We start from the raw sequence: 116357 nt of genomic DNA on the forward strand, positions 1-116357 counted from the left end.
AGGTAGGACTGGTCGAGTTGATGCTGATCAGGGGAAGAAAACCTAGTCCGAGTAGGTTTTTAACTCGACCTTGGGGGGAGCCATTGCTATAAATAGAAGAGGTTACACATCATTCAAGCTCCCTACAAATCAATACAAAATTGCCCTGCGCAAACTCTCACAACTTGTGATTTTTCTTTTTCCTTTTTCGCTGACACATCTTCCGTTGGCATCAACAGCACTGTGGAAGCCACCGGTGATATCTTAAGTCGGCATAGATAGCTCTGTCACCGTAGAATTGATCGGTCTTGCAGTATCTTCCGTTGGCATCAACAACACTGCGGCGAGAACGGTTGATTACCTATCCAAGTCTCGGTCGAGAAGGGTTTCTGAACCCTTATTGGTCGATGTCATCTCATCAGCCTTCTCGGCGAAGTGAGGTGTTACAGTTATTACATTCGGCACATTGAAAGCCGAATTTGATACTGAACTTCGTAAGAATAGTAACCTTGTCTTCAGGTTCGAGAGCCCAAGAGGCCGAGACGTGTTCCTTTCTCAGCCGCAATTGCAAGACGTAGAAGTCAGTAGCGCGACCCAACGCAACATCAACAAATTTACTCCTCGGCCGAGCTCGGCCGACGAGTTGGCACGCCCCGCATTCACCGAAGGACGTAGTTAGCTCATTAATTACTCGGCCTGCGCGCCACGTAGGCTTTGTAGTTTCTAGGGTCAATAGAAACAAGGGGAAATAAGTTCAGCACCGTCGCGGCCTTCATTGGGTCCACGCGTTAGTTCATCGAGAGGAGTGACTGTATAAAGCTTGCGAGCGATTTCATTCAAGTCCAATGAAGCAGCGTGGAGAACAGGAGTCCTGTTGTTTAAAACAGGATTCCTGGCGTTGGGAGCAGAAGTTCGCATGGTCGCTATATTCTTGTTCTTTTCAATCATCTTTTCAACTATTCCGATACTGTTTTGGTATATAGCATAAACCAGAGGTGTGCAACCATTTACATCTGTTATCGCCAAATCTTCTTCTCTCATCAATTGCAGCAGCTTTTTCACTATATAAAACTGCCGACCCAAAATTGCTGCGTGAATAATCGTCCCTCCGTCCGCAGGATATACTTTTCTTATTGCCTCAGGATTTTGGTCAAGAAACGCCTTTGCAGCATTCCAATCACCGCCCCTCACATGCTTGAACAAAGGTTTAAGGTAGGAGTCGTCATCGTCACTCTCATGTCTTGTTTTATCTTAACAGAGGATGGAAAATAATATTAAGAAGAAATTAGATTCTCATTTTATCAATTTCCATGTAAACATCAAATCCAAAAAAATGAATTTTGTAAAAAAGAGTATACTTTTTCATGGCATTTTGTAAGCTCATTTCATACTTTTTCACGATGTTTTACTTGATGTCTTCATATGTTTCAACAGTTTCATATGTAATTAATCCTTTTTTTTTTTTTTGAAAAGATCCATGAGTTATAATATGAATGGACTAAAGAATTAGATATTTTCCTCTTTTTTCATTTTAAAATTATAATATCTTTAAATATATATTCACTCATATTATAACATCGACATGTTATACCACACAATCATATTCCAATATTACACAATAATTTCTAATTTAGAACTTTTAAATTCATAAAGAAAGTTATAAAAAAAAAACAAACCAGTTTCATGATATAAACCCAAAATACTGGGAAAAAAAAACAAATTACTGCTATTTGAGTGGGAGTAACTAGCTAGTATCCTGCGGGCGACCTGTATTTTGATTTGTATAAGAAAAATTGAAAAAAAAAAGAAAACACCCACACACAAAAAAAAAGTATTTTGAGTTTAATTAGTTTTTATTTTTGGTTTCTTTCTTTAATTTAATATTTAGAACAAACTACCTTTGAAAAGTTTCCGGGTTATTTCGAACTTGTCTTGCAAAATATCCCATGCGGATTTGGCCGAGGTGGTGTCACTGATAAAACTTAAGATGTCATCCCCGCAAGAAAGCTGGATCGCATGCAAAGCCTCGGCATTCTTCTGCTCCTTATCACTTGGACATGCAACTTCTGGAGGTTCAGGTTTGAGAGGTTCCGTTTGGACAACGTCCCAAAGATCTTTAGCTACCAAGTAGGTTTTAAGCCGCAAACTCCAAGGTGTATAATTATTTTGGTTAAGAACTTCAGGTACAATTCCACAAGCCATGCTTAATCTGTTGATTTACCCAAATGTGATTTATCGATCAAACAAGAAATTAGTAGAAACTACTCACGTATGTGCTAAAAAAAATAAAAAAATCAACTCACAGCTGATTGTATTTGACAAATCTCCAGAAAGAGCAGCTTGTGAATTCCAGTATGTGTCAGCCTACCAGTGTGCTGTGAACAAGCTTTGATTTATAGGCAAACAATAATACATTTACAATTATAAAAGACTTGAAGATTGACTTAAAAATAAGATTAAAAAAGACCAATAATTGAAGGTTAAACTTAACAGTTGTCCTTGTTCCAAAAAAAAAAAAAAAAAACAATTATTCAATTGATAATGGGATCTGTGACAACATAATTTGAACACAAATTTCGAACAATTAAATTAATTCACTTTTGATGATTGATCCGACACAGCAATTTACTTGACATAATTTTTATTAAAACAACAAATATTGAAATAAAAATATGAAGGCTTTATATTTATGACCTTAATTCTCTTTCCTCAATAGTTAATTGTGTTTTGATTGCCTATTCGAATCCCCTTATTTTCCGTAATTTTCTTCTTCATCCGTCCCCCACAAACTCTTTTGTTCTGTAAATTCTCTCAGCCTTGAGTTAATATATTCCAGTCAATTGCCCAATCATGTAACCGGGCTACATACATTGCTTAGGTAATAGATAATTTATGCTTTTATTCTTATATTTATACCTAAGACTAGGGACGAGGTTAGAAATTTCTTTTAGTGGAGGCAACTCGAAAATCAACTAAGCAAAACCTTATTATAGTATAGTTTGTACCCAATATGATAATAGAGATGATTTCAAATAATGATGTATCACAATTCTAATGTTACAAAAATTTCAGTGTAGTAGTGGAAAGTGGCAGAGTGATAGGAAAAATATTAATACATGATTACGCGGGAGAGAGGTTTTTCAGTTTGAATGACAGAACATAAGCACTATATAATAATTGATATGAAGTATATGCAGTATGAAAGTATGTTGGACATTAAATACCTATATTTTCTTCAAAGATAACGCGTTTGTATTATATAATTGTAGTTTGCAACTTAACAAACAAATCACTTAAGTGGGGGCATATGCCCCCAGTGAGCCTTCATTAGCTCCATCCATGCATAAGACAATAAGAAGAAAAACATATATTATGTTGTAAACTTTCTTAGTTTATGTGTGATTCTGTAAATCTTAAATTATATTTGATTCTAGTTATTATTTCCTATATGGACTTGTATTCCTTGGGGATGAAGGATTTTATTCTCTTCCTTATTACTATAAATAAAGGCACTGCGTAGGGGGGAGAATATAGATTTCTCTCTACAATTTTACATACACATCTCTCTCTCTCAATCTTTCTCCTTGCCACCGGCACCTTTCCCCTTGTCAGATAAAATAGGCTACAACACGTTATCAGCACGCGCCTACCGCTGCGCTTAGGAATCTGACGTTGAAGCATTTTCTGCATTAAACCAGTTCATCCATATCATCACACAATCATATTCTTCCAAACAACAGTTTTTATCTCGATATTTTTGCAGCCCTGATAGCATGAACATTCACCATAATGCATGACCCAACTTTACGTTTTTCGAATTTTAGATTCTACATAAATTGTGTATGCATTATAATCATAATAGTTGAATTATGTGAATTTGATATTGCCATAATTGCATCAAATATTTGTCCATGCATTAAAATATTTGAATTAAATATGCATTGAATTGAATTAAAAAGAAAAAAATTTAAATTGAACTTGGGAAACAATTCGAACCCCTAACCTTTAGCCATGCCAGCCGCCAACACCAGGCCAACAGCTTGGCGAGCCCAACCCAACATCGAAACCCAGTTTTGTAAGCCTAAACCAAAAACGGTGCGTTTGATGCACCCTGTCTCGACCCATGGCCTGAAGCCCAGGTCCTCCCAATCAATTTTTCTGACAAAACACGACCGGCCGTCATGTAATTTGGACGAAAACTCATCGTTTTCACCAACGATTTCTCGAAATTCAAGAAGAATTTCATGATTTTTTTTTTGAATTTGATTGAATTCCTTCAGTTCTCCATCCCCTGACGTCAAGTTTTCACCTCCGTCGATAAGTACTTGGTTCTCCAACGAACCATAGCTTGTACAGACCATGGAAACGTCACTTGAAGCGATGCCGTCGATTGATATCATCGAACTCGAATGGGAAACCACTAAACCGTAGTGCAACAGTTTCATTTTTTTTTTTAAGCAATATAGTCCCACGGCGATCCTTTAAATCTTATGTCCATAGGGAGTGTTAAGATTTTTGCTCAGGAAATATGCTAACCATTTAGACAGAAAATTTAAAATTATTCAAAACAGAAACGAACGCTCTGTGCAAGACGAAGAGCTGTTATCCAAAGGCGTAAAAAGGTATCATGCCAGCTTGCGCCATTTGTTGCTCGAAGGGTTTTAATCAAACCTACAAAATGAAACCTTGCTTTTTCATCCTCACAGAACTGGCTCCATAAGAACAAATAGTAATTTAAAAAGTACTTATTTAAGCACAAGTAATTACTTCAACAGCACTTGTTGCCTCAACTTGATACCCATCATTTGATAATAGAATTGAATTTGTGAATTTTCTTGTTTCATAAACCTAAAAGAACAATATAATTGACTATGAAATTTGTTATTTTTAAATTCTCAATCATAGAAATTGAGAAATTACACATATTTACATGAAATTTAAACTTGGAAATTGGAGGTCCCAAATTCCAAGTTTTTTTTTTTAAGCAAAAATTTTAAATTTCTATATTTATAAATTCACATAAGAAAATTGATACATGTCAATTTTTTCATTGGGTTTTTGTTACCTAATGAGGTTTTAATGAGACACCCATCCTGGGATGATCATACTCCGTTGAGTTCACTACTTTCGTCTTATTTGACTTTTGTTTTAGACATTATGTATACTTCTCACATTTCTCCTTTATTTATGAGTTTTCACATGCCTCAGGTTTTATCATAGCGAGATTTTGTAAGTTTTATTACAAATGCATACTTTATTTAAATTTGTGACTCGCATTCACACGTTGTGTCGACAACTTCATCAACTGTTCTACCTTATCTGTTGAAGATCTGATGTGATGTTTTGTTTGAGTATTTACACACTCAAAGGAAGTGTTGCAGTCCTATTAGATTAGGAATGTGATTGTGTAAATCTTAGTGTATCTATGGATATTTTTGAATATTTCCTTAAGGGTAAGGATTTAACCTTCCTTACTACTATAAATAAATGCAAAATAAGGTGATACAATATACACCTCAGAATTACATCTATCTCTTCTCTCTCTTGCCATCGGCCCTCTCCCTCTGTAGTCTTAAATACAATTAATTAAATTATGCCTACAACATTTTTTTTTAATTTTTTTTTTCTTTTTGTTTCTTTTTCTTTTTTCTTTTTCCTTTTCTTTTCTAGAACTTCTTCTAGATTCTCTCGAGTGCTCCCCCTTTTTCCTCCTCTTCTGTTCTTTTCTTTTCTTGAAAGGTTGCTCCGCAGATGATGCAAGCTTCAAAAAATTGGACTTCTGCAATGCGAATCCGGGGTTATGCAGCATACCTTCCTAATGACGATCCTCCAATAACCTTCCAACTGACAATCCTCCCTTCTTCTTTATGGATCTCGCCGGCCGATTTTCAATTGGGCTTTTCACTACTGAAAAAAAAAGGGTCTAAGAAGACAATTAATTTGTGCTCTTTTTAATTTTATTGAGCACATGTATGATATATTTATTTGTGCTTTTAAATGTCATTGAGATTGAGCACAAAACTATCTCCAATGCTTCTTTTGCGCAAAAATGTACATTAGTTTGTGTCTTAAAAAAAGTGTATTTGTGCCCATTAAAATTTGAGCACAAAAAATTATGTCACTATTTATGGGTATTAGTAATTATAATTTTTTATTAATTTACTAATATAACAACAACAAAATTTTATATCATTAAATAGAACCGGCTTATTAATTTACTAATATACTAAAAAAATATTTTCGTGCCCTTTGATTTAATATATTTAAATCACTTGGTCTTAAATCTTTTTGTTATTTCATTTGTACAACATGCTCTAAATATTCTGTCACATCTCATCTCAATTTTTTTTAGTACACCGATATTTTTATACAAAAGGGAAGGGGTTTCAACTAAGCCACATAATGGGCAGCCTAATTTAGTATCGAATTCACCATTCACAAGATTCAAACTTAAGACCTCTCATTTTCAAATGAAGAAAAATATCATTAGACCGTAACACTGAGTGGTGTCATATCTCATCTCAATTTAATTCTATTTTATTCATGACACTGGAAAATTAAGAAAAATATCCTTGAAGGGTTAAGTGAAAATCCTATTTAGACACACACATATTCTCGCAGTGTTCATCCCTACGATGGCGTGGACAAGTCGAGACGAAGTTCATGGTTACAATGAAGATTCTGCAGAACCATAAAGACCAAGGACAATTTGGTAAGTTCACTAGTTGTGAAATGTCTTATCTGCCTTATAGAATTATTTTAACACTATTTTCTTGTTGGACCTTGGTCCATGGGACCCACCCACGTGACCCACTCTCTTGGTTTGTCTTCCCCGTGAGCCACCGCTTTCTCATTTCTCTCTCAAACCCTCCCTCCCAAGTCTCTCGTCCCTCTCCTTGCTGCAAACGCAGAAAACAATAGATCGCGTCTGCCGTCGTTCCCCGTCAATCTCAAACCTACCACCACTCTTGTCCACCTTTTCTTCCTCACCACCATTCAATTTTACTCTATGCTCTCTGTGAAACAGAGAAGCTGATAGCTCCTGTACAAAACACGGATAGCGGTTCCGTCGCTGTCCAACAAACCATGTCGCCAATCACCAACCCCGTGCCCCTTTCCCAACCACATACCCTTTTCCTTACCTCTGCTTCATCGAAACTCGAATGGGAAACCACTAAACCGTAGTACTACGGTTTCATTTTTTTTTTAAAGCAATATAGTCCCACGGCGATCCTCTAAATCTTATGTCCATAGGGAGTTTAAGATTTTTGCTCAGGAAATATGCTAACCATTTAGACAGAAATTTTAAAATTATTCAAAACAGAAACGAACGCTCTGTGCAAGACGAAGAGCTGTTATCCAAAGGCGTAAAAAGGTATCATGCCAGCTTGCGCCATTTGTTGCTCGAAGGGTTTTAATCAAACCTACAAAATGAAACCTTGCTTTTTCATCCTCACAGAGCTGGCTTCATAAGAACAAACAGTAATTTAAAAAGTACTAATTTAAGCACAAGTAATTACTTCAACAGCACTTGTTGCCTCAACTTGATATCCATAATTCGATAATAGAATTGAATTTGTGAATTTTTTGGTTTGATAAACATGAAAGAATAATAGAATTGTATGTGAAATTTGTTATTTTTCAATTATAAAAATTGAGAAATCATACATATTTACATTAAATTTAAACTTGAAAATTAGAGGTTCAAAATTTCAAGTTTTCTTTTCCAAGTAGAAATTTTAAATTTCTATATTTATAAATCTACACACAAAAATTAATGCATGTTAATTTATAAGTTCTTACTTTTATTCAAATTTCAAATTTATTTTATTCATCCAATCATAATCGAATTATTGAAAAACAAATCCTCCTATTCATGTTGGCAGTTGGACTAATTGATGTACCAAGCTTTCTGATAAGCAAGGATTGAAATATCGGCCGATACATCGATATATCGGCTGATATATCAATATTTTCAACTGTCGATACCGATATTGGGGGGTAAGGCCATATATTCCCCTATATCGACGATATATCCCCGATAAGTGCGATATCTTCGATATTTTGCCGATATTCTTGATATTTCCCGATACCTATAACAAAACCCAAAAAAATTCAAAAGTTTTCAAGCAAATTGAAACCCAAATGAATCTTATGATGGCTATGGGTATGTCATGTTTGATTATAGTGGAACTAGTTATGGAGATCAAGATGATGAAACAGACTATGGACCTACTAGTTGGGTTAATCCTAACTATCCCATGTATGGGAGGACAGTAGGGAGCTCAAGAGAGACATATGTGCACCATGTTCAAACATGGCTTACAAACTGCTCGGGTTACATGACTTGGTATGACTATTGTATGAATCTAGATGGTTGTTCCTCATTGTTTGAACCTCATAGGAGCTCTTTATTTATGTAGTTGGACACTTATCTAAATTGTAATCTAATGTTTAAACAAACTATGGATTTATGCATGGTTTATTCATTCTAATAAACATTTTATTAGAAAACTTTTCATTAACGCGCATTATATACCACTTATATTTCATCATATGATATCTTATTATTAGTAAATTTTGAGTTTTATTTGTTCAATACATTCATTGATAATGTACATAACATCTATGAAAGTTTTAGACCAAAATTATATGTTTCAATGCCTATATTTGTCATTTTTGTTGATTTTTTCTCGATACCTAAAACGATTACGATATATCCCTCAAAATATCAGTAAATTGAAGGCTCAATATTATCTGCACGGCTGATATTTTAATCCTTGCTGATAAGTTCATCCAAACCGAATTATTGATCCACAGGACCCAACTACACACCAGCAATAACGTTCAGTGTGAGAATTACATATGGATCCAGTCAAAGTGCTATAATAACTATATCTACTATTCAAATCTATAATGATGATGATTGTCGAAATGCATTAGGTAGAATTTTTTTTTAACAAACGATATTATCTAGAGATGTGATATCCACACACCCTATTTTACTTCTCACACACCTTTCTAATTTTCGACTGTCGGATCGGATGAATGGAAGAAGATCAACGAATAGAAATTAACAAAGGGTGAGTGAGAAGTAAAATTGGGTGTGTGGATAGTGTGGATGCAAATTTTCTCCTCCTCGATCTCGGACGATTTTGCACCTACAAAACAACTAGCACCTTAGGTTAAGGCCAAAAGCCTCACGCGCCCACGATGAATGGGGGGGGCTTTGGCCGAAGAACCTCCGATGCCAAAGTTAGAATTTTAGAGAGAAATAGTGTTTAGAATATTTGAGATTTTTTGCAAGAGGTTTGGAATCTCCTTTTTGGTGAGAATGAGAGTATATTTATAGGGATAGGAGGTGGCTAGGGTTTTTTGGGTTTAATTTAGGTTTAAGATGATTTTGGGAGTTATGTGATTAATTGACTAATTAATTTGGCAAAATAAAATTATTACCAAATGAATTAGCTAATTAATGGGATGAAATGGGCAAATATCAAGAGATAAACAAAACATGGCCAATTCCTTTTCTAACAATAGGTGGCCGGCCCTTCACTTGTTTTTGGGGTTGAATGGATGTTTTAATTGACAATTAAGGAATTGATTAGGAATTAATCCCTTAATTAGTCAATTATTATGATTTTAAAGGAAGATTTTAGGAAATATGGTAGGTATATATTATTTAGCTAATTGATTAGCTAAATAATGAAATAGAAAATACTAGGTTTTGGGAAATACCTTATAGAAAGGATTTGATGAAAGAGGTTTTTAATTGTTACCTTTTTTGGGCACTTTTGACTTGATTGAAAGATGATTGCCCGCTGCTTGCGCGTAGGAATCCTGGTATGCCTCAAGGGTATTTTTGTTCTCTTTTGTCCAAAAGTCCACGTGTCGCCTAGTGAATATTTTTGGCTCCACAGATAGCACACCCCTATTATCTATACTAAAAATGAGGGCTGAACTTAGCCTCACAATGGGCTCACAGTAATGTGGTTCAAACTCACATTTGGTGAAAATCAAACCTAAAACCTCTCACTTACAAGTGAAGAGGAATACCATTAGACCGCAGTACTAAGTAGCTGCATTATTTCAATTTATAATATGATAATAATATAAATATTTGTCTGACAATAAGGGCCTTACTTATAGGATTTGGATCCTCGCTGGATCCCCTTCTTGGGGATTCCAGGGATCAATGAATACAGATCGTTGATAAAAAATCGTACGGCTATAATAATTTTTTCTTTTTTTATATATTTTCAAACAAACGATGCTGCTTTACTTTTAAAAATATAAAAAATATTTAATTGGGACCACACGATTTTTTATCAACGATCCCTAGGATCCTCAGGGAGGGGATTCGGCGAGGATCCAAATCCTCACTTATATGCAAATTTCTTTTGGGGAAAAATAATATACACATATTTGTATGGTTAGTTAATGGTTTGGGCCAAGATTTCGCCCATTGGGTTCGGGCCAGCCCTCTTGACCTGCAGGCCCACAACCAAATGGTGACCCCTACGTTTGTGTTGAAATTTTTTTATGAATCCCAATAGTAGTGGAGAAGTCAAATATAAATTTTATCATAACGAGTTTTTTAATAAAGCAGTATTGTCAGTGGGTTAGCTTGTTGTTAGAGATAAAGGGAATTGATGAGAATCAAAACCGCACAATAGAGATTTCAATCAACTCATTAATTTTAGGCACATTCGCATTTTGACACACAGATTTATTTTGTTCACAGTCCGATTGCTCCAATCCACAATGTTTTCATGATCAATTTCTTCTCAAAATTGAAGGGAAAAAGTATGCGCAAAAATATTTCATGATCAGTTTATTCTTAATTAATTAATTATATGTTTCTGACCCCATGAACCTTCCGACAGAAAGCAAATTAATATTTGGTTTTGTTTTCTTTATAGTATATAGGATATTATATATATATATATATATATATATATATGTATGTATGTATATGTATGTATGTATATTTATATATGTGTACAAGTTGGTTCTTCGGTCAGAACCACTAAGATGTCCGGGAAATTTGAGAGAACATCAGTAAGTTCAACAGTGTCAAGGTGGAGGCTACTGATCCAGTCCTTTATCCGAGCCAATTGATGTTCATCTTGCATTGAATCCTGAGTGTACACGAGATTCTTTGCACTGTTGTTTAAGATCTTGGATTTCTGAATGCTATTTTCTGCGATTTTGATCCCTACTCTGTTCCCTGGTATGGAAGAACATTTAGACCTATGTGCAGCCCAAGTGTTTGACGAATTGCCCAGCTCAGAATTGCAAATCTGGGTTGCTCGAAGATTAGGTATATGGGTTGCTTATCGATTGGACGTCTGGAGTTCAGTGCTATTTGACGATCTGGTGATGCTTGTGTGGTGATTCAGGTGAATTTGTTTCTATTTCTCGAATCTCGATTCTATATGCTGCTTATTCTCTGAAGTCGTGGTATGTGTTTATTCTTGATTTCCTGGTTTGTTTGAAGCAAAGATTTGGGGGTTCTTGATTTCTGGATAGAATTGTGATATGGTGATGTCTCAAAAGGCCGATGTCATATATGGTGTTTGTGAAAATGTCTTAGACATATATTGTGGGATTTTATGCATGATTAAGTGTGAAGGCCGATGTCATATGTTGAAAGATGATGAAATATGAGTTCTTGTTAATTGAATGATAACGCCGATGCCAATGGATTGATGTTCTGAAGATTCCAGTGTTGAATATTGTTAATCTTGAAGTTGAAATTGTTCATCAAGATGTCTGATAAGTCTGTAAGAATTGAAAGTTGGATTTTAATTGCTTGAAGAACTGTGTGATTGGATTCTTTGATTGTACTCTGTTCTCTGCTATGAAAGAAAGATTAGACCTATGCGCAATTCCTGTGTTTGTCGAAATGCCCAGCTCAACAGTTTGATGTGAATGTGCTTATTGAGGAGTTTGTGCAGTATGTTTCCCTTATCTTAGCTTATAATTTCAGAGTCTAACCAACTCAGTTGTTAGCATGAATCTACAGTAAGTCCGGTTACACGAAGGGTAGAAGAAGTTGTTAACGGTAAATCCCACGAAGGGTAATCCCGTGTTTTGAGTAGGTAAATCCCACGAAGGGTAATCCTACATAAATGTTGATTTTTCAGTTGTTGAAATTGTGAAGGCCAATGCCATTGTTCAAAGAAGTTGTTTTTGGTAAAATCCACAAAGGGCGATCCCGTGGTGCTATAGTTAAGGCCGATGCCACACTATAGTTTGTTAATTTTCTGTTTTTGTAAATATTAAAGGCCGAAGCCAAGTTGAATGAGATTGTTGATGGTGAATCCCATGAAGGGTAATCCCGTAAGAAGTTGTTATACCGGCATGAGGGTGTGCTACAACTACTTTATAGAAGGTTGTTCTTGTGTAAAACTCCTGATAGAGGCAGAGGCATACAGGGTGTCTTTATTTGTAAGGCAGTGGAAGAAATTTGGACTGACAGACAGAGGTTTTTTGGTCAACAGCTACAAAGAGGTTATGGGGTACACTTGTGTGTGTTATGTTATGATCAGGCCGTTTGCTGCTACTCCACTGTGGTTGTCTGATTAAAACAAAAGGATAATGAGCAAACATTAGTGCCAAACACTTTGATACATGATTGGTTTGACATTCCCTAGCTGAAGGCTTATTACAACTTCGGATTTGATCACTTTAACCTCACATGGAAGAAAGTGGGTGTGAGGGGTCTTGTTGATTGCCTCTTGGGAAACTCAGGCCCGGTCGCTTCTGGTGATTGGATTCTCCCAGACCTAACACTTCAAGGCTCCATAAGCCGTAACAGTCATTTCCATTCCTTCCCCTACACATATTACTTCAGCTATGCCACTAAGCGTACCAAGAAGGTGTTGGGTGTCACAGTTCCTTCAAGTATATTCGGAATTCATCCATTGCTTTTTATTCGAGTGTTGCAGATGAGCCGATGGCGTTACCCTTCAGATGTCTCTCCCCCATACAAAGGCTACAGGGATGATGATTGGCAGGCATAGCAGAGGAGCCATATGCTGGACCTGGTGCAAGGCAGGCCAGTTTGGAGATTGCAAAGATCAATAAGAAGCAGATGTCTCAACTTGCAGGACTCAACAGTTTATCTCATGCTCACATTGCTGCAATCTCAGGCTTGGTAACCTAGCTGAGATTGAGGGGGATGAAGACAGATGTCTCTTGATTATTGGTTACTGTGTAATCAATGCCACATCAGCCTAAGTTGTTATAATGTTTGTTAGGTGGTTAAATGATTTGTTAGTTGGTTAATTAGTTACTTGTGGTTAAGTAAGCTTGTATTGTTTAGTATATAATGCACTTCCAGTTACAAATGTAGTAAGTTGTCATTTTCTTCAAATATATAAAACTTTATCTCTCTCTCTAAACTCTCTGTGTTCTTCCTTTTACTCATCCTTTGTTCTTGATTTTCCCTTCAATTCTCAAACACTACAATGTAGAAGCCTGAAACCACTAAGATGTTAGTTAGTTAGTTACGTGAATAGCTTACTAGCTAAGTTTGGATTCCATGTATAAATAACTGAATAACAGATATTGTAATTCAGTAAGGAATACACACAAATCAATACAGTTTCTTTCTCTATTCTTTCTCTTCTTCTTTCTCTTTGATCTCTGTATCTTTCTGTGAGTTCTTCGAAGGTATTATTAGTGGTGTACCATGATAATACACCACTAATAATACCTTCGAAGAACTCACAGAAAGATACAGAGATCAAAAAGAAAGAAGAAGAGAAAGAATAGAGAAAGAAACTGTATTGATTTGTGTGTATTCCTTACTGAATTACAATATCTGTTATTCAGTTATTTATACATGGAATCCAAACTTAGCTAGTAAGCTATTCACGTAACTAACTAACTAACATAAGCTGAGTTGGCTGTCTATCTGACCCTTGAATGTTGTAATGAGTTGGCAGTTCATCTAGCCATTGATTTATGATACTCAACATTCCCCCTCAATCGTGGCTGGGGTACTCAGCCTAAGATTGTAACAATGTCGAAGAAAGGCAGGGTTGTGAAGACCTTTTGTAAGAACATCCGCAGTTTGATCTTCAGTTGGAATGTAAACCACCTTCAGATCTCCTTGTTGAACACGTTCTCTCACAAAATGAAAGTCAGTATCAAGATGTTTGATACGAGAATGAAAAACAGGATTTGCAGTAAGGGCAATGGCTGACATATTATCACAATGAATTATGGGAGGTGAAGGCAGACACACTTCTTAATCCTTTAGGATTCCCCTTATCCAAGCAACATCAGCTGCGGTATGGGCAAGAGCCTTATATTCAGCCTCAGTTGAGCTTCTTGATACTGAACATTGTTTCTTTGATTGCCAAGACACGGGATTGTTGCCTAGATACACTACATATCCTGTGATTGACCTTCGAGTATTGAGATCAGCTGCCCAATCAGCATCTGAAAAAGCAGTGATTGTCCTTGTCGTCATTTGATCAGCTGAATATAATATCCCATGGTGCAGTGTACCATGAAGATATCTGAGTATTCGTTTCACTGCTGCATAATGCCTTTCTGTCGGAGAACTCATGAACTGACATACTGTATTAACCGCATATGCAATATCGGGCCTAGTAAAGGTCAGATACTGCAACGATCCGACGATACTCCTATAAAGTGATGGATCAGACATTAAAGAACCATCAGAAAATAGCATTTGATCATGAGTTTTGCATGGAGTAGCAGCAGGTTTACATGTGTCCATACCTGCCTTATGGATCACATCCTTTATATATTTTGATTGATGCACAAAGATATCCCCATTATTCTTATACGAGATCTGCAATCCCAGAAAAAATGTCAATTGTCCCATATCCTTAAGATCAAAGACTTCAGATAACTCATCAATCATCTTTTGAATCTTGATAGAATTGGAACCGGTCAATATAATATCGTCAACATAAAGGAGAAGAATAACAATATCCCCATCATCCTGCTTGATAAACAAACTTGTATCAGAAACTGAAGCCTGAAAATTCATGGCAGTCAAGTAAGATGTGAACTTTGAATTCCACGCCCTTGGAGCTTGTTTCAAACCATATAGGGATTTGATTAATTTGCACACATGAGTGGGATGGGATGCATCGACAAACCCTTGTGGTTGTTTCATGTAAATCTCTTCTTGCAAGTCACCGTGCAAGAACGCATTTTTAATGTCAAGCTGTCGAAGTTTCCAATGGTTACTTGCTGCTAAGGCCAATACAATCCTCACCGTAGTATGCCTCACTACCGGACTAAAGGTATCCAAGTAATCAATACCTTGTTCCTGAGAAAATCCTTGAGCCACAAGCCGTGCTTTATACCTGGAAACACTGCCATCAGGATTTTTCTTCACTTTATATTAAGGGTAAAAATGTAATACGTTAGTAATATAGTTAGGTAGTTAGTATTTGATTAAAGTGGTTAGGATTTCTATATAAACTGTTGTCTCATAGTTGTAAATATTCATTCAATCAATACAATTCCTATTCTCTCTAAACACTCTCTCTCTCTCTAGAATCTCTCTTGTTTCTCTCTGCCTTCTTCCTCTTTCTCTGTACAAATCCTTCATCTTTGCAATGTAGTTAACATGGTATCAGAGCCACCAGGCTCACGCCATGATTCTGGTGGCTCACGCCATGATTCTGGTGGTTTCTCTTCGTAGTATACATTTTTTTTGTTTGTTTTGGTTCAGTTTCTCTTCAATTTCCATTAGATTTTTCGTGCTTCTGCGATTGTTTGTGGGTTGATTTTTCGGCGTCTAAGCATGCGGCATACAGAACGGTAGAGAATTGGAGGACATCGAGCGGAAGAAGAAGATCAAGATCATGCCTCTTTCATATTGTGATTTGGTAACGGGGGAATCCTCTGGTTTCTTAGAGAGATGGGTTGTTTGGATGTTTGGGAAATAGGTCGATGCATGACTAATTCTTTGCATTGTTGATTGAGATCTTGGATTTCTAGATGCTATTTTCTGCGATTTTGATCCCTGCTATGTTCCCTGGTATGGAAGAACGTTTAGACCTATGTGCAGCCCAAGTGCTTGACGAATTGCCCAACTCAAAATTGCAAATCTGGGTTGCTCGAAGATTGGGTATCTGGGTGGCTTGTCGATTGGATGTCTGGAGTTCAGTGCTATTTGACGATCTGGTGATGCTTGTGTGGTGATTCAGGTGAATTTGTTTCTATTTCTTGAATCTCGATTCTATATGCTGCTTTTCTCTGAAGTCGTGGTATGTGTTTGTTCTTGATTTCCTGGTTTGTTTGAAGCAAAGATTTGGGGGTTCTTGATTTATGGATAGAATTGTGATATGGTGATGTCTGAAAGGATCATTCTTTCTGTATCTTTTCTTGGAGTATAATTCTCTAAAATTTGTGAATATGTTGGGATTTATAGTTTATGGGTTTGAAGAAGAAAGTAGCAGTCTTTCTGTGGATTTTTGGAGTGTCATTCTCCTGAGTCAAAGTGTTTTCTGTGAATCTTGGAGTGTCATTCTCCTGATTCGAAGTGTTCAGGTGCTAACTGAGGAGTTGTGCAATATGTCCCTTATCACAGCCTATAATGTCGAGTCTAACCAACTCAGTTGTTAGCATGAATCTACAGTAAGTCCGGTTATACGATGAAGTTTGAAGAAGTTGTAAACGGTAAATCCCACGAAGGGTAATTCCGTGTTTTGAGTAGGTAAATCCCACGAAGGGTAATCCTACATAGATGTTGATTTTCAGTTGTTGAAATTGTGAAGGCCGATGCCATTGTTCGAAGTACTTGTTTTTTTTTTTTTGGTAAAATCCACAAAGGGCGATCCCGTGGTACTATAGTTAAGGCCGATGCCACACTATAGTTTGTTAATTTTCTGTTTTAAAGGCCGATGCCAATGTTAAATGAAGTTGATGCCGGTAAATCCCACGAAGGGTAATCCCGTACGAAATTGTTATAACCGGCCTGAGGGTGTGTTACAACTTTATAAGAGGCTGTTTTTCGATTGAAGCTCCTGCGAGAGGCAGAGGAATATTGGATGTTTTGGATGGGAAGATTGTATCTACAAAAGGTGTAAATTTCTATCTGGTTTGCAGTGAAGATCCTATTAAAAGGCAGAGGAATATTAGACTTTTGGATGTGCTTCCTACTGAGCTTGCAGATTGAGTTTGTTGCAGTGAGTCAGTGAATATATTTGGGGCAGATTGATGTTCACTGCTGCTCTGCAGCTATAACAAACTCGTTATTCAGAACAGGTTCGAGATCATTTCCATATTTGCAGAATCAAGGTTGCAGTTGGTTCAAGTTGTTCTGTTTTTCTGGGTTTCCTAACAGTGATTGCAGTTGTTCTTCCAATCTCAAACTGGGTTACCCCAGTTGAGATTGAGGGGGAGTATTAAGGGTAAAAATGTAATACGTTAGTAATATAGTTAGGTAGTTAGTATTTGATTAAAGTGGTTAGGATTTCTATATAAACTGTTGTCTCATAGTTGTAAATATTCATTCAATCAATACAATTCCTATTCTCTCTAAACACTCTCTCTAGAATCTCTCTTGTTTCTCTCTGCCTTCTTCCTCTTTCTCTGTACAAATCCTTCATCTTTGCAATGTAGTTAACATATGTATGTATATGTATGTATGTATATTTATATATGTGTACAAGTTGGTTCTTGAACGAAAGCATCCATATGCCATGCACGTACAAAAAAAAAAAATCATTTTCACAAACGCTAACATGAAATTTTCTTAATTGATATGCAATCTATCTACAAGATTGTTCTTGTACGAAAGTACCGTTGCTACTAAAGTGAAAGATGCAATAATTTTTGTGTATTACATTTGAAAGAAAAGAAGGGAAATTATGTTGTGTGCAAGAACCACACATTAACTAACCATGCAATCGATCTTCCCTCTGTAGAAATTAAGCAGCTAGCTAGCTAGTAAATAGCTTGCCATGCAAATGCTTAACTTCCCACCTTGTACGTATTTTGAATTCGAAGTTATGACATTCATGAATTTATCATTTCTTGAACTTATAACCAAAATTAAAGTGATATTTAGGGTCTGAAATCTGTACTTTCTTATCTGGCTGGGACAAATTGTTGACCACCATGGAGGCGTCAACATAAATCCCGATTGGATCCGGCAATACATTGTACGCTCCGAGTCCTACATTGACCGGTACCCTAACCGAAACAGCCACAGGGATCCTGCCACTCTTGATTTTCTGCATAAGTGACTCCCCGATAGGGCCCTTAAAGTCACTCCCTTTCAAGTCTCCTCTCAAGTCCACGTCCATCAAGGTGGTATTTCTCGTCGGTTGACGAAAATGTGGGACCACCCCGGTACAAAGTTTCATCCCGGAATACTTGAGCTGCACGGTGCTGCCCTTCCCATATACAATGGATATTCTTTTGTTGGGATTCTCGGCCTTTACCGTGACCACAAATTGCGCATGGAGGCTGTAATCAGGGGTGAGGTTGAATGCCTTGACAGAGAAGTCACTAATACTGTATTTGGGCTTACGGGGATTGATAATTACTAGGCTGATGGCCACGGCAGCGATGATTACCACTAGGGTTACGAAGATGCAACAACAACACCAACAGTAGCATCTCAGACAACTGTTTTTGCGGCGCCCATTAGGGCGGTACTGGCCATTAAAGCGAGGAGGATTGCGGCCATTGGGACCTGGATAACCTGGATCTTGATGCATCATGTGTGGCGGTGGATGTTGGTTAGGACCAGAGTGCATAATATATGATAATTTTCGATTGTATGACTGGGTAGCAATAGCAATTGAATCAAGTACGTATGTACGTACTTAATCCTTCAATTACTTAATGTGCATTCATAGATTGTACGTATGTTTTAGGTAAGTATTTAGAGATCGAAGAAGAAAGAGAGGTACTTGATCTATCTTCTTCTTCGATCTAATGATGATCAGGTGGATGATGGAGCCCGAAGGTGGCCGTCAAGGTGAGGAAGGGGAGGTGGGATTTTTTTGCAGGGATATATATGGGGATTTCCATTGGTTAAGGACATTGTTACATATGTGTGGATATCGTCAAACATTTGACTCCTGCTGGCCTTGTATTGTAATTGTGCGTCAAAACGGGTTTTGTGGGTTTCAAAACTCACAACACCAATTTTCTATTTTAGGCTCAAAATAATCCGCTAAATTTACTGCCTTTTGGTGTAATTGTAAACTTTCTAAAGAGTTTAGGCTTCGTAATAAAATTAATTGGCAATATAGGAGTCATCCAACCTCTTATAAGTCCTTACAAGGTTTCTCCTAGTATGGGGAATAGTCCAACCTCTCATAAGTGATTTCTCATTGTATGGGTAGTAGTCCAACCTCTTTTATAAGTCCTTACAAAGTTTTTTCTTTTACCGATGTGACTTTTTTAGCTTTACATCTTCACACGCCCGCTCATGTATATGGCAAATTTTCAAACCGAACATGTGAACAACATAAATTAGATGACATGGAACATGTGTGACTGTTAAGCTTCACACATAGACCAATTTGTTTTTATATCATGTAAAATTCACATGTAGGCCAACTTGCTTTTATACCAAGTAAACTGTGTAATTCTCATTGATTTCTGTAATGCTACTGTACATCGTTTTATACAAAACAGATACAAGAGTCCTATCTCATCGAGAAAATTACATCTGAAGTTTAAAATACAATTCAAATATACAAAGAGAATTAAGAGAATTATTTCTCACTAACTGCTCTTACTAACCGTAAATGAATGCAAATGTTAATTGAACTGATTTGGATAACTTCATAATTAGTTACAATTTAGTCGAAATTACATATATACATAAACCAAATTGATCTCCTTGTTGGAATTTATTAGGTTTATTTAGGAAATTAATTAGAGATTTGATTTTGTAGTAGGGAATTTTTGGCATTTACACATTAGGGTTTCTTAGGTTTATTGCTCTATAAATAGAGCTTATAATTTAGTTTGAGATCAAGTCATTCACAATGTAATCTCTTAGGGTTTTGTAGTCGTTTCGGCATTCTCTTTTGTTTAATAATATTCTTATTTTGTAGCCTTATTCATTGCGCACTCTGATATTCAACTTGGTATCATAGCATGTTCGATTCTTCGGAATTTAATCTGTTCTAGATGGGTATCAATTTGTTCATTCATTTGTCCACTGCGTATCAGTTTGTCATGAAGTTAGATTGAAAATTGGCATTGGCATTGACATTGGCACTGGCACTAGCACTGGGATCTGAAGTCTTGCATCCACATCTACTTTGGCAAACCCATGTCGTGTTCCGCCATGAGTTTGACGGCGGGTGTTGGAATTTAATAGGTTTATTTAGGAAATTAATTAGAGATTTGATTTGATTTTGTAGTAGGGTATTTTTGGCAGCGGGTGTTGGAATTTATTAGGTTTATTTAGGAAATTAATTAGAGATTTGATTTGATTTTGTAGTAGGGTATTTTTGGCATTTATGCATTAGGGTTTCTTAGGTTTATTTCTCTATAAATAGAGCTTGTAATTTAGTTTGAGATCAAGTCATTCACAATGTAGCCTCTTAGGGTTTTGTAGCCGTTTTGGCATTCTCTTTGGTTTAATAATATTCTTATTTTGTAGTATTGTTGTTGGAAAATATTTGTATTTTGGTTTATTTGAATGTTTGGTTTTCTAGGCTTAACCCATTAGCATTAGGTTTCGGTTTCTTACCTTTTAGGGTTAGGGTTAGTTTATTATAAATAGTATGCTTGTTATTCAGTTGAGTACAAGTCAGTCATAATGTAGTCTCTTCGGGCTTTGTAGCCGTTCCGGCATTCTCGTTAGTTTAATAATATTCCTATTATTCTTGTTAGTTTTGTTCGTTGTGCACTCTGATATTCAACTTGGTATCAAAGCAGGTTTGATCCTTAGGGATTTAATCTGCCCTTGATTCGTATCAGTTTGTTTGTTCATCTTGTTCCTTGTTAGATTGTCGTTGGTTTAGTTTTTTTTTTTAAAAAGGTTGAATTTGTTTGCTTGGGAGGGCCGAGGCACACCGTGCTAAACCCAGATCCCCAGTTCGAGACCACCACGAATCTGCATCTGTCTGCAACGTACCTGCACCACTTGAATTTGCACCTGCTCGAACCGCTGCAATCATTGCAGCCAAGTTCAATGAACAGGACCACTGTCGCACCATTACACCTGCAGCTTGACGTGCTTTTGCGACCCCGTTCGAACCCGCCTGCATCCGCATCGGCACCCAGATTTGTAGTCGTTGTTGCCCCACGTTGCTGCAGTCCGGCCTGTTTACATCTAGATCTTGTTCCTGCACTTGCATCATTGCACTCTTGTTTTTGCAGGTTCTATGGAGAAGACTGTAGAAAAGAGGAAAAGAAAAGAAAAAAAAAAAGAGAAAAAGAGAAGAAAAAAGGAATAAGAAAAAAGAGGGGGATTAAAAAAAAAAGGAGAAAAAAAAAGGTAGAAAAGAATAAAGACAAAAAACGTTGGTTTTTTGTTTGAAGGCCCACACGGGCATAAAGAAATATATGGTCTGTTTGGTTGGAATTTTTTTTTTATTGTTTGTTTGGAAGTTGGTATTGATATCGGCATCGGCATTGGAATTTGAAGGCTTGCATCCACACCTGCTTGTTGGCAAACTCATGTCGTGTACCGCCATGAGTTTGACGATGGGTGTTGGAAAATATTTGTATTTTGATTTATTTGAATGTTTAGTTTTCTGGGCTTAACCCATTAGCATTAGGTTTCGGTTTCTTACCTTTTAGGATTAAGGTTAGTTTATTATAAATAGTATGCTTGTTATTCAGTTGAGTACAAGTCAGTCACAATGTAGCCTCTTAGGGTTTTGTAGCCGTTCCGGCATTCTCGTTAGTTTAATAATATTCCTATTATTCTTGTTAGTTTTGTTCGTTGCGCACTCTGATATTCAACTCTTGTTCGTTGCGCACTTTAATATTCAACTCTCCCTACTATCCGAAATTACCAATTAGCAATGAATTTTCAACTTATCTCTAATTAACATGTAATTATATACAAGCAACATTCACTTAAGAATCACTTCCTACAATGAAGCCGGCAATACTCGAGATTTATAACTTCCAGATGTAAGAATATTTACTCATGTACAAGATTCTTAATTAGCTTGTGCACTGGGTACGACAAGATTCTTAATTAGCCTATTTTCATACCACTGAGAAATAAAGAAAAGATTTAATTCCTCCGCGGCGTTGGAGAGGAGGCGCGGATGGCCTCCCGGCAGTTACAAGATGGGTAAGCTCCAATTCGATAGAATGACGACACGAGCTTCACGGCAGCAGTCTTAACTTTACAAGCCACCTTGTTTAACTTCATACATCTTGAGCGTTGTGACTTATCGGGTGATTCAAACCTGTAGGAGTTTAGGAATATCTGGCGCTTCCGCTTGGCTCGGTCCTCATTATTCCTCAACGGAATTTGTGCCACTTTCTTACGCTTAAACTACATTGATCTCCTCCCTCCAACACCATGCCTGTTTGCACTTGTCTTCACTCGATCCAATGGCTCGTAACTATAAATATCAAACCGCCGGCTCATGCTGGTGGTGCCGCTGCGGACTAGACCGTCCATGGCTGTATATATGTGCTCAACTATGGATGCTAATAGTGAGATCAATTATTGAGCCGGAGAAGATTTTAGGTTGCTATAGCCTATTGCAGTTCACTTTGATCTTATATACAAGCATAAGTAAAGAATTTTTACTTTTTAGTGTTTGAAACAGCAAGTCAAATACACACAGCAACCACCAGGAACGTCTTTCAGTATTATTTGTACTACCATAAAATTACACTTGGCTATGTTGGGACGAGATATTTTCAAATTTTAAGCAATTGAAGTAAAGCTATTTAGTAAGGAATGGATTACCAAATGTTGATGGGGGATGGGAAAATCCTCATATGAGCATTATTGTAAATGTTGGAATTTTTGGATCGCTGGGCCCGCCCCACTCTAACGACACCGATACTGTCCCCACTTAATCACCTGCACAATCCTCAGGTGTGGGGTTTTACCACAAAAGGCCTCGGTATTAGTTAGAGTGGGGTAATACTATTTAAACCCCTTTGGTTTTCTTCACCCCACCGATGTGGGACAGTTTAACACTCCCCCTCACGTGTAACCTCATTTAGTGGTTTACACGTGGAGATCCACATCGGTGATTGAAACTCAGAGGTCGGCTGACGTTGGGCCCACTTGTTTTCAATTGGAACTCAGCGGTCGTCTCTATATTAAGAGCTCAGACTTGTTTCCTTCCGGGTGGTGACAAGCTCGTTGGCTTGCACGGGCCCGCAACCGTGGGCTCTGATACCATGTTGGAATTTTTGGATCGCTGGGCCCGCCCCACTCTAACGACACCGATATTGTCCACACTTAACCACCTGCACAATCCTCAGGTGTGGGGTTTTACCACAAAAGGCCTCGGTATTAGTTAGAGTGGGGTAATACTATTTAAACCCCTTTGGTTTTCTTCACCCCACCTCATATGAGCATTATTGTAAAGACATGTGAGAGAGATTTGCAAATCACTACTTAAAATGAGTCATTTACAAGTCTCTCTCACATGTTTTTGTAATGCTTATATGAGAATTCTTTTTAATCCCTCCTATCAACATTTTGTGTTCTATTTTATAAACTAGACTTTAATCTCTTAAGACTTGGAAATTCCTCACACAAACATAGCATCAGGAAATGTACCAGATTGTTTTTTATTACATATAAGATCATTTATACCTAATTTTTAGTCCTACCTATGAAAATTCATGTGTGTGGTTGTCACAAATATCTAGTGTTACTAATTCACATACTTAATTTAATAAAAAAGTACGACATATATTTTAGGGCATAGACTAACGTGGTAGACCAATTGAGCATAACAATGTCCTCGATTTTTTCATTCATATTCGAATCCTTCTAGTAGAATATCATTTTGTTAACAAAAAGTGTAGTATAAGATGTCCAATAGCCAAATTAAGCACAACTACAAGCATGGATCTGACCATCAATATTTTGGAATCCCAATTACATGGGAGTTCCCTTTCCTGACATTTGACCAACAAGTGCATAGGATTTAATTAGATAGGTGTAAAATATTCGATGATTTCAAGCAAAGTATTTCTAACTAGAAGTGCAACATATGTATTTTTATATTGACTTTGGATTTTGCTTACGAATTTGAAAGCCTTTCTTATAACAAATAACAATACGATAAACGATGTCCATTACAAAAACGATAAGATCGATCGATAATCCATTTGCTTTTTCAAATGGGCTAATTGGACTGTTAGACTAAAAAACAAATTAAAAAGCACACACCAGAATAAAATTAAACATTTCCCTAACCTGCATCCTTTGGAGAAAAAGCTTAATAAAAAAGAAAAGCACATTGTTCTTATCTAAAGATTCAAGATATATCGATCTTCTACATTTTCTCATCCGAACTTTAAGTTTACCAGATTTGAGAAGAGGACCACCAATTTTGAGAGCTATATATGGGATGGACCTACTGGTGCTCATCTATTACATGTACTGCAGGCTTAATCTGCAGCAGCCAGCAGTACCCAGGCTTTTAGGCCTTTAACTAGCTTAATTAATATAGGCATCATGCATTTGCGTCTGGAGAAAAATATTTTTTTTATCACAAGTTATATACAATCAGGCATATGGTTTTATTATTATGCAATTAGTTATGTGATTAGTGATAGACACATGCATAATTGTGTATAACGAATGACAACTAATAATTTTATTGAAAATCTCTTATCGGTGAATCAACAAAAATTACAATATGTAATAAAAGCAACCTCACACCTCGCACAGCTAGGCATGTGGGAGATAATTGTGAAAGAGAGAGTGGAGAACTATTGGCCCGTCTCTTTGAAATTTAATAACTTTTTCTCCTATGTTAAGAATATGCAATACTAGCCAGTGACCACCTAACAAAGGGGCTTCACATTTGAGACGGTCCATGAAGAACAATAGAGTAGCTTATAAAGTTCACCAAATATAGCAGCTACCTATCCAGCAAGCGGAGATGTTATTAATGGAAGTCACAGGCTCCCAGCAGATCCGCAGTGCCAAATTTATTATCAATCTTAACCTTCAATTTTCATTTGTACCAAAATACATAAATTAATGAAGCTTGCATTTATGGCTGTGTATGCGTTTCCAAAGTCTGAGTCAGAGCAGTTCACGTAAAAGAAAGCACCATTTTAATTCAGTAAATTCTTGAGCAATTAGCCGTATCACCATTCTTCCATGGAACCACAGAGGCAAAGCTTGATGAGTCCTGTGACTATCTGTTACTTAAACATGCAAATCTCGTAGCTTTCATGTGACCTCTTCTTTTCATACCACTTTCTCCTGTGATTTGGTTCAATACTTTCTTCTTAATTTTTCTCATTTCTCCAGCCTCATTCCTCTATATATTCATCTCCTTCAACCCTTTTCTTCTTACCAATATCTCAATCCCACAACATCCTCTCTAGCTTGCAAAACCCTATTGTTTTCCGAAACAAAAGAAGAAAAAAGAAGCAAAATTAAAAAAAATCATGAAGGGTTCAATTTGTGTAGCTACATTTGTTGTTGTCCTTCTTTTCCTTCCACAAGCCATGTCCGCAAGGCGCATAGCTCGGCCTCATTCACGTATGATTACTCTGGATTAAACTTATTTATTATAAACTGTAATTAATTAACATTAAACAAGTCTTCGTTTTTCTTTTTTTACATTTTTTCTGATGATAAAATATGTCATGCAGATCATCATGGGCGCCATCTGAAGAGTACAATTAGAGAAGCATTGGTGGAGAAAAAGGCAAGTAATTATAAGAGAGTTAGGGGGCCAGATACAGTCCAAGTGGCAGGGTCGAGCTTGCCAGATTGCTCCCATGCTTGTGGATCTTGCAGACCATGCAGACTAGTGATGGTGAGCTTTGTTTGTGCATCAATCACTGAGGCTGAAGCATGTCCAATGGCTTACAAGTGCATGTGCAAAAACAAGTCTTATCCTGTTCCTTAGTTTCACTTGTTCATCACTGTGATTATTCAACATCAACTAATTTAGTCAAATTTTCCTTCTTTTTGAACCCTCCAATTTCTTTGCTAGGTAGAGATTTTGTGTAACCAGAGTGTTTGTTACTGATGTTTAATATTATAAAATCACCAAAGACTCGAATTTTCTTCGTTCAGTGGGTTCAAAATTATCTAAAGTTTAATCTTCACGAAGAGCCTTTTATGTTCTCTATTTCATATGTAACAAGCCACGAAAGTAAATTAGCTTAAGCATATAAGGAGCTCCATCCTCTGGCAACCAGCATCTTGGATGTTAAAATTTTATGAGTAAAAGATGGAACTAAAAAAATACAACACAAGTTTAGGTATTAATATGGTGCTGGATCGCCTTTGCTGATATACGTAGCAACGTTGAGTTGAAGCTTATTATTTTCGGCGACCGTCACAACTCTAGCCCTTTTTTGGATGACTTAAGGTATTTCTGGGCTTTGTTACATTTGTATGGCCATTGCCCCAAAGTTACAGAAAAAAGAGGGGTGGGGCATGTTAAAATTAGTTAAGCATGACATTAAATAACACTCTTAAACACTTCAACTGTGATATTCATCATATAAAATAGCACTCTTTGTGTCATAATGATCATGAAGAACGACCTCCAACAACGCATTTAACACTCAAAATGAACAGTTTGTATAGGTTGTAACTTGTAGTGGATTGACTATTTATGTAATCTCATGTTAATTTTATGAACGTAAGATCATTGTGGATTTTGATAATGAATAATCGAATAAATCATACGGAAGTCTAGCCAATTATAATTATTAGAAAAATTATAAAAAAAAGAAGAAATAAAGGGCCAAAATTACACCATAACTAGATTTCAAACTCAAATACGTATAGGTGAGCATATAATTTATATCGTCATGTTTATGTTTGTGAGTCAAATGATTTTAGTTTGTACATTTAAACCCGTGTTAGAGTAACATAATTTTGCACGTGCGAGGCCACAGGGAAAAGAACAAACCCGCCAAGGCCAAAAGAGAAGCACCGGAGGGAGAGCAAATGTCTAGGCTGGTTTGCAGGAAATTGACTGGTTTGATATGACAGATTGACACAAAACTTCCCAAAACAAAACAATTCCTTTTTTGAATGCAAGAATGCAAAATTGTTAACTCTAAAAAAAACAAAAAAAGGGATAATGTCATTCTTCCTCCTCCTCCTCCTCCTCCTCTTCGTTCTGTATCATTCCTGCTCCCACCACCACCACTTTCTTCCAGCGGGCCCTGCCGTGACACCATCATCGCCAACAGAACCACCACCGCCAACATGTCTCCTCAGATGCCATAGCAGGTATTCTCTCTCTCTCTCTCTCTCCCTCCTCTATGGATTGTATGTTGCAACGTACATAATATTTGTCTTGTATGTCAATGCTATGAGTGCCGAGGTACCCACCCACCTCACCTTTTCAGAAAAGTTTCAATCCTTGATCGTAAATTATGCAAAAGGAAGGCCATTAATTGTGCTATTAATCTTTTCCCTCTAAAAAGTTCCCATCTTCAAAGCTTTTGGGGCACCAAGCAATTATGCCATGATTCCATTCCTTGATTTTCTGTGTTTTTCCTTAAAGTGATTTGGGATAGAAAAAAGGAGAAAAAGCTGAATAATTGTGAGGTTAAATTATAGGAGAATACTGAAGAGCATGAGTTGTTGAGCGCAATCATTTTGCCTTTGCCACCATTTTTTTTTCATATACTTTTTGTTTTTGGCCTTTTCGCTTTCGGTTAAGGAGGGTGAAAGATTATCTCTTTCTCTTCCTCTTTCTGGATTTTAGCCTCCTCATGAGATCAAGGAAGCGTAGACAATGCTTTCCTTCTTGCTCTTCCTTTCGCAAAGTGAGCTTTTAATTAGTCCCATCTCTCTTTCTGTTTGTGAATCGAAGATTCGTGTTACTAACTGTTGATTTTTTCTCCCATTGATATTTACTCTTAGAGCCTTTTCTAATGGTTCATGACAGGTTTTGTTTTTACTTTTTCCTCAGAACGTGTTTATATCAGTTGAACGATTTTATTTTTCGTTGTGTTTGCCACATTTTTAAGGAGTTAGAACTTTGCCTTTCGTTTGTGTGCTCTACGTGCTCTGTTGGCTTCTAAATGTTTGATGTTATCACATTAGACTAGAGGTTATTGGATCGGTCCATAATTTGAAACCTTTTCTATGCTATCGTGTGTTATGTGCAACGATTTATAAGTATTGAAATGCTACCGAATGTAGGTTGATGAGGATGAAAATTATAGGAGACGGAAAAAGTGCAATGAAGAGTTGGAATGGCCACACAATTCAACTCATGTCAAATCGCAGTTAACTCAATGTTTTAGTGAGTGGAGTGTTTCTCTTCCATTCAATTCTTCTTTTGGTTCCCAACAGAGGAAAACTGTGTCTCATGTATTTCTATCAATAATTATGGTGACGACATTTACTTCGAAATGACGAACAGAACGCCTTTAGTTCATGCACACATTTCATCTGTTATATCGTATGCAATTGACGGCTTGAAGCAAATCTCTTGAATTGTAATATCCATTGTATACACTGAGACCAATGCTACTGATCAAGTTCTTCTTAAACTACCAAAACTTTATAATAAAATGTGTACATATGATCCTATTACACTCTGTTCACAAAATTTCAGTTTTCACTAACGAGTTTTTAGCCGTTGTAGTTAATGCTATGGTTGGACCACGATCATGGACAGGACTATTTACGCGGTCAAATAACAGACGAAATGACTCCTTAAGTCCTTTTCAGGTATATAGTTGTGGTGTTCCCTTGCCAACTTTTGCTTCTGATGTTGAATTTGTTTATGAACAGTTAATTTCTAAGGACTTGTATAGATATATGTGAAACTGCCGTAGAGTGTGAAATAGTATGACATTGTCACTTTGTATTTAAAAGCTTTCTTGGAATTTCTGAAGACTTAAGCATGCAATTCTAGCTTTGGTCACTTTTAGGTTCTTAAGTTAAGTACTTTGGTGTTACCCACCTTACTGGACTTCCAATGAAATTTTCAACTTCTATATACAGGAACAGAGACTTCTGAGGCTTCAAGCACGATTACAAGTACCTTTTGACGAGAATCGCCCTGATCATCAAGTATACTCTTCATGCTGGTTCTGAACATGTTTTTTTATTATTACTCTTGTCCATTGTTGTCTTGGTTTAATGTGGCTAAAATGAGCTACGATAGATTCTGATGACCGTACATTGTTTATTTCATTATCTATGATTCGAGTCTGCTAGAGAAACGATTTGCTATCATGACTAAACCATTTGATTGCAATTTAGTTTTCATGCCGAATCTTCAATAGCAGTACAAGATTTAAATCTTATCTTGTGACCATTATGCTTCAGGAAGCCTAAACCCCTTTTCGATAGCTATTTGGTTCTTCATCGTTGAATAAGTCTACGTTATTCCATTTAACTTCAGGAAGCCTTGAAAGCATTGTGGCATGCTGCCTTTCCAGATGTTGCTCTGCAAGGTCTGATCTCCGACCAATGGAAAGAGATGGGTTGGCAAGGTTCTAACCCCTCTACCGACTTTAGGTACAATTCTATCCAATTGAAACAAAGTTAGTCTGACAGTTTGAAATTGAAATACTTCGTCTTATTACTAGACTGTACTATTGCAATTCCATAGTTTATCCTCTTATAGTGAAATGCTCTCTTCAGGGGTTGCGGTTTTATCTCCCTCGAGAACTTGCTTTTTTACGCCAGGACTTATCCAGTATGCCCTCTTGACCTGCAAATATTCACATCTTCTCTTTCTGTGTTTTAGCTTACTAATCATATAAAATTCAAAATGAAGGCATCTTTCCGTAGGTTATTGTTCAAGCGAGATGGAAATCGAGCAACTTGGGAATACCCGTTTGCTGTTGCTGGCATAAATATATCATTTATGTTGACTGAAATGCTGGATCTTTGCTCAGGTTTGTAAAGAAGTTCTAACATCTATACCATGAATAGATTTTCTTATCATGTTTAATTGTAACGTTAAATTGAAATCATCTTCTTTCTTGAAGCAATTCAAACCATCTGTTTCACAAAATTTTATATAAGGAAAGTTCTTGAATCTTCCTCGTCTCCTCATATACTTTGCAGAAAAACCAAGGTGTCTTCCAGGAATAAATTTCGTGAAACTATTAGGAGGTAAATGTACATCTCAGATAAGGTTATGCTCAAATGTCTTCTGTTTGGTTACAGATCAAATGTCTTAAGAGTTAGAGAACTGTTAAAAAACAACACAGGTTACTGATATCGACCCTCATGAATTATGAGTTGCTTGCAGAAGATGAAGCCGCCTTTGATGTACTGTATTGTATAGCTTTCGAAATGGTTGATGCTCAGTGGCTCGCAGTGAATGCGTCCTACATGCAGTTTAACGTAACTCTCTCGCTCTAAGCATGCACATTATCACAAGCATGCGCGCACAACTTTCTAATGTTCGAATTCCTCAGAAATCATGCCTAGCATTTTCAACACTTATCAAATATTAGAAAAATGTATTTGAAACCTAGAATTCTACATATTATCCTCGGCTGTAATAACTACTTAACAAGATATACTTTAACTATCCCATACCAACGAGAACGTGCGAACCTCATCTATTTGTTTTTCAATATGCCCTTTAGTTAATGCTGGTTTATATTTGTTCACTCGTTTCTTAGTTTATCCTTGATAACACATCTTCCTGGTAATTTCAAACTCTTTAACCATTAGAGTTGAGCATTCATTGCAACACAGCTTCTTGTTTAACTTAGGTCATATTGGCTTGTTTGTTTGATGAGCTTTCCAATCACTAACCCTTAATTTTCTGCTTCAATCGTTCAGGAGGTTCTACAAGCAACAAGGACGCAGTTGGAAAGGGAGCTGTCTTTGGAAGATACTCAAAGAATACATGATTTACCAGCTTACAATCTATTGTACCAGTAGCTAGCTTTAGAGGTAGTACAAAATCCCCTTGAAAATTTGCTTGAATGGTTACTAGATGGAATGAATAATGATGATCAAACCAAGAATTGAAATGATTTGAGTATCTACAATTATTATTGGAGAAATTTTGTAATGCTTCAAGCTGCGTAATAACTACGTTATCTTTCAAACTCTATTCACCCCACATCTAATGTTAAAGCGAATATACAAATAAGTTATGTGGGTACAATGAAGCCCAACCTAATGGTATGTGTTATCGTTTTGTGTTTGTCAAACTTTTACTCTTAAGATAAACCAAACACAGTGAGAGACAGACAAGAATATTCAAGACTTAACTAAAAACGTAATATTGCATAGTTTAATTTCTAGAGTCTTAAATGTAATAACAATATTTAGATGGAACATGCATTTTGCTAGAAGTCTAGACATATTAAAAGAAATAATGGATTTGATTGTCTTCAAATCTTTTGCAGACAAGAATATTCAAGACTTAACTAAAAACCTAATATTGCATAGTTTAATTTCTAGAGTCTTAAATGTAATAACAATATTTAGATGGAACATGCATTTTGCTAGAAGTCTAGACATATTAAAAGATATAATGGATTTGATTGTCTTCAAATCTTTTGCAGTCTACCCCTATGTATGCATCTCTTAGAATGGTGTTGCATGTACCACTTGGTTTTGGACACAATTCTTGATCAAGATCTTGTTCTAGAAAACACTACGGCCATTTCCTTGATATGTCAATTTTATCGGAACAAAAGTAATCTACGCATCTGTCAGTGTATGCGAGATAGTTCTATCGGCTTGATCTTGTCAATGAAAGGTGAGCTGCTCATACAGGTTATGTCTTTTTTGAGTGCTACGTCAGTGGTCTTGATGCGCTGAAATTCGTGCAATTGTTCTACTACGAGTCTTTGTACTTCTTCATGGATTTTCCTATACTAAGGCAACAAAGCCTCTGACTACCTCCGGTGTTGACTTGCTGGTCTGTACTGTTCTTCTACTTATCCTCCTGGTTTGTGTCGTGGCTACGGTGTACGTGGTTCATCTCTGGCTGGTGAGCAAGCTGCTCGTAGTAGCTCTTGGCGTGGGTTGCCAATTGAACTCGAGATGGACTGCTCTCGTGTTTTCCTTTGTTCGTCGTGTTACCTACTCTGGTGCTTGATAAGAGAAACTTCTTGCAGGCCTAGCCATGAGTGGACACTTCATTTGGAATGTCTGGAATGCTTGTCATAGTATGGACCCAACCGTGAATGTATGTTGAACTTAAGGGCTAAGTAGGGAATGTACACTTCCAGAATGCTTGGTTCATGGCTGGTCAAATGGCTATTTGCTAAGACATTGCTGGTAAGAGTCATGATGATCTGCCCTTGTTCTGCTTTGGGATACCTCGCCTGGGGCGAGCTGCATCTCAATGTGCTTCAGGAGCTGGTTCACCATAGTCGTCTGCTGCGCAAGGGCACTGGTTAGGTCGGCAACCTACCAGGACAGGTGTTGTTCGCCATTTGGGGTGAAAGAGCTCGGATGATGGGCATCTCCGTAAGTGGTGGAAGTGTAATGAGTTACAGGTGCAAAACTTGGGCCTAGATAAAGCAAACCTATGGAAAAAATGGCAAAATTACCCTTGGTCCAGTCACCGGTCCAAAAATCAGTTACCCAACCTGAGTAAGAGCTAGTTTGGTGACTTGAAGCCAGGTCATCTAAAATGGCTTGAAAACCAGTATAAGGACCTGTGGTTGGGTCGATAGAGCAGGTTTGGCGCACGAGCATGGAACCGTTTCGGCTTGGCCCGCTTAACCGTGGGCTAGAACCCGTTGGGCTTACACGTGGGTCGCCTGCCCTTGGGCTTGGAGTTTCTCTGCTATTGCTCGCTAAGTTTGGGTCGTCTGGGCTACATGGTTCGCAGCTGCTGCAATGGACTGGGCTCATGCCCGTGTCACCCTTGAGCTTCATGCCTTAGGCTTTCTATTCTATGGACATGAATTTTATGCCCAGGGTTTGTGGTTGCACCGTTATAGGCTTAGGCTTTGGTTGCTCGACTTACAACAGGGGTTGCCATCGCATGGGCCTTTTGTCCGTGGTTTGTAGCTGCAACTACAGCGTGGGCTGTTGCTTGGTGGACGCGTAGTGGTTGCTAGGCAGCGGCCACAGTGGAGGTAATGGTGCTCCACGGCGGTAGGGCACCACCTACCATTGTGTTATGTGTTGAGGATCATCGATGTGGAGCAACATCTTGGTATTTGTTCTCCGACCCAAATACTTGAACGTAGAGCATTCCATTCGTCATGGTTCCAGAATTTTCTACCATTGTATCCTTTCTCTAGGGACTAATCAAGAAACTATTCTTTGAAAAATTAAATGATATTGCGTGTGAGAAATTCAATATAACAAAATATTCTAAAAATCAATTGCGAGATTCTTCTTTGAGTGTTTGAATCAAGCTCTCAATGAAAGCACCAATATGTGGTAGCAAAAATCCGATGTCTTTAGTCTTGACAAATTTGTACCTACAAAACAATCAACACATTTGATTAAAGACCAAAGCCTTATGTGCCCACAAGGCAGGGGTAGGGGGAGTTTGGCCAATGGATCGTCGATGCCTAAGTTAGTTTCTATGAAAAAAGTGAGTGTTTAAGGCTTGTATGCGTAGGAAAAAGCTTGCCAAAATTTGGTGGAGATAGAGGTATTTATAGGAGGAGGTGGCTGACCATGGGGTTAGGGTTTTGCCTACACATGTTGGCATCCTACTGGCTAATGTGTGTCATCCGTTGGATGAATGAGGCAAACACATCCCCAAAATATTAATTAAGATAAAATTTCTTGGGATAATGGTGGAAGTATCCCTAATTCATTGTGATAAGGATTCATTACTTGATTGAGTTGATCTTCAATTGGGAATGTATTAAAGACATGATTTAGTAATTAACCCTATCTTTAATACCTTTGACTTTTTCATGCCATGAGTAAGGCAGCTTTGAGTAGTCGTAGTCAGCTGCTTGGACACTTAGGGATGTTGAGCTGCACGTGGGAACAGTGGAGGGTCCTGCCCATTTAATGAAGGCAAAAAAAAATTCAGGTCTGGTATTTTGATTTTCTGAGATTATTTATGTAATTGTTGTTCATCGAATTTTCTTAGATCCAAACTAAAATAATAACATCCCTTTCATATAATTTCCTAATACATATAGATATATTAACTTCACATTTAAGAAATTCTCCCCGATCCCGATCTATCTAAAAAAAAAAAAAAAAGGTCGTACCCAGTGCACAAGGCTCCTGCTTTACGCAGGGTCTGGGAGAGGTGAATGTCGGCTAGCCTTTCCCCCATATATGGAGAGGCTGCTCCCAAGCCCGATCTATCTAAAAAATAGTTATAATTCATTTATCATATTTACACATACATAAGAGCTTATGCATGAAGGAAGCCACATATTATATATCATATTTTACTAAATAGATATCCATGTTATGATCCAAGTATGATTTTGAATTGAGCTATTTACTAAAATGTACAATATTGAACATTAATCTGTTGTAGACTTAGCATTATTGATTAGAGTAACGTAATCAATCCTTCAAGTATAAATTATCATATTGTTTCTTAAACAAATAGCAGTAAATTTGTCGGCTAGTTAGTGCATGTGCATTAGGAGGTTGATTAATCCATACATTCAACATATTTCCAATAATTAATTGATTCCTTCAGCTTTAACTGCTACCTGCTACACCGAGTACTACACTTTACCAAAAGGTTTCAACATTATTGAGATTATATAATAGGGATGTGATATCCACTCATTACATTTTACTTCTCACACACATTTTTAATTTTCGGCCGTCGGATCGGATAAATTGAAGAAGATCAACGGATAGAAATTAACAAGAATGTGTGAGAAGTAATTTTGGGTGTGTGGGTAGCACACCCCTATATAATATTCCCTTCTTTATATAACTCATGTATCTGAAAAATAGTTATAATTCATTTATCATATTTACACATATATAAGAGCTTATGCATGAAGGAAGCCACATATTATATCATATTTTACTAAATAGATATCCGTATTATGATCCAAGTATGATTTTGAATTGAGCTATTTACTAAAATGTACAATATTGAACAATAATCTGTTGTAGACTTAGTATTATTGATTAGAGTAACGTAATCCCTTACGTATAAATTATCACATTGTTTCTTAAACAAATAGCAGTAAATTTGTCGGCTAGTTAGTGCATGTGCATTAGGAGGTTGATTAATCAACACATTCAACACATATCCAATTATTAATTGATTCCTTCAACTTCAACCGCTACCTACAACACCTACTGAGTACTCCAGTTTACCAAAAGGTTTCAACATTATTGAGATTATATAATATTCCCTTCTTTATATAACTCATGTAATTAGCACCACTTTCAAAAGTACTCTATAGATTGAAATGCAGGAAGAACCAGAAATTGAGGCAAGCCTAAGAGGCCAAGCAGATATATGGAAGTACATGTTTGGTTTTGCTGATTCCATGGCCTTAAAATGTGCTGTGGAGCTACGCATAGCCGATATCATACACTCCCATAGACCTAGTGATGGTGCCTCAAACTCAAACCCTATGATCGCTTTGTCCCAATTAGCCTCATGCATAGCACCCTCCCCAGACATCACTTCCCTCACACGCATCATGAGACTTCTTGTCCGCCGGAATATATTCGCCGTTCATCACCCATCTGATGGCGGGGAACCTCTTTATGGTTTGACACATTCATCAAGATGGTTGTTACATGACGCAGAGCTGAGTCTAGCGCCTATACTTATGATGAATAATCACCCCTGCCTAATGGCGCCTTGGCACTATTTCAGCCGAAGAGTCAAAGAAGGAGGTCCATGTGCCTTTGAGATGGCCCATGGGCTTGATATTTGGGACTACGCTTCTCAAAATCCAGAGATCAACAAATTGTTCAATGATGGCATGGCCTGTACTTCTAGGTTTGAATTGAAGGAAATACTCACAGGTTATGAACATGGGTTTGATGGTGTGGGATCGTTAGTGGATGTAGGTGGTGGGACTGGAAGTGCAGTGGCTGAGATTGTCAAGGCCTATCCCAACATCAAAGGTTTCAATTTTGATCTGCCCCATGTCGTAGCCACAGCACCGGTGTACCATGGCGTGTCACATGTAGGTGGTGATATGTTTGAGGGCAATATTCCAAATGCGGATGCAGTTTTCATGAAGGTAATTCTCTTTTACATTCCAGTTATGGTATGATTGTAGCCTTGTAGGTATGGATTTCTTTCCTTTTGTCACCTTCAAGGGGACGACCTCGTAGTTTTTGGTTTGTGAAGAAACGTTGTTAGTTAGAGATAGTATTCTTGCCTAAAATTGAAATGACACTAATTAATTTTTTATTAATGTAGCGTATTATGCACGATTGGAGTGATAGTGATTGCATCAAGATTTTGAAGAATTGTCGAAAAGCAATACCCGAGAAAAGTGGCAAGATCATTATTGCTGATATAGTTCTAGAGCCAAATGGTGAAGGGACTCTGAATGACACACGATTGGTCATTGATTTAGTGATGATTGCACACACGTCAGGAAGGGAGAGAACCGAGAATGAATGGAAGAAGATATTGGAAGAAGGAGGTTTCCCTCGCCACAAAGTCATCAAAATTCCAGCTTTAGTATCCATTGTTGAGGCCTACCCTATGTGAACTAAATTCCAGTATCATGCAAATGTTGTAGTTATTATGTATTGTCAATAAAACGATCCTCAATCGTAGTGATTCAAGCTGGCTTAAGTCCTTGCGGTACTTCCATTAGAAACTAACACCATTCATTCGAATAATTGCAAAACCCGACAAACCCATGACTACTAATTAATTAAACTGGTTCAATCTTGATCATCCAATACTCTTCAAAATCCTTGGCTTCGTATGGAATCCTCAAAAACCCATCGTTGCAAAACCCTTATACCTCAGCTGATCTATATAGCAGCTGCAAGAACTTTTCATGAAGGAGCAACTTGGTATGAACCATGAAACGTCCACACCAACACAAACAGGCACGTAACCTTTCGGTGTTGTAGAAAGAGAACTTTCAGTCTTTTCGCTCCTATTAACTAGCTCAACTTGCCGCTTCTTCTCACCCCCATTAGCAAAAAGCAAAGCACTCTCTTCATCTGTAATTCTGGATTAGTACTTCAATTCATTTTAAGTACATGGTACTTCCTCAGTACAAATTGAAGGCCGTGCTATCTTCGTACTCTCTGCTTGCCGATTAGATGTTGGTTAATTAACGATGTTTTTTAAGTCAATAACTTAATGATTGTGGCATGCATCTTAATTTACATGCCATTAATCTAATGGTAAATTGTCAGGTACATATATAGTCTTTGTGAGCAGGCAACATGGGTGACTACAAAGTTGAAAATAGATTTAAATATGAATAAACTGCCGATTTTCCTGAACTTTCACCTAACTTTCGATTTACCCTCTAAACTTTTAAATTGGAAAATCAAGGAGTTAAATTAATTTTTTTGGCCAATTTCCCCCTTATGGTTAGTTTTCCATAGATTCCATCCAAATTAACATTCACTCTTATACGTGCATGCCACGTGACTGTCCTTTGAGAACAAAAAAGTCACTTCGCTAGACCTTCAGACACAAAAAGTAAAGAAAATAGAATCACACAAATTTGCACAGGTTCATTAAGTTAAGCATGCAGTTCTAGCTTTGGTCACTTTTAGGTTCTTAAAGTTATGTACTTTGCTGTTATCCACCTAACTGGACTTCCAATAAGGAAAGGTAATTGTTCTTGAATCTTCCTCGTCTCCTCATATACTTGCAGAAGAACCAAGGTGTCTTCCAGGAATAAATTTCGTGAAACCATTAGGAGGTAAATTACATCTCAGACAAGGTTATGCTCAAATGTCTTCTGTTTGGTTACAGATCAAATGTCTTAAGAGTTAGAGAACTGTTAAAAAACAACACAGGTTGCTGATATCGACCCTCATGAATTATGAGTTGCTTGCAGAAGATGAAGCCGCCTTTGATGTACTGTATTGTACAGCTTTCGAAATGGTTGATGCTCAGTGGCTCGCAATGACTGCGTCCTACATGCAGTTTAATGTAACTCTCTCGCTTTACGTATGCACATACACAAACATGCACATTACCACGAGCATGCGCACACAACTTTCTAATGTTCGAATTCCTCAGAAATCATGCCTAGCAATTTCAACACTTCTCAAATATTAGAAAATTGTATTTGATACCTAGAATTCTACATATTATCCTCGGCTGTAATAACTACTTAACAAGATATACTTCAACTATCCCGTACTAACTAGAACGTGCGAACCTCATCTATTTCTTTTTCAATGCGCCCTTAAGTTAATGCTGGTTTATATTTGTTCACTCGTTTCTTAGCTTATCTTTGATGACACACCTTCCTGATGATTTCAAACTCTGAACTATTATAGTTGAGCATTCATTGCATCACAGCTTCTTGTTTAACATAGGCCAAATTTGCTTGTTTGTTTGATGAGCTCTCCAATAACTAACCCTTAATTTTTTGCTTTCAATCCTTCAGGAGGTTCTACAAGCAACAAGGACGCAGTTGGGAAGGGAGTTGTCTTTAGAAGATACTCAAAGAATATATGATTTACCAGCTTACAATCTATTGTACCAGTAGCTAGCTTTAGAGGTAGTACAAAATCCCCTTGAAAACTTGCTTGAATAGTTGCTAGATAGGAATGAATAATGATGATCAAACCAAGATTGCAATGATTTGAGTATCTATAATTATTGTTGGAGAAATTTTGTAATGCTTCAAGCTGCGCAATAACTACGTTATCTTTCAAACTCTATTCACCCCTCGTCTAATGTTAAAGCGAATATTCAAAGAAGTTATGTGGGTACAATGAAACCCAACCTACCAGTATGTGTTAACGATGTTTGTTTGTCAAAGTTTTACTCTTAAGATAAACCAAACACAGTGAGAGAGACAAGAATATTCAAGACTTAACTAAAAACCTAATGCTGCATAGTTTAATTTCTTGAGCCTTAAATGTAATAACAATATTTAGATGGAACATGCATTTTGCTAGAAGTCTAGACATATTAAAAGAAATAATGGATTTGATTGTCTTCAAATCTTATGTAGTCTACCTCTATGTATACATCTCTTAGAATGGTGTTGTACTTACCACTTGGTTTTGGACACAATTCTTGATCAAGATCTTGTTCTGGAAAACACTACGGCCATTTCCTTGATATGTCAATTTTATCTGAACAAAAGTAATCTTTGCATCTGTCAATGTATGCAGGATAATTATGTTGCCTCGATCTTGTCAATGAAAGGTGAGCTGCTCATACAAGATACGTCTTTTCTTAGTGCTATGTCAATGGTCTTGATGTGCTGAAATTCGCGCAATTACTCTGCTACGAGTCTTTGTACTTCATCCTGGATTCCTATATTGAGGTAGCGGAGCCTCCGACTACCTCTGGTGTTGACTTGCATGTATGTACTATTCTTCTACTTGTCATCCTCTTTTGTGTCATGGTTGCGGTGTTCATGCTTCATCTCTGGCTGGTAAGCAAGCTGCTCGCGGTATCGCTTGGCGTGGGCTGCCAATTGAACTCGAGTTGGAATGTTCTCGTGTTTTCCTTTGTTCATCGTGTTACCTGCTCTGGTGCTTGATAGGAGAAACTTTTTGCGGGCCTAACCGTGAATGGACGTTTTACCTGAAATGTCTGGAATGCTTGTTGTGTGAACCCAACCGTGAATGTACATTAAACTCAAGGGCTAAATCAAGAGTGTACACTGCCATAACGCTCGATTTGTGGCTAGTCAAGTGGTTATTTGTTAGGATGTCGCTAGAAAAAGTTATGATGATCTGCCTTATTCTGCTTTGGGATACCTCGCTTGGGCGAGCTACATCTCGATGTGTTTCAGGAGCTAGTTCACCATAGTCGTCTACTGCGTGAGGGTGCTAGTTAGGTCGGCGACCTACCAAGACAAGTGTTGTTCGCCATTTGGGATGAACGAGCTCGGATGATGGGCATCTCCGTAAGTGGTGGAAGTGTAATGAGTTACAGGTGAAAAACTCAGGCCTGGATAAGGCAAACTTATGGATAAAATGGCAAAAATACCTTGGTCCAGTCACATGTCCAAAAATCAGTTCTCTCAGCCTCAGTCAGAACCAGTCTGGTGACTTGGAGCCTTGTCAACTAAACTGGTCGGTTCCACTTATCTCGTCTAGTCATGGGCTAGAACTCATTGAGCTTGCACATGGGTCGCCTACCCGTGGGCTTAGAGCGTCTGTGTTATTGCTCACTGGGCTTGGGTCGCTTGGGCTACATGGTTCCCAACTGTTGCAGTGGACTGGGTCTCCAGCCCATAACTCCCATAAGCCTTTTGCCTTAGGCTTTATGTTCCATGGACCTAAGCCTCATGTTCAGGGTTTGTGGTTACGCTGTTCTAGGCTTAGGCCTCAGCTGCTCAGCTTACAATAGGGGCTGCCACGACATGGGCCTTCTACCCGTGGTTTATGAATGCAATTGCAGCGTGGATTGTTGCTTGGTGGACGCGTGGTGGTTATTAGGCAGTGGCCACAATTGAGGTGGTGGTGCTCTGCAGCAGTATGGCTCTTCCTACCATTGTGTTGTGCCTTGAGGATCGTCAACATGGGGCCGCATCTTGGTCTATGTTCTCCGACCCAAATACTTAAACATAGGGCATTCCATTCGTCGTGGTTCTGAAATTTTCTACCATTGTATCCTTTCTCTAGGGACTAATCAAGAAACTTTTCTTTGAAAATTAAATGATACTGCGTGTGAGAAATTCTATATAACAAAATATGCCAAAAATTAATTGCGAGAGTCTTCTTCGAGTGTTTGAATCAAGCTATCAATGAAACACCAATTTGTGGTAGCAAAAATCAACTGTCTTTAGTCTTGACGAATTTGTACCTACAAAACAATCAACATCCTTGATCAAAGACCAAAGCCTCATGCGCCCAAGAGGTGGGGGGTTGGGAGGGGAGGGGAGTTTGGCCAATGGATCTCCGATGCTTAAGTTAGTTTCTATGAAAAGAGTGAGTGTTTAAGGCTTGTATGCGTAGCAAAAAGCTTACCAAAATTTGGTGGAGATTGAGGTATTTATAGGAGGAGGTGGCTGGCCAAGGGGTCAGGGTCTTGCCCTTCACATGGTAGCATCCTACTGGCCAAGATGTGTTATCCGTTGGATGGATGAGAAAAGAATATTCTCAAAATATTAATTAAGAGAAAATATCTTGGAATAATGGTGGAAGTATCCCTAATTCATTGTGAAAATGATTCTTTGCTTGATTTAGTTGATCTTCAATTGGGAATGTATTAAAGATAGGATTTAGTAATTAACCCTATCCTTAATACCTTTGATTTTTTCATGTCATAGTCAGCTGCTTAGATGTCACATCCCAGGCTCGACTCCACCGTAGCACTATATTTATCCGTTTTGGGCCTCGACCACGCCCTCACAGTTTTGTTTCTGGGAACTCACACGAGAACTTCCTAGTAGGTCACCCATCATGGGATTGCCCTCGCGCGAACTTGCTTAACTTCGGAGTTCCAATAGAACATGAAGCCAGTGAGCTCCCAAAAGGCCTCGTGCTAGGTAGAGATGGGAATATACATATAAGGCTTACATGATGTACGCCCCTAGGCGATGTGGGATGTTACAATCCACCCCCCCTCATGGGCCCGACGTCCTTGTCGGCACACTTCCGGCCAGGGATTGGCTCTGATACCAAATTGTCACATCCCGGCCCGAGCCCCCACCACATCTGGGCTCGACTCCACCGTAGCACGATATTGTCCGCTTTGGACCCCGACCAAGCCCTCACGGTTTTGTTTCTGGGAACTCACACAAGAACTTCCCAATGGGTTACCCATCATGGGATTGCTCTCGCACGAACGCGCTTAACTTCAGAGTTCCGATGGAACTCGAAGCCAGTGAGCTCCCAAAATGCTTCGTGCTAGGTTGAGATGAGAATATACATATAAGGCTTACATGATCTACTCCCCTGGGCGATGTGGGATATTACATTAAACGCTCAGGGATGTTGAGCTGTGTGTGAGAACAGTGGAAGGTCCTACCCATTTAATGAAGGCAATATTGTCTTTCTTGAGAAAAAAAAAATTAAGGTGTCGTATTCTGATTTTCTGAGATTATTTATGTAATTGTTGTTCATCGAATTTCTTAGATCCAAACTAAAATAATAACATCCCTTTCATATGCTTTCCTAATACATATAGATATATTGACTTCACATTTCAGAAATTCTTCCTGATCCCGATCTATTTGAAAATAGTTATAATTCATTTATCATGTTTACACATACATAAGAGCTTATGTCCGAAGGAACCCACATATTATATCATATTTTACTAAATAGATATCCGTGTTATGATCCAAGTATGATTTTGAATTGGGCTATTTACTAAAATGTGCAATATTAAACAGTAATCTATTGTAAACTTAGTCATATTGATTAGAGTAACGTAATCCTTTATTGCACTTAAGTTTAAATCCTTTTGTCCGTAATAAAGATAAATTTAATATAAATTATCACATTATTTCTTAACCAAATAAAAGTAAATTTGTCGGCTAGTTAGTGCATGTGCATTAGGAGGTTGATTAATCCACACGTTCAACATATTTCCAATAATTAATTGATTCCTTCAACTTTAACTGCTACCTGCTACACCGACTGAGTACTAGACTTTACCAAAAGGTTTCAACATTATTGAGATTATATAATATTCCCTTCGTTATATAACTCGTGTAATTAGCACCTCTTTCAAAAGTAATCTATAGATTGAAATGTAGGAAGCAACAGAAATTGAGGCAAGCCTAAGAGGCCAAGCAGATATATGGAAGTACATGTTTGGTTTTGCTGATTCCATGGCCTTAAAATGTGCTGTGGAGCTATGCATTGCCGATATCATACACTCCCATAGTCCTACTGAGCCTATGATCACTTTGTCCCAATTAGCCTCATCCATAGCACCTTCTCCAGACATGACGTACCTCACAATCATCATGAGACTTCTTGTCTGTCAGAATATATTTGCCATTCATCACCCATCTGATGGTGGGGAACCACTTTATGGGTTGACACACTCATCAAGATAGTTGTTACATGACACAGAGTTGAGCTTGGCCCCAATGATAATGAATTTTTAGTTGAGAGACCATTGCTCTAATTGAGTTAAAGTTAAGAAATCATTGCTAAAATTTAATCAAAGTATTACAGGTGACGTGATGATACGGTACTATCTAATGATTTCTTCAGATGCTTTTGGGTTCATCGAAGAGGAAGAGAAAAAACTGAGGTAGAAAAAGAAAATATAAATTTTAATTGCAACATTACTTGCTCCACCAATTGAATATTACACTTTACCAAAAGGTTTCAGCATTATTGAGATTATATAATATGTTTTTTCCCTTATCCATATAACTCGTATACATCATTGAGATTATATAATATATGTTTCCCTTCTTTATATAACTCGTGTAATTAGCACATTTTTCAAAAGCACTCTATAGATGGAAATGCAGGAAGCAACAGAAGTTGAGGCAAGCCTAAGAGGCCAAGCAGATATATGGAAGTACATGTTTGGTTTTGCTGATTCCATGGCCTTAAAATGTGCTGTCGAACTACGCATTGCCGATATCATACACTCTCATAGTCCTACTGATGGTGCCTCAAACTCAAGGCCTATGATCACTTTGTCCCAATTAGCCTCATCCATAGCACCCTCCCCAGACATGACGTACCTCACACGCATCATGAGACTTCTTGTCCGCCGGAATATATTTGCCATTCATCACTCATCTGATGGCGAGGAACCACTTTATGGGTTGACACACTCATCAAGATGGTTGTTACATAATACAGAGCTGAGCCTAGCCCCAATGCTTGTGATGGAGAATCACCCTTGCCTAATGGCCCCTTGGCACTATTTCAGCCAATGCGTCAAAGAAGGAGGTCCATATGCCTTTAAGATGGCCCATGGACTTGAGATTTGGGACTATGCGTCCCAAAATCCAGAGTTCAACAAATTGTTCAACGATGGTATGGCCTGTACTGCTAGGGTTGTGATGAAGGCAATACTCACAGGTTATGAACATGGGTTTGATGGTGTGGGATCGTTAGTGGATGTAGGTGGTGGGACTGGAAGTGCAGTGGCTGAGATTGTCAAGTCCTATCCCAACATCAAAGGTTTCAATTTTGATCTGCCCCATGTCGTAGCCACAGCACCGGTGTACCATGGTGTGTCACATGTAGGTGGTGATATGTTTGAGGGCAGTATTCCAAATGCTGATGCAGTTTTCATGAAGGTAAGTCACCATAAAATCTTTTACATTCCAGTTATATGGTTTGGTTGTAGCCTTGTAGGTATAAATTTCTTTCCTTTTGTCACCTTGGAAGGGGTGATCTCGTAGCTCTTGGTTTTGAAGAAACGTTGTTAGTTAGACATAGTATTATTTGTTAAATTTGAAATGACGAACTAATTAACTTTTGATTAATGTAGTGGATTATGCATGATTGGAGTGACAGTGATTGCATCAAGATTTTAAAGAATTGTCGAAAAGCAATACCCGAAAAAAGTGGGAAGATCATTATTGTTGATATAGTTCTAGAGCCAAATGGTGAAGGGATTCTGGATGACACACGATTGGTCTTTGATTTATTGATGATTGCACACACGTCAGGTGGAAGAGAGAGGACTGAGACTGAATGGAAGAATATATTGGAAGAAGGAGGTTTCCCTCGCTACAAAGTCATCAAAATTCCAGCTTTAGCATCCATTGTTGAGGCCTACCCTATGTAAACTAAAGTACATTATCATGCAGATGTTTTAGATATTATGTAATGCCAATAAAACGGTGCTTAATCATAATGTCAATAAAACGGTGCTCAATCATAGCATTCCCATTATGAGGGGTTAGGTTTATATCTTCCTGACTAGGTATAACTTCTTTTTTGTTATCAATAAAATTACTTTGTACCGTCGAGGTTTTCTTTGAAAAATAAAAAACACTTCCATTGGACCCAACTAAGATCATTTATTCAAATAATTACATCATACAGTTTACTTACCGGCAAACCCGTGACAAATAATTAATTAAACTGGTTCAACCCTGTAAATATTAGGTTTGGGCATCTTGATCATCCAATACTCTTCAAAATCCCTGGCTTCGTATGGAATCCTCAAAACCCCATCATTGCAAAACCCATATTCCTCAGCTGATCTATATAGCAGTTTCAAGAACTCTGCATGACGGAGCAACTTGGTATGAATCATGAAACGCTTAGTATCACCATCCACACCAACACAAACAGGCACGTAACGTTTCGGTGTTGTAGAAGGAGAACTTTTCAGTCTTTTCGCTCCTATTAACTAGCTCAATTTACTGCTTCTTCTCACCCCCATTAGCAAATAGTAAAGCACTCTCTTCATCTGCAATTCTGGATTAGTACTTCAAAAATTTTTGGTAGCGATAAGTATAATTCATTTCGGTACGTAATTCCTCAGTACAAATTTAAATTTAAGGCCGTGCTATCTTCGTATACTATCTCCGTACCGATTAGATGTTGGTTAGTTAACGATGTTTTTAAAGTCAATAACTTAAATGATTGTGACATGCATCTTAATTTACATGTCATAAATAAAATGGTAAATTACGAGGTACAAATAGTCTTCGTAAGGACGCAACATGCCATGACTACAAAGTTGAAAATAGATTTAAATATTTTATTTCTCCGGCTACTACTATTTTACGTTGTGATTGTCACATTATTCGTGTTTTAAATATGCCCTATTCATTACCACAAAATTTTACAATAGTTAATGACGTTAGTTGCACATAATGTGGTGTCTAATGTGGGTATTAGCCACCAGTATACTTTTCATACAGCTCATTAGTTACCAATAGATCTTTTATTCACCCCATTATGTGCAACTAACGACGATAATTATTGCCAATTTTTCTAGTAATTAGAACATATTATGTCTCTGTCATTTGAGTTTACCTGAAACCTATGAATTCGATGAGATGACTTTAAATTCAACCTTGCCATCTAGGAATTTCGAAAGCTAGATAATAATCTTCCAAGGTGTATAATTATGTATTTAACTACAAGTGAATATAAATAATCGAGTCTGTTTCCTTTAATTTGGTCACATAAGCTACTTCCCTATCTTTGACCCATGGTTATAATTCTGGCTAGCTTGTGGCTGCACCATTAATGAATTACTTAAAAAAAAAAAAAATGGTGCCGTACGTCATCGACCACTGCCTCGGCGACAATGCCTCCTTATTACCAGCAGCAGCTCAACCAGATCAGCATCATCATCATCATCATCATCTAAGAGACAACGTTCGCCGTTCTACTAATTCTTCGCATGTTTACTATTTTGCCCAGTAATAATACACAAGAAGAGGAAGAGGATTATGCGGAAGCCACGAGGCTGCTTGAAGGATGAGAAATCGGGTTGAACCTAGCATCTTTTTTTTTTTTTTTTGTCCAAATGAAAACTTCGTTAAAGACCCGAAAAGGGACAGCAAGTGCAAATAAAGGCTATGATAGCCCAAAGGCAAAACCGAAAATAAAAAAGAGAGTGCAGTCGATACAAACTAGGCAGTAGCGAAATACGGTTTATACAATCAGACAAATACTACTGAACACTACTCAAGTGAAACAAAAGAGGAAGAGGCTAATAGTGATTCCACTATCAGACATCAATCAAAAGATGACGGAGGACATGGAAGCCCATCCGAGATAGCACCATAACCATTGAGGGAGGGGGCAAAGTTGCCCATGAGAGATTATGTTTCTATAAACTAAGCCTAATCCCGAAGGTATTTTTTTCCAACTACTTTAGTAAAATAATTAGTACAAAATAACTAGGACAACTCATAATTTGTGTGAAAATAATATCATGACAGGTCACAGTTTTAGTGAAAAGTTCAATCGATGAGTTTTAGCAAGATCTTTTAAGTGCCTTCTAAAAAAAAGGTTATTAGGAATTCGGAAATGGTCTTACAATTCATTATGTGACATAAGTAATAAAAAGTTTCTCATGATTCTTGTACATTTTCTCAAAACCAATTAAAAAATGGTGACTTGTAGCTCACAATTTTTGTGAAAAGATCGACGGTTAAATTATAGTTAAATCTTTTGATCGTAGCAAGAAAAATGTTGTTATCTAGAGTAAATATCATATCGAAAAATTAATGGACCTTACATGTACTTATATGAGTAAACCCAATAGTTGAGCACGCTTTATTGAGCCATATAAATATTCTTCACTAAAATTTTAACCTAAATAACAGAAAAATAAATAAAAATTACTAGTTCTGGCTCCGCTATGACTCAATAAATAATAAGAATCGGTAACAAATAACCTAGTTATAATATTTCCTTACTATTGATGCAAAAGATCTTGCAAAAATTAGATAGATGATCTAGAAACTTATGTAAATCAATAAAATGATGCAGCACGAAGTTAACATGAGATACCAACGTAAGTCCTTAAAGAACAAATTCTAGAATCCACTATAGATTTTGGTTGAAAATTTAAAATTTTGTTTGATTATTGATTGAAAGACGACAATACAATGAAGCCAACAGCTTTAACAACATAATCAAAATGCAAGCTCAAGGGCCTTAGGGAATTGAACGAAATCAAAACGATATTAATCGAATGGCAAACGAAAAGTCCAATTTTTATTACAAAAATTAAAAAACTATTTTGGAAGCCTAGACGACCGTAGATGGCCGAAATCTATAGTATTATCATAGCAAAGCAATGTGTTTGAACCGTGGAGTCGTTATCTTTTCTGAAAAGTATCATGGGCCCAAATCGAAGCTTGGACGCCAAATTTGCAAATTCCTGCTACGTTCTTTTGACTTCCATGGGTCCATTGCGTCTTCTATCCTCTCAGTCATCTGTTTTATATCATAAAATACTTATTTGATTAATTTTATTCTTACGAATATATATATATATATATATATATATATATATATATATATGTGTGTGTCTGTGTGTGTGTGTGAACTTCAAATAAATATCTGGAGTGATCCTTTTGTGTGGTAGTAAAAGGACAAATAATCATATGTAGGACAGCAGAAAGATGTTAGCAATACAAGAAAAAGACCCAAAAAACAAAACAAAAGCAAAAACAAAAACAACCAAGCCTGCGCAATGCGCAATATTCCCATACACAACATGTTCTTAAAAGATTGCTTAATATATTTATAACTTCTTTGGGATAAACACACTAGAAAGGGACGTTGGACAAACCGGCCTCTAACAAGGCATTACCATCTCTACCTATATATATGGCTTTACACTCTCAACAAATCATCAACCAACACTAAACAGAGTTAGCTTCTTACTAAAACTAATTACAATCACATATGAAGCAATAATGGCTGTGATTATCTCTAACAAAAAAGCAGCCATGTCCCGTAATTTGGTTCTCTTGTTCTGCCTTCTTCTCATCATCTCCTTTGCTGAGGGAAAACAACTAGGCAGCAGTAAGCTTTACAAGATTAGAATTGTAATTATCTAGTTATAGACGATTATCATTTCGGTTTGTATGAAATCAATGTTTTGCTGAATTTCATTTTTTATGTATACGTTGGATACTAATACGTTGCCTTTTGTGTTTTAACTTTTCTTTTTTCTTTCTTTTGAATATTTGATTGTGTAGTTGGGTTTGGGGGCCTGAAAGCAGCTCCAAGAGCCCCAAGATGCCAAAAGGTATATGGGGCAAAACTTGGGGATACTTGTGATGGAATCATTCAGAAGTTCAAACTGAATGCTGCTCACTTCTCTGAAATCAACCCTAACCTCAACCGTGACAGTATCTTTGTGGGTCAATGGCTTTGCATTGTTGGCACTACAAAATAAACTGCAGACTGAAGGAGGAAAGTTTGAGTTGAAGCAGAGAAAATAAATGCATGAATAAAAGAGCACTAACAAGCATCAGTGTTCGTTCCAATTTCCACTTTGCTTTAATAGTTTTTACATTGTTGTAAAAAAAAAAAAAAAAAATTTCACATTGTTGAATCCTGGTGTTTATGCTGAATTTTCTCTTTTGCTTTTTTTCTTTTAATAATTTTTAATACTGGATTTGTTGAAATGGCAATATTATACTTCAATTTAATTAAATTATATCAAAGAGAATTCATACTCGAGCGCTGTCAATATGGCTACACACATCTATTAATTGAATATTATCGTTTCCTTTTAAATAAACTATGGGAATTTAAAAGTGTTACATGGGAGTCCTGATCTTCGTCTATTCATTCGATCCAACGGTCAAAAATTAAAAATGGTGTGTGAGAGGTAAAAATTGATGCGTAAATAGCACCACTCTTTAGAAAATACAACATTCATTAAGAATAAATAAGTCAAATGATTTTTTAATTGCACCTCTTTTGATGATAACTTTTAAAAAATATAAAACTAGTTTGATCCCAATACTTTAGGGTGCATTTTTGCTCACCTACATTAACTTTGGTGTATGCTCACCATACACTTGCCATGTGCATCATCTCCTAACTATAGTTAACATTTTTATTAAATGTTCTTTTTATTTTTTAACAGTGATTTAAAACTGAGATTAAACAAAAATAAAATAACTCCGGCGCTTCAAATTTCCCACCCAACCAACCCGAAAAACACCTACCCACGTCGCCGCAAGTGATCAGATCTCAGTCTTGCCGCCGGAAAAACCATATGTTCACTCTCTCTCTCTCTCTCTCTCTCTCTCTCTCTCTCTCTCTCTCTCTTCTTCACCCTTATGCCGTCTCTCTCATCTCTATTCAGTACCGGTCCTCCAAGGCAGCTACTCATTTTGGCTAACCTATGGTCCGGTGAGTTCGAGAACGAGTTATCCGCGTCGTACACATCACTCACCACTGATGCAGTAATCTATGTTTTGAAGAAATTGGATAAAGACCCATGAAAGGGTTTGGATTTTTTCAATTAGGCATGTGAGAAAAAATGGATTTAGTTGAGTTCTTCGGTGGGTCTTTATCCATTGATGTGCAGTACTCATGTTTTGAAGAAATTGGATAAACACCCATGAAAGACTTTGGATCGATCTGAGGCAAATGAGAGAGAAGGGATTTTCCATTGATGTGCAAACGTCTATGGTAATTATAGAGCAGTTGAAAAAGGGCTTTTCCATTTCAAGCATTTTTATGATAGGATGATCGAAGATAATGGGACGAATGATATTGTTAAGAGCATGGTAGATGTTGTTTCGGGGTAAGAGTGGAGTGATAGGTTGAAAAGGATTAAGGAATTGGGTTGAAATTGGTAGCCGGCGGCGGTGGCGTCGCGGCTACCTGTTTGTCAGGGTTGGCATGGTTGGGTAGAGTAACTATTTTGTTTGTATTTATTTTTGTTTTTATTTAATCACTATTTAAATCACTATTAAAAAAATAAAAAGAACATTTAATAAAGATGTTAACTATAGTTAAGAGATGAGACACGTGGCAAACAAGAATTTGTACGATGAGCATACACCAAAGTTAATGTGGGTGAGCAAAAATGCATTCCAATACTTTACAAAGATTTTACCTGTATATAATGAAGCGATTAAAATACTTTGCATGCAATAAGTGATTTGGCTGTACAATTATATTGTTTGAATATAGTGGAATTCTCGAAAGAAACTGTGAAATTCTCAGTGCACATAAGGGCAAAGTTTGATAACTTTCTTTGTGTGTGTTGATCATTGGTAAGGGTAGACATTAGGAGGTTCGGTTCGGGTTGAGTCACAGCCCGCTACTCAATTTATTAGGCTCGGGTAGCCTTTATCAAGGGTTTAAATATGCTGGGCTTAACCCACTAGCTATTTATCAATTCCTTAGGACCAAGTCCACACGCCAAATATAAGATCACAAAATCAAGAGCCAATTCAGGGAGCAATGTCTGCAACTATCGATCACAAGATCAAGAGCCATCTTTTGGAAACCATGATTTAATTATATAGTAGCTCTCAACCTATACGTACGATGCAAAAAATAAATAAATAACTCAACAATTATTTGGTTATTATGTAAAACTAGCCACAAGAGAATAATAACGAAATAAAAAATTCTATATTCCACGTAAAGAATTGGGAAGATACGAGTTGTGATTAGCTATTCACTCAAAGTTATTAGAGTGCTCTATTAACTTGACTAGTTTAGGATGTACTTAATGCGACTTCACATATTAAACTCTGAAAAACATTTACGTACTTAATTTAGGATCCATTACACAATGAATAACTTTAATTTCATTTTTTGCTTGTACAAGGCTCGTTATGAAGGTAGGAGTCATATATGGTATATGTAATATACATGAAATTTGAGACAGCAAATATATGGAAATTCTCAACTTAATGGTTGTTGTTTCTAGATCATGTGGTCTTAATATCGAAGGTCTTTTTTGACAAAAAAAAAATATCGAAGGTCTTTGATTTGTAGCTAAAAAAATTCGTTAGTAGGTATAATATACCACTTGGAGAAAATTTCAATCAAATACTTACAAAAACACAGCAACTATTCAGAAGGAAAGCATTTGTTTCTTGTTAGACTTTTTTTCTTCACATAAATGCTTATGTCGTCATTTTTTAAATTACAAATTTGAACAGGACTTCAGTGAACTAATAGTCTAAATTTACAGTCTGATAACATTAACATAAAGCATTTTTCTTGAATTTATCCAGTTGACAAGGCCAGCTAGGAAATGGTTTAGATTTAGTGATATTAAGATTTTGATCACATCCAATGTATTTAGAAAAAACAGAAGAAGAAGAAGAAGAAGAAGAAGAAGAAGAAATTATCTTAGCATGGCATGTGGCAAAGCTGTTCTAATGTCTAAGTGGATCATCAGATTGAATGAAGTATATGAAGTTGCAATACAGCAAATCCATGACCCATCCATGATCAATGTCTCTAGACCCACAAAACCCAGTGGCAAATGCTTGCCCATGAGGGGTGCAATTTTGATGTTTTGGTAGTTGGACTCCAAAAGTCCTTGCTATTTATATCAGTTCATAAAAGTCCTTGCTATTTATATCAGTGCATACACAACATGCGACAACATATGGTTAGTGGTTGCACTTTTGAGATAAAAAAACGACGTGACGTTTCTCTTTTTTTTTTTTTCTTTTTTTTTTTTTTTGGAAAACCGTCGTGACGTTTCTTTGTCTAATAGATAAGATGGAGAAATTTGGGTCTTCCCCACTTTTCAACCAAAGCCACAAGTGGATCACATAGTCGGTTGCACTCAAAAAAGGAGTTCTCAGATTTGTCAATGGGATTGTCTTTAGAAACCACTAACATTCTACATGTGCCATGTGTATATGTTAGTATATTTTAATATAATAATTGACATTGGGGTTCCAATGGGAAAATGATCATCGTCGGTTCTTTTCTTAAGAATTTTAAGGATTTTGTAATCGTGTTCGTTTATCATATATCGTATATCGCAATCGTGTTCGTTTATCGTATTGTCTTTAGAAACCACTAACATTCTACATGTTAGTATATTTTAATATAATAATTGACATTGGGTTCCGATGGGAAAAGGATCATCGTCGGTTTCTTTTCCTAAGGATTTTAGGGATCCCGCAATCGTATTCGTATATCGTACAGTTAATTTTTTTATTAGGTATTATTTATATTTGAATTTTAAATTTTAAATTTTAAATGATTTATGATCGCACGATATACGATGAACGGACACAATTGCGAAATTCCTAAAAAAATGAATCGGCAAGGATCCTTTTCCGTTCCGATGGAATGGAAGCTAGAAGTGGGTTTATAATATATAATTTTATATGCAAAGAATTAGGTTCTGTGCTGTATGGATGACATGACATGGGTAAGGCCATCTCCAACCGAAGGGTCCAGAGGGCCAGAGGGCCGAAAATAGCCCTAAAACCGTCTCCAACCGAGGGCTAGGCCAGAGGGCTCGGGAATCTGGGAGGGCCCCACGGGATCGGAGAGGGCTGGAGGGCTGGAGGGCTGGCTATTTTTTTTTTAATGTTTCTTATTTCTGTCGGTTACAACCGACAGAAATAACATTTTGAATTCAAACTTCCAACGGCTAGCGCCACTAGCCGTTGTAAATCCTTTTTTTTTTTTTTATGAATTTAAACCTTTTTTTTTTCTTTTTTTTTCTATAACTTCCTATAACTTCTATTTTACAAAATTTGTTTCAATTTTTTTTAATTCTATTTTTTTCCTATAACTTATATTTTACAAAATTTGGTTCATATTTTTTTCATATAACTTCTATTTTACAAAATTTGTTTCATATTTTTTTTTTAAATTCCATTTTTTCCTATAACTTCTATTTCACAAAATTTGTTTCATATTTTTTTTAAATTCTAATTTTTTCCTATAACTTCCTAAGCCATTATACAACATTAAATTAAATTAAGTAACATGAAACAACATTAAACAATATGAAACAACATTAAATAACATTAACCGACATAAAAATTATACAACACTAACCAACATGATTTTTAAATAAAATTAAGTTGTAGTTTTTAAATAATAAATTATGTTTGGCCCTATGGCCCTTTGGCCCTATGGCCCTTTGGCCCTCGGTTGGAGACGGTTTTTTTTGACAGGGCTAAAACGAGCCCTCTGGCCCTCTGGCCCTCGGTTGGAGACGGAGGCAAATATGGCCCTGTACTGTTCATTAAAATATTAATATCTTGGAGAATCTTGGAGGGCCAGAGAGCTAAAACGAGCCCTCTGGCCAGCCATCGGTTGGAGATGGCCTAAGAGACAAGTAATCGAGCACTAATGGGATTCAATTACACTCAAAACCCCTAAAATACTCCTACAGTGAGTTATTCGGATCTTCCCCATCTCGAATGTTCAAAACCAGTCTATGGAGTCAAGACTAACCTTCATGCATTTTAATTGTGGTTGTGTGCACTAGGTTTACAAACTAAAGATTTTTTTTTTAAAATCATTCGCCAAAGGATGTCACCATAGATAAAATCGTAGCATATGCCTTTAATTCATGGGTGCAAAGATGGACTATTTCTCCGTGTCATGTCAGTCATTCTTGTCTTTAAAAGTTGAAAATTCAAGAGGGAGAGTGATAGTTTTACAGCGTGCCAACATTCCTTTAAAACTTTAAGCTAGTTAGAATGTTTTGGACTCAATGCAATAGGCACTAGCTACCGAGAGTCATGCCGCGCACCATTCTCATATCTGGTCCCATATGTTAAAAGGTAGAAAATAAAATGTTAGGGTTTTGTGCATGAGTAAATACTTTTACTGACTTAAACTAAAAGCCCCTTTATATGAAGTTAGCATATAGAAATTTCACCAATCACCTAAAAGAGCTTTTGACAATAACACTTTTGATACTCTTAACTACTAGCCCAAACAAATTCTTAAACCTCACCAAAAATGAATATCCCAATGATAATGATAATTCTTTGGTAAATGATTTTCACGCTATTTATTTTTAACAATCTTTGAACTGAGTAAATCGAAAAAAAACTCGTTGAACAATGTTTGTACCATACTTGACCAATCCCGAAACTACTGATCACCGATCAACGTTATACCGTCAAGGACTCAGAAGAGTTTCCCTCCAACCAGGAGGCCAATCACAGCGCAACACGTGTTGACATCAGAAGCCAATCATAGCACGACACGTGTCAACATCATAAGCCAATCACAACACGACACGTGTCAATGTCAGAATGAAACTAGAAACTCTCTTCTATAAATAGGGATCATTCTCTCACAATATTTCCTAATGTCATTTGTACTAAATCATTCACTTGTACTCACTAAAGGAGAGCTTGAACCTATGTACTTGTGTAAACCCTTCACAATTAATGAGAACTCATCTACTCCGTGGACGTAACCAATCTGAGTGAACCACGTACATCTTGTGTTTGCTTCCCTATCTCTATTCATTTACATACTTATCCATACTAGTGACCGGAGCAATCTAGCGAATGTCACAAACTTAACACTTTCTGTTGTACCAAAATCCTCACTGATTTTGTGCATCAACAAACACAATAAAAAAAAATGAGTGCAAAAGTAGAAAAATCTGCATGTCGAACAATTTTATATATTTATTTTACACAATGACACTCACCATTTCATTGTGCCACAAAGCAAAAAAGAAAACGAAAGTTGAAAAATCCGCATGTTGATCAATTTTTTATGTTTTGACACGATGACACCCACCATTTCACTGCGCCACAATTAGAGCATGATTACTGGCAGAGTTATGCTGACTCTAATCCCAAATATAATATAACTTTGTGCAACCAATCTAACTAAAGCAACAACTTACGTCTTATGCGGTGGTTCAATGGACGCGAGCACATAGAATGATATAGAATTGCACCAAGTCAAGGACTCTAGGCAACCTTTAAAGCCATAAAGTGTTTTGGTTGCTTGTTTGGTTTTGGAATTCCATGTTTCCAACTAACAGGATGAACTAGTCAAATTACACAGAGCTACCCTAAACTAATAAAGTGAGGTTTTGGTTGATGCAAGAACCACCAAGGACACTTCTCTTCTCTATTTTTATAATTTATATTCACATTATCCACAAAATCCCTCAACAGGTTTATCCTTCTAGTCGACAGAAGCATTATCTCTCTACGTCTAGAGACTCATCCTTCTTACTTTTCCTTTCTACCAACTTTTTCCAGAGAACAAGTCTAGGGGAGGATCGCAGCTCGCAGCGGTGTTCTCGTGTCATAGAATTCCTACTCATCCAGTACGTATCCTGAGCGCGTCATTAGTATTATAAGTAGCGTGGGATATGCATAGTCGTATGCAACATTCTCTCCCAATATGTTGACAACCCAATGTGGTCAAGAGAAATGACCACACGATAGGGGTAGGCCAATATTAAGAGAAATATTAAAATAAAATTGCAAAGGCATAGAGCAATTTCCTCGTCTCCCCAAAGTTCCATAAACGGTCAAGAGAATATATAATAATTTACACAAACCACTTTAAACTCATGATTCAAAGAGCCTCTCTCTAACCTCACCCGTCTCTACTACATACAAAGTCCCAACAAAAGGAGTCAAAGTCATTCATCACATACTCTCATCTACTGACCTCAAACATGAGCTCAACACTAAAACACCCTAGCAAATAACCACAATCCTTAATCAGCCTCATCGGCTAATTAAACTCCAAAACAAAAGGTTAACGAAAACCAAATTATCCGAAAAGAGGAGTTTAGCGGTCCATCACTTTCACTTTCAAGTGAAGGAGTTTTTTTTAAACTTAAAGGTAGTGGCACTGGCCACGCCTAATAGCTGTGAAATAGTTGAAGTCATGGTGCTTGACCCTAAGCTGCTTTAGCCAAGAATCCGCCACGCTCAATAGCGACATGAGCCTCTCTTGGTCCTTTCCACAATTGCCTGATACCCACACATTTCCTTGCATCTTGTAAGTGGCCAAACCAAATGGAGGGAGAGAGATGCCTTCCCCTTTCTTACGCTTCTGTTGCTCGTTGCTCTCAATATCATCCTCAAGGTCCATGTCTACATATCGTGCATATCAGGCGTGTAAGTAAATATCGTGCATATACATAGCTATCGAAGAACTTAGATATTTATGGTGAAAAAGGCTTTAGCATGGAAACAAAACTAAAGCGAAATGGACTTGGAGAATAAATACCTTGAAAAGAAGATGAAAGGGTGTGGTAAGTGAGGAAGGATGTGGACAGATCCTTGATAGTCCTTCCCATTGGAATGTGATAAATTGGATACCTGAAAATAATCACATCAACAAAGTTAAATAACTTTTGCTTTATCCTAATAAGGAAGCATGCTCGTCTGTGTAAATCACGGTCATTTAGATGCAGTATTTATTCTCTACAACGTGTAATTATAACCGACGTCGGAGTGATTTTCCAAAAATGTTGCACATTCAGTGCTTTCACAAGCAACAAAACAATAAAGTTAAGTAGCATGCTCAAGACAAATTGCACGCTTTACTCTGATTCTATTTGGGTAATTATTTGGGTGTCACATCACATGTTAAGGCATAAGAGAGAGAGAGAGAGAGAGGGAGAGAGAGAGAGAGAGAGAGAGATGTACCAAGCAACAGCCATCCAACTAGCTGGTGAGAGATCAACACTCCTTAATGACATCAAGCCAGGGTATCTTTGAGCTAACGAATTGATCTGAAAGCATATAACGCACAAAGTGTCAATCAAACCGACATACTTTTAGTATGCGTATAACAATATGGAGTCTGAGAAACTAACAAGCATAAGTGGTCACGATCGTCCAAAAAATTAGAACCTCATATCTTGAAACGTATTATATAATTTTCTTCTTAGACAGAAAGAGTCAAAAAGGTAAAAGAACAACCAAAGTAAGAACATGTTCTCAAGAAGAGAGAGATGGACTTGAACATATCAAGGTCAAAAGTTTAGATACCTAAACAGGAGAAAGTAATCCTGCGACTATAACAAACCCATTAATTTATTACTACTACCAAGTTTAATCAGATATGACCACAAATCAAACCGGAAAAAAAAAAAAAAACGGGAGAATTAGAAGGGCACAACAAAGTAAGGGTTGCATAAGAGGAAAATGAACAACAAAAGGATACCTTATCCATTAGAGGAACTCTTCCATAGGGAGTTGATCTCTCAAAATACTCAAAATATCGGTACCCTAATCTATCATTCACATGCCAGAGATTGTCTTGCTCGAACCCGCCATCTTCCGAAGAGCATCCATCCGATCTCCACAACTTATCACTTTCACTCTCAAAGCTGCACGAATCGCTAAACGAATCCCTAGTCTCGCAGTCGCCCGACTCGGCCTCTTCCCTGAAAAAATTGATTTGAATGTGATTCTGCCATTATAGCAACTTTACAAAGACAGTTACCCTTTTTGCTAGTAAATTACACGAAATTACAATAAGTAAAACTGCATCCGATGGCGATGGGCATAGAACCACCAAATCAACGTAGTCCAACTAACCCATATCAGAATCTTAGCATTTGGATTGTCTACAACAATGCACAACCAAAACTTAATTGATTCAATATCGGTTTTAAGCCAATTCAAACCAGCATTTACAAATTCGATCACCGCAACAATCAGGTTGCGAAAATCAAGCATACACAGCTACTACAAAGTACAAATGCAATATAATTGCAACATTTTAACCCGAAAAGCGAAATTACATGTGTGAAACCTGAAATATTGATACCTGAAGCTATTCACAGATGAATTGCTAGTGAAAATTTGGATAGCAGAGAGGTAAGGCACATAGTACTGCACAAGGGTCTCGCCGCTGTCCATGGCGATCGGAACTCCGGCGCCATAAGCACTCCATTCATCATAGCAATTCCAGAGATCACTCAATGTGAAATACTCAACCTTTTCTCTCTCCCATGGATGCCATAGCCGATTGAGGTTCCTCATCTCAGACTGCAACACAATCAGCGGCAACACCAAACGTCCAAAAAAAAACAAAAATCAGCATGCAAATTGATCAAAAATCATTCATTCAAAAACAACCCAGAAACAGAAAATCAGGCTGCAGCTCAATCAGCAATACAAAATCAGCTTGCAAATTGATGAAACAACCCTAAACAGTAAATTACAAACCTTGGGTAGGAATTGGGGTCGGAGCACCGGGGTTGTACAATGGAGGAAGCAGTCAAGGTTTGATTGCATTGACCCTTTGTCCAAAATCATTTCTTTTTCTTTACTCTGTAATTCTAGAGAGAGAGAGAGGGAACGAGAGGTGTAGAGAGAGAGAGAGGGGAGAGAGAAAATTTGAGTTTTTCGCTCACCCAGAATCAGAGAGAGAAAACAAATGTTTCTCTCACCCCAACCCGGAAAACAGAACGAGCCTTCTAAAAGAGAGAAAAAAACAGAGAGAGAGAGAGAGAGAGAAAGAGAGGAGAGGAGAGAGAAAGCGAGAGAAACGGGAAAGAGGGAAGAGAGACTGAATGTCGGGATTAGATTTCCCTTGACAAGTGAGAGAAAAATGGGAAATGGGCCTACTAAAGAGTTCTATTTTTTAACGTTTGGACACAACAATTCACGGGCGAGTCTTCGCACCTCTGTTTTTTTCTCTTCACAGATAAGAGTCTTCGCTGGCAATGCTATCAATTCCCAACGGATTTCCGTTCGCCGGAGAATTCAAATTCCGGTCAATCCTCCGGACACGGAATTATCCCCCTGTTTTTTCGGGTTTTTGTAATCGCTTTTCTCTCTTCACCAACCTTAAAGAAAACTCAAGCCCTTTGATAGTCACGACAATTCAACGTTAAACCTTGAAGCTAAATCAATCCCACAAATCAAAATTACAAAAATCCCACAAAAAAAAAAAAAAAAAAAACCTGCCTTTCAATCGAATTTTCCCGAGAAAATGACAGAAAAGTTTTAGAAAACCAAAACAAAAAGAGCTGAAAACCAAGTTTTCTGTGCGAGAGATTTCTGGGTTTTTGTAGTTTTGGAACCAAAGACACGATTTTGTAACAGAACTGCGAGAAAATGATTCAACTTTCCCGGAAAAGCAGAGAAAGCAAAGGAAAAAGGACAAACAGAGAGTAAGAGAGGGAGGGAGGGAGGAAAGAAGGAATCGGAGAAAATAGCAACTGAGCTAAAGAGCGAGATTTTGTAGAGATAAAAAGCAGAGAAATGGATTTGGATACCAACAATAATTAAGGCATCAGAATACCAGATTTATTGTTTATCAGACTCATCTGTCTCAATCAAAGGTCCCTCCTCCCTCTAAAAATATAAACCATATAAATTTATGAATTTTCTTTCCTGATGCTTATATTTTTAATTTCCCTGGATTTTTTTTTTGGAGACAGATTCTCTGCCCGTCTTCTTTCTGTGCCCTCTCGTGCCTTCCTATTTAGTGTCGTCACTTTTAAGCAACGTCAATATTTTATATTAATTTTTTTATTGAGATAGCAAAAATGAATAGTAATATAAAATGTTGATGTGTCTTAACTCTGACCACACAAACAGAAGGGCCACGTCAATATTTTATATTAATTTTTTTATAGAGATAATAAGACAAAAATGAATAGTAATAAAAAATGTTGACGTGTCTTAACTCTAACCACACAAACAGAAGGGCATGATAAGTGGGAGGACAAAGAATCTGCCTCCTTTTTTTTTATCCTAATTTTGCTGGATATTAAGATATCTTTTTTAGCATTTTTTAAAGAGATGTCAAAAGATAAATATCAAATATTAATTTGATGGATGATGTGATAATGTCATATTTTCTTTCTTTTTTCAATCGATGTGTTTTTTTTTTTTTGTTATAAATGATATTTAAATGACCTATTTTTAAAATAAATTAGTTAAAATAAATTTTCAAAATCTATAATTGATTCATTAATGGAATCCACACAGTAAAATAATTAAAAATTATTTGACATCATCTTTTTTCATATGTCAATCCACATAGGATTGATATATCGGTTAAAACTTGCTCCTACCTTCAAATTTTCAATCGTCGGATCAGATGAATTAAAGAATATCAAAGGACAAAAATTAACAAGGAGTGTGTGAGAAGTAAAAATAAGTATATGGATAACACACCCTATCTTTAATACAATCCAGTACGAGAAGACGAGTTTTGGTATAAATAAAATGTTATTTATTTAGACCGAAATGTCATGAATTCGAATCGTGATAACAATTCTTTGGTTCATAATATTGCCAAATAATGTCGAAACTCTTTATCTTATTTTAACCGAAAATTAATATGTTTTTAACTGAAAAACAGTTTTACAAGTAGAATTATGGATTTATTTTTTGGCTAAGATAAGATCATAAAATTATTTATGTAAAAAAAAAGAACTCTTATTAGCACCTCAAAAATTTCATTCTACGCTCTTCTGTAATTTTTTTTTAATTATAAAAAGTTTAGAGTGCATAATGAAATTTTTAAAGTGTTAATAACAATTCAAAAAAAAAACCCTCAAAAATTGAGCGGAGTAAAATTAATGCATTTATCTTCTTTTTTTTCACATAAATTAATGCATTTATCACTACACCACATTCAACAATAAGTTATGAAGATTTCTATAACTTCATTAGTGGCCAATCTCAACCTAGGAGTTTGTATTCGTGTTTTTCATCATCAAACAGGATGGATTTGCGCGGCTTAAACGTGACCAAAAACAATAAGAATATAAAATGTTGACGTGGTTTAACTGTGACCGCACAAATAAGAGAAGATAAAAATGGCACCCAAACAGAAGGGCAGACAATCTGCCTCCGTTGCTTTGGTGAAGGCTGCCAAGAGACAGCACCACCACCAACGCAACACTCTTAAGAACCACCTTCTAGTCTCACCGTTCTTTTTTTTTTCCTTTGTAAATATCTCACAATTTATTCTTATATGCTTAAATTAGAGATTCCGCCATTTCCAACTTCTAAAATTATGGACCCAAAAAGTTGCAAGTATTATCTCTCTTTTAGGAAGAAAGTGCAATCAATTTATCACTACATCCCATAATTGCATCATTTTATTTTATGCCGATAAAATAAAATAAGTAGTAATATCATCGCATGTCCCCTAACACAATAAAGAAATAAAATAGTCCAATCCTTCTACACTTTTCATATCATATTAAATTTATGTTTATAATGTCGACAAAAACTTATCATTTTTGTTTAGAATGTGAAGAAATTGACAAGAAAATATGGACTTTAGGCCTAGGAGAGCAAGACTTAGAAGGCGAATCATACCTTCTCCAATTGAATTAATTTGTAATTATTTTATTAATACTGTTTTTGTTCCATAGCTGCAGAACATTAACTAGTTAATTTCACTTATTAATAATATTATTTCCTATCACAGTCATAGTCACAGCTGCAAGGCAAACTAAGGTTCGAGGAGAAGAAGCAAATCTTGGCATTTGGGAAACCGCGTGAACGTAACAACACCACCACTGTCACAAAATAATAGGTAAAATACGAAGACGTAGAATGTCTGTAACTCCCCTTCCGGCTTTAATATACAGAAGCAATTAGCTGTGAGTATATATTATTTAAGGGTTTTTTTTTTGGTCAGCAATTACTCAACAGTATGAACAAGTAGATAGATATCCAGCACAGCGTTGATGTGGGAATGAGTTGATCTTGAGATTGAAAATGAGAGTGGGTCCCTTCCAGTTTGACGAGTAGCTTGATGGCATTGTGTTTTGTAGGTGATAAGTCTGACAGTGATGTGTATGAACATGTAGGAGATCATATGCATCCGAATTTTGTGCAGATAATAACAACACAAAAGATTAAGACACTTATTTAATCTTAGTTTAGAAGACAGTTTTGGGGTGTGATGTGTCGTTTTGGCAACATGTTTCACGCTTTCTATGCTTCCTTTTTGAATAAAAAAAAAGAGGGTCACTTTTATCTCATTTTCTTCAGTTACCTTTGTACTATTTCAAACCTAGAATTAGCTTAATTAACCTAATGGATGGCTCGGAATGATGATTTGATATTAGCGATATTTAATTTTCACTCTGCTAAAGAGAAAATCTTGATTACTGTGTTAACATGTGAACTTAGAACTAAGCATAGTATTAAAGTAATTGAAATCATGATGGAGGCTAGCTAAACCAAAGCTTTATAGTTGTTATTTGTTCAGAAAAGTTGTTGGTGATATCACATTAAGCACGACTTGAGTCTTTAAGTTAGTAGGGCACAACTCCATCCAATATATACGTAACAAATCAACTTATCTCACTTTGAAAAAATCTCGAGTTCAAATCATATAGATAATGATTGTGCGATGAATAATGAATAATATAAGCAACCTCAATGGATTGTCACATCTCTCTTCTAAGGATTCAGATGCTAAATTCAAAGTAAAATTTTGAAGAATTACTACCATTGCTCTGGCTGAAGTAAAAATGAAGATCTGTCGCACTTTCGGTGTCAATGAGGTTTTATAATAAATTAATTACTGAATTTCTCTGCAATATTTTTGTGACATGTCGTGGTTACAGAAGAAGAAAATGACACCAGGGATGCATTTGTAAGTCTGCAACTGCAAGGTAGTGGTGCCACGTCTATCTGTAGAACTTTCTCGTAATGTCACTGTATTTATACATGGGAAGATTTGGATCCTTGCCGGATCCCCTTCCTGCGGATTTTAGGAATCAACACACGTAGACCGTTGATAAAAAATCGTGCGATCACAATTAAATATTTTTTATATTTTTTAAAGTAAAGCAATCTCGTTTTACGTGAAAAATATAAAAAAAATTAGAGCCGCACGATTTTTAATCAACAGTCAACGTGCATTGATCTTTAGGATCCCCAAGGCGAGGATCCAAATCCTGCCTTGGATTTATTTTCGAACAATATTTAGCTACTAAAATATGAGTAGAAACTTCTACTCAAAATTTCTCAAAATTGTTAGTTGTCAATTTATAGAACTTTATGTTTATAAGCAGAACTGTTCATATTATAAATCACTATATAAATATCGCCCCTGCAACAAATCAATTAAAACTAGAGTTGTTTAGTTATCAAACTATTTAAAAACAAATGAACGGTATTAATAAAAGCATTATGAACCGTCTATATATTTGCTATAGATTGACTAAACGACCTTAATTTTATTTAATTTTTGCAGAGATGATTTTTATAATGTGATTCATAGTATGAACAGTTCTGATCATAAACACAAAGCTCTGCGAGTAAAACACTAAGAATTTTGAGTATGAGTTCTTACTCATCTTTGAGTAACCAAGTATTGTTCTTTATTTTTAGGTACCTCCTCAGAAAGCGATCTGGATTCCTCCTAATCCACCAAATCAGAGAATCTGTGCCATTAAAATTTGATCAAACATCTACAAACAAGGACCCACTTTAAAAGTTATAATAATTTCAACCATTGAATTAATTTTCAATGGTATGAATTATCTGATTTGGTGAATTAAAAAGAAAGGATCCGAACATGATTCATTTCCCACCTCCTCCATTACTAAACAGTATCAGAAGCAAGCAACCTGCTCCAAAGGGGACCCATCTGCAACATGTTTTTTCTGCATATTTATTTGATGTGGTCTTCCACCTGTACATATATCACGATAATATTCTGGAAAAGAAAACAAATCCTAGTTGCCCCCACTTCATGAGTCTACCGTCTGCTAGCTAACAAGAACAAAATAAAGTGTTGCCGAATTGTTTGAAACTGAAATACACAAGTAACCAAGATAAGTGTTGCCTGTAACAAACACTAGCTAACAAGAACAAGCTACTTCCAACATTGTTTAAGGAAGTTAATTAAGGGATCCTAGATGATGATTAATTTCTGAAAACTACATATATATATATATATAATAATAAGAAAATGGATGACACAGACTTACAAGTTTATTGTTTCAATCATGTGATCGGTTTTGAATTGAAAGATATGTACAACTGTGTTGCTAAGAGCACTTCCTACGTGGTGGAGGCCTTCTAGGGCTATCCACTATGCTATCCACCCAACAAGCAGTAATTGCTCTTAATGAACAGTAACCGTCTTTTGTATCTTCACCTCTACACTGAATAGCCCTGACAATTGGTAATAAAATATTACTACTTTATTTATTTATAATATAATACAAAATAATTGGGGGTTGGATTTGGTGATTTTGGGGGTTATCTTTGTCCAAATCCGAAATTCACCTAAACCCAAGTCCAGGTTGCAGGGCCGAAGTCGGCGTCCCTCCGTCTCCCTCCTTGTGCTACTACAGCAACCTCAACGACGTTTCCCCCGCCCGCCGCCTGCAACTCCTACATCTGGAGGTAAATTTGGGGGTCGGTTTCAATGAATTTAGGAGTGGGATTTGTTCAAATCTAAATTCCCCAGACCTAGGTCTCCAAACCCAACGCCTTCACAAAATGGATTGCTATTTGGTTTTTGCTCGATTAAATACTGCAATTTGGTGCGAATCTGAAGATTCGACATAATTTTTTTTGTCGAAGCAGGTAGCTAGAGAAGATGGGGAGGATAAACTGACAGAAAAAATATAAAAAAGGCGGCTGACGTCAGCCCACGTCAAACTGCCTTCGGGCGCTTGGGCCGTCACGAATCCATGGGCCTCTCCCTCGGGCCCGCTTGGGCTCGCTCGCTAGCCAACATTGGGCTTTCTCCCTCAAGCAATCAAGCCCTATTCTGCATCATGTCCCTCAAGCACGAGCTCCCGCTGGAGCTGCACTAAAAGTTGATAAGAGAGTACATTTCATTGAATTATTTTTTTGGAATTTTAACGAAAAGTTTTCGGTACTGTTCATTTTAATGAAAAATCACATTTTTACACTAAAAAGTCAATTCTCGTACTTTTCACTTTACCCTTTATTTTGTCCTTATCGTAAAAACTCAAAGTTTTCAAGCCATTTTCATTAGTTTTCCTTTATTTTTTAGGAAGAGCTTGCATTAATTTTATATGAGTAATGCTAAAGAGATCAATTTTTTTTAGAGTAATGCTAGGGAAACTAAATTTAGAAACTAAATGATGTGTCACCAATAACAAATAAACACATTAATCAACACTAAGTAATAATCTAGTTATCAACTTCTATGTCATTTAGTTTACAAAATTTAGTCTCTCTAGCATTACCCAAATTTTTAACCCAAATTTGCAAATCAAATGATGTGTTTATAGATGATTAGATTATTAATTAAATATCGATTAACGTACTTATTTTTTATTATTGATATATCATTTGATTTAAAAATTTTGTTATTCCTAATATTATTCATTTTCTATACCAAATGAGTTTTATTGTTTCAGGATTCTTGGAATTAAATAGAAACCATCATTGGAATTGATGTAACAACACATCTGCCCAACCCTTGCAGATTGCAATTGTAAGATTTTTGACTGAGCATCTTCGATTAAAATATTAAATTTAGCTTGTTTCATTTGATCTCTGGCATGACGATTTGAAGTTAGATATTAAATCTTCTTCTTTATAAAGGATGTGCCAAATTATTATTTTACCCTAAAAAGTCAATTATGGTACTATTACTTACAACATCTTTTTATCCTTTTGATTAAAACTCAAAGTTTTCAAGTCATTCTCATTAGTTTTCCTTTTAAAAAAACACTTGGGACATTAGGCGTCAATTCAACTTCAAATAAAACTCATCGATCGAAAGAAATTTGCTATCTTTTTAAAGAAAACTAATGAAAATGGCTTGAAAACTTTGAGTTTTAAAGATAAAAACAAAATAAAATGTAAAGTGAATAGTACTGTGATTGATTTTTTAGTGTAAAAATATGGTTTTTCGTTAAAGTGAACAGTACTGGGAGTTTTTCGTTAAAGTTTCCATCTTTTTATCCTATTTAGCACTTTTGATGTTTCTTTTGGATATGGTCTAAAATATTTGATTTAGCAGCCAGTCGTGATGCTTCGATCCTAAACCCATTAATTGACAATAAATTCTACTTAAGTTCTCTTTCAAATTGTTGCATTATACATGCCCGACGCTCTGTAAATGTCGTGGCATATAGATTGACCAAGTTGGCTTTGTTCTTTGAACTTGAATCTTTTTTGTTTATATAACCTCTGGATCTTATCTGTGAGGTTCTTTTGGAAAATTGCAATGCTTGATTATCAATAAAATAATTTTGTTTCATCTCGAAAAAGTGTTTGATATAGCGATATTTATCTTCAACTTATCACAAGATATATCACACATTCAAATATGTTGGAAAATATTAAAGTTAGTAATTTGGTTTATTTTTATGCTAGGGTTGTTTGGTATTTACGTATTCTATCACATGAATTATATATGGCTGTCACACGATAATTATATTACATACATGTAAGTATTATAACAAAACTCATGATTTTGCTTACTTTCATATTATTTATCAGGGTTTAATATTGTTTTCTTGTTTGTTATCAATTAGGTCTTTATACATACACCCTCTAACTATTTTGTGAAAATATGTAGTCCTTTGATTATGTAGCCGTCTTGGCAATTTATAGTCTTCTTTCTTTATTTTGTAGTCTTCTTTCTTTATTGTAGCCAGGGAAATAAGAATATGAATATGTATGTTTGTTCTTCATTTTCCGTCCTTTCAAAATTTTCAACTACATTCTCCAGTCCTCCTTTCAAGAAAGAATAAATTTAATTTGTTTCTCTTTATTTTTGGAGCTGAACTGTTGGAATTGTTGGATTTCATGCCAAAGAAAAAAATTCTCAAAAGATTGTAAATTCAACCAGATTCTGTATTATAAAGGCATATATCTTGTATTAACTGGCTGAAATTGCAGTCTGATTAATTTGTACATAAATCTGAGCTAAGCAAGCATCAACTAGAAGCCTTTAACAGATTTTGTGATGAGTTTAAATCAAAACCCGGATTCTTTTCCCACCTAGCTAGCTTGCATGCAACATACATACAATGGAGGACAAAGCTTTATAATTATTATGATATTATATACGGCTCTCCATTTTTCATAGGGTTTTTATCACAAGATGTACTTTCCTCACTGGCTCCTGCCAACCCAGTCACATGATCAGCTTCTAGGAGCTTCGGATTGTTGAAGAGAAAGGGATTTTTCTGTAATTTTTGTAAGAAAGTTACAGGAGATAATTGGGTGGGGAAACTATACGGAGGTGGGGGTCGCGGGCCGGTGGGAAGGTGGGGAAATTGGAGGGAAAGAGGAGAAAGTGGTGGATGTGGTTTTTATTTTGTTTATTTTTTTTTTCTCTTCCTATTTTGTTTTTATGGATTTTAGATTTTTAAATAATTTTAAAAAATCATTATCTTTTGTATAATTTTTGTTGTTGATGTCTTTTGTATAATTCACTAGGCATTATATTATTAAATTTGTGGACTCTATATCTGTATCATATCAAAACTTAAACAAAATAATTAAATTAAAAGAAATTTTTATATATTTTATAATATTAACACGATAATTAATATTAAACTATAAAATAATAAACAATTCATGAAGAATCTCATTTTGAGAAAATTTTCTTAAAATTTCTTTTAAATTAATGTACAGTAATAAAATTTAGAGATAATGTCAATCTCTATTGAAGTCGATACACTAAACAAAAAGAGAGATCAATTTCAAGAATCTATTTTAATAGAAGTCTTTTCCATATATATTGCATCAATCATTCATTGTGATAACTTTCTGACTCTGATTGAAAGTCAAACTGAGGTGCATTTGATTTGATTTTCATAGGCCATTAGAGGAGCACTTTGAAAGGGAATTATACCATTTATATAAAAACAAAATAGTTGGCCAAAGTGGTCAGTGCCAAAACGTTGTAAGATTTCTGGTTCGTTCGAACTTAAAAAATTATATATACTCAGGAAAGAGAAAAAAATATAAAAGGGCAGCAAGCTTGAGAAGTGGGGAAGAAATAAGAAAGAAAAAAAATTAAAAGAGAAGTACCAAAAGTTTTTGTCTATTTAATTTATTTTAAGTGGTTATCGGAGATTGTTTAGGTGGTTAGTTTTTTTCTTTTCCAACGCATTGCATTTAAATTTTAAATTCTCATCTTCTCATTATTTAAATAAATTTAGTATAAATTATATCATTTGTTAATTTTTTATTTTCATATTTCATAGAATTAAAAAACTTTTTAGTGTAATATAATATATATTATCTTTGATAAAAAAAGTAATATAATATATATTAGGTCCGTCATCAGCAAGTAGACTGTCTCTTTATGGCCCTGCATTAAAGTTGAATGGTTAGGCCATCTCTAACTGATCCGGCCAGAGAGTCATAGGGTTAAAAATAGCTCGAAATGATACGAAAATCGTCTCCAACCGAGAGTTAAGTCAAATGGCTCGTGAGCCCCACTGGGCCAAAAACACCATATCAAGCCAACTAGCTGGACCAAATGAGCCAGCCAACCCTGGGCTAGCCCAAAGTTTGAATAGCAACAGCTAGTTAACGCCAGGTTACCGTTACATTTGAATTTTTTTTTTCAGACAAAATTTTAAAAATAAAAAATTCTAATTTTTTTCCTATAAATACCTAAGTCATTCATACACCATTTCTCACATAATTTTCACCATTCAATACTATTTTACTTCATTTTATTTCAATTCTTCACATTCTATATTAATTCAATTAAAATAATAAATTATGCAACCATATTAATTCAATTAAAATAATAAATTAAAATAAGGTAGTTTAATTTAAGTAAAAATATTAATTCAATTAAAATAATAAATTATGTTTGGCCTATATCCCTTTGGCCCCATCGATTGGAGATGGTTTTGTCACAGGGCTATGTTTGACCTATGACCATTTGGCCCCCTCGGTTGAAGATGGTAAGAAATATAGCTTGACACTGTTCATTAAAATATTAATTTCTTGGATGGCTATAGAGCTAAAGAGAGCCATCTGGCCTTCTTTCGATTGGAGATGGCCTTAAGTAGTAGCCAAGAGGATCCTCGCCGGATCCTCTTTGTGAGGATTCTGGAGATCCTCCAATCATATCTATTCATCGTACATTGTGCGGTCAGAAATTATTGTAATTTTTTATTATTTAATATTGAATATAAACAGTACCTGACAAAAACTGACACACGATGAACGGATGTGATTCGAAGATTCTCGAGATCCTCACTCAAGTAGTAGTAAGCTAGCTGCTAGTTGGGGGTTGGGAAAACAAATCCTCCTTCAATCTTCCAAATTGTGAAGTGTATATGTAACTGCTCCTTGTTGGGTGTTTGGTATAGGTGACTTCTTTTTAGGGGTGTGTACTTCTCACATACCCCTTGATAATTTTTGTCCATTGATCTTCTTCAATTCATCCAATCTGAAGGCCGAAAAGTAAAAATGTGTGTGAGAAGTAAAATGAGGTGTGTGAATATCACAACCTTTATATATATATATATATATTTCTGTTTGAGTTATATTCTATACATGAAGCAAAATGTTTCTACCTTCTAAAATCAAATTTTCAAATAACTCATCACTTTGGTCTCTGATATTTAAAATCAATATAACTGGTTTTTGAGATTGTCCACCGTCAATCATTCTGGTCATTCTGTGATAAGTCTTCGTTAAATTCAAGATATTTTTGTCAAATCAATCCCTCCCTTCAAACTGGTGATTTCTTCAATTTAATAAAGATTTTTCACAGAATGACCAAAATGATTAATAGTGTACAATCCAAAGAGCACTTCTATCGAGTTTAAATCTCATTGACCAAAGTGAGAAGTTATGACAATCTCATGGACCATTTTGGCTAAAAAATCTAAAAGAAATTCAATATACAATTACTTCATTTTGAAGGGACAAATACCTAAGATTTCATGATCATAAAAAAATTCTCTATAGTTAAGAAGAAAATAATTGATACCTAAAAAATCATATCATGACACGGAAGAGGCTAGGTGTGTTTAAGTATACGGTGGTACTAAATTTTATTACTAGTAGTCACTTGCTACTAAAGTTTAGCAGTATTGTTTCCTATTTGTAAGTGGGAGTCCAAATCGCCCACTTCTTTTGTGTAAAGAAATAAAGTTAGACAATCACGTTTCATGCTAGTAAGTATAAATATTTTGGTTATTTATTTCGACTAAATTTTTTGGGGAGAAAAAGTGAGCGGCTATTATTTCAACTAAAATGAACAAATATGTAACTGTATAAAAAAATCTAAATTGAACAAATATATAATTGCATGGGGCAACAAAAACAAGAAGTGCAGACTTTACGTACGCATAGACAACACATGGTTGATAGTGCATCAATATTAAGCAATTGTCAAAACCGTAGGACAATAATGTCAAAGTCAAGTGGCGATTGCACTGATAGATTTAACTTACAAAGGTAACACAATTACAAAAAAAGTTAACAATGAAATAATAGGATCTATGTTGAGGCCCTATTTTATCGACTCATGTGGTAAAAAGTTGTGAATCGTAACACAGTGGTGAAGTCTCCGCCATCTTTTGGCATGCTACTTTCGCACGCAAGAGACCAAGATTTTGACGGGGATATCTGGGAAATGAAGTTGGGGTAACTTGAGAGAGAGAGAGAGAGAGAGAGAGAGAGAGAGAATGGATTAAATAGCTTGAGTTTCTTGTACATTCATGGCAACGGCGTGGGAAGTAATTTTGCTAGGATTCTATAGCAAATCTCAGTATTTGTGACTGAGGTGGGAGGCATAGGAAAGGCCAAAAAGGGTAGGGGCGGGTGGTGTGGGTGATAAGGGCGGGGAACATTTTTTTTACCGATTCATTTAAAAGTAGTATCTCGTTATAGAGACTACAAAAAAAAAAAAAGTTTAGCCTTTATATGTTGTTGTTATTTTGTTCTTTTCAAGTTGCAGTCTCGCTCTTGAAGAATATTATAAGTATGACTAACTTTTTCAATAGCCGTCAAATTTTCATAAAATATCTTATTAGTCCCCGCAATTGAAGGGGATTATGAAGTCTGAATATTCTTGGGGAAGAAGATGAAAAAATGAAATTTAATTGGAGATATTTGTGCCTTAATTGACTCCAACTCTAATTAATTCACACGTCCATCTCAGAAATTAAAATTAAAATGGGCAAACAAAAATTGGATGATGGGTTTTTAACTAAAAAATTTAGATGATAAGTTAGATAGAAGGAGGTAGATGTGTTGGGTTGGTGATGATACCTAATGGGCTTGGATGGATGGAGTTATTGCCCGAGTGTCCCCTCTTAAGCCCCACTGAATTTATGCCTTTCTAATTGCTAAGCTAGTAAGCTTGTATGAGTTTTGCTCTGCTGTCGTCGTACGCATGAAAGGAATAAATCTCAACGGTTCTCTTTTATGTTTTCGTGCGTAGGAGGGCAGGAAAGCTAGACTCATATAGATTTTTCACTCATTTACTCGTAAAAATACATGTACGGGGATAATTCTGAGGCCTATAAATGCCTTCAAGCACCCCCTCAATTCCCCTTTACAAAGCTTGAAGCACTAGCTAGCTGGCTGCCAGTCCAATTATTGTATAAGTTTTTGGTACCTAAAGATCAAAAGGGAGTATATGCGTTAAACAAAACCAAGGGATGTGCTAATTTGGTGCCAACAGGATATTAGGTTTAACAGTGTCTAAGTGCAACAAGCATACTTTTAAAATTGCAAGATTTCTAGCAGCTAGACTATTTTATGCTGAATCTTTGAACTGTATAAGAAACCAAATTCAGATGATGTTAAAGTTCTGGTCAACTTGTAAACGAGTCAGATCGCTAACAGATCACTCATTAAGAACCGGATAAGATATTGTTTGTCAAATCTAGATATAGGCATGATAATTTCTTGCATGACTCATTAACTCGACACAAAACGATACGATCGGTTAACAAATCGAATTGAATCGAATCGTTGTCGAATCATCTCTTATCTTAAGGACCTGCTAAGATAACAGGTTTGCACAATACGACCTAACTCATTTAGATAACTAGTATAACACAAACACGACAAATACGACATGTTTACTAAGCCCAATATGCATGTACACTAAACGTGACAAAGAATTTGGCACAACTAGGGGTAATTTTGAATCTTCAATTATTAATGGCGTGGCCTAACGAAACCGTTGTGCTATATACGCAATAGGTGTGAAGCTAAATGCGGCAATCATGACACCACAAAAAACGATATATATATATATATATAAAAGTCAATGAAGGTTATCTCATTTAAAACTTTTCTAGTTTCACGTACAACATGGATCGGGTCCAAAATTAGGTTTTCCTATACACCATCAGGCTGTTTAGCGACGGTGTCAACCTAATCTATTAAGGCCACGCAACTCTTTAATTCAGTTTCATACAAATTATAATTAGTCAAGGGCTAAACTCATTCTTCCAATATCACTTGCATAAGATGTATCATAATCCTCGAAGAAAAATTCGCACAAAATATTTGCCAGAAAAGTGGATTTTCGGATTATCTTGGCATTGTTTGACTTTAAAAAAAGAGTTTCTCGTAACCGGTTAGACTATTGAATAAAAATTGGACCATGTCAATTATGAAATAGTTACAGTTGCCAACCATGCATGCTGATAATTAGATAAGATTATATGTTAATGTGCATGGTCGTAGGATTTGATTTTGGAATATATATACAGACTAGAAGGTAAGCAAATTGTTAACAAGGAGAGACCACCAAACTAATTGCATCACTTAATTTGACTAATCAACATTCTCTTATAATTAAGAGAGATGTCAACAAATTGCTTGTGATTCAGGACAACATCCCATGCCAGCAAGCAATTTTTGCCTTCTTCACTCTCTTTAAGTGCATTTGTTAAAGAAATACATGCCCTTTGAGTAAAACTACTACTCTTTTGCCTGTTTATTAAGGCCCAAATATTTGTAGCCTGCTGATTATATTCAAAGTTCATACTATTCATGTATAGTCTATTAGCCGCCCTTATGCAAATAGGACTATTTTGATAGTTTTCTGCACATCCACCCCAAAGTTGCCTTTAAGTTTTCTTTTACAAACTATATACATTAGTAGATTAAATTGTTAGTTGTTAGGGAGAAGAGAGATCAGTAAGGATTAAACCCACACCAAAGTGCATAGACATTATTATTTTCCACCACTGCGGTAAAGTGAAGATTTTTAACAGAATGAAGGCATTTTCATTAAGAAAAAGTGTCCTTGTGCTTACATTGTCGAACAAAAAATAAGGAAAAAGGTACCAGTTTGTATATTAGCAAGTAGAGGCCTCCTGTATATAAAAGGTCGTGTATGGACAATTACTAAGCCCAAAATGAAAATTACTGAATTTATTAGGGCAGACATACCAGGCCAGATTTTGGAACTAATATACAAAAGCCTTTCGAAAATAGTTTTGTCGCTGTGGAACTTGAAACTTCAATATATTTTGGATTTAGAATTTTCGGATATTGGAGATGGATTCCATTTTTATACAAATAATCTGTTGCGGGAACATCAAATAAATGGAGATCGGAAGTACGTGCAACCTTCTTCATTGAAACTTCCCCATATATCATGTATGGTACAAAGATAGCAATGAATTTTAGCTAACAATAACATATCATGTGTCGATGCTTTAGTAAAACACAATAATTTCTCCGTGTTCATTTTGTAGTTAATAGTAATGGGCACCACTGTTAATGAGGATAAGCATTCTGTAGAGATGTTATATATCAAAGAGGGTTTTCATCCCCACCAATAATCTAACTCTGTAACCTCACGATAACAAATAAAATGTAAACAATTAAACAGTTCAAAATACTAATTATAGTAATAATACAAAAAGAAAAACAAATTAAAATTTGCTCCTCTCTCATCTCTCCATGAATACTGATCAGTTACCAGTATATCTCTTTACAGATTTATCTGCCCCTTAACAATGCCTTCTCTGCAGTTTCCACCTCTTCTAAAATCCTAGCCTTTCTCTTCGCCGGAAGCGGAGCTGTCGGTCCAAAACTAACATAATGCCCTGAAACCGCATTGATTGCTGAGTAAATGTCTCTAAAAGAAACCCTACTGAGCAGAGTCTTCTCCCTCCTGTACTTGGCCACCCATGAGTTTGATGTTTCTCTCAGCTCCGCCACGGCAGAAGCCACATTGGGGTCGTTTCTATCCATGTTAATGGTCGTTCTGACCTTGTTGATAATCTCCTCCGTTTCTTTTACGTACTCCTCGTCCGAAGCGGCACATGCTGCTGGTGTGAGCGGGAAGAGCCATGCTGGCGAGGACAGAGTTGCTACTGCTGCTGTCGCCACGAACGATAAGAATTCGCGGCGTCGAGGTTGTGGGATTGTGGTTGTGGTGATGGTAGTGGATTTGGTGGACTTGATTGGAGGAAGAGATTTGAGTTTAGAGGTAGGAGTTAGGAGTGTTGGTGAGGCCATGGTTGGGAGTGGAGGGAGAGAGGATTGGGGAGGAGAGAGAGAGTGTTTGTAGGAGTAAGCAGTAATTGGATTTGTGCCACGTGTGCTTATCATCTTATCTTATTTTTTGGTCTTTTGGATGAGAGGTGACCCAATGAGGCATTGGATATAGATCTGCTGGGGTGTACGTGTTGTTAATTAGTTTCACGCTACTTGAAGTTGTGAGGCTTGACCGTTCTAAAACAACAAAATTAGAGGGTAGAAAGTTGTGCAAGTAACACTAGACTTGGAGTATGGTAGCCAACTTGAACTAAAGCAAATAGGGTGTAACGATATTTTGGGAGATTTCAAGTTCGACTTATATGGATCCATGATACTATATATAACTAACTCATTGTATGATTTCTAGGAATAAAATATTATTGTTTCAAAAGAAAAACTTTGTACGTCGTATGATAGATAAAGAGAAGTCAACCCGCGAAGTATGATGTTATAGAAAAAAACTTATATACACCTAGAATACCATTGTCAGGTTGATAATATCTGAAATCGAGCATGCATTGTCATTTGTTTCTTTATTTGTTGTTAAGCCATAAATAAAATTAAGTTATGTTATGGGGCTAATTTATCCTTATTTACACTAAGTCGTATAACTTGGGCTCACCAACTTCGAATCTCAATCTGCGATCCTATTCCAGGACTCGGATGATCCCAACTCGTTCAAGGGCAGATAGGTTTATCCCCATAAATGTGTCTACCACAAAGACCATCAGACTCAGGCATATCTCGCCTTCTTAAAGGGCAACACACGCGTCACCCAAAACGTTGACGTCATGGCTGTGATTGTGTGAAACGTAACTTGACATAACTGAGACCATCAACAAAGAGTTACAGTCATTGTCAATGCCAACTTACCAATCTACCCTCGCTCCAACTCAACGATATGATTAAGGTTGCTCTTTCCTCATTGCCTATAAATAAAACTAGAGGCCTTTAAGCTCAAGACCTTTGTCAAATTCAATTTGTACGATTATACCAAACACACAGTAATTCTTCGATCAATCCAACTTATTTTCAACACAACCCCAATTGTTCTTCAGCAAACCTCTAACTCTTCAGCTACAATCTCAAAAGCCTATCTTTGAAGCAAACATTGCCTACGATCCCTGAGATCTAAAACTTTTACAGCTCTGTCATCCCGTGATATGATTCGGTTGACATGCAATTCTAACCACCCTAATTTTCACTCCGAGGCACATGTTTTGTACTAAGTCCAATATGATACCAGTGAGCTCAGTGGACTCTTCTAGCATTATCTCACCCTTCATGGCGTGAATCTTACTGGAGTTTTATTGATTTCTTTATATTTTCAGTTTATTTACATTTCAAGTCATGTAGCTTGGCCCATCAGCCTAGATTGTACTTTTGTAAACGTTGTATCTCGACTTCATCATGAAATGATTATATTCTTCTATTTCTCACTTTACTTTCCATTTCTCTTTTATTTACATTTTAGGAAAAAAAAAAAACACACAAATTTACACTGAATTTTAAGTCGTCGTTCGCTCGAGGCACATAAAAGAACATAACTGGACCAATGTCCCATTCAGTGCACAATAATTTCGTTAAGAAGTCGATTTACCCGCAACTTTTACAAGCATTGCCTATTTGCAACTTCTAAAAGTGGCACGCCTATCTCTCTTTTTCTCAAGCCATCTGTAAAGTCAAGACTGAAAGCAGCATTCGGGTTAAATACGTATTAATCCCAGTTCAAACTATGTTTGAGTTTTGAAACTAAAATTTACAATGTGTAATCAACTTAAAATATCAAATTCCAAATACAAAGAATTTATCCGATGGAAGAAAATATCCCCCAAATCCCTCAGTCTATAAAGGTATTGAGCCCAAATAGTTCAGGCAATAAAAACATTGGGTTATAGATTTTGGACTCTGACCAAATGTTCAAATCTAAATGGTCTTGTTTGGGCTGGTGTTCTGTCAAACTCATCCCCTAAATCCCTCAGTTCCAGACTCCCAAGTGGAGTCCGCATAATGCATTCTGCAGAAGAAATTTCAATAGCCACTTTCATTGCCTTTACACAAGTGGAGTCTGCATAATGCATTCTGTTTCTAAAACCTAACAAAAAGGTAATTACATCTCTTGTTTTGTCCCCCAAATTCTTCATTTCACTCTTTAGTGCTTGCCAAATTTTACTTTTCCAACTTTATTTACCAAGACCATGTTGCTCAACCTCGGTTTTAGTTGCGATTTTATTCTTTACTTTGTACGTATGAACCCCACCCAGTCCCTATCTTTATATTATTTATAGTATAATTTGGATGCAAAAAGGTAATGGGGTACAAACTTCTTGCTTCATAAAGAAGCCAAGGTTAACATTTGTGTTCCCTTTTCATCATTTCACCTTGCACCCGTACATCTAAAAATGAAATTGTCCATAACTTTTTTGACTTGCAATGATTAGTTTGGTCTAGCGGCACACAATCTTCACTTAACAAAAAAATGTTTCGAGTTTACTCACACAGAACGATAATAATATATTTATAATGAGTTTGATAGGGTGCATGAAAGAGTGAACTACAAGGCTTTTGCATATAAAATGCATTTGAGCATCACTGCCAATAATAATTGGGAAGCCTTTCGTGGAAAAATAAGCTAAAATACAAAATAAAATTGAAAAGGAATCCGAGGGCCATGTTATGAATGTATTGAACAATGGTAATTACTAATTAGAACACTAGTTGAGAATTATGACACTTTGCATGATCATTCCATATGGTTATGAATCATGATCAGTAATCATGATCAAATAATCATTTGTAATTAGAGAATTAATTATATGTGGACTACAATTCAATAGACAGGTAGAACAAGGGCCTACACTTTAAGAAAATTTGGTGTAAAGATAGAGAGCAGCGGTAAAGCCATGACTTATAAAGTTTGCGGAAAGGATATACATTGATTCTTCTGAATTTTGATAGACTATGAAATAAACAGGAACGACAAAATAAGAATTCAATTTCAATTTTGGTTAGTGCTTGGATTTTTCAAATAAATAAAGGGGTGTGATATCCACACACCTCATTTTACTTCTCATACACCTTTTTAATTTTCGATCGTCGGATCGGATGAATTGAAGAAGATCAATGGACAAAAATTATCAAGAGGTGTGTGAGAAGTAAAATAGGGTGTGTGGATAGCACACCCCTAAACAAATATATCAAAAAGCTAAAGGAAGCATAAAAATTTAGAGCGTATCCATAACTGTTTGTCCACATATCCAAATTATGGAAATAGTATTCTAGTTTTATTTATTAAAAAATAAAAAATAAATTTTGGATATGTTGATATAAACTACATTGGTATGAAACTTGTCGTTAAGAAGTGTTAGTGTTAAAAACTCAGACATAGTTAAAACGTATTTGTCTTGAGTGTTACTTTCAGTCTCAATACAGCAAGATGGCTTCATAAGAAGAGAGAATAGGCGTGCCACTGTGGGAGTGTTTATGAAAGTTCTGCATAAAATCAGACTTTTTAACCAAATGATTGTGCAACAAATGAGACGCTAGTTTGGTTAAGTTTTTTATTTATTTATTATTTTTTATTTTTATATGCTTCGGCGAACGAGGACTTAAAATCCAATTTGAAAATAAGTGTTTGCCTAAGTTAAAATTGAAAATAAGATAAGAGTAGAGACAAAAAATTGAATGTAATCATTTCACGATGGAATCGAGAATGTAAGCGTTTATAAAAGAGAATTGGGCTGATGAACCAATCTACATGACTTAAAAAATAAATAAATTGTAAAATATAAGGAAAGCAGTAAACTTTAGCAATTTCCATGCTATGTAATTAAGGTAGAATAATGCTAGAGGAATTGTTTTATCACGGGGGTGGACTGAAGGGAAAACTTTGTCTCAAAGAGGTGATTAGTTTTGGTTGGAATGTTCATTAACTGAATCATACCATGAGGTTGCAATTGTCACAGCCCGTCCCGAAATATTTATTTTCAACAGCGTGAGATTACTTATTTACTCTTGGATGTTTTGTGTGGTTATGTGGGTGAAGTTTTATTTGGACCAATTCAAAGATTTTCCTAAGTTTTTGGAACATTTGGGACTTAAAGAGTTTGTTTTGTGTATTGGAAGACCTTAGGGCTGGTTTGGTATTGCTGTGCTTTGAAAAAAAACTGATGTGAGAATAAGCGGCTGTGCTGTGAGAATAAGCGGCTGTGAAATAAATCAGCAGAGTGTTTGGTAAACTTTTTTGTAAAAGTGCTTTTGGAAAAAAAAAAGCAGTCTAATAGTGGATCTTTTCATTAAAGGAGCACTGTAGTTCTATGTGCTTTGAAAAAAAACCAGTTTTCCAAAGCTACAAATTGCAGCTTCAGCTTTTTCCTTTGATTTCAGCTTATTCTCACAGCAGCTTCCAAAATAAGCCATTTTTTTTAAGTTTACCAAACACCAAAAACACTCCCAGCTTTTTTTCATAGGAGCTTTTTTTAAAATCACCTCAACCCCAAACTGGGGCCAAGTAGGACCAACACACACACACACACACACACACACACACACACACACACACACACACACACACACATACTCAACCTTTCCCCTGTGCACTCTCTCTCCTCTCCCTTTCGATTTTTCTGCAACGTCCGTACAAGTGGACGGACAAATCTCGAACCCTCTCATTCAGACGTGGATCAACGTCAAGAAGTTAAGATTCGAACTCCTTGCAAGCTTCTGAGTTCGTATATGCTATTTTTAGAACTTGATAGCTTCAAAAACCCCGAGAACTCTAACCTCAGATTTCATGCACGGTTCATGCACTAATTAATGTGAGATTTTTAGGAGTTTTTAAGGACATAGGGAGCTTTGGATCATCCTCACGAAGCTCGGAGAAGAAAAACCAAACGATTTGGACGTCGGAAAATCAAGTTCGACGAGTTTTAAGTTTTCGTCGGATTATCGAGCTTTCTCCGGCGAGTTTTCGTGGATTTCAAACCTTGAAATTGGTAAAGATGTGTTCTTCTAGTTATAAGCTTTAAATTGAGACCAATTTCATGAGTTTTGATTAAGAAATGATTGAGATATAAGGATTTTAAGATTTTTCAGTTTCCAGCAACGGCAACTGTCGCCGGAGTTCGAAGGTAAGGGATGACGGAATATTCCATCAACTGTGACGGAATATTCCTAACGGCAACTAACGGCGTTGGTTGATTTTAACGGAATATTCCTTAAATTTAACGGAATATTCTTAATGGCCGTTAGGCCTCAGTTAAGGTTTGGCCGCGCGTAGGGGTACGTAGGGCTGTGCCTCCGTCGGCGCGTGGGTGGTCAGAAAATTTTTCTAAAAATATGGGGATGTTCGTGAGGTTGTGTAGATCACGTTGGTATATTCAAACATCCTATTTGAGCATTATATGAGAAGTTATTAGCTAGTATTGGTTATGTGTTTTAAATTAACGTTTTTATAGTTGTTTCGCATATAGGGGAGACTTATCCCGAGGATGAGCGCAGTCAAGGGCGACTCGAGGGCTACGACCCTTCGACATACCAGTGAGTGAGCTTTTGGTTTTAAGTAAATATGTATATGCTTGGTATTTTTCCCAGAAAATGCATTTAAATGAATTATGACTTAAATTGCCATGCCAAATATTTTACATTTAGAATATGCATATGATGTTTGCTTATATATATAATTGTGATGCTGAGGACGGTCAGGTAAGTCTCAGGTGAGTTTATGAATTGTGAATGTGAATAACGGTTATGATTAATTGAGTAACATTGAGCTCATAAACCTGCACTGCGGTGTTAGTGATTTAGCCAAAGATAGGGCACATGCCTGTTTATAATGTCACCTCCCGCACCATATGCTCACATTCGATCCAATTTAGGTGCACAGTCTTGTCGTACAGACCATTATAGGTGGTTTCAACTCGTAAGTGACTAGCGATTTATCGCACAGTTATAATGAGAATGTAGTAATGAGCATAATTATATTACACTCAGTCATGTCGTACAGACCATTACAGTGGTTCCAACTTGTGTGCAGTGTAGTGTCGTATAGGTCACTTGTAGTGACTCCGGCTAGATTAACTAATGAGCTATGAATTCAGCCATACAGACTTCTGCAGGGGTTCCGACCAATATGTTATTTTCCATGAATTTATTTTCACCTGAGTTACTTATTCTGTTTTATATTTTGGCATGACATATTTATGTTTATGATTATGTGAAGTATAAATTGATTGATATATATATATATATATATATATATGTATAGTTATATTCCATTTTTGGGAAAGTTATACATGTTTTACGGCAATGGGTTAGAGCATTTGATAAATGAAATGGTTTTGAAAAGCTTTGTTTTTGCCCACTCACACTTTCTGTTTTGCACCCCTCCAGATTTTAGGTAAGCTTGTCCGTTGGTGGCTTGCGAGGATTGAACGGAGGTTTTGACAAAATATCACAATGTAGGACATCTTTGAGTGTCATTTAATTAGTACTTGTTTTCTGGACTGAACTTAGGCTATTTATGCTTTGATTGTGAATTCACTCATATTCTAGCACTCCTCTTAGCTAGTACTCTTATGAATTGGTTTTTATTTATTCGTCTTCTTTATTATTATCATTGTTTCCGCACTGTGCACATGGTTACGTCACCCTTACGTGACAGCCAGTATACCCTGATTTGGGTTGGGGTGTGCTAGCAATGCTATAAATGTTTTAGATCTCAAGGATCCTAGGCAGTGTTTGCTTTGAAGAAAGCTTAGGGTTGTAGCTGAAGACCTGAGAGAGTTTCTGAAGAGCAATTGGTTTGTGTTGAAAAGCAGTTAGATTAATTGAAGAACCACTTAAGGTTTGTAAACATAGAGATTGACAATTGACGAAAATGCTTAGTTTGAAGGCCTTTGGTCCTATTTATAAGCGGCTGGGGAAGAGCAACCTTGATCATATAACTGAGCTGGTGCAAGGGTAGATCAATCATTTGATGCTGACAAAAATTGCAATTCTTGGTTGCTGGCATCCGCTAGGAATCTGGGACCAGCGTGTCTGGTGGCATTTTCCTGGGGGACCAGCGTGTTTGGTGACTCATTGTTGGCCTTGTTACGATCATTGCACGCTTGTTGCGCATGACACCAACGTGTCTGGTGACACATCCCTTGTTGTTTAAGGAGACGAGAGATTATCAGGATTGGTCGTCCATATGATAGATGCGCTTCGGATGGGTAGAGTGCGAGCCCTCAAACAATTGTGGAATAGTGAAAAGCGGTATCCAGAGCCTTAGGGGATTATCCTACGTTGGGCCTTAAAGTCGGTGGGCAGTTGTCGCATGACTCCTATAAATATAAATAGATTGATTTCATAGTAGCCTTATTTTTATTTATAGTCCAAACAAGAAGAGTCAAAATTAAGACATCTTGCTTATCACTAGACTAAATTGAGAAGCTCCGAAGGGACCTAAACCTAAACATCACACAAAATGGAAGATTTAAAACAAAAATGAACAAAAAATTCTCAAAATTAGGATTTCTTATTTGTATTTTCGGATTTGGCTACAATAAATATAAGTTTGTAGTATGTCCCTAAATTTTCATCCACTTTATTTTAGTGTCATACTTGATCAATATTATCTTTTTCATACTTAATTTTTTATTCTAAATGTTTGAGCCAATGTCGGTACTTGATCAATAATGCATCAAATACCGACATTGGCTCAAACATGTAGAATAAAAAATTAAGTATGAAAAAGCTTCCGGTTATAAATTGTCAGAAATGAAAAAGCTTTTGGATTTGCAGACATGATCTTCATTTTCAGAAGAAAAAGAGGTGGGGTGTGAATTAGTCATGTCCCATGTGAATGTAACGTGCTCTTCTCATACTTTCAAAGAAAAAATATATCTTGAACGATATTATTTTCTAAAATACGTAGAGGTATATTTTTCTAAAATATGTATACGTACGTCAACAGTGATCATCTCACAAAATAATGTTTTATTTTTCAGACGAAATTGTGTATTGTTTTGGTAAAATGAAATATGATTATATATATGATTTTGTGTGCATCTGTAATTTTAATACCACTGAATGTTTGACATCAGTTTGCAATTTTTTTTGTAAAGAAATTATAAAGGAATATAAAAGGCCTATTCCTTTTGAGCTGGGTTGCCTGCCCTTCATTATCATTTCCAGTTCCACATGATCTGGTTTAGAGTAGTTCCAGCCTTGCTATTCACAATGAAGGGGAACACAATTTAATTGGGTCACAGACTTACAAACGACCATGCAACTTGCAGGCTAGATGTATACAACTACAAGATTTGTGGTCATAGATTAGGGTTTAAGTTTGAAACTGAATTGTAGGGTTGCAGTACTAGCTCAAATGGATAACATGTGAACAAAGCACAAGGAGAACGAGAAGTTCTTAGGTAGGGCAACTCTACACACAGGGCCATTGGGTCTTATGGAAGAAATGCAAGAGCAATCATCATAGCGGGAGAAAGTTGTCTTATGTGACATGATGAACTTGCGTGTCATAGAAGTATATAAAGAAGCAAAGATGATATATTCATGTTTTAGGATTTTTTTTTTTTCATATGTGACAACTCTAAAGAATTTTTATGAGTGAACAAGCTTTTTCTAGAGCCAATGCAGATGAACTTTTTCAAGTGACAACCAAATTTCTCTAATTGACGTTCATCCAAAACTCACTATTAACGACAATGATCAATGGTGCTTTATGTTATATGTACCATCATTTTTCAAAAAAAAAAAAAAATGCTTATCTTCTCTTCAACATCATATTGAGACAACTGCATAAGGAGTTTAAGTAACAGACAAGTTTGGTTAAAGCCTAATCTTATGGCATGATTTGTGTTCTTAGAAAGAAATCTTAAATCCCCACACTTTTAAAAGTTTTAAGTAGGGTTGCTTTCATTTTTGCCAGAATTGTCATTGCCAACCGTAGCTTAGTTGTTAGCTTATCCCCATCTCCTTTACTTTTTCCCTTCCCTCTCTTCATTTAAATCATCATATTTGTGATCGATTCATAACGGAACGAGTAGAGTATGTCTATGCGTCTAGAGTTAGATTCAACTACATCATACAACATACGCCATTAGGCTCAGCAAATCACAACACTTTAAACTTGATATTTATATCAAAATAAAAGGATAGAGATCCCTGCCGGATTTCACCCCACCAAATCCTAAAGATCTGGAGATCTGAATTCTTGAAATTTGATCAAACGGCTACAAATAAGGATCCTTATAAAAGTGATAATAATTGTAACCGTTTGATCAAATTTCAAGAGTTTGAATCTTCGGATCTTTGTCCAAAATAAAATATATAGGAAGAGAAAAAGAGGAAGGGAAAAAGGAAAAAGAAGGCGGACAAGAAAGATAGCACGGACGGGGAGGTGAGTGTGTGTGTAGGGTTTGTAGTAGATGGGCAGAAGAACCGAAGGACAGGGGGAGGGAGGGAGGGAGGGAGGAAAGTTGGGCAAGTTGGCAAATTTTATTTACGTCGTCATTACTTTGAGGGTGGGACATTCGGCCACGGCACGTGTCCCGAGTTTGTGTCAGTTTGGTGTGTGCCTTTCTGTCTTTTCAACTTCGAACAGCAACACCGGTTCCAGGTTCACACTCTTTCAGTCTTCACTCCGTAATAATGGACTTGATTCTCTTCTTCTTGTATCTCCCCCCTCTCATTGTTTTTTAATTTAGACCATTCAAAAATAAATTTAATAACTTAGAGCTGTGTCACATATTTAATGAGTTTTAATTTTAAATTTTTTCTAGTTAAAATAGTCATTAATATTGATGTAATTTTTTATTTTGATTTCTGATAATGAAAATTGGTAGAAATGATATTTGAGTTTATCTACTGTAAATTATTTTGATTATTCTATAAAAAATCTATTAATATTATTGTTAAATTGTCATGTGAAATATCACGTGACTCACCTTTTTAAGCATATTTTTGCCAAATCAACTTATCCACTTAACGAGGATATTGACAGGTTTTTTACGGAATGACCCATAATTTATGATAGACAGACTTAAGATCACTTCTATCAAATTTCATTATTATGAATCAAAGTAATGAGTTATGCCAATTTCATAGACTATTTTAGTTAAAAAGTTTTTTTTTTCCATGTGGTTTTTGTTCAACAATCTTTCATCTTTTCCACCATTATTCACATCGGAAAAGGATCCTCGTCGGATCTTTTTCCTAAGGATTCTAGGAATTCTGTGATTGTATCCGTTCATCGTATATCGTGCGGTCAGAAATTATTTTAAATTTTAAATTTTAAATTAAATATAAATAGTACTTAACAAAAACTGATCACGTATAATGAATATACACGATCCCAAAATCCCCAAGATTTCATTCACATCATCGCTTACCCTCCTCCTCTTCCACACATCACTCATGGTACATTTGATGGGATTTGGATCCTCTCCTGAGCTCAGCCTGCTGAGCTTCATGATCAAATCACACGAGCTGTTGGATTTTAATTCAATAGTTACAATTATTATAACTTTTAGAGGAGTTCCTTTTTTTTAGCTGTTGAATCAAAATCCAACTGTCTGTATGATTTACTTAGAATGCTCATAAGGTTTAGCTCAGGAGAGAATCCAAATCCCATTTGATGGAAAATTTTGATGTTCGTAGTTTGTGGATTCAATTGGATTTGACCAAAAGCATTAAAAGCAATAAAATAATTAAATATGAAGCACAATTTCAAGTCCTTTGATTTTTTTTTTTCTTTCTAACAGTCTAAATTAAAAGGAAGGGGTGAGAAGAAGAGTAGTGAGAGAGAAGGGAATCATCCTCCCATAAAAATAACATGTAAAAATAAATGTATTTTTGTGATATTTTTCGTGTTTTTTTACCGTCAGTAAACATGCTTATGAACTGGATGATAACGATTAACCAATAACCAGGTCCAAGTCTTGAAAACAATGCAATATAACATAACTTTTGAGACAAATAAGAGCACAAAGTTAACTAATAAAAGTTAAAACATTTGATTTAATCACCAAAATATACTTACTGCTAATACAAATTTATTCTACAAATCGACATAACACAACAAATAAGAAAAACACCCTTAAAACAACTTGCATGTAGCGAGACTACAAAACACAATAAACTCATGCAGAGTTTTTGGAATTCTTATAAAGAAGGCAAAAATGGGCTAACCAAAACAAAAACCACAGACGAAGAACACCACTTGTTGTGATTAAGAGCTGCCACCAGAGTCGAGGTCGACCACGAAATAGACACCATAGCTAGATAAAGCACACCACAATGGTGCATGCGAACCAATTGCCCCAAAAACTTAGAAGGTCAGGGTTGTCACCAACTCAAAGCCAAAGTATAAAGGGTACGGGAGATTTCTCTTTTTCCTCTAATCATGATTTTTTTTTTGGTGTGCTATCCACAAATTCTATTTTATTTCTCACACGCCCTTGATAATTTCTATCCGTTGATCCTTTTTAATTCATCTGATCCGATAGATGAAAATTAAAAAGATGTGTAAGAAGTAAAATGAGGTGTGTGTATATCACACCTCTTTTTTTTCTCTAGGTTTGAACGTATTCTAATCATGATTATGATGATTACAAAATTTAAATATTTTGACTATAACTTTCAATCAAAATATAATTGAAGGGATACTAAGTTAAGAAAAATAAGTCATATATAAATCAAGGTTCAATGATACATTATAACATCGTACTTTTCATTATTTACATTTTAATTAAAAATTTAACTTATTTTGATTTCTTACAAACAATTTTTTTGTTGAAGACTTATTACAAGCATAAAAATTTGAATTTCATTTTTCCCGTTGAAGTAACAAATTGTGCATCATAAAAAGAGATTTTCATTATTTCAATTTTTTAGCCTTTTAGGTGGGAAGAAGAAAAAGAAAAGGGAAAGAAATGAAAAGAAAATGGGGATAAGGATGATTGGACGCGCCATGAGGAAAGGGTCATGAACAGTGGAAGTTGCATCATGAGGTTGATTTCAATCATCGTTTCACTCGGGAGTGCACGGCTACTCCACAGTAAACTTCCCTCTCTCTCTCTCTCCTTTCTGTTCTGCCCTGCTTTTGCAATTAATGCACCACCTTCCTTCCGATAGATTTTTTAGGAAGATTAGTACACGAGATAGTACATCACGTGTTATTATATAAATAATGAGATATGTATGCTAAAACGTTTATAACTTAAAAAATAAAATTTTCCTCGACTTCTATTAAACCAGGTAATGTACTACTTGTGTTCCAGTCCTAATGAAAAATTTCTCTTTCCCTTGAGATCCCTCCAGTCTCCACCATATTAGTAATCACCTCTCTCTCTCTCTCTCTCTCTCTCTCTCTCTGTCCTTCTGTTCTGCTCTGCTCTGGTTTTCATTACTCCGATCCCAAAGCTCCAATCTTGGCAAGCAAAATTCAAACAATAAGGTAAAAAATTTACCACCCTTTTCTCAGTTTTTCTCACACACTCTAATTTTACTTCTAATTTTGGATGGTTTGTTTGTTTCATCACTAAACAATTTGCTTTCCATTTGTCTCTGACCATAACGTTCTTCTTTATTTGTGTTTTTTTATTTATTTGAATTGAAACTTGAGTGATTTGGGGTAATAATCACAGAGCAATCAAACATCTGCATGTACAACTTCTCTCTCTCTCTCTGCACTCCAATCCATTTACTTTGATATCTCATTTGAGTTCTGATTTCTGCTGGGTAAAAATTCAGGGGGAGAGAGAGGGAGGGAGAGGGAGAGAGAGAGACAGTTAAACATCTTAAATTTCATATTTTTGCTGCTTGGCTTTGTAAAAGACTGAAACTTTCACTGCATTCTCATAGAAAACTAAACATACCATTGGATTTTGATGGTTGTTTGTGATTTGGGTTTTACGGCTCTGTTTGCCCCCTTTTAATAATCATGTAATATTTGAGTGATCTCTTCTGCTCAAAAGTTTAAGGACTTTCCTTGATCTTTTCTCAGGAACCAAACAAGGATTAACCCTGCGTATGCTTGTTTGTTTGTTTGCTTGTTTGCTTGTTTGCTTGATGATGATATTTGGCAAAAGATCATTCCTCCTCGTCTTTTTCCTGCTTTTTCGAAATTTGCTTTCTCTCTCTCTCTGATTTCTCTCTAGTGGGAAAACAACAGTTCGTACCAATTTCATTGTTGCCTTTACCTCTCTCTCTCCCCCTCCCTCCATCCGAAACAGGTCCGTTGACCGGACCCTATGCTTTGTTTGGTTGCTGTGAAAGTGGAGGAAAATTTAAAATATACTAAAAAATTCCTAGTTGTCAAGAATATCTCGTTCTGGTTTTGCTTAATTAGTATCCAATTCAAGTCAGATAAGCTTGATTGTTTCTGCATATGTTTGTGGGCACATATAATTGAGGTAAGATTTTCAATAGTCTCATTGTTCTTCTGGTTTTTTGCATCTCTGTGCAGTTCTGCTTTATTAAGAATCTTTTAAGCGACACATGTTTATTTTACTTGTATTGTTGAATTTTGATGAGTCCGAATCGCATAGCTGGCCGAATGCAGGGTATTTTCGTGTTGTATGGTGCATTTCTTGGTTTCTATCTATCCGATTTTACGTGGTGCGTTTTTATATTGGGGTCTGAATCTCATAGTCGGCAGAATACAGGGAAAATTTCGTGCTTTTGTGGTGCCATTTCTCTGTTTTTCTGTCTCCGTTAACCTCTGTTTTTTATCAAGCGATGTTCGAATCTAATTTATATTATAATCTACTGGTCTTTGCTTTCTATTTTATTGAATCAATTTGCTCAAAATCCTAGTTTATTGAAGGGCAATAGGATCAGGAGAGGATAGACTTACTAAGTATATTCTATTCCTTGTTTCACATGGAATTGTGTTTTTATAATACATCTCGTTTGATTTGTTTGGTTCTTTACATGCAACCATTTTTGCATTCTGTGTTGCCAGAATTAAACAAGTAATTAACTAATGTCTTCTTGTTCGGCTCAGCTGGTTTTATCATGGATTCGCGTTACATCCACGGATTTCGTTTGACCAAGATAAAGTGACCTCATTTTTCTACATGGGCTTGTAAAGTGGCTGGTGGTTTGGACGTGTGGGAATCTTTGGTACTTGGATAGTCATTTGCTCCGTTTGACCATTTGTGGCGAATTCCAGAATTTCATGTGAGATCTGGTTGGCAAAAGTAGGACTTATCCCTCGTTAATGTCTTCTTTGTTGAGCTGAGGAAATGGGGGGTTGTGTTTCTACTAGTAGTCGGAGTACTCGTAGTAGCAGGAGCAATGGAGAGAGGGTTGCGCAGACAGGCCTGGGGATTGGATTTTGCGGCCAAAAGAGAACGAAGAAGACATTCTCTGACCATTCATATACTCTTCAGAACTTACACACCTTACCCAACCGCATTTTTACCAACGGAAAGAGTCAGACTTCTTGCATATTCACACAGCAGGGCCGCAAAGGCATAAACCAGGATGCCATGGTTGTGTGGGAAGTAAGTGTTTCTCCTCTGCAATTGAAATACTAATTGAACATGATGGTAGGTAATTTCTGAACTCTTGATTTTATAATCTTTTGAAGGATTTCATGTCCGATGATGCGATCTTTTGTGGTGTTTTTGACGGCCATGGTCCGCATGGCCATCTTGTTGCTCGTAAAGTAAGGGATGCATTGCCTGTAAAGCTGCTATCCTTCTTGTATTCATATCAATCGAGGTTAAAAGGGTCCAGTACAACATGTTTCAAAGGGAGCATGAAGAAGTCAGATGGTGGAGATACTGAGAAGGATGGTTCGGCTGAAGAAAAATTGAATTTATCATGGAGAGACGCTTTCCTGAAGTCATACAAATCCATGGACAAGGAGCTGAGGTCCCATCCGAATTTGGATTGCTTCTGCAGTGGTAGCACTGCTGTCACTCTAGTCAAACAGGTACGGCTGCTAACACCTTCTGCACTCTTAATTTTTTCCCATTTTGTTTGCTTTGTTCTTGATTGCTTCACTCTGCAGGGGTCAAATCTTTTCATGGGTTATATTGGGGATTCTCGAGCAATCCTGGGATCAAAGGACAGTAGTGATTCCATGGTGGCAATTCAGTTGACTGTTGATTTAAAGCCCGATCTCCCAAGTATGAATCATATATATTTCTCCTCATCAATGTTTTGTTTGCCTGCTTGTTTTTGAACCTTACTTTGCTGGTGTTCTGTAAAATTTGGTAGGGGAAGCTGAAAGGATCAAACGATGCAAGGGTAGGGTGTTTGCTTTGCAAGATGAGCCTGAAGTGTCTCGAGTATGGTTGCCTTTTGATGATGCCCCTGGCTTAGCAATGGCTCGAGCGTTCGGTGATTTCTGTTTAAAGGAATATGGAGTGATCTCAATACCTGAGTTCTCACACCGGATACTTACTGACAGAGATCAGTTCATTGTTCTTGCTTCTGATGGGGTAAAAATTTCGTCTTATATTATATCCTCCTATATTCTCTACAGTTTTTTTCACTACTTTTGTTCTTTTTGGTTCAATGTTTGTAGATGATTTCAATGTGGAAGGCCTATGGGCCTCCTTATAATCTGCAAAGAAAACTAGAAAATCATATAGGAATCATACAACAATGAGGAATATCAATTTGTGCTCGAAATGGCTTCCAGGAACCAACCGTGAAGTGATAGAATTACAAACATGTCGCATTTTAAGCATGATCAGGGAATTGTGGATAGATAACGTGAGATGTAAAAATCCAGTAAGAAAGTCTTAGGCATCTTGATTCTTAAAACATGAGTGAGAAAAGAGTGCTCACGTATAGCGTGTTCTTGCTACTTTACATGAGAAGGCGATGATACATGTGAAGTGGTTCCAACCTATGAGGACTGCATTGCTTGTTACTGTCCTGATTCCCTGCTAGCTCAGGGAACCTAGGCAAGCCGGAGATAACATAATTGACATTTAAATGATTGCTGCATGTCGACGAGTACTGCTCTGCTTATTCATGTCCTGCTTTGCACGTAATTTTTAACCTTGTTATGTCTTTCTTAATATAACTTCTCTCAAAGACGTTTAACTTGTAACGTTACAGGTTTGGGATGTCTTAAGCAATGAAGAGGTTGTTGAGATAGTATCCTCCGCCCCAAGCCGGGCATCGGCTGCAAGGACTGTGGTGGACTCAGCTGCTCGTGAATGGAAACTCAAATACCCAACTTCGAAGATGGATGACTGTGCAGTTGTTTGCTTGTTTTTGGATGGGAAAATGGACTCAGAATCTGATTACGAGGAACAGGGTTTTTCATCTGCAACCATTCAAAGCAATCACTCTGGCAATGCAGTTGAATCAGATGATGGCCAGAAGTCCGAGCCATCTTTGCAGAGGAATTTCACTGTCAGATCATCTGACGAAAGTGATACTTATGGTCGACTACCGGTTGAGATTGAAGGGAATGAAGAAACAGTGGCAGCTGAAGATCAGAACTGGTCGGGTTTGGAAGGCGTGACGCGCGTGAACTCCCTTGTTCAACTTCCTAGATTTTCCGAGGAAAGGCCTTAGAAATTGTGATTCAAATATAAACGAAACCGGCTAGCGTTTGTTGTATTATGGGATATTTTTTGCCTCATTAAAATCCAAAAGAATGATAAATCTTTCTGGGTTTCCATTTCCTCAGCATTTGTTGTAGAAGGCACAAAAAGTAAGGAAACTGTTCTTATCAGGCAACTGAGGCAAATATAATTGTCTCTGCGTTTCTAAGTTTTATGTACATTCTTTAGTCCAGATCAGATGTAGATGCAGCCTAGATTTTAATGTTCTACTTGTCTTCTGTAAGTGTATGCAATACATTACTCAACCGAACGTCTACTTATAAATGTTTTTAATGAAACGATCATATCTGCCGGTGTCAAGGATCCCGCAGCATCATGTACGCAGCACGTTGATGCATTGTAAGATTCAGCTTTTGAACTGTCCAGACCCATCGCTGCCTAGAACAAGACGCACATCTTGAATAAAGCCATACTATTATTTTAGGTAATCAGGCAACCATTTTCAGATAATGTGCATTTAAATTGTGAAATAAACACCCTGCTAAAGATAAGTGGTAGAGGGCAACTGGTAAAAACACCACCTCTTTCCTTTCTGTGAACTTTTAGTTTAATGTCACTCGAAACTTTAGGCCTTGTTGCAGCTTTTGTCACCTACAAAATAATGGAAGCAATATGCCAAGTTTGAGATGCACATCAAGTTTGAAAGGTATTTTGAAGTCTGAAATATCAATCCACGTCAAGTTTGAGATGCACATGCAACCTTACGGATGAAAAAATAGACGAAGTTGGTCATAAGTGGCAATTACAGCATCAAAATTGAGGTGACAAATTACTCAATTTTCCAATTAAGTGGCATATTTTTGCAGCAATACCTAACATACAGGTGATATTTATAAAATTTTTCCATGGCAAATAACTGATACAGCAATAATAAAGGAGTAGATTGGAAATTGCAATGTGGAAAATGACCCGATTAAATACCTTGCCCGTGAAGAAAAGAAAAGGAACAAACCAGAAAGACGAAAAAAAGGGCAGTTCTGCAAAAATAAAGATGAAACCTTAAATTGCAGGCTCTTTGATTCACATTCACAGAGGAAAGAGGCGGATCTGCACATGATTAATGGCCGCAAGAGTTGCTGGTACGTATTGGCAGATTTTAATATGTTTAATGTACACCTCAATCTTGGTAACCAAGAAAACACCCCCGAGTTCTTTGCAATCACTATTCATCAACTTTTAAGCGGACCACATTCTTAAGAATTATAATCATTTTAATTTTTCAAGTTTATTAGAATATTAGTTTGAGAATTATTTTACTCCTTAGTTTTTTTCCTTTGTTAATAAAACAAGAAATTGAAAAAGTGTGGGTTTCCTCTTCAAATTCGTAATCAAATATCTAAGGTTCAGGATTCAAATAATTTATTCGATTTCGGTTCCTTTCTTCCTCTATCTCAAAGTTCTTTTATTCTCCGATTTCCGTTAAGTAAACATATGCTCAAAAAATTTCTCTGAAGTTCTGAGCGCAGATGTTAAATATAATAAGGAAGGGCATCTAAATGTTGTTTTCTGGAATTTTTGCAAGACCCCACAGTCCTTTAAGTGCATCAAAATTATCGACCTAAGAAAAACCCAACTCATCACTTCTCTCTCCATGCACGTATACATTTGTATATGGGGTTTTTGAACCTTAATCCCTCAAGAAGATTAAAATAAAAAAAAAACCTGGTGTTATATTAAATATTGATTTTAGTCCCTAATGTGCCCTTAATTCAAAATAATTAATGTGCATTTTATTTAATGTCTCCCATTAAATATTTAAATTTATTAATACACAAATTTAATTTATTTTTTGACCAAAAAAGAGTTTTTTAATTTATTAATTTTATTTAACATTCTTCAAACTTGAAAGACTCAATTAATGTACCTAAATGTTAGTACCAAAATATATTATATTGAACTAATATATTTAAATGTTAGTACCGAAATGTATGTACCTAAATATATGCACCGAAATGTATTAATATTAAATTAATGTACCTAAATGTATGTACCGAAATGTATGCACTGAAATGTTAGTACCGAAAATGTATTATATTGAATTAATGTACCTAAATGTTTGTATCGAAATGTATGTACCGAAATGTGTGTAGCTAAATGTATGCACCGAAATGTATTATAATGAATTTAATATACCTAAATGAAGAAGATAAAGTACATCAAAATATATTGTATAACAAAAATTAGTTTATCTAAATGTTCACAACAAAATATATTACGATGAATAAAATGAAAATAAAAATTATAATGAAATAAAATTAATACATTAAAAATTAGAAAGAAAAAGATAAATAATTAAAAAATCAAAATATAATTAATAAATGAGGTTATTAAAGTATCAAGGAACTAAAATTAGATTTTGATCTTACTCATGGTTTTAATCAAAAAGTCATCTTTGCCAATGATTAAAATGAAGTTTTCTATTTGTATATCTCCTCTCTATCCATGGCTTCGCCTAGAAACTCTGGCAATTAACTCACCGCTAACAGTTCACCCAACTTACCAAAAATCCTCAGCTATAAGAAGAGCCCTTCTTTCTACATTCCAAATCACCAAGCTAACTGCAGCAAGAACTACCCTTCTCTCCCATTTCTTTCTCCCCGGTTTCTGCAGCATTGCTCCGATAATGGCTTACAAAACCCGCTCTTCGGTTCTCACTCTCATCTCCATTTCCGTTATCCTTCTTGCCCTAGTAGGTAGAGCAGTTTCCGGGCGAAATGTCCCGACAACCTCCAACAAAGATGACAAGAAACAACCTCAGTGGTTTCTTGACCATGACAGAAGTTTTGTCATTCCCGGCATTGGGCGTGTGATGCTACCACCACTGTATAATGTTTCACCTTATGCTCCACCCCCTAGCATCGGCAGCCCTGGTGGAAGTGTGGGAAGCCCTAGTAGTGACGACTATGTTCCAGGCGGTGATGACACATACATTCCAAACCCCGGTTATGAGGTTCCAACCCCCGGCAATGGTGGCGGGAGCCCTACAGGTGCTCCAACTCCCTGAATTCGTTGGGCAATGAGCTTTGAATGAGCGCGCTAGGTCATGATTCTGTATCCGTCGACTAGTTGTATGTGTCTTTTTCTTCTTCTGTCTATTCAGGTTGAGAGAGCTAGAATCTTGAGAGACCAGCATGCTGCTTCTCTAGCTTCAAATAATAAAGTAGTTAAGTAAATAAATCTATGTTTTGCTGTTTTTATTTGGTAGTTCCACTTCTAGTGTGAATCAATGAATGCTGGTCAGCAGCTGTTATTCTCTTTACTCTTTAAACATGTTTTTGTGTTTGCAAGTATGCGTGTGAGAGAGAGGGAGCTTACTTTTTGGGCAATGATTTTTTCACGCTAGTGTTTGCAAGGTTAGGAAGTGAGTGCGGAAATCACTTCCCAACTATTTTTTTTGTGCAGACCAAATATTTTTACAACTAGACCTACTAATCAGAAACAAATTACACCAGAAAGCAAAAAGGATATGTTCAAATTCGACATTAATTCCAAAGTCAATCAATATCTAGGTTTGTCAACGAATTAGTAAAGCCAGAAAAAAAATTCGTCAAATTAATAAATGGTTAGGTGAGGGAAAGCCTTGGCACAACAGAAAACTAACTCTTTTATGACCCAAGGTCACAGCACAGATTCGAGTCGTGGAAGCAACCTCTTTGCAAAGCAAAGGTAAGACTGCGCACAATACACGTTCCCCCGACCATTGCTAATAAATAGTTAGGTGTGCCATCAATCAAAGATTAGATATAGACCCCACTTGTTAACTTCAATTTGGTATGAAAGCAATTCACAAAACACCTTCTAGTTCTTAATAGAAAGACATAATCCATCATCTTAATTCATATATGAATGTTACACTTGTTATGTGATGTTCCCAGAAGTTTAGCCATAAAAAACAACTGTTTCTAAATTTCACTGGATCAAAAGGGAACAAGATTTTTTCGATTCACCCGGAAACATCGTGAATGTAAGTTTGTGAAATCTGAATTCAACCAAGCCAACACCCGTAAAGTTCTTCCAGCTAGGACCTGATCCTGTTACATAATCCTGCAGAAATATTACTAAACGAAACAGCTGCAAATGCAAAAACAACTGCTATAGTTACTAATCAATATCCTAAAGTGAAGCCTGTATATGTTTCTAAGTTGGAATCACAAGCAATCTTCATTTTCTCGATCGAGCCCTACGAACATTCAACAACATTATACTGAAAAATGTTCAGAAACTAAAGACGCATTGGTTTAGATATAACCATAAGCCAATTGACGCGAAACGGCATTTAAATCTGAGTGCATTTCATTAATCCTAGTCAAGTAAGTAGGGAAATGACCAGTTGAAAAAAACTGGTACACAGGACCAGCTCCTCTTGAAAATAGTCCACCTGAAATTGATTTTCTTCGTCCTCGAAAAATCTAAAGAACTGACAAGTTTATTGTTTACTTGGATTCATAACAACATGTGCACAAACTTACCATATTTGGCATTCAATAGCCGTATTTATGCCTAGAATAAATACCAGCACCAATCACAGAATTTTCACATTGAACACCAGCCGTCAAATTCAACAACTACCCAGATGATTCCAAACTTCATTTTAGTTTCCATGAATTCAAAGTCCTATTGATACCTCTACCTATCCATTCAATTACAATTACAACTGCCGACCTCGCCTAACCAAGTTGGCTAAAGCAGTGTGCTTTCTCGTCTCCACCCAAGTTCAAATTCTTTAGATTATAATAGAATATCGCTCCAATAAAAACAACATTACATTTTGCAACTAAATACAGATGCAGTTACTCAAGCTACATCCAATTACATCATGGATACAAATTAAAGTTCGACATTTATTAAATTAAGCTATCTATTTAGCTGCTCCTTCAATTAATTATCACAAAAAAAAAAAAAAAACTTTTGGGTACCCAAATCAACAAAATGGGTCGGACCCACGACAATCAAGAAATTGCAGGAGGAACCCATTACACAAATTGCATTCAGAATACCAAAAATTGAGGGAAAAAAACATCAACGAAATTGAGAGGAGGGATCGGAGGATCAACCTGCATTCGAATCAATGCCGGTGTCTAGAGAGAGAAAAAATCGGATGCAATCTTGAAGATGAGGAAGCAGAGGAACGCGAAGAAGATCGAGAGGAAGAGGTAATCCACGAAGACGAAGAACTCGGTGGAGCCGTGGCTCCTCTTCTTCTTATTCTTCGCGACGGTGGCGTCCTTAGATTCTTGGCGCAATTCTTCGACCTTCGCCATTGTTGTTTTCTGACCCGGTTCAGGCGATATCGGATCTAAAAAGGGGTACCGGGATCGAGGTGCAAGAGAATTTTCAGATCTGGGGTTCGTTCTGTAATTTTAAAAATTTTGGGGTGCTGCTACTTGTTTGATGGAGGCAGAGGAAGTTGGTTTCTGTTAACGGCAGTGGGATCCCGCGCGATTTGTGAAATGTTGGGTGGTCACGTGCACTGCATGTGATGTACCAAGGAAATGGCCCTTTTTTTAACGCCACATTGGATTAAAAAAATGTTCGATAGTAATGCCCGAATGAGATCCATTCGGTAAGAACCACCGAACATGTGAAGGATTTCGATGAGGACTAGATTTCTCTACTTTGGAAGGGGATATTCGAATTTAGACCTAGGGTGTAGCAGACAGTGGTATTTCACAAACTGAGCTACAAATCCCTTGCTAAAAATAAGGACTATACTTGGCTACTTCCTTTGTGCAATTTTTTTTAGGAAACTTTAACGAAAAGCACCCGGTACTGTTTACTTTAACGAAAAACCATATTTTTACACTAAAAAGTCAATCATGGTACTATTCACTTTACCCTTTATTTTGTCCTTATCATTAAAACTCAAAGTTTTCAAGTCCTTTTTATTAGTTTTTTTTTTTTATGGTGTGTTTTTTATAAGTTATCTCTACACGTGTCAAATTATAAATTGCTAGAATGACAGATGGTTGTGTTCAATTAAAAATGTCCTAATTTAAAACTCAAAAGTAGCCATTCTTATTTGAATGGTAATTACAGTTTGACACGTGCACAAAAATATTTGTCTTAATATTTAAATAAATCATTGCAGCATATACGTGAAACTGTGATTTGTAAAGAAGATGAAGCTCATTCCTCGGAAGAAGCCAAAGCAGTGGTCTCAAAATTCGCCGAAAAAGGCAGTCATTTCAACATCAAGAAACATAAAGTAGTTACAAAATCTCATTCTTCTTACTCTTCTTTATGGCATTATTATTACAAGTATACAGTTTCTCCAAGCTACAACATGAGTTGCAGTACCTGTTGAAATTTACAGCTACTCCAATGAATATACATAGCACGAGATCGCCAGGGGGAGCTGACTGAATTTGAGAACGAATATAGAACACATTTGGCAGAAAAATTATTATTTGTATCGTATATGTTTGGTTAGGATAACCAATAATTGCTTGTCTCCCAAGCTGCATAGCTCATGCTGCTTCCTAGTATATTGTGGTCTGCACAGCCATTGAATGATGATCTCCCCTAACAACTACTTTCCTCGCAGTTCTCGTATAGAAATTTTGCGCTTCCAAACACTAATAGGGTGGAAACAGTGGTTATTGCGTTGGCTGTAGAAAACCGTCTCAGTACCATGCTTTTCAGAATTTAGTCCTGCACACGGAATCATGTATTCATTATTTGAAGATTTCATTGTTGGACCCAAACATGTATTAAGATTCTGAAATAGGCCCTACAGTAACAGCTAACGTGACGTACCTTTGAAGAACTGCTTGACGAAGAAGCAGAATCTGCACCAGAAGATGCCTCGGATAAACTGGAATCTGCATTCTCATTTGAATAACTGCCCAAAGAAAATTTAACCAGTGAGAAATGATATTACACATATCGAAATTAACAGGCATACAAAATAGGGCAGCCTACCCTTATCAGGGTAGGGGTTCCCACACAGAAATTCTCGCCATATAAAAGAAACTAAGATTGGAGGCTTACGTTGAGAGAATAGTAACCCAAATAAGCTCCACACAGTCCACCCAAAGAAGCCTTTGTTCAACAGGGATCAGGCCATACGTAACCACATGAGCAAATGGCCAAAGTTTCCATCCCGCCTGTCATGCCAATTTACTCAGGAATATAAGTAGGTTAACACTTACAATATACCAATCAAACCCGTATTCATAGAAACTCAAACCACAAGAAGCATTTAGATCAAATATCGAAGTCATAATAATTTCTGCTTAATTTTAGTTGCTAGGTTCAAACATAAACTATAATCTGAAAAATTATATTCATGTTTTTACTATCCACCCTCGACCCTTGTCTATACTTTTTTTAAGGTATCACGTTAACCTCTGCTGGTATGACTGTATGCATACAAGTGAAAGAAACAATTACTACTTTTGGAGACCACATTAGCTCAAAATTCAAATGTTCTCTTCTTTTAGATATACTTTTGTACTTTACCGACGTATGGAAGTTCTTTTACCTGTTATTGTTACATGATATATTAATAAAATCAGCAGCATATGAAGCAAAACAAGCTATGATAACTGGGTCAGAGAACTTAAATCAGGTATAAGTGAAGAGATCCTCCTCAAGTGTTTTTACAGAAATCCAACTCTATCTGGTAAAAAAATAATCTCCCAATCCATTCAAAACAAGCAAAATACAATCACAAAAACAAAAACAAGACATTTAAAACTGATAAGGAAGATTTAGAAGAGTTTCTTACTGTCAGCATTGGCACAAATGTAGCCCTCAATTCATCAAAAATCTTGGTTGGGGACTCAAAACGCAAGAACCCCAAAACCACAAAATAGATGCTGTTCCAAATCGCTGACCAGACTGTTTGATCAAAGGCTATTTTGGCAGGGACCACCCACCAATCCTCCAAAGGAAAAAGAGCCTGAAAATCGGAGTCAATAAGTTTAGCAATTCATAGAAACTCATCAAACAAGCCAGAAATAAGCAAATATAGACCAGAATTCTCACCTCACAAAATTGGTAATAAAAATGGGAAAGGGATCCATGGAAAGTAAACCCAACAAGGCCCGATCTGAACATGCGTTTCCGGTCAAAATCCAAAAGTGGCTTCCCTTCAAAACACTTCACATACAATAGGAAAGAACTAAGAAACCATAAATACAAGCCATGACTGAGACGAACTTTATCCAATCTTATCTGAAGACAGTGAAGAGAGACTTACTTGGGCAATCCAATCTCCTAGAGTATAGACAACCCCACTTATCACCATTTTGGCAAAAACGGGATTTGCTTTGAGAGCCTGTTCATATGCAATCCAATTGTGTTCCGGTACATATCTTAGTATCTCATAAAGTGTCCATCCCTGAAATACGTCTCAAAAATTAAGCCTTGACATCCAAAATACAACAAGTTACAGAGACAACCACCTTATTCAATATAGAGAAGAAAAGAACTCGATTTTGATTCAGCTCATCATTCAAACATGTATAGGTTAACTTAAGAAGTATTAAGGATCAACCCATTCCAAAAACAAAGCTGAAGACTTCAAGCAAATTAACAAATTAAGCCAAACAACATAACCCTTTAAACCTTCTTCAGCTTACTTGCATCAAAATCCATGAATTCACAGATACCAATTTCAATTCGGTTCATCATTCTACTAAAAGATGTTCCAAATCCAGCAGAGAAACTTAACTAAGTATTATTAAAGTATTAAGAATCAACCAATTCGAGAATTAAAGCTGAAAACTTTAATCAATTAATCAACAAATTAAGATAAAACCCTTCAAAGAGTCATATGAGCATCATTATCCATGAACACACAGACCAATATATTTACATATATACATACACACACACATATGAAGGAGATCACTTACATGCCAATAATCGTGGTCGATTGTGAGCAACTTAGAGACCGCAAAGGTCCCAAATCCCAGAACAATCAACGCATTAATTGCTCTGCTCGTCAGCTTATCCAAATCATCCCCCTCTCCTTTCTCCTCCGACGATGTCGAAAGAGCCTGAAACTCTTCCGACCCATTAACCAGTAACCTGCTATCTTGCTCCTCTGCAAGTTTTTCCTTCAATGGAACCACCTCTCTGTCCTCCGTGACCGACCCCACAATCCAGCTTCGTTTTTTCCGGGTCGGGAAGCCCGAAAGCCTAGGTGGGTCGGGTTTGCTGGAGGCTTGGGTGCAGAAGAAGAGTGAAAGCGAGTTGGGTTTGTGAGATTGAGCAGCAAAGGAGGAGGTTGAGGGTGAAGGGAGGTTGTGAGCTGCGATTATGTTTAGAGTAGACATTTGTCGGGTTAATCGACAGAGCTTTCGGAGAAATTGAGGAAGTTCAACGTAATGTAATGTCTATGATTTTACGTGGGAGTTTTTGGGACTGAAATGTTTGCTTCGTTGATCGAAAAAATAACACGAGTCCTGGATTTCTGAGTGGAACAGAGAAAAGGATCGTGCTTGCTTTCTTTACCATACATTTACACATGCTTCTACTGTTTTCCGTTTGACTTTTGAAACGCGAAAGTCTAACACGATCAATACGAATTTTGACACAAGAAACAAATGTTAATATTATACCATCGGCAACTGTCAATTTAGTTTCATCATACATATCTAAATTCTTGATTAATTTATTATTTTTTTTCCTTTGCCGCAATAAAAGATTAAAGAATATAGACTCAGCATGGTTAGTTCTCTGTACACGTGACACGAGTTTGGAGGAGAATAACAGCTATTCTGAGTTAGAAGTGATACAACAAATAAATTTGCCTTATTAATTTATTTCGTTTTACTTATGGCATGATACAACAAAGTTCATGGAGTTCTGCTACAATCTTCAGGGCCAAAACGCAACGTCCTTCTATCGAGATCGTACATGAAACGCTGATTTGTTTGCTGGTATGCACCTATTACGGTATCATCACTTTCGTTGAACATTGCCGGCAAAAATACTCTCGCCTGTCCGACTGCCCGGTTAGATCAACAAAAAACGCTGCCTGAGGCTGCAACAGAAGATCAGCACCTCTCAAATGGAATGTGATCGTTGGAAGGTTTATATATCCTTCTTTTCTGACCGTTGATCTTTGGTAGCACAAATTGAAGTCTTCTCTATGAATCCTTGTTAAATTATGATACCTAGAGAAGTAATTCACGAGTGCTTGTTCCAAGATTTCGTAGGTGGTTGAATAATTCCTGAGTAAGCAGTTCCTGTATCTATTAGTGTCCCACCACGAAACTGCGGCCTCCTAGCAAAATGTTCGGGTGGAATATGTAGACGCGAACTTGCAACACTAATGTCTAGCATGTTCAAAAAGTAAGGAGTAAGTCTACCAAATTTTACTAACTCAGTCTGTTGAAAAGATGGTCTATTGGGTGTCTGCACCAAATCTCAGATATGTGTTGGGACTGTGATGGTCATAGGGCATTCTTTGGAGGCAATGTGAGAACCAGCCTTCGGAAATAGAACCAAATTGGCTGACAAGAGAATGAGGTGACCATCCCGAGCCTAATATTCCAGCGACATTACCTCTCTTCACCATAAGCACCCATACCTATCTGATTAATAATTTAATACCACAACTGAAAATTATATTTGGAACCCTTTCACTCCGCTTTGAGTTTGATTCAAAAGTAAAGGTTTTGGACGCAAGATAGCCTTCGGTTGTAGCCTCATTGTCATACACTATATGGTATGAGCAAAAGTTTCCGATACATTTTCCAGGAAAGCAAAGGGGATGACGATCACAAACAAGTTTTCTATGAGAAGAGGATTGCGAATGATTGAAAACAGGTTTGTTTTGGTGAAAGCTGTGGTGCCCTGGATCTTTACATTCTTGGCATTCTACCCACATAAGGTCACTCCCCGTGTCCATGTCAAGAAAGTAAGAAATGGGCTGTGACATCCTGAATGCCTATGCTCACTTGCACCATGAACGTAGCGCCCTTCTGGTAATCAACTTTCGGACTCACAAAATTAGTACCTGAGTTAAAATTGATGGGCTGTAAACGTTCATTCCTTACACGCGGGCTTTTGATTGTAGGAGGTTTTGTGTTCTTTTTGCTGGTGCGAGGTTAGGTTGGTAAAGAGGTGACTCCGGGGAGTCGCGATGGATGAGCTTAATAGTCAACCCCTAGTTTTGCATTTTCGACTCCTGGTAACAAAATAATCGATGACAGAATGTATAGACAAAGATGTTAACCATAGTACAAGATCATTGAGAAACTTACAGAGAAGATGATAGAGGTAATAGTTTGAGAGAGAAGTCAAAGTTTAGAGAGAGAAGGAAATCTTTTCATATATTTCACTTAATGTTTGTGAGCAAATACAATCCCACATATATTGGATGAGATCTTATTACATTATCTTTATCTTCTAACTATATCTCTTATCCGTACAAGATAGACTAACCAACTCTTGTAATCTAACCTTTGATATTATGACAAATGTCATAATCCTGATGGTTTAGTTATATACTCTAACATCCCCCCCTCAAGCTCAGGTTTGGATAAACCAAGCATGAGGTTTGAACAATGTGTACTGAAAAAAGATGCACTGAGCCCCTTAGTAAGGATATATGCAAACTGTTCTTGGGAAGAAACAAATTGTACTAGAAGCTTCTTGCTTGCCACCCTTTCACGAACAAAATGAACATCGATCTCAATATGTTTGGTCCTCTGATATTGAACTGGATTGAAGGAGAGTGCAATGGCAGACATATTATCACAAAACAGAATTGGAGTATAAGAAAGTTGATCTGCAGAAATGTAAGCAACTGTTGAATCCAATCTAATTCTGCAGCTGTGGAAGACAATGCTCTATACTCAGCTTCGGTTGATGATTGAGATACAGTTTGCTGCTTCTTTGAAGACCAAGAAATGGGGTTGTTTCCCAGAAAGATAACTAAGCCAGTAGTGGATCTCCGATCATTAGGATCCTCAACCCAATCAGCATCACTAAAGGCTTTAATTATCAACTCACCTCTGCTATAAGTAATCCCATGTGACAAAGACCCTTTAAGATACCTCAAGATTTGTTTTACTGCAGTGAAATGAGATATCATAGGTGCTTGCATAAACTGACTAACCTGATGCACAGAGAAGGCAATGTCAAGTCTCGTAAAAACAAGATATTGCAGAGCACCAACAACACTTCTATAAGGGGCATGATTATTAAAGGGATGTCCATCATCCTTAAGAAGCCTATTGTAAGGCAAACATGGAGTTGCTGCAGGTTTAGCATCCATCATCTCAGTCTTCTTCAACAGATCAACAACATATTTCTCTTGAGACAAAAACAAACCTTTTGAAGATTTGGAGATTTGAATACCCAAGAAAAAATGTAAAGAACCAAGATCCTTGATATCAAATTCCTTAGTAACCTGTTGTATTGCAGAAGTGGCATTCCCAGTAATTATAATATCATCCACATATAGGAGAAGAATCACAATTGAGCCATCAACATGTTTGACAAACATTGAGGAATCAGAATAAGTGTTTGTAAAACCCAAGTATGGAAAAAGAATAAATTTTTTTTTGGTTTAGATCTGTTTGTACCATACTTGACCAATCCCGAAACTACTGAGCACCGGTCAACGTTATACCGTCAAGGACCCAGAAGAGCTTCCCTTCAACCAGGAGGCCAATCACAATGCAACACGTGTCGACATCAGAAGCCAATCACAGCGCGACACGTGTCAACATCAGAAGCCAATCACAACACGACATGTGTCAATGTTAGAACAAAACTAGAAACTCTCTTCTATAAATAGGGATCATTCTCCCACAATAATCTCTAATGTCATTTTGTACTAAACTATTCACTAGAACTCACAAAATGAGAGCTTGAACCTATGTATTTGTGTAAACCCTTCACAATTAATGAGAACTCCTCTACTCCGTGGACGTAGCCGATCTGGGTGAACCACGTACATCTTGTGTTTGCTTCCCTGTCCCTATTCATTTACGTACTTATCTTCACTATTGATCGAAGCAACCAAGCGAAGGTCACAAACCTGACACTTTCTGTTGTACCAAAGTCCTCGCTGATTTTGTGCATCAACATTTGGCGCATGTTGATGCACAAAATCAGCGAGGACTTTGGTACAACAGAAAGTGTCAGGCCTGAGACCTTTGCCTGGTTGCTTACTTAGCATTGCTCTCGAGAACTCATCCTCAACTGTTGTCAAGGTCATGAATTCCACCGGCACATACCTCATGACAGTTGATCAGATATTGGCTCTTTACACTGAAGCTGCCAAGCATGGATGAGTCACTATGAAGGAATGTTCTGAATGACCATTTAAATGCAAAGGTTGCACACCACTTCTGCCATGCAAAAGATTGAAGCAGAAGGTTCAACGGTGAGCTGAAACAGATCACTACAGCACGACACCTTTCCATACCACATTCACTATTCCGTCAACAGCAAAAGTATCTCATATCATCAAGGTCGAACGTACTCTAAATTTGATGGACTTGTTTTGACCCTCAAATTCTTGAGTCGGCCTTATACTTTGAAGGGAACCAGAAAACCCTCCAGCACAGTTCAAGAATAAGCCTGTGGAAAGTTACTTCTTCAAAAGCAAAAGTATCTCATATCATCTCTTCTCCATTTGCTTCTCCTTATCCTGGCAGCTGAATGAGAAACAAGAAGAAGGAGAACAATCAACCGGAAGCTGAAGTCGAACCTCCGATCCTGGGTTGCTTGCTTGGAAGTTTGACTGCTTACCTTGTATGTCACCTCTTTCGGCAGATCTCCTAGCTCGGCGACTTGGGGACTCCTACTATAGGGTTTGTATCGCACTTGACCAGGCCCGAAACTACAAGTAAGCTTCAAGTGAAATTGATACATTACCTTGTGCATCTTCATCGGTTAAAGATACCACCCATGGATGGAGGAAAAGTACTTCCAGAGAAGATGCCACATCTACATATGAGACAGATAAGACACGTGAAAATGATACCATACTTCAGTACTTAGAAGTTTCGTGATTACTCAATGGCTTGGATCTTACAAGTCCCCAACCGAGGAGCTTCCCTCACTCGGGAACTTAGGGGAGCACTGTTTGTACCATACTTGACCAATCCCGAAACTACTGAGCACCGGTCAACGTTATACCATCAAGGACCCAGAAGAGCTTCCCTTCAACCAGGAGGCCAATCACAATGCGACACGTGTCGACATCAGAAGCCAATCACAGCACGACACGTGTCAATATCAAAAGCCAATCACAACACGACACGTGTCAATGTTAGAACAAAACTAGAAACTCTCTTCTATAAATAGGGATCATTCTCCCACAATAATCTCTAATGTCATTTTGTACTAAACTATTCACTAGAACTCACAAAATGAGAGCTTGAACCTATGTATTTGTGTAAACCCTTCACAATTAATGAGAACTCCTCTACTCCGTGGACGTAGCCGATCTGGGTGAACCACGTACATCTTGTGTTTACTTCCATGTCCCTATTCATTTACGTACTTATCTTCACTAGTGATCGAAGCAACCAAGCGAATGTCACAAACCTGACACTTTCTGTTGTACCAAAGTCCTCGCTGATTTTGTGCATCAACAAGATCTATGTCACACCATTTTATTGGTTATGCGAGCTTTTATAGTTGTGCCACGACAACCATAAGTGGACCTTAATTGTGTCGCATAAGTAGACTTAACAAAATAAATAGAAACAAGCTAAAGTGGAGTGAATACTGAATTTCAAGGGCAAAGAGAGATCGAAATTCAGTTCTAGGGAGCAAAGTGGCGACTTTTGAGTTTTATGAGGTAAAGCAGGATCGAAAAGCTAAAAATAAGCCTATATTAGTTTGTAAACAACCAGAAACAAAGCCCAGCACGCGGTAACTGGGCTTATGAATAGTTGAAGGTTGAAAAATAGAAGGAAGTAAAAAGCCCAAATAAATATCTGTAAGCAACCAACCCCAAAAAAAAATAAAAAATAAGAAAAACACAGCTAGAAATGTAAAAAGGTCCCACCGAGATTTGAACTCGGGTTACTGGATTCAGAGTCCAATGTCCTAACCACTAGACCATGGGACCGTTGCGAGTATAATCTTTGAACTGGATTTTAATATCCATTCCGACTTCAATCTTCACATTCACCGTTTCAGGCTTTCAGCTCCACTCGCTAAGCACACGGGCGAACAGAACACCGGAAACCCTGACGAGAAGAACCCTACTGAGACCTCCCCTTTCTCTCTCAGCAGCCCGTATTCTTCCTCCAAGACCTCCCCGTCCGTATAAAAATGGCGGGTCTTCATCAGAAGCTTCGAATTCTTACTCGGTGTCAAGTTTCAGCTCAAATCCGAGATGGGTTTTCACCAACTCTCTCCCTCCTCCCGAATGGGTAGAACCTTTCAATGACGTCTCTGACGTAGTGTCAAACAGACAAAACTTTGATCCATTTCCTTGGGTCGCTCAAATTCTCAATCTTTTAGATGGGTCTCCAACGATGGAGGCTAATTTAGACTCTTACTGTCGCACATTCTTGATCAAATTGTCTCCTAATTTTGTTTCGTATGTATTGAAATCTGTTGAGCTTCGTGGGAAGCTCGAAACTGCCTTGCGATCTTTTCTTGGGCTGGTAGGCAGAAGAAATATCATCAGAAGCTTGAATGATATGAGTCTTTAATTGAACTTTTATATGTGTGTGGTGATTTGGACCGCATTCGATGTGTTCTTGTTAAGCTTAAAGAAATGAACTTTTTGGTGACTTCTCTGGCATCGAATTCTTTGATTAAAAGCTTTGGATGTCTTGGGATGGTTGATGAGCTGTTGTGGGTTTGGCGTAGAATGAAGGAGAATGGGATTGAGCCTAGTTTGTATGCTTATAACTTTCTATTGAATGGTTTGGTGAATTCGATGTTTATTGAATCAGCTGAGCGGGTTTTTGAGGTTATGGAAGGCGGGAAAATTGCACCGGACATTGCGACTTATAATACAATGATCAAAGGGTATCGTAAGGGAGGGAAAACCCAGAAAGCAATGGAGAAGTTTAGAGCTATGGAGGGGAGGAATGTGGAACCTGATAAGATTACTTATATGGCTTTAATACAGGGGTGTTATTCAGAAGGAGATGTTGCTTCGTGTTGTGGAAAAACTGATGAAGCATTAGCACTCTTTAAGAAAATGGAAGAGGAAGGTTGTGATCAGATGGTTTATACATACACAATACTCATCAGCGGACATTTTAAGAGCACAGAAATGAAGAGGCATTGAAGCTCTGGGACACGATGATTGATAAGAGCATCACACCGAATGTGTTGATATATAACCCTTGAGCTAATATCTTGGAGCTAAAGTTACAAATTTTGATTTTCCTTTTATGTGCTTTATCTTGCTGATGTAATCTGAGCCATTGGATCATAGTCCAAGTGGTCTCTTTTCTAGCATAGGATCTAAGTGATATAACAAGACAAGTGGCATCATCTCATAGGATGATAGCAATGTATGGTTGAGATTGTGTTGTGTATTGGTGAGTGAAGGATCTCCCTTCCTCTACATACATAACAGTTACAAATGTATTTTTGGACATAGAGTGAAATCGAAGAGACACATTCAATCTTCTTATCTCTCATTTCTCTGTTTTGTTCTTCAACCTCCAACACAGAGATCTCCATTGAAAAACACATAAAACACAAACTCTAATATGGGCTCAGAGCCAGGTTCGGTTATCTAAACTGGGCGTAAATATGTGAAAAGAAAACTGGAATTGATTCGAGCTGCAATCTAGCTCATACGACGATCGAGGTGGTGTGATTTCTTGAATCCGATGTCTAACATGGCAGGATCAGGCACTGCTGAGCTTCGCACACCAGTTTTCAATGGAGAAAATTATGAGTTCTGGAGCATTCGAATGAAAACCATTCTGAAATCTCATGGGTTATGGGATCTCGTTGAAAATGGGTTCGATGCTTCAGATCCAAAGAAGGAGAAGAAGAAGATAGAAGAGATCGAGGTCACGGAAGTGGAGAAGCCGACGTTAGCTGAAATCCTGATGAAGGATGCTCGTGCACTTGGGTTGATCCAATGTGCTGTCTCAGACCAAATTTTCCCCAGAATTGTGAACGAAGAGACCTCAAAGGGTGCTTGGGACATTCTGAAGCAAGAGTTCAGAGGAGATAAGCAAGTAAGGAGCGTAAAATTGCAAGGTTTGCGTCGAGAATTTGAATATACTCGCATGAAAGATAGTGAATCCTTATCTGTATATCTCACTAGATTGTTTGATATAATGAATCAAATGAAGAGTTATGGTGAGGATCTGTCTAGAGAGAGAGTTGTGCAAAAATTGTTGATTAGTTTGCCTAGATCATATGATCCTATTTGCTCCGTAATTGAACATTCTAAGGACCTTGAAACTCTTGAGATTCAAGAGGTAGTTGCTTCTCTGAAAAGTTTTGAACTCAGATTGGATAGACATGCTGAAAATTCTACTGAACGAGCTTTTGCTAGTCTAAATGTTGGAGGTAAAAACTCTAAGGGAATAGGTTATTCTGGAAATCAAAAGTTTCAGAAAAACTGGAAATTCAAAGGAAAGAAGTGGGATAATAAGCCAAATTTTGTTCAAAGACCAAATGTCTCTAATGATGGAAACAAGACAGCTTGTAGACACTGTGATAAATTGCATTATGGCAAATGTTGGTTTGAAGGGAAGCCAAAATGCACAGGTTGTGGGAAACTTGGGCACGTGATCAGAGACTGCCATGGAAACAAAAATATACAGAAGGTGAACTATGTAAATCATGTTGAAGAAACTGGTACCCTGTTCTATGCATGTAATGCTATGACAGATGTGAAGGTGAATCATTCATGGTACATTGATAGTGGTTGTAGTAACCACATGACAGGTGATGAAAGGTTACTAATCAACATCCAAAGGAATCTGACTTCCAGGGTGAAGATGGGAACTGGAGAGATTGTTCAGGTTGCAGGAAAGGGGACTCTTGTTATAGAGACCAAATTGGGAAGAAAGCACATTCAAGAAGTGATGCTTGTTCCTGGACTTGAAGAGAATCTGCTAAGTGTTGGACAGATGATGGAGCACGGGTACTATCTATTGTTTGGAGGAAATATTGTGAGTATCTTCGATGGTTGGTCAATGGATAATCTTGTGGTTAGAGTGCAGATGACAAACAACAGGTGTTTTCCGCTTACAATGATGCCAGCAAATCAGATAGCCTTGAAAGCAAGTGTGACACTGTATGCAGATATGGCATAAGCGTTTGGGGCATCTAAATAAAAGAAGCATCAAAATGCTTGAAGATCAAGAAATGGTTCATGGATTGCCTCAAAAAAGCAACACAGAGAGTCTTTTCCATCAAAATCAGCTTGGAGAGCAAAATTTCCTTTGGAATTGGTTCACACAGATATCTGTGGACCAATGCAAACTGAATCTATCTCTGGAAATAAGTACTTTCTGTTGTTCACTGATGATTGTACTAGGATGTCTTGGGTATATTTTCTCAGAAACAAGTCAAGTGCATTTGATTGTTTCAAGAAGTTTAAAGCAATGACAGAGTTGCAGTGTGGATATAAGGTGAAATGTCTAAGGAGTGATCGGGGTGGAGAGTTCTTATCAACTGAATTTGATAGTTACTGCAATGAGCTTGGAATTCAAAGGCAATTAACCATGGCATATTCTCCTCAACAGAATGGAGTAGCTGAGAGGAAGAATAGGACTGTGGTGGAAATGGCAAAGTCTATGATGCATGAAAAGGGTCTTTCTTATGCATTTTGGGCAGAGGCTGTGAACACTGCAGTCTACATACTTAATAGATGTCCCTCAAAGTCCCTCAAGAAGATAACTCCATTTGAAGCATACACTGGTAGAAAACCAGGCATTGCACACTTGAAGATCTTTGGGTCACTATGCTATGTGCACATTCCCTCAACACTAAGGCATAAGCTTGAAGAAAATAGTCGCAAGTGTATTTTTGTAGGCTATGGAATCTGTGAAAAAGGGTACAGAGTGTTTGATCCAAGTTCTAATAAGATCATCCTGTCTAGAGATGTACACTTTGATGAGAATGCTTCATGGGAATGGGAGAACACTGATAAGAGTGAAATACAAGTTCCCATGATTATTGAGAATCAAATGGCAGATTGTAGTGAAGGACAGAATCAAGTGGAAGTACGTGAACCAAGACAATTCTTGGATACATCAACTCAAGTGGAGGATGTTGTTGCATCACTAAGTGAGAATGTTTTCGAAAGTTCTCAAACAACTGATCACACACCACAGAAATGGAGAAGTGTAAATGAGATCATGGCTCAGTGTAACATGTGCATTGTAGAACCTGAAAACTATGAAGATGCTATTCTAGACGAGTCATGGGAAAATGCAATGAAATCTGAGCTTGAAATGATTGAGAAGAACAACACATGGGAGCTAGTTGATAGACCATTTGACAAGCCAATCATTGGTGTTAAGTGGGTCTATAAAACCAAGTTGAACCTTGATGGATCCGTGCAGAAAAACAAGGCCAGACTGGTGGCAAAAGGTTATTCCCAAAAGCCTGGGATAGACTACAATGAAACATTCGCCCCGGTTGCAAGATTAGATACTATTAGGACCTTGATAGCACTTGCTGCACAGAAGGAATGGAATCTATATCAGTTGGATGTAAAATCTGCTTTTCTGAATGGAACTTTGAAGGAGGAGGTTTATGTTGAGCAGCCACAAGGTTTTGTGAAGGAGAGTGAAGAAACCAAGGTGTATAAGTTGAACAAGGCTCTGTATGGGTTGAAGCAAGCTCCGAGAGCTTGGTATGATGAGATAGATTCCTATTTCGGCAAGGCAGGTTTCAAGAAGAGTTCTAGTGAAGCAACACTTTATGTCAAAACTAGTGAAGCTACAGGTATCATTATTGTTTCACTCTATGTGGACGATATTGTATATACTGGAAGTTGTCCAAAACTACTCGAAGAGTTCAAAAATGACATGATGCAGCATTATGAGATGACTGATCTGGGGTTACTTCATCATTTTCTTGGCATGGGAGTAGTGCAAACAGATAAAAACATTTTTATCCACCAGAGAAAATATGCAATGAAGCTTATTGAGAAATTTGGGATGAAAGATTGCAAATCAGTGGCAACACCACTGGCTGTGAATGAGAAGTTATGCAAGACAGATGGTAGTGAAGCAGCAAATGAAAGTGAATATAGACAAGTTGTAGGTAGCTTGTTATACTTGACTGCTACAAGGCCGGATATAATGTTTTCTTCTAGTTTACTTGCTAGATTCATGCATAACCCCACAAAGAAACACATGGGAACAGCCAAAAGGGTGTTGAGATATATTCAGGGCACTCTTGATTTTGGAATTGAATTTGTAAAAGGGAAGACAACTACTCTGATAGGGTACTGTGATAGTGACTGGGCAGGAAGTGAGGATGACATGAGAAGCACCTCAGGATATGCATTTACACTTGGATCCGGTATGTTTTCATGGGCATCAATCAAACAAAACATAGTGGCACTGTCCACTGCAGAAGCAGAATATGTCAGTGCTGCAGAAGCAACATCACATGCTAAATGGCTAAGGTTTGTGCTTGAAGATTTTGGTGAGGAGCAAGTGGAAGGCACACCAATTCTGTGCGACAACACTTCAGCCATAGCAATGGCAAAGAATCCAGTTCTACACCAGAGAACTAGGCACATCAGTAGGAAATTTCATTTTATCAGGGAAGCTATCCAAACAAAGGAGATTGAACTTGTCTACTGCAAAACAGAAGACCAGATTGCAGATATACTGACCAAGGCTCTGTCAAAAGATCGATTTGTCTACCTAAGAGATCTACTTGGTGTGAAATCAGCTAAAGGGTTAGAAGGGAGTGTTGATATATAACCCTTGAGCTAATATCTTGGAGCTAAAGTTACAAATTTTGATTTTCCTTTTATGTGCTTTATCTTGCTGATGTAATCTGAGCCATTGGATCATAGTCCAAGTGGTCTCTTTTCTAGCATAGGATCTAAGTGATATAACAAGACAAGTGGCATCATCTCATAGGATGATAGCAATGTATGGTTGAGATTGTGTTGTGTATTGGTGAGTGAAGGATCTCCCTTCCTCTACATACATAACAGTTACAAATGTATTTTTGGACATAGAGTGAAATCGAAGAGACACATTCAATCTTCTTATCTCTCATTTCTCTGTTTTGTTCTTCAACCTCCAACACAGAGATCTCCATTGAAAAACACATAAAACACAAACTCTAATAGAATGTTGCTTTCTTCAGGGCCCTCTCTATATGGGTTTGTCTCTCAGGGCCCAGGCAAGGTAGCCAGAGCCTGCAAGATTTTGGATGAGCTAGCGCCAATGGGTGTAATTCCTGAGACAGCTTTTGAAGATATGATCAATGTGTTATCCAAAGCTGGCCGTGTCAAGGAAGCTTGCAACTTGGCCGATGGAATTGTGGACACAGGTAGGGAAATACCAGGACGAATCCGAACTGTTCTAATCAATGCCTTGAGGAAAGCTGGCAATGCAGATTTAGCTATGAAGTTGATGCACAGTAAGATCGGTATTGGGTATGACCGAATGGGTAGCCTCAAAAGGAGTGGAGTTCCGAATTCTCTTTTACAGTTAAGTCTTAGCAAATCTGTATTTCTAAGAAACTTTGTTTAGCTAATTCAAAGATAGCACCATATATCGCTTACCATCAAAAGATGTAGAATTGATGTTCATTCTCCAATCCTCGTATATTATACCCTTCAATTTATTGCAGAGTGAAGATTTTTAATTTCATTTCTACTATTATATTCAAAGTTATTTTATTCAATTTTTCGTCAACTTAAATCACTTAACATACTTTAGAATGTAATACTGTCATTTTCTTGTCTGTAAGCCCTGAACATTTCATATAGGTTGCGAATCTAATATCTAATTTACCATCCAAAGTTAATTTACACTATTTCTTATGAAAAACTACCAATTTACCTACCAAAGTTAACTCCATACACTATTTCTTTATGAAAAACTATCAATCTACCCTCCAATGTGTATCACATGCAAGTAATACGACTTAAATTAATGAAAAATTGAATATAGTAGCTTCAAATATAATGTTAGAGATGTAATTGGCAAATTTTTATAATTCAATGACTGATTTTTCTAAAAAAAAATATAGTGTAGAGACCTAATTTTCACTGAGGTGATAATTCAAGGCCTAAATTGGCAGTTCACCCTAATAAAAATTTTGCAGGAAAAATCTAATCCTTTTTCCTTTTTGATCAAGGGCGAGGGGGGAATTAAACTTGGAACCTCTTTTCACATTTCGAAGAGAAGTAGCTTAGTAATATGTCAAACTATTAATTGGTAAAAACTGTCATATTCGAGAACTTCGGATTAGTCCTTAGGTAGCTTTACTCTGGACTCTGGAGGCAATCAAAGATTAAAATGACCTAATATTGACCAGCATATTCGACAAAGTAAATAATGAATCGAGTTGTTATCCTCCTCCTCACGGGGGTCTACCACCCACCCACCCCCGAAAGTGTAAAAAAAGAAGAATTGTAGGTGATTTTCAGAGTTCCATCAATGACTGTTAGAAACTTTAGCTCCTCAAGGTTTCTTAAATAATAAAATTGCAGAGTGAAGATTCAACCAGACGGGGATAGTATAAACTCTTAAATAAGCAACTTGATAGAGATTTTTACCATATGTAAAAGTAGAAATAAAAACACTTAAAAATACTTGCAAGAAAACAAGGTAGTTGTAGTATAAACTGTTCAAACAAGGTCGTTTTTCGTAGAGATTGATTGAATAATTTATGTAAATACCAAATCTTAATTAATTATTTGAAAACAAAGTTTGGAAGAGGTTGATTTTATGACCTAAAATATTAAAAATGAATTTTAAATTAAAACAATTAAAGAAATTAGCAAAGTAAAGAAAACAAAAGAAAGCATTTTGAAAACCAAATTATAAAAACCTAGGGTTCCACCATCACCTTAACAATTCTATGTAGATTTACTAATTACTTATGAATTACCTATGCAACTTTGAAGGTTAGGTTTTCCTAATGCATATTCTACTCGTGGTATTCAAGCTAGAACGTATATCAAACATGCAATCCGTTTGTGTTATTCATATCAAATATAAACATGCAAGACTCATTACGCTTTGTGAAAACCCTTTGAAAAACCATGCAACCCCAAAGACATGGTATTCATCCTAGGTGAAATTGAAATTACAACTATCAATCACAAAAAGCAATATTCAATTCCCCGGTGGTATTCCGACCGAATTGCATTCGATTACTTATCTAAACATCCTAATGGTCGCGAATCATTAAAACACAAAGATAGTTTAAAGTACAGTGATTAATAATTCAAAGCATGCATGCATAATATCATAAGCAATTAAATAGACACTACATATTCATGCTAAGGCTCAAGGCATCGTCCTAGCAAATGGAAATTAGTTACGAACAACCATAAAACAAAAGGAATTTTATTGAAATAGAAAAAAGGATAGAAAACACCTTGAAATACAAATTGTCAAAGCCTAGATAAGTTTTCCAAATTGATGCCCCTCTTTCTAATGGCTAAATAGCCTTATTTATACTACTACAAAATAAAACCCTAAAAAGTCTTAGAATGAAACTAGGAAACATAATAAAATAATATAACTAGGAAATAAAATGTTTCCTATTTAAATCGAAATTCGAACTTCTCAGAAAATCATACTTTTGACCGACCAAATCAACTCCGATTTGGTTCCAAAAGGTCTCTATTTAAATCTTGAGATGTCCCCTACAAATCCTCAGAAGGAATCTTTCTCAAACTATGCCATCTTGACCTTCAAAATACCCAAAACGTCCAAAAATGTCAATCTGGGAAAGCTGCGCGCTGGGTCTTTATTTCATTACCACGGTCAAATGGCTTGGTAGAAAAATTTAAAAATTCGATACAATCATCTTGAAAGACTCACGAACATCCTTCAATTGAAATCACTCCAAAATTCATCCGTTCGATCATTTTTTGCTCTAGAGGAAGTCAAATGTCATACATTGAAAATATATAACAATATCAAAATTCTACCAAAATAACTAATAAACTATAACTAAAATTAGAGTAAAATGTATGGTATAATATGGACTCATCACAACTCAAATGAGTGATATTCAATATATTGCTTCCTAAGTTTTATCTATTCTAAGAATTATATTTCCAAATTAATTTCTTGTCATGGTGTTCATTCCGCCTTGGTGCCATTTCATTTTCAGGGTATTTTATAGATAATCGCTTTTACTGCTAGTGCTAGAAATCTTCAAGCTCACAAAATGCACAAATATGAAGGTTCTCATTCGACTTAATGTAGGAGTTCTTAAAAAGTGTATAGGAACCTTCATATTTGTGCATGGGTATTTTATAGTTAATCACTTTTCCGTTATCATCCATTTTGAACTACTAAAGAACAATGGATAACGGAAAACTCAAAAAATGCATGAACATGGTAAAGAACAAAGTTATCATCCATTTTGAACTAGTGAAAGAGATGGCAAGTTTGTATTGCAAGTTGCAACTGTACTGAAGTTATGAGACTTATTGTTCCTGCAGGTGAAGGCCCATACCCAAGGAGTGGAGTTATCGATCTGTGTTCCCCTTTGAATGCCTGTCAAAATCAAACCTTCAGCCCGGATATTTTTGTGGCTATGTCACAATGAGCATCTACACTGATGCTTTGATGAAACCGGGATAAAGGATGGGTCCCCGAGAGCAAGTTGAAGGCGGTGTAGAGATGCTTATAGGCCAAAATCTGGTAT

At 36.7% G+C, this 116357-nt stretch overlaps 9 protein-coding genes, 5 long non-coding RNA genes, 1 other non-coding gene and 1 pseudogene across 23 annotated transcripts; 9 read left to right on the forward strand and 7 right to left on the reverse strand.

The window, feature by feature from the left end:
- Positions 1-708: 708 nt before the first annotated feature.
- Positions 709-1401, reverse strand: LOC114827095 (uncharacterized). Its single transcript, XM_070827432.1, has 2 exons — positions 1389-1401; positions 709-1229 (listed from the first exon to the last, which is right to left on the reverse strand). The coding sequence occupies exons 1-2, from the start codon at positions 1399-1401 to the stop codon at positions 709-711; spliced, it is 534 nt and encodes a 177-aa protein (XP_070683533.1).
- A 23976-nt stretch (positions 1402-25377) lies between these two features.
- LOC139198503 (uncharacterized) lies at positions 25378-26202 on the forward strand. The gene is made up of 2 exons (XR_011584035.1): positions 25378-25666; positions 25780-26202. It is a non-coding gene; the product is annotated as an uncharacterized lncRNA (long non-coding RNA).
- A 1038-nt stretch (positions 26203-27240) lies between these two features.
- On the forward strand, positions 27241-31151 carry LOC114826944 (uncharacterized). Of its 8 annotated transcripts, none has more exons than XM_029107941.2 (10): positions 27246-27382; positions 28304-28406; positions 28743-28837; positions 29114-29182; positions 29517-29632; positions 29759-29813; positions 29895-30015; positions 30188-30235; positions 30375-30469; positions 30917-31151. In XM_029107941.2, the coding sequence occupies exons 3-10, from the start codon at positions 28760-28762 to the stop codon at positions 31016-31018; spliced, it is 684 nt and encodes a 227-aa protein (XP_028963774.1). In that variant the 5' UTR covers positions 27246-27382; positions 28304-28406; positions 28743-28759; the 3' UTR covers positions 31019-31151. The 8 variants fall into 8 exon arrangements, 7 of the variants coding, with proteins under 7 accessions (XP_028963775.1, XP_028963774.1, XP_028963773.1 ...); XM_029107940.2 differs by having other exon boundaries at positions 28752-28837; XM_029107938.2 differs by lacking the exon at positions 27246-27382 and adding an exon at positions 27616-27924 and having other exon boundaries at positions 28752-28837.
- Positions 31152-35295: 4144 nt separating this feature from the next.
- On the forward strand, positions 35296-36808 carry LOC103421551 (xanthohumol 4-O-methyltransferase). Its single transcript, XM_008359596.4, has 2 exons — positions 35296-36252; positions 36435-36808. Exons 1-2 carry the CDS (start codon positions 35464-35466, stop codon positions 36729-36731), a joined length of 1086 nt encoding a protein of 361 aa, XP_008357818.2. The 5' UTR covers positions 35296-35463; the 3' UTR covers positions 36732-36808.
- Positions 36809-37880: 1072 nt separating this feature from the next.
- LOC139187965 (uncharacterized) lies at positions 37881-38796 on the forward strand. Its single transcript, XR_011571009.1, has 2 exons — positions 37881-38147; positions 38611-38796. It is a non-coding gene; the product is annotated as an uncharacterized lncRNA (long non-coding RNA).
- Positions 38797-43579: 4783 nt separating this feature from the next.
- On the forward strand, positions 43580-45023 carry LOC103429067 (xanthohumol 4-O-methyltransferase-like). Its single transcript, XM_008367216.4, has 2 exons — positions 43580-44406; positions 44601-45023. Exons 1-2 carry the CDS (start codon positions 43612-43614, stop codon positions 44898-44900), a joined length of 1095 nt encoding a protein of 364 aa, XP_008365438.2. The 5' UTR covers positions 43580-43611; the 3' UTR covers positions 44901-45023.
- A 3435-nt stretch (positions 45024-48458) lies between these two features.
- On the forward strand, positions 48459-49289 carry LOC103429068 (uncharacterized). The gene is made up of 2 exons (XR_011571537.1): positions 48459-48616; positions 48793-49289. It is a non-coding gene; the product is annotated as an uncharacterized lncRNA (long non-coding RNA).
- Positions 49290-56027: 6738 nt separating this feature from the next.
- Positions 56028-59841, reverse strand: LOC103411248 (uncharacterized). The gene is made up of 6 exons (XM_008349893.3): positions 58729-59841; positions 58328-58548; positions 57719-57941; positions 57199-57284; positions 56777-56868; positions 56028-56640 (listed from the first exon to the last, which is right to left on the reverse strand). Exons 1-6 carry the CDS (start codon positions 58816-58818, stop codon positions 56381-56383), a joined length of 972 nt encoding a protein of 323 aa, XP_008348115.1. The 5' UTR covers positions 58819-59841; the 3' UTR covers positions 56028-56380.
- A 14368-nt stretch (positions 59842-74209) lies between these two features.
- Positions 74210-75052, reverse strand: LOC103442529 (photosystem II repair protein PSB27-H1, chloroplastic). The gene has a single exon (XM_008381330.3). It carries the CDS (start codon positions 75043-75045, stop codon positions 74431-74433), a length of 615 nt encoding a protein of 204 aa, XP_008379552.2. The 5' UTR covers positions 75046-75052; the 3' UTR covers positions 74210-74430.
- An 11970-nt stretch (positions 75053-87022) lies between these two features.
- LOC103411249 (probable protein phosphatase 2C 52) lies at positions 87023-91746 on the forward strand. 2 transcript variants are annotated; one of them, XM_070805440.1, is made up of 6 exons: positions 87023-87433; positions 88985-89486; positions 89573-89920; positions 89999-90116; positions 90208-90431; positions 91060-91746. In XM_070805440.1, exons 2-6 carry the CDS (start codon positions 89226-89228, stop codon positions 91522-91524), a joined length of 1416 nt encoding a protein of 471 aa, XP_070661541.1. In that variant the 5' UTR covers positions 87023-87433; positions 88985-89225; the 3' UTR covers positions 91525-91746. The 2 variants fall into 2 exon arrangements, with proteins under 2 accessions (XP_070661541.1, XP_070661542.1); XM_070805441.1 differs by lacking the exon at positions 87023-87433 and adding an exon at positions 87495-88391.
- Positions 91747-94118: 2372 nt separating this feature from the next.
- Positions 94119-94842, forward strand: LOC139188229 (uncharacterized). The gene is made up of 2 exons (XR_011571532.1): positions 94119-94479; positions 94525-94842. It is a non-coding gene; the product is annotated as an uncharacterized lncRNA (long non-coding RNA).
- A 534-nt stretch (positions 94843-95376) lies between these two features.
- Positions 95377-97033, reverse strand: LOC139188230 (uncharacterized). The gene is made up of 2 exons (XR_011571533.1): positions 96629-97033; positions 95377-95618 (listed from the first exon to the last, which is right to left on the reverse strand). It is a non-coding gene; the product is annotated as an uncharacterized lncRNA (long non-coding RNA).
- A 747-nt stretch (positions 97034-97780) lies between these two features.
- On the reverse strand, positions 97781-101094 carry LOC103442533 (uncharacterized). Its single transcript, XM_008381332.4, has 7 exons — positions 100436-101094; positions 99778-99918; positions 99564-99677; positions 99304-99477; positions 98565-98680; positions 98331-98415; positions 97781-98225 (listed from the first exon to the last, which is right to left on the reverse strand). Exons 1-7 carry the CDS (start codon positions 100856-100858, stop codon positions 98220-98222), a joined length of 1059 nt encoding a protein of 352 aa, XP_008379554.2. The 5' UTR covers positions 100859-101094; the 3' UTR covers positions 97781-98219.
- Positions 101095-103173: 2079 nt separating this feature from the next.
- LOC108174031 (uncharacterized mitochondrial protein AtMg00810-like) lies at positions 103174-104040 on the reverse strand. The gene has a single exon (XM_017334283.3). The coding sequence runs from the start codon at positions 104038-104040 to the stop codon at positions 103174-103176; it is 867 nt and encodes a 288-aa protein (XP_017189772.3).
- A 2511-nt stretch (positions 104041-106551) lies between these two features.
- TRNAQ-CUG (transfer RNA glutamine (anticodon CUG)) lies at positions 106552-106623 on the reverse strand. The gene has a single exon. It is a non-coding gene; the product is annotated as a tRNA-Gln (tRNA).
- Positions 106624-106660: 37 nt separating this feature from the next.
- LOC114827096 (pentatricopeptide repeat-containing protein At1g03560, mitochondrial-like) lies at positions 106661-107963 on the forward strand (annotated as a pseudogene).
- The last annotated feature ends 8394 nt before the right edge of the window (positions 107964-116357 follow it).

Source organism: Malus domestica, chromosome 09 (genome assembly GCF_042453785.1).
Source record: "Malus domestica chromosome 09, GDT2T_hap1".
NCBI lineage: Eukaryota > Viridiplantae > Streptophyta > Magnoliopsida > Rosales > Rosaceae > Malus > Malus domestica.

Excerpts from the sequence above, each read along its gene's own strand:
- LOC114826944 (XM_029107937.2), top strand. The coding sequence starts at position 27,871 with ATGAGATCAAGGAAGCGTAGACAATGCTTTCCTTCTTGCTCTTCCTTT. Across the intron at positions 29,633-29,758 it reads AACCCCTCTACCGACTTTAG|GGGTTGCGGTTTTATCTCCC; the intron begins GTACAATTCTAT and ends TGCTCTCTTCAG. Across the intron at positions 30,470-30,916 it reads CGTCCTACATGCAGTTTAAC|GAGGTTCTACAAGCAACAAG; the intron begins GTAACTCTCTCG and ends TCAATCGTTCAG.
- LOC103421551 (XM_008359596.4), top strand. The coding sequence starts at position 35,464 with ATGCAGGAAGAACCAGAAATTGAGGCAAGCCTAAGAGGCCAAGCAGAT. Across the intron at positions 36,253-36,434 it reads CGGATGCAGTTTTCATGAAG|CGTATTATGCACGATTGGAG; the intron begins GTAATTCTCTTT and ends TTATTAATGTAG.
- LOC103429067 (XM_008367216.4), top strand. The coding sequence starts at position 43,612 with ATGGAAATGCAGGAAGCAACAGAAGTTGAGGCAAGCCTAAGAGGCCAA. Across the intron at positions 44,407-44,600 it reads CTGATGCAGTTTTCATGAAG|TGGATTATGCATGATTGGAG; the intron begins GTAAGTCACCAT and ends TGATTAATGTAG.
- LOC103411248 (XM_008349893.3), bottom strand. The coding sequence starts at position 58,818 with ATGATTTTGGACAAAGGGTCAATGCAATCAAACCTTGACTGCTTCCTC. Across the intron at positions 56,869-57,198 it reads AGTTGGATGGCTGTTGCTTG|GTATCCAATTTATCACATTC; the intron begins GTACATCTCTCT and ends GATTATTTTCAG. Across the intron at positions 56,641-56,776 it reads CCTTTCATCTTCTTTTCAAG|ACATGGACCTTGAGGATGAT; the intron begins GTATTTATTCTC and ends CACGATATGTAG.
- LOC103442529 (XM_008381330.3), bottom strand. The coding sequence starts at position 75,045 with ATGATAAGCACACGTGGCACAAATCCAATTACTGCTTACTCCTACAAA.
- LOC103411249 (XM_070805440.1), top strand. The coding sequence starts at position 89,226 with ATGGGGGGTTGTGTTTCTACTAGTAGTCGGAGTACTCGTAGTAGCAGG. Across the intron at positions 90,117-90,207 it reads TTTAAAGCCCGATCTCCCAA|GGGAAGCTGAAAGGATCAAA; the intron begins GTATGAATCATA and ends AAAATTTGGTAG. Across the intron at positions 90,432-91,059 it reads TTGTTCTTGCTTCTGATGGG|GTTTGGGATGTCTTAAGCAA; the intron begins GTAAAAATTTCG and ends GTAACGTTACAG.
- LOC103442533 (XM_008381332.4), bottom strand. The coding sequence starts at position 100,858 with ATGTCTACTCTAAACATAATCGCAGCTCACAACCTCCCTTCACCCTCA. Across the intron at positions 99,919-100,435 it reads TCGACCACGATTATTGGCAT|GGATGGACACTTTATGAGAT; the intron begins GTAAGTGATCTC and ends GACGTATTTCAG. Across the intron at positions 99,478-99,563 it reads TTTATTACCAATTTTGTGAG|GCTCTTTTTCCTTTGGAGGA; the intron begins GTGAGAATTCTG and ends TCCGATTTTCAG.
- LOC108174031 (XM_017334283.3), bottom strand. The coding sequence starts at position 104,040 with ATGTTTGTCAAACATGTTGATGGCTCAATTGTGATTCTTCTCCTATAT.